This window comes from Metopolophium dirhodum, chromosome 5 (genome assembly GCF_019925205.1).
Source record: "Metopolophium dirhodum isolate CAU chromosome 5, ASM1992520v1, whole genome shotgun sequence".
Taxonomy (NCBI): Eukaryota; Metazoa; Arthropoda; class Insecta; order Hemiptera; family Aphididae; genus Metopolophium; species Metopolophium dirhodum.
The window spans coordinates 9,952,982-10,057,234 of record NC_083564.1 but is presented as its reverse complement, the minus strand read 5'-3'; the positions used below and the strand labels follow the sequence as shown (position 1 = coordinate 10,057,234).

At 30.4% G+C, this 104,253-nt stretch overlaps 6 protein-coding genes, 1 long non-coding RNA gene and 2 pseudogenes across 9 annotated transcripts in view; all 9 read left to right on the top strand.

Annotated features, from left to right (window-relative positions):
* The first annotated feature begins 7,555 nt into the window (after positions 1–7,555).
* Positions 7,556–14,474, top strand: LOC132945848 (uncharacterized). 2 transcript variants are annotated; one of them, XM_061015639.1, is made up of 5 exons: positions 7,557–7,728; positions 7,890–8,027; positions 9,074–9,173; positions 12,362–12,907; positions 13,211–14,474. In XM_061015639.1, exons 4-5 carry the CDS (start codon positions 12,426–12,428, stop codon positions 13,950–13,952), a joined length of 1,224 nt encoding a protein of 407 aa, XP_060871622.1. In that variant the 5' UTR covers positions 7,557–7,728; positions 7,890–8,027; positions 9,074–9,173; positions 12,362–12,425; the 3' UTR covers positions 13,953–14,474. The 2 variants fall into 2 exon arrangements, with proteins under 2 accessions (XP_060871623.1, XP_060871622.1); XM_061015640.1 differs by lacking the exon at positions 9,074–9,173 and having other exon boundaries at positions 7,556–7,728; positions 13,211–14,373.
* A 3,046-nt stretch (positions 14,475–17,520) lies between these two features.
* On the top strand, positions 17,521–20,247 carry LOC132945847 (uncharacterized). The gene is made up of 2 exons (XM_061015638.1): positions 17,521–18,271; positions 19,284–20,247. Exons 1-2 carry the CDS (start codon positions 17,790–17,792, stop codon positions 20,023–20,025), a joined length of 1,224 nt encoding a protein of 407 aa, XP_060871621.1. The 5' UTR covers positions 17,521–17,789; the 3' UTR covers positions 20,026–20,247.
* Positions 20,248–20,444: 197 nt separating this feature from the next.
* Positions 20,445–25,747, top strand: LOC132944811 (uncharacterized; annotated as a pseudogene).
* On the top strand, positions 25,549–32,729 carry LOC132945846 (uncharacterized). The gene is made up of 5 exons (XM_061015637.1): positions 25,549–25,684; positions 27,301–28,048; positions 28,642–28,713; positions 28,887–29,540; positions 31,346–32,729. Exons 4-5 carry the CDS (start codon positions 29,035–29,037, stop codon positions 32,160–32,162), a joined length of 1,323 nt encoding a protein of 440 aa, XP_060871620.1. The 5' UTR covers positions 25,549–25,684; positions 27,301–28,048; positions 28,642–28,713; positions 28,887–29,034; the 3' UTR covers positions 32,163–32,729.
* LOC132944808 (uncharacterized) lies at positions 27,175–28,391 on the top strand. The gene is made up of 4 exons (XM_061014319.1): positions 27,175–27,179; positions 27,301–27,462; positions 27,523–28,048; positions 28,359–28,391. The coding sequence occupies exons 1-4, from the start codon at positions 27,175–27,177 to the stop codon at positions 28,389–28,391; spliced, it is 726 nt and encodes a 241-aa protein (XP_060870302.1).
* A 1,459-nt stretch (positions 32,730–34,188) lies between the features above and the next one.
* LOC132945849 (uncharacterized) lies at positions 34,189–36,031 on the top strand. Its single transcript, XM_061015641.1, has one exon. The coding sequence runs from the start codon at positions 34,435–34,437 to the stop codon at positions 35,518–35,520; it is 1,086 nt and encodes a 361-aa protein (XP_060871624.1). The 5' UTR covers positions 34,189–34,434; the 3' UTR covers positions 35,521–36,031.
* A 3,304-nt stretch (positions 36,032–39,335) lies between these two features.
* Positions 39,336–51,995, top strand: LOC132944807 (uncharacterized; annotated as a pseudogene).
* A 7-nt stretch (positions 51,996–52,002) lies between these two features.
* LOC132944340 (uncharacterized) lies at positions 52,003–53,839 on the top strand. Its single transcript, XR_009664445.1, has 2 exons — positions 52,003–53,119; positions 53,177–53,839. It is a non-coding gene; the product is annotated as an uncharacterized LOC132944340 (long non-coding RNA).
* Positions 53,840–97,892: 44,053 nt separating this feature from the next.
* The window catches only part of LOC132944794 (short-chain dehydrogenase/reductase family 16C member 6-like), a 21,661-nt gene continuing 15,300 nt past the window's right edge, over positions 97,893–104,253 (top strand). The window contains exon 1 of one of the 2 annotated variants that reach the window (XM_061014301.1): positions 97,893–98,135. Coding sequence is in view for 1 of the 2 variants with exons in the window: in XM_061014300.1 (XP_060870283.1) it covers positions 101,011–101,115 (105 nt within the window). In the remaining variant the exon portion in view is untranslated. Of the gene's footprint in view, positions 98,136–100,719; positions 101,116–104,253 lie in introns of those variants that run through there. The other variant, XM_061014300.1, reaches the window with a different exon arrangement.

Below are 104,253 nucleotides of genomic sequence, written 5' to 3'. Positions count from 1 at the left end.
TCGCATACACATCATTATTGAAAATACATTATAAAAAATATATTAATTATAAACCTATAAAGTAATAAGTGATATTGTGATAAAAGTATTAAATAAACTTTGATTTTTAGAATTACTTTTTGATCTTGTAAAGTGAAACCATGTGGGTCGCGATAAATTTTCAGGGGAAATGATGAATTCTAAAATAATCGAGAACTACTAAAGTAGTGCATGCATTTTTATGCATTAAAAAGTATCACAATGTTCCATATAAGATGCAGTAAAAATTGTGAAATATGCAATAAATGTGCAAATAAGATAATTTAAAAAAAAATGGTAATCTATATAATATAAAAAATAACTTGTACTGATTATTGCCTAGCCGGAACCGCTGCAGTTATGGTATTTTCACTTTACGATCATAAATATGATTTTTATTTATAATATATTATTGGATATCTATAAATTAAATTATTTTTTAATTGAAACTAAAATATACTGTTTTATATAATATAATATGAATAGCTATAGGTGCATTAAAATAATAAAATATATATTTTTCTGAGTTGTTCTAAAATATAACAATGTGTAAACGTTTACAATTTTGAAAATTCCCTTTTTAAGACTTAGGTTGGATATAAATTATATAAATTATTAACTCAAGAATAAGTTAATTTTTCACCTGAATATTATTCAACAACTTATTCAATGTTAGGTTAATATTATTTATATGTTTCAAAAGTATTAGCAAGTACTAAGGTATGTTTAATAATATTCTGGAGAGCAGGTAAATTATTTGTGTTGTTGAACTGTTTATTAAAGAACAATGTTGCTGCAATAATGGTTGGAAAAAATTGAAACTTTTAATCGTGGTACTCGGAACACTGGGAAAGTGAGTGACCAATAAATATCTAATGTTTAATCAGAATAGCACAGCTGATAGTTGGACGCGGTAGCTTTTGTCGCAATACGATTGTATTTTTGGACAATATTTGTTCTTGATCTTGAATATTATAATATATTATATTGTCGGTAGAAATATTTACGCCGCGGTCTAACTAAATCCAGCGGGTCCGACGAAGTACAAAACAACTTGTATTTTTTCACTTTGGACAAATCGTAGGTAGTGCAGCGGTACAGAGCGATCATAATATAAATCACTGGACTCACCGTCATAGACGTAATCTGGGGTAAATTATTGGAAGGGCAATCCCTGCTAAGACTAAAAATCTATAAGGTAAAATGACGCTATTGCCTACTCAGTTCTCAGGGGGCAGTTGCCCCCCCTCCGTAGATTTCGCCTATGCACAACGTATTACGTAGTACTTCACGGCATTAGGATCTATATTCAATCCAGAATACAATATCTATAGGTGTAATGTTGGTATTTGATGTTAGTACTGCGTATGAATCTTTGAAGTTGTTTGCTGATACATGATGCGTAAGTTTAGTTTGTTCCTTGATATTTCGATGTATTAATTATAATTACAATCAAAGCAATGCGTATATGATTTCAATATATCATAACAGATTTGACAAAGCTATTTAATTCGTAGTAATAATACAACTCAATTATATATCCTACATAGTATGGGTACATACGATGACACTGTACAATTAATATACATAGGTACTACTTATTCTACTTTTTAACGCCAATTCTATTGTTCGTTTTTACGAAAATAGTATGTAGATATTACATTTGCCTTTACATTTGAATAATATAATATTTAACGTGTTAATGATTGTACCTAGGTATACCTATAATTATTATTTTTTTTTATAGCGTTGTATTTATCATATCATGTACAATTCTAAAATGAACCTATGTATATATTAATTATTATATTAATATGTAATTTTTGGTGCACAAATTAATATTATCAAACTATGTAAACGGTATCTTTAATAAATTATCTAATTATTTCAGTCGATTAACTGTTTACTTTAAAGGTATAGGTACTTTGTTGTTTTAATAGTTAATATAGGTTACTACACAATGCGTGAAGTAGGTGCATAAATAAAAATGTTTATCTACGTTTTATTGCACTAGGTAGCTAAAATATAGATATTACAATAAATTTAGGTTATCAAATTATATTTCAAATAGGTATACGCATAAAATATTTAAATTTAAAATGTAATAGTCTTTTCCCGTTTCATTATAATTGGCGCCGAGACTTCATTTGGATGAACATTTTGATAAAACCGATATCGTAATCGGTCAGTTTTGGGACTTTGCACCAGAAAATTATAATATCTAAAATTTAAAATATGAGGAAGGAACACGAATTTAAATATTATTAAAATCATTTTTAATAATGTAATATAATAATGTACAGTATATTTTATTATCCAAGTAATATGTCGACTATATTTTTATTATAAGTTTTACTATCAATGTTCGTGGATTTAAAATCGATAAAATCTAAAGTTTTGCGCCAATTTTAACAATATTGAACAGTTTAAGTCGCCGATAGTGAATACATTTTTTAACATTTTTTTGACAGATTTTGACTCTTTGACTTCATTCAATAATACATCATATTTCTCACTCGTTATGTATAAAGTATTTTTATCATTTTTCGATTTGACAATACTATTCAAAAGTTCGTAAAACCGTTCTTTATGTGACATATTGAATATAAAATATTTGCGACGATTGTAAAAAGAACACTGATCGTAGGTATCTTTATTATTTTCAATAGGCCTGGATATCATTATCAATATATTATACCATTATCATTTGTCTATTATAAAACCTGTTCCTTCTCGTAAACTTAGTTCTACGTACAACACAGTGTTACGTATATGAACAACTTTTATCACATCATTAAGATAGGTACATTTTGGCTAATTTATTGGCAGTATGAGTAGGTACACGTGTCAAGGTCTTCCGTTTTTATCTGTTATATTTAAGTCGAAATGAAAATCCCCAAAATCGATGGTTGTAAAATGAACGCAATAGTTTCAATTTTGTTATATAATAAATTATAGTAATAATAATAATTATAATAAACATTTTTTGTCATAATATATCATAATAACTTTAATTTAATTTAATATAATAAATTATATTGTAAATTATATATATATATAATAATTTCGGACTACATATATTAATCAACAACCAGCATAAAAAATATCACACAATTGGTAAACAATTTTGGACTTTTACTAACACTGATTGTTTATCCTAAGATTGACCAGATCTCGTTTGTTAAAGTCCAAACTACAAAAATCATTCGGGGTTTGACTAAACTATTTTGTGTATCCTAGGTTAGGTAGGTACTTTTACCGTAACATATATTATTATTTATAGTCTGCAAATGGCTGACAAACCTGTAAATTATAAAGTAAATAAAACTCACAAATATAATTGTTTAGAATATACTATTAATAAGTAATAACACAATAAAATGTATTAAAAATTAAAATACACATACGTAGGTATACATAATATGGTGTTACCACTGGGTACCTTCCCAGGTAATTCAGTTATTGTAATCCACGGTCAATTATTATATTTTATATCTATCACTTTTGAGCAAGTATTGTAAATTGTAAAATACTAAAATATAAATAATAACATTGTTATGATTATCGGAATAAACAAAAAAAAGTTTAATAAACTTTTGTGAAATTTTTGATTATACACGTATAGTGTCTTTTATAATCATGGACGAAAACTATTTAGAACTAACTTTTTTAAAGTAGTTTTTTTTACAAAAATATGTGTATTAATGTCTTGTATATTATATTCTCTGATTTAAGTGTAAAACAAAATATCGGGAATATGCGCACCCTGGCTGCGGTGAAAATAGTAACGGAAATTGCCATGTGTTTGTATGCGTTTTGAGTACTAAAATACGAGCCTCGACATTCAGACGTACCATGATTAACGAAAATCTTGTAAACCATTAAGAATCTCAAATCCAAAGGATATAACGGATAACAACAAAAATTAAATCAATACTGCCATGAAAACAGAAAAAAAATACCAATTATTTAATATCCGTCCATGTTTATGAAATGCCCTATATTATCCATATATTGATAAGTATTCAATAAAAATTAAATAAAAACATTATACAGTTGTGACAGTTTATTTGTATTACCGATACATTATAATTATTTAAGAGTTTGGGCTTACAGTTGTGTTTATTATTTTAATGCGTAATGAAGGCGAATGTGGTTTTAAATACATGGCGTTCAAAAAATGTTAAACGCTTTATTTACTGTTTGCATATTTTTATACCTACATACCTATATAAAGTTACACTGCTGCAAATTAGGTAAAATATTTAATCACTTCATTAATTCATTAATAATATCGTATTATTGTTTATCAGTCCTAATAAGTCTAATAACCGTTCCAAACTTTTTCAACACTGTATAATTTTGTTTTGTAAATAGTAAATACCAAATTATTGATTGAAGTATATTCTAATATGCGTAATATCTATTTTGGTTTTATGAAAACTCTGACGTTTTAGACACATTTAAAATCTTCTGAGAGTTTAATTGATTTTTTTCGTTGATCTAGAACGTTTACAGTTTCAGTTTTATATTTCACGTTACCGTCTACTTTATTTTTATCGATATTTATTAGTTTTTAATTATTACCAACCAATGGGTTTGAAGAAGTCACCATTTTACTGTCGTGTTTTATATTGAACGGGTATAAGTATTATTAGGTATAGTACATACATGTACCGGAATCCCTACTATATTTTATGGATTATTTGCTAAGTCAAAAATCGGGTACCAACGTATCTGATTGTATGAACACTTGACTTTCATACATCTAAAAACGGATATTATATAATATAAATATTTGAAGTTGAAAGTTAAGATGAAGGTTTAAAGTTTAGAATTGTATTTAAAAAATAGACGGATGTATTTTGGTATTTTGAATTTTGAACACCTCATCATACTTGGCTGACAGACCTGGCAGCCCAAAATTGAGTACTTATAATAGTTTTATTCGGATTTCAGTGTATTCAGTATTGTATAGTATTTTGTACTGTAATACAGGGTGATTTCTTCCCACAAAAAATACCACACTTCATTGGAAGTATCGATTTGTATGTGTGTGTTCACAGATTCCACGGTCATCCGTACAGTGCTAAGTACTAGGACATGTTGTAGTTCACGGAGACAGTGTTATGCTGATGTGCTAACGTAAAGCTGACGGTGAGGTGAGTCACCATCTGTCCTGTGCCACGATGACTTTAACCGAAACATTCGGCTATTCTGGTTCAACGACTGTGGCCGACCAGTGCCCAGTGGACGGCAGTACTGCAAAAGCATTTTAAGCGGCGTCGTCGATTCACAAAAAAAAAAAAGGTTAACCTAATCAAACCTATTTATTTCTATATTTTAATGTGGAATGTAGGATGCGTCGCTGACCATGGAGTTGGAGACTCGTTTGCGCACATATTAATATATATTTTAAATTTACAACAACTCGTTAGCGCACAACATTGAAAATAGTGAACAATGAAAACCAGCTGGTTGGTACAGTTTTGGGTGTAAAGGTTGTCTTAAGCTACCCGTACACGATCAATATTATTGATATCAATTAAACACCCGTCAATTGATAAAGGGCATAGTTGGTTCAGGCGTTTGATAAAAATAAAGTGTTACCAAAATAATACTAGAAAAATGATTCTGAAATTGGAAGATGGCTATTAAACACTATTTTGGTTTACCTTATTTAACTCTAATGAAGTTCCGGACGCATTTACTGAAATAATGACAATAGCTCCTTGAAATATAAGTATGGATTATCCAGACTATATATTAAAAAATCATATTGATTCTGATGCTGATTTTAGGCTAGAATTATGGGCTAGTGAACCATACAATATCCAAGAACAACGAACGGACCTGAAAACATTCACATGCACTTCAATAGTACATTTTATACCTCCCACCCTCACATTCACCGAACAAAATTTTACGAAAAAAATATGAAAATAATATATTCTGATTAAAAATCCAAAAAAACTGATCTTTTAAAATTGTTATGCAAACGCGTGCCACTAAATATTAAATATGTATTAACAAAATAAATAATTAAATGTTTTGATATGAAAATTATTGTAATTGTAATTAATTGTGCAATTTGTAAATTTTAATGACTTTTTTGTATAAATAATTTAAAGTACCTAATTGTAATTTGACGAAATTGTGAATAATGGATTTCTAAGGAAGGTGTTCTAAAATAAATAGTTCAAACAATATTTTTAAATCCGCTAGTTATATAACATATAAATTATAAGCAGGGCTTGATACCGATTTTGAATACCGGTTAAAACCATTCAAACCCGAAATCAATACCGAAACCGAAAACAAAATAAAAAAAACCAAAACCGATATTCATAACCAAAAACGAAATCAGAAAAAATAAATACCGATATCCGAAACCGAAATCAAAATCGGAAAAAATAATTACGGTTTCAAGCCCAGGTTATAAGTCATATAACATCAGAATATGATGAGACAGAAAGTCCTAAGCCTTATAAGGTGAAGGAAAATGTTGTTTGAGTATAATAATTTTCCAACATCAGTAATGACCAATTCGAAAATTTGGAGGTACGCAGATTATGTACATCTTATGCGTGGATAAATTTCTTTGAAAAAAGGTTTCTATTGTTCGTAAATTGTGCGCAAACGAGTTGTAGCGACTTCCCAGAGCCGGGCTGTAATCAGCTGGACGCTGAAATCCGTTAACACAGGTTCTACAATCTACCACACGTGTCGAACTTCCCGCAAGTAATATTGTACTAAAACTAACTGATGGATACGATGAGTCCTTGGATTCCGATGCCTTTCAAGTGTTGCGCTTGTTGCTCTCATAATAATATGGTAACGAGTAACGATTCGGCCGCCAAATGGTTCACTGACGTTGTCTAATACATTCTCCACGACGGGTTCACCAAAACGCCTATCACCACTACCATAAATAACGTCAGCACAACAATCGAGATGTGAATATTATGACATAATATTATAATTACTACCTATGATAATTATTGCGAATGACGAAAATCTTTTTGGTTTTATTTGAATACTATAAAAAACATTGTTGTTCACAAGCAACACTATGCATTGTAGGGTTGTTGAATTTTCTAGAATATTATTTAAACTATTGTATCTACATCTCATTAAAAATACGATACTGAATATCGTTTTTTTTATGGTTATAAATGATTTTGGATAGAGTCATCCTTATCATGAATGTTAAGACAACGTTATAAAGACTTCCGGTTTTCATTTCAGTACATGTTCTATATGCCTAAAATACTTGTAACTAAGCTACATACGCGATAATTGTCGCTGTTGTACAAATGCACAACAGTGGTACTAAATGTAAGTATTAAGTTGTACAATTTAAATATGAAATTATGGTTTCAAAAATTAACCTATAATCAAACATCAAGAAGATACCATTATCCGTGACCTCGTAGATTTAATTATAATATATATTATTATTTTTATTTTTCAAGGTGATCAAGATTTGACTACGAATAAACTTATTTATATAAATGGCAGAGAGTTGCAACTAATATTTAAACAGTAATATAATAATTGTAACCGCTCGAAACAAAGTATCTATATGGTGACGTCACTAAAGCCTATCATTACAAAAGTTTGACTTGCAGGTACCTAAACCCTAGTAGAAATTATGAAATATAATTTTTATCCACCAAAAATCAATTGAAATAAAATACTATAATACAGGTAATATTATTATGTACCTATATTAATATGTAGCGTTGTAAGGTATTTACGCATGCGTTTTTCAAATACGTTTTTCAATAAATAGTAAATTATTATACTATTTATCTGAAATATTTTAATATATTTTAAATAAGTAATATTTTATTGAATATTTTTTGCAGATAGTTTTCGTTCTACTTTCAATAGAAGTTTCAAATGCAGTTCGTGTTTGACTCCCTACCAAGCAAGACGTATATGTAGTCTTGTCGCAACCGCATTTTATCTTCCTACAGAATTGCACAACGTTCAACGCTAACCAGGTAATATGTTTTTAAATATTAATAATAACAATAAACTGCCACTTAAGTTAAAATTAAACGTGGAAAGTCAACGGTATGTATTCGTAATAAATAACACTCCGCCAAAAACATCGCGTTTAAATTCTAAAATTATTTAATATAATTTGTGTTAAGAGTACGCCATACCCGAATGTGTTGCCTCCGTCTTACAAACGCGTAACATACCAAATTTACGCTTCAGCAGTTCACGTTTTACACCGTTAGCTTAAAAATTCGAGTAAATTGATCTATTATGAAACTTGATGGTAAGAAAATTATCTGTGTTTTGATGGAAATGTTTTCACGATAATTCACTTTTTAAGTGAGTTATACGTGTATAATAAATGTACATAAAAATGCTCATAACTCACTTAAAAACTGAATTATTGTAAAAAAACTTCCATAAAATATAATGTTTTTACCATCAAGTTTCATGATAGATCGATTTACTGTAATTTTTAAGCTAATGGCGTAAAACGTGAACTGCTGAAGCATAAATTTGGTATGTTACGCGTTTGTAAGACGGAGACAACATATGCGGGTGTAACGTCCTCTTAATTTGTAACCACCAAAACAAATTTTTAACCTACCAACATCCTCTCAAAAACACCACTATTACAGAAGTTCGACTTGCAGGTAACTGAAATCTAGTGGAAGTTTAAGTTGTAATAGACTTGAATAACATTTTTTTAGGTACATAGTATTTATTATTGGCATTTTAAACTATATATTCGTGGACACAAAAAATGAGTCTTGTCACCGCACGGGTCCGTTGTTCTAACCTACCGATTTTAACATGTTCTGTTGCGCTTCTGTTCGGACTTCTGTTACTTGTCGTAAGTCCCTCAACAGAGTAAGCCACTATTCGCCTGGGGGCCTATTTTATTTCAAGTTGTAATGCGTAAATGTGTTATTTCATATTTAAAATCTAAATATAATGTTCATAATATGAATATAAGATAGGTTAAATATATTATTATTTTATAGATATAAACCAAGCTAATATTATTATTTATTATATTATCCAGCACCACAGACGTGGCACGAGCTAAGAAAAAAAAAATAATAACTGCACGACGGTGTGTATATCGAAGCAGGAGTTGCCTATTTAAACTGTGTAAAATACAGGTAAATTTGTTACGACATAACTAATTTTCTAATGCATCAATTAACTCCTAATAAATTCCAAAACATCAGAAATATTATGTAGAACGTGCTTTTGTAAAAATCATCAAAATCGTACGTTTAGAAATTAAGGTATAAATGAAAAAATGTGAACATTTTTATGGAATTTTATATTAAATTCAGAATCATGGTAGCCGTCGTCGTCGTAGTCGTCGTTGCATCAGCGTTGCCAATGTTACCAACAATATTACCGCTCTCATAGATTATTGTGTAAATACTCATTATTTAATAACGATAACAATGTGTGATATCACAACAAAAACCCTTCGTAAACTACCTACGTGTAAAAATAGCTAAGTAAAAAAAAATATAAGATCTTTAAGCACTATAAAGATGTGAAATCATGAATAAATGCTAAGTATATTGAATTTAAGTAAACTTATTTTGTTTTAATAATTTATTTACTTGGCGAGAAATTATTTAGAATAATATATAAATATTAATAATAATATTTTTAAAATAATAATAAGTTATAGCTTAATAATCCTTCGCCATTTAATTATTTTGTTCATCACAACAATATATCAGGAGCCTTGCATTAAATTTTCACGCTTTTTTACCCAACAAATAAAATTTTGTTGACATTTATAAAACAATTAAAAAAATTGAAAACTGACAATGTCCGTAAACAGCTTAAAAGAGTCAAATTATTTTCAAAATTTTATCGTGTATAGTAAATATTAATAAAACATTCAGTGAAATTTTCATGTATCTACAGTCATACGTTTTTTAATTACAACAAAATAAGAAAATCGTTGCATGAGAAATCGAGTGAATATCAAATGTACTAAAAATATGAATTTCAAATGCTCATAAAAATTAAATTTGACATTCTTGTAGACATTTATTTTTTGTTAAAGATAGACAAACTTATGGATAATCTTGTATTACATTTTAAAATCTTAGATTTAAAAAGAAAAATTTTTATGAATTCTCAACTAAAAATAATTTGCTAATTTTCGTGATTTTTCCGTATTTTGTCAAGATTTGAACTTTAAATGCTTGTAAATAAGAACTGTGACTAAGGATTTTTAATATTTTTCAAAAAACATTGTAACAATATAGTAGGCGCCTTGTATTAAATTGTCAAGCTTTTTTCCACAACAAATAAAGTTTTATTAACATTCATAGAAAAAAAAACTAATAAAATTGGAAACTGAAATGTTCTTAAACAGTTCAAAACAAATCAAAATATTTTTAAAATGTTATCGTGTATAGAAAATGCAAATATAAACAACCAGTGAAAATTGCATGTACGTTCATTTGTTTTAGAGTTACACCAAAAACCAAAATCAATTTTGTGGAAAACCGATTTTGCGTAAAAATTCCCTTAATTTTTATGTTGTTTTTCCCGGGGCTTTTAAAAACTATTGGGAATTTTAAAATTTAAATGCACCAACTAAATTCACTTTCCGACCGAACAAGATACTGTTAAATAAAATCGAAGCAGTTTTACTGCCCCAAACCGTGATGACAGACACCGAAAAAAAAAAATAAAAAACAAAAAAAAAAAAACACACATCATTGTAAAATCAATACATTCATCGCTCAATTTAATAGAAGGCTCCTAGGTGATCGTTTCAAAGGTAGATAAAAAATATTAAAAATCCTTAGTCACAGTTTTTATTTATAAGCATTTAAAGTTCAAATCTTGAAAAAATACGGGAAAATCATGGAAATTAGCAAATTATTTTGAATTGAGAATTCATATAAAATTTTGAAAATAATTAAACTTTTTGAGTTGTTTACGGACATTGTCAGTTTTCAATTTTTTTAATTGTTTTATAAATTTCAATAAAATGTTATTTGTTGGGTAAAAAAGCGTGAACATTTAATATAAGGCTCCTGATATATCGTTCTAATAGCAGTTGAAAAATATTAAAAATACATAGGCACAACTTTTTTTATAAGCATTTAAAGTTTAAATTTTGATCAAATTTATCAAATTTATAATTTAATAATTATTTTGTATGTTCAACTTTTATAACTAAGGATTGAAAATTGAAAACAAGGCTCCACGTAAATAGGTTATATATAAATTACTTTATTCACAATAATATCATCAAATATACTTGGTAATATCATAGGCTGACTGACCGTTTTCGTTTAGAATCGGTTTTCTTATAATATTATATCATTGAATTCAAATTTAACACCACCCATTACAGTGACCCACTTATAACATACTGTACAGCAGAACGACACCCACTTACCCGATTTATTAACAACGATTTATTTACATTCCTATGATACAATTTTTGTTTTCGGTAAATTAACTAGACAATTAATGTAAAGTTCTATAAAGGTTGTTTACATACCTAATAATATATAAACATAAAAATACATTGACATCATATTTTTTTATAATAGTGTAAGCTTAATTATTACAAACTTCATAAAATTAAAAAAAAAAATGTTTTATAAAACTCATAAAAACTAAAAAGTAAAACTATTAATAATAAAATAAATTACTTTATTTACTAGCACAAATGTGTAATAAAATATTCTTTAAAATCTAGGCTTTCCACTCAAAATTGTTTTTCGTAAACAATTAATTATCATTGAATTCATAATATTAACAAATAAACTACGTCAGCTGTGACCTACTCAATTTCGAGGTACACTGTAGTACTGTACCTACACCTACAGTACAACTAAGTAGCTTCCTATATCCCCATTTTTAAAATTCTTTTCCTAATAGATAACGAGGAAATAAATTTTCAATATTTTTAACATAGACGTTTTAATTAACAATAGTGGAAAAAAAAATTGATTCAAATTACTAAAAATTTCCTTGCCAGTTGTCACGGCACCACAAATTAAAAAATATAAAAATACGGGTTGGAAATATGTTTTTGGTGATAACAAATGTTTACAAATAATGTTACATGATTTAACATAACGTCATCGTAAATATATATATACCTATAGGAAAAGATGTGCCGAAGGAAAATTTCCTTCTAAAATAAATACATTTTAATTATAACACTCTGTAAATAATAAAATATAAAATTAATTTTATATCCAAAATTGTTTGTTGCCAAACAAAATATATTGCCGTGAATATACAAATTAGAAGAGAATAGCTTAAATAATAATATAATTTATTATACTTTACTATTACCTAAAAGGCCTTAATACTCAACAATAAATAAGAGAGTTGAACGTATTGTGATCAAATCAATCATTATAACAATGGAGTCTTTATTGCGAGAAGACCTGCCAGAAATTGTCAGCAATGGAGCGTTTGGAAAAAATCTTCAATATATGTCATTTGAATTGGACAAGGACACCGTCATACAGGATCAGTACATGTCAACAGTATTATTTGGTACAGTCACCACATCTGATGAATCACAACATCGTGTTGTAATAAAGTTAAAACTTCGAGATGAAAACAAGAGAATCATGTTCCAAATCGACTTTCAATTCCACAACGAAATTACTATGTATGAAAGAATTATACCATTCTTGTTTGAATGCCATCGATCTATGGAGGGTGTCGGGGACTGGCCAACATTGACTAAATTTTTTTACGGTCGTAATAAATGCGGTGAGTTTGTTGAAAAAGATTTAATAGTATTGGAGAATATCAATCCTCTGGGATTCCGATTGAGCGAAGAACGGCTGTTCCTTGACTATGATCACCTCTTAATTGCGTTACAAGCATTAGCCAAGTGAGTAACCATAATAATACTTTGGAATAAAAACAAATTTAATAGTGCGTAAAAATATTTAACTCTGAAATGTTAACTTTTTTCAAAATATGTGACAGTCTGTATAATGTTGAGTGCTCAAAATATAAAATAACTTACTGTTTATCCTTGGACGTAGATTAGGTAATGAAGTCTAATTGTAAAAAATCTTAATTAATTTAATTAAAAATGGAAGAATATAACTTTTAAATATATATGACAAAAAAGGATACGATTAAACTCCATGACATATATAATATAGGCAAATTTTTTATTTGTTTTCAGGTTCCATGGGTTGTCATACACAGCAAAATACAAAGACCCCGATCGATTTCAAGAAATCATTATGGATATCCGGGATACACAATTTGATGCAGATGGACAGTGGATATTTAAGAACAACGCATTAAGTAGATTCGGTAAGCGAGGAGTAGACCAACTGCTTGAACGTAGCGGTGACCTTTATCGGGAAAACGAGCACTTGCGTCGATTTAACGAAATCACTGGTGACGGAAACAACTCGCTGAAACGTGCGCTCATTCCCCGAGAACCATTTTCCGTCGTGTGCCACGGGGACTTTAACCGGAACAATATGGCGTTCCAGTATGACGAGGCAGGACATCCGGTTGATGTGTTGCTGTTTGATTTTGGAACGCCTCGTTACGGGTCTCCAGCGTTAGATCTGTCATTTTTTTTCTATATGAACACGAGGCAAAACTTGCGTGAAAGTCGGTGGGATGACTTACTGAACGCATATTGCTTGACTTTGGCGGAATCCGTACCGTCCGGCGTACGCGTTCCGAACAGGGCCGAACTGAACTCTGAAATGGCTACGTTTTCTTATTATGGCTTTGCACGCGCATCATTTTTCTTACCCCATCAGTTAGAATCAAATGACATTATTAATGTGGAAATGGAAGAAGAAGAAATGTTGGAGTTTTTTTTACGGCTGGGTGGCGACATTGGGTCGGATATAGTTGCTGACATGGTCCAACACATTGTCGACATGGAGTACACGAACCTGTAACGTAGTTATCGGTTTGTTTGATTGTTTGATACAGATTACCATACTTTATTATTGTACGCTACATTGCCGATTTGGTAGGTATTCATCTTTTATCTGTATTTGTTACGTCAATATTATTTTATTAAAATGTCGTATTTCATGTATTATGTATATAAGTAATAATATGTATGTAAATAATAAATAATAAATAATTCAACCATTGATTTTTGAACAAAAGGGATTAAAATAAATTTATATAATTAAATAATATGTATTGTTGTTTTCTATTTTTTTTACATATTTTAAAGAGCTTATACTGAGAACTCTGGGAACATGGGTTTTGATATTTTATAAAAAAAATACTTAGGACTATAGCTCTTCTTCTTTGTATGTAAACTATGACAGCATCTCACCAGAATCAAGTTGGTATGGCTTCTAGATCAAACATTTAATTAAATGTAGGTATTGTGAAAAAGTCGACAGTTTAAAAATAACTGCTATTAATTTGATGGCTTTCACTTATTCTATTAATTTATTGTATATTATATGCAATGGCCGGATGTGAAATATTTCAGTCGCGGGTTAGGACAGCCAGCTCATTTCGTTTGAACAGGACCGGCTGCACACCGAATTGGATCAGTTCGCGTCGTTCGTCCTGTTCATGCCGGTCACCGTCGACTCGTGTTGAAGTTCAAGCTCCCGACACTCGAGCTGAAAAAAAATTGTGACTATGGTATTTTAATATTTTTCAAATGTCATTGTAACACTATATTAAGAGCCTTGTACTAGTAACATTTAGTACAAGGCTCTTAATGTAGCTTTTTTACCCCAAAATAATATTTTATTGACATTTATAAAAATAAAACCAAAAAAATTGGAAACTGAAAATGTCTGTAAATAATACTAAACAAGTCAATATATTTTGAAAATTTGACTGTCTATAAAAAATGCTAATATAATGCTTTCAGTCAAAATGTCATGTATATATCTATGGTAATTTATTTTAAAGTTACACGAAAAACCAAAATCGATTTTGCGTAAAAATTCCTGTTTTTCCTTTATTTTTTTTTTGTTTTTACGGTGCTTTTGAAAACTACTGGAATTTTAAATTTTTACCTCCGAATGCACCGATTAGATTCACTTTCCCATCAAACAAGATACTGTTGAAGAAAATTTAACCATTTTTACTGCCCAAAATGGTGAAGACAGACACAAAAATTAAAAAACTAAAATACACACATCATTGCAAAATAAATACATTCATCGCTCCACTCAGAATCCAAAAATATATAAAACTATTTTCAGTTAGAAATTCATATAAGTTTTTCTTTTTATTCCTAACATTGGACATTTTAATAGAAGGTTCCCGACAAGTTTTTATACCTCTATCAAAAAGAAAATTTTTACTGGAATGTCACGCTATTTAAATCCAAGAGATATTTTCAATTGATATTATTTTTTTTTAATTATTAAATTTGATTATTTATACAAGTATACTAGGCTGACACATCGTCATCGAACAGAATCGTTTTACTTATACAAAGATTTTTCATTTAATTCAAATTTAACACATTCATCATAATGACATGCTCGACAGCTACTGTGCAGCATAGAGGTAGCCACTTGTCCACCTTTTTGTTAATAAGACTCTATAATAACACTGTATAAATATAATATTACTTATATTTAATTTGAGACTCTTGTAATATTATTGTTATTACCTATAGAAACCTATCATGACTCAATAATTGTACATTAAGTACCAATACATATTAGTTAGGCAGTATTTTATTTAAAATAACTGTATGTAAAATTGTAGAACCATAAAATAAACTTACATTATAAAAAAAATTATATACTATATATTAATTATTAAGTACTAAAAAAATATAGAAAATAAAAATAAAAAGAATAACCATTATTTGCTTTATACGGTATGACTTATCAAACAACTAAAACAATATTTTTAATAAATTATTCAAACGACTAACCATTAAAGGGACGTCGCACCGCATATTATTTATTCTCGGTCTTACATACGTACGACGTACCAAATTATCGTTCACCAGTTTCAATAGTGTATTGATATTAGAGTAGAATGATCTACTATCAAACTTTTAAATAAGAACTTTATCTGTGTTCTCTCGTTAGTTTTTTATGATATTTCAATTTTTAAGCGAGTTATGAGTAGTGGCCGGATTTATATGCAAATGCATATTATATTATTATTATTATTATTATTATTATCTTTATTGACGGAAAAAAAACTCCATTTACAGAATAATATATATATAAAAAAAAATTTGTTTTGTGTAGTGACATGAATACAATAAAATGTTGGTACAAATAGTATAAAGTTTACATTCAATTAATATAACAATTACATATTATGTGGTATATAATTTTACAGCTATAATAATTTTAACTAAAATTAATATTCATAGTGTTTCCTATAGTCATCAGTATTTAGATCATTCATATTAAAATAACACTAATTGTATTTTGCATATTTTGCATATTTCACCGTTTTTACCTATTAAATGCATTTTTAATGCATATTTGTAGTCTTATAGTCCATATTATTATTTATAGCAAATATATTTTTTTTCATCGTATTTTCACGTTCAGTGACATAATATCGATAATATTACGACCAGTCTTTATTGCCAAAATTCAGAAAATAAGATGACATACTCATATGCGATATATTTATTTATATAAAATATAAATAAATATAAATATATATAATTATTTTATTAATATAGTTATATTCGTTATTTCCAACAGGGCCAAGAGTGAGGAATCAGTGAAGTTCAAGGAGACAGTTGCTGATGTGAGAGTGACGCAATAAATCGCAGACGGCGATTGGATCTTCCATCCCAGCCACCATTTCATAAAATTAATTTTTTTTAAATATTTCATATTAATTCAAAATATAAATAAATAAATTTTGATTTAAAACTTTAGTAGAAAGTACAATAAACACCTTTAATTATTTAAGTGTTAATGAAAAAAATATTATAGAAATATTTCTTACATAGTACTTACCTACATTATACAAATTACATAATAAATATCTACCTTATATCTATATATAATATCTTCATTATATCATGTTCCGGAATTAAATATTGATAATCAGATTTCCGTCAGAGAACTCTAATCTGATATTTATCACGATTATAGTATACATTTTAATTTTTAGTTTTACTGCCATTTAATTATTGCAGATCATATTATTTTCAAGGTGTGGCTCTTACATGTAGATATATGCATAGTTATTTTCCAATGACTTATGGAATAATCATATTTTAATAAGTCGATTAAGTATTTAAGTCCCGTATAATCATAAATGTATATTGTAAACATTTACATTTAATTGATTTTTAAGTATTTTGTATAATACTATAAATATGTATGCCGAGTAGGTAAGTGTTATTTATATTGTTATTAATCCTATATTAGATAAATCATATGATTGATATGAACAGAGGGCAGGCATATTTTTATAGTGTTTCATGTTAATCCCTAATTGATATGAAATAGAAAACTCTGTGTCCTCACCCCGTATTATTCAAATCATTAGACGAACAAATAAAACATTAATTCAATGGTGATGAATATTGGTCAAACCGTTTAAAATAAAAACATTTTAGTCAAAAATAAAAAATAATAGTAAATTGACAACCAAATTTGTTTTGAGTTACGTCAATTGCCATGTATACCTATACAAATTAGAAGTGAAGTGCAAAGATAATAATATAGTTAATTATATTTTGTTATTAGCTAAAACGAATTAGTAGTCAACAAGAAATAAGAGAGTTAAGTACATATTGTGATCGAACAATCATTTTAGCAATGGATTCTTTATTGCGAGAAGAACTGCCAACAATTGTAAGCAATGGTGCGTTCGGAAAAAATCTCAAATATGTATCATTTGAATTGGACAAGGATCACGTCGGACAGGATCAGTACATGTCAACAGTATTATTTGGTACAGTCACCACATCTGATGAATCACAACATCATGTTGTGGTAAAGTTGAAACTTCGAGATGAAAAGATGAGAATTAAGTTTAAACTCGACTTTCAATTTCACAACGAAATTACTATGTATGAAAGAATTATACCATTCTTGTTTGAATGCCATCGATCTATGGAGGGTGTCGGGGACTGGCCAACATTGGCTAAATTTTTTTACGGTCGTAATAAATGCGGTGAGTTTTTTGAAAAAGATTTAATAGTATTGGAGAACGTTAATCCTTTGGGATACCGATTGAGCAAAGAACGCCCGTTCCTTGACTATGATCACCTTCTAATTGCGTTACGAGCATTAGCCAAGTGAGTAAATATAATGATACTTTGGAATAAAAACAAATTCAATGTTGTGTAAAAATATTGAAATCTGAAATGTTCACATTAAATCGAAATATGTGATTGTTTGTATATTTTTGGTTATGCTCAAATGTTCAGTATATAAAATAATTCTCTATTTAATATTGGATGTAGATTATAAATTGCATAGGTCTGACTATAAATAATCGTATTATTTTTTATATATTTTAAAATAATACTATTTAATGCCGTAAAATCTATATATATATAATGAATATAAAAGAATGTTTGTGTGTGTGTGTGTGTCTTTTATGCACTCCTAAAAAGCTTTACCGATTGCGATGAAATTTGGTACAGAGATAGAATTAGAACTCTGGAAAGAAGATAGGCTAATTAAAAAAGGGTAAATTCCAACCCGGGTAGGTGGTTAGACAGGGATTATGTGATTTACTATGAACATTTTTGTTTGTAAATAGTTGCTATTGGTTTTAATAATAATCATTATTATTAATGCAATAAACCTTTTGGTGCCTTGGTACTTCTATGTATTTTAGTATAAAATGTTTGTTAAAACACGGTTTCAGTGGACCAATTTTTCGTATTGTTTTTTCTTGTTTTTCCTTATTTTGTTTTTATTCTTTATCTGTACATACAAATGTGTGTTTTTTTTTATTCATCAGATTTTAGTAAGGTTACGTTAGGTTAGGATGTTGAATTAAGTAAAAACGATAAACTTAATATAGCTTTGATACATAGATTATAAACTACAAACACTATAAACCACACGGGGTCCGCGACCTACAACAGGTAGATTGCCAATCTGATAATACACTGCTGCGAATTCCACGAAAAACGTCGGTTGAGATGTCTATACATTAAAATCTAATATAATTTACACTTAACAAAACATTGCTTCCACAGCGTGTTACACCCAAAAAGATTTGAACAATCAGAAATTTTTTTCCTGGCGATGCCGGTCAATCTGTTACTATAATATAAATATTTTATTTTCTTTCAGGTTTCATGGGTTGTCATACACGGCAAAATACAAAGACCCCGATCGATTTCAAAAAATCACTATGGATATCCGGGATACACAATTTGATGTAGATGGAAAGTGGTTATTTAAGAACAACGCATTAAGTAGATTCGGTAAGCGAGGAGTCGACCAACTACTTGAACGTAGTGGTGACCTTTATCGGGACAATGAGCACTTGCGACGATTTAACGTGCTCATTGGTGATGGAAACAACTCGCTGAGACGAGCGATGATTCCTCGAGAACCATTTTCCGTCGTGTGCCACGGGGATTTCAACCGGAACAATGTGTTGTTCCGGTACGACGAGGCGGGACATCCGGTTGATGTGTTGCTGTTTGATTTTGGGATGCCTCGTTATGGTTCTCCGGCGTTAGATCTGTCTTTTTTCTTCTACATGAACACGAGGCAAAACTTGCGTGAAAGTCGGTGGGATGACTTACTGAACGCATATTGCTTGACTTTGGCGGAATCCGTACCGTCCGGCGTACGCGTTCCGAACAGGGCCGAACTGAACTCCGAAATGGCTACGTTTTCTTATTATGGCTTTGCAAACGCATCATTTTTCTTACCCCATCAGTTAGAATCAAATGCCATTATTAATGTGGAAATGGAAGAAGAAGAAATATTGGAGTTGTTTTTACGGCTGGGTGGTGACATTGGGTCGGATATAGTTGCTGACATTGTCCAACACATCGTCGACATGGAGTACACGTACCTGTGATATTGATATCGGTTCGATTATTGTTGGGTACTCACCATAGTATATAAATTATTGTATGCAGCTGTGCCCGATTAGGTGGTCATATAGTGTTTTTCTATATTATATTTTTCATTATAATGTACCAATGTTATCTTATTTACATTTTGAGTTAAATAAGTATTAAATAGATATTGAGTTTTTGATGAAAGGGATTAAAATAAATAAAATATGTATAACTGTTTATTTTTTTTTGTTAAGTATATTAAAGAGTATATTAAGCTTATACTGAGAATTCTGTACACATGTGTTTTTATATTTTCAAAAACAATATTTAGCACTATAGCTCTTTTTCATATTTAAACTATTAAAATGTTTAACCAGAATCAAATGGCAAAGGCTAGAAGGCTAAAACATTTTATAAAATCTAGTTATTGTGATAAAGTTGTCGATTTAAATATAACTGCTGTTTAATTTACGACTTATTATCAGCATCCATAATTTAAATGACCTATTAAAATTCTTTAATATAAAATTAACGGATGGATCAAATAAAATAGTATGATGTGTGCACAGTCGAATTTTAAAGTAACAATGTAAGTAGTTTCGATTCCATTAAAAAAACCAAACCTAATCAGATTTCTAAGCACAACGTTATCGGAGACTCAAAAGTTACCGGTAATGAAACTACAAACGCGTGCCTGTACTTGAATAGTGCTTGGACGATAACCTCGGATCGCTGTAACACTTTATAGGTCAATGTCTAAAAAATAATATCAGGTGTTTTAATTACACTCAAATTATATCAAATTATGGCTCGTAATCACTGTAATTCAACAGAAACAATTTAAGGCAACGAGGTCTGATTTCAATTCCCCAGTAGAAACCTCGACGATACGCACATCAGTACGCGGTCCCCTCAGTGCCACTCCGACAATTCGAACGCGTACACGGCGACGACGACGACAACGACTGATCGTGTAACTGCGGCTGAACGCGATGGCGGGGAAGGTGGACGAAACGATAGCGGATATGACCACGGCCGCAGCGTTCGGGCCGGACATCCAGCTCGTTTCGTTCGAACTGGAGCGGCTTCACACCGGACTGGACAGTTCGCGTCGTGCGTTCTGTACGGCACGGCCACCGTAGACGACCGCGACGGTCGACGCCACGATCATCGGCTCGTGTTCAAGTACAAGCACCCGACTCTCGAAAAGCGGGAATTTTACAACAACGACAGTCAGTTCCACAATGAGACACTGTTCTACGAACGTATCGCTCCGTTCCTGTTGGCCAGCCGCGGCGCGCAGCGGAACGGCAACGTGACCGCGACACCGACGCTCTGCCGTTACTTTTACGGGCGCAATGATTGCGACGAACAGGCGCACCGGGATGTGATCGTCTTGGAAAACGAATCCGTCCGTGGATATCGGACGGCGGTGACTAGCCACAGGTTGACTTTAGATTTTGACCATCTGACCGTTGCACTCCGGACACTGGCAAAGTGAGTTACCAAAATAATCATTGAACGTGTACCGTGTACTTGAATTGAACGCATTAGGTGTCGGTGGTATACGATTATTTTATTTACGGCTGACTTTTGTTTTAGATCTTGACCATATTATTATTTATTATTATACTGTCTGTACAAATGTGGTGGATCTGAATTCAACTATACACTAATTTAATATGATATCTCAAATCCTCTTATTTTATTTCGGTACTTGCGTGTTATACTATGAATCATTTTGTTTCTACGTGAATTCGTCCTGTTCGTTTGACCGAAACTTCGATATTTTGATTTATTAGTAATTACATACTGTGGGTCAGTGCTCGAATCGGGAAAAAATAAGTAAAGGAGCTTAATCCAACGATTTAAAAACTGCGTTTCAAGGGCGCATTTACTCAACACTGACTCGTGGGTGCCTTGCCCACCTACATGCTTCTGCCTTACGTACATTTTAAATACCACTTTTCAGCAACACATTTTGAATTCCAAATAGTTATGATATATTTTGATAGGAATATCTACATCTTACATTGTTACAGTAGAAAAAAATAATAATAATAATCTACCTGTTTATTCAATATACTAAATAGATACTTAACAAAATTAATAATTATTGTTTTTAATTCAAAAGAGATCACATATTTTGATATGTATAAAAAATTCAAAAATTCAAAAACACTGATAAATGATAACCATAACTGAAACTGATAACATTTCATTCGAACACAATTTAAGATAGAGCTAGCACACATCAGTATCTGAGCCTTAGATAATATACCTGTTTATGATCTATGATCTGTGAACTACTGACTATATAGGCAAAACACAGGGTTATATTATAATTAATTAATAAACTAATATCAAAAATAATTTTGATATGAAAAATAGTAAAATTTGTTATAAAATTTACATTAATTGAAATTCACATTTTAATAAAAATTATTTTGGAAATTAGTTTGTACCGTCCTCCCGTCTAAGTAAAATAAAATAGTAGGGGATACACAAAAAAAATAAAAATAGTAGGGGAGCTCCGTTCCCTCACACACCCACAATTCGAGCACATCTTATTATTTGTTTTCGGTACTTAATTACTGCGTATGAAACTATGAAATATTTTGTTTATACGTGAATTCGTCCTGTTCGTTCGACCGTATCTTCGATCTTTTGATTTATTAGTATTTAAAATCAGAGTAATGTTAAATGCGTAAGTAAAAATACCAATAGGTACACTGCGGCATAGTCCAATAAGTTTGATGATTTTTAATTTATAATAACGATATTATTATTATTATCAAAACCCATAAGACAATGATATACCACTATTTGAATCATATTAATAAAACTGAAAAAATGTATGATATTTTATACTGAAGAATTGTTTCATAATAATATTATACATTATACATGGTTACTCATTATATACTAATGATAGGGCCTAATCTATTGATGTAGTGATTAATATATGATAATATAATACAATGATGATTCAATGATTGTTACATGGCAATTATAGTTTTAATTAAAACATCACCAATTTATGAATAGATATTTTTATTTTTTATACACATTTATTCATTTTTAGTAATTATGAATTTTGTTAGTAAAACCTTATTTAAACATCCATCACAACTGTATAAGTATAGTAGTTTTATTTACTTTGAGACTCTTGAAAAAATATTATTGTTATTATTATTACATGACCTATAGAAACCTCTCATGATGATATGATTGTTTATTATAAATTATAATATACAACTCACCTATTAATTAGATTGTATTGTATTTATAATAATATTTTGAAATATATTAATATAAACTTTCATTATAAAATAATAAAAATATATTAATTGTAATATAATACTTACATAATATATGTTATAATGCCATTATACTTAATACTTTATATGGTATAACTAATCAAACTACAGCAATGACATTATTTGAAATCTTTTATTTAAGACGACTTCTAGGTAAATATTAACCCAACCTAAAAACGAAAGCTACTTAAATGAGTTAAATGTGTTAATATTTAAAATGTAGGTTTATCACATATTATATTTTATGATGTATTCGTATTATGACTTTTATGAGAATCAAATCAGTTCTTTGATAAAACGTCATTCATTTAACTACATGTACATTTTTGTTTTTTTAACAAATATGTGTTTTTAGGCTAAGATTCAACATTGTTTTTTTCTGACCGTTATAGTCGCTAGGACGTCGGTAATTAAACTATAACTACAATTACATCGATTAATCGATATTTGGCTAAATCCAGCAATCGTTATTCAAATATATCGATTATTTTCTTAACGATTCCGTATTTTTCATTTCATATGCAATTACAACTAAACATTAAAATAATATAAATAAATAGTATTAGCCAACAATGCACATGCCTCACTAGTATTTAGTTATCAGATTTTGCATAACAGTACAAACCCTATTTATTGACATATAAGATTGTTTTGTGTGCGATATTTAGGATATTTAAACAATGATCACCAAAAACATATTTACATAATTTTATGATTCACTATTTTCCAGTGGAGTGGAGAAAATATCAAATTTTTTTTGATTTTGAATATAACATATGCAATGCTATAAGCATTAATTATAAATAATAAAGACAGCTCACTGCAATATACAATACGCTGTGCAGAAATTATTTCCGGCAGAGAGTGGTAGGTCATTATTTTGTATAAAAATAAATATTATTTACAATTGTATATGTAAGCAATACATTTTATCATCTAAGTACCTACTCTTAGTAATATGATAACTGATAAGTATATTTTAACTATATAAGTGAAGCTATACAATTTTCATCGATTTACAAACAAATAAAATATGGTTTTAAATATTTTATCTACAGTATAATATTATGATATATTATATGTTCGTGTTATTGTTTTGACCCTAATCGCATTAAATGAGCTCATAAGTTCATAACACATAATATAGGCGGTACTTTAACAATTATATCAAACAAATTACCAATACAAAATAATATTGTGCCTAAATTATTGTAAAGTAAATTTAAAAAAAAAAAATTAAAATATTTAGTTTTCATATGTTCTGGAACACATCATGTAAATTCTATAACTCACGAACCTGGTAATATTTTGTATAGATTAATTATAAGTTAAATAAAAAATCAAAATTTAAATATCAAACTAAGTGAATACATGGAAAATGTACTCTTTAGTCGTATACGTATTCAACACAGCGGATATTATAGGTGTACCGTGTACAAATTAAAAGTTAAGCCCGAGGTTTCAAAATTGGAATTTTTATTTAAAAAATAGACTTAATTATTTTATAATAAATTACCTAATATATTGTTTAAGAATCTGCCGGACCAAAGTAACTTATAATAATTGTTATCAGGTTATAAAGTATTTTGTACCAGACTCCAATCTGATCCCTTATCTCAGAAAATACCATACTCGTCGACTAAACTGAAACGACCAATATTTTATGTGGCTGTTCACAGATTTCACGGGCTTTCCTACAGGGCAAAGCACGAGGACTCAGTGAAGTTCAAGGAGACAGTTGCTGATGTGAAAGAAACGCAGGCTAAAAGATGGCCTCGTTGCCGGTAGTGGCTGCGGTGAAGTCGATTGGATTAGCCGGTTCCAGACAGAACTGTTGACTGATGCTATGCAATCGTTGAGACGCATAGTCGTTCCCGTCGAACCAATGACTGTACTGTGACTGTCACGGTGACTTCAATCGGAACAATCTGCTGTTCCGGTACGACGACTGTGGTCGGCCGGTGGACGCTCTGGCGTACGACATGGCCACCATCCGGTACGGGTCGTCGGTCCTAGACCTGTCGTTCTTCCTGTACATGAACGCGGACCGCCAGACCCGGGACGATCACTGGGACGAGTTGCTGGACGCGTACTGCGCTACGCTGGCCGCGGACGCGGGCGACGTCCTGGTGCCGGGCCGCGATCAGCTGGACGCCGAAATACGCGCGAATACGGATTCTACGGTCTGGTTCACGTGTCGTACTTCGTAGGCGTTATGTTGGAGGAAACCGCTCAGGTGGATGTCGATGAGTTCTATGTTGCCGATAAATTCCAAATGTTGCGCTTGTATTGGTCTCGTTTGGCGGTGACCCGGCCACTGAATGTGTCGCTGACGCTGTACAACACTTTATCCGCTGTAAGTACGCCAAAGCATCCGCCACCAACACTGCAACCAATGCAGACGGCCGCGGCATACTGATAGAAATATGAATATAATGATGAATTATGATAACTATATTGCGAATGTCGAGACATTTTTTTGTTATTATATTATTTTTACCAAAGATTTCTCTAAAAAAATGCTCAAAATATTACACACATGACAGGTTGTTAAACAAAAATATATTCAATTATGTTTTTGATCTGGTTACAAACAAATTTCGAGATCGGAAAAACCCGTCGTCGTAATGAATGTTTAACGACTTTTGTATTAAGTTTGACGAACTAAATTTATATTTTACAATATTTCAGTATGGCATTGAAGATTAAAAATTAAATTATATAATCGAATATTAAGACGAAAACATTATCCGTGTTCCCTCGTTGGGTTTATTCGATGTTTAAATTTAAAAAACTAATTACAAGTAATTTTAAATTGTTTAATACTGACTGAGCAAATCAAATTTTCGTTCGAATATACCTCCCGACTTCCTTGACTATCACAATAAAATTATATTTTATAGTTTTTTTTTTCACTATTCATTGTAAATAAAAAAATAATTTTTTCGTAAAATTGGAATATAAATATGTGAGCCATACTTTTTTTTTGCACAAATCTAATGTGCAATATTGTACAGAGAAATTATAATTGAAATATATTTAAAAATTATGATATAATAAAACTAAGTACTAAATCTAAAAAAAAATTAATATAATATGTAATATTACCAGTTGACCCGTGTATTCACCCATTATAGTGACACTTTCATTGGAATTAAAATTTAAAAGTTCATATCAATGTATACGATTATATACAAAATTAATATCAAAGTATTCCATATTGTGACATCTTATTCATAAGCCATTTGCGTTAAAGGACTCTAATTAGTAGTTCTTCATGATAGAATATATTTTAATTTTAAGTTTTGAGCCACGTAATTACTGCAGATAACGTTTTTTTGAAGGTGTGGCTCCTACACCAAGAGATATGCTCGTATTCCAATGACTTATGGAATAATCATACTTTAATATATCAGTTAAATCCGGTATGATTATAAATGTATATTGTAAACAATGCAATTGGATAAAATTTTTTAATAGTACTATACGTATACACATTAAGTATGGTTCTCGTTAATTTATGACGCTTTAAGACATGCGTAAATTCATTATTATATAAATCATGATTGATATACATAGTGGGTAAGCCTATTTTTTATAGTGTTTCGTGTTCATGTTAATCCCTAACTGATATGAAACAAAAAACTCTGTATCCTCACCCCGTATTATTCGAATCATTAGAGTGAAGAAACATAATAATACTTTTAAATAAAAACAAATTCAATGTTCTGTAAAAATATTGAAGATATGAAATGTTCACTTTCTTCACAAATTATTTGACGGTTTGTACGTCTTTAATTACACTCAATATACAATATAACTTTTCGTTTATTTTATTTGACGTGAATGAGGTTTGACTATAATCAAACGTAGAAACTGAAGTCTGACACATTGTATTATTTTTTGATGTATTTAAAAATAATACGATTAATGCCGTGACAAATATAATATACATATTTGATTTTCTTTCAGGTGCCATGGGTTGTCTTACACGGACAAATACAAAGACCCCGATCGCTTTCAAGAAATCATCATGGATATCCGGGATACAAATTTTGATGTTGATGGACAGTGGTTATTTAAGAACTACGCGTTAAGTAGATTCGGTAAACGAGGAGTAGACCAACAACCAACGTAGCGGTGATACCTTTATCGGGATAACGAACACTTGCGACGAATTAACGAGCTCGACAGTGACGGAGACAACTCACTGAGACGTGCTCTCGTTCTCCGAGAACCATTTTCCGTCGTGTGTCACGGGGACTTCAACCGGAACAATGTGTTGTTCCGGTACGACGAGGCGCGACATCTGGTCGATGTGTTGCTGTTTGATTTCGGGACTACTCCTTATGGTTCGCCGACGTTAGACCTATCGTTTTTCTTCTACATGAACACGACGCAAGACTTGCGTGAAAGTCGGTGGGATGACTTACTGAACCCATATTGCTTGACTTTGGCGGAATCCGTACCGTCCGGCGTACGTGTTCCGAACAGTGCCGAACTGAACTCCGAAATGGCCATGTATACTTATTATGGCTTTGCACACGCATTATTTTACTTACATCATCAATTAGAAACGAATGCCATTGAGTTATCAAGTTCAAAGGAAATTAACGATGAAGATGTTTTGGAGTTATATTTAGAGGTGGGCGGTGACATTGGGTCGGATATACTGGCTGACATGGTCCAACACATCGTCGACATGGAGTACACGAACCAGGTTTGTTTGACACAGACTACTATACATTATTGTAATTGTATGCCACTTTGCCGATTTGGAGTTCATCTTTTATTTGTATTATAATATTATGTTTTTCGTTATAATGTACCAATATTGTTTTATTAAAATGTCGAGTTATATAGGCTATATAATACTATATATACATATAGGTAACGCTCTGTATAGGTATAAATTATGTACCTACCTATGAATGATGAGTAATTTAACTAATGAGTTTTTAACCAAAGGGATTAAAATAAATTAATATTAATAAAATATGTATTGCTGTTTCTTATTTTTTTTGTTTAAGTATTTTAAAGAGCTAATATTGAGAACTATATAACTATATGAATACATGGGTATTGACATTTTCGAAGACTATGTTTAGCGAAGTTGTCAATTTGAATATAACTGATATATTGTATCGCACATACATCCGTTTTTATGTATTGTAACAATTATGATTATTTGATGTACAAATTAATGGATGGATCAAATAAAAAATCTGTCGTGCACAGTCGTATTTTAGAGTAACAATGTAAGACGTTTCAGTTGATTAAAAAATCTAATGTTGTAATTTGAATTCTTCTTAGAAAAACTCACGTCGTTGGTCATTCCTGATCAGATTTCCAAAGGCAGTATTATCGGAGACGCAAAAGTTACCGGTAAGGAAACTACAAATGCGCGCGTGTACTTATATAATCGTATGATAACCTCGGTCACCGTAATACCTTAAGGGGCAATGTCTAAAATTATAAACTAATCGCAGGCACCAGTTACTCTAAAAATATATTAAACTATTGTGCGTAATCACTGTAATTCAACTGAAACTGTTTAGGGTGTCAAGGTCCGATTTAAATTCGCCAGTAATTACCTCGGCTGTGCACACTTCAGTGCACGGTCCCGCCAGTGCCACTCCGACAATTCGAACGCGTACACGGCGACGACGACGACAACGACTGATCGTGTAACTGCGGCTGAACGCGATGGCGGGGAAGGTGGACGAAACGATAGCGGATATGACCGCGGCCGCAGCGTTCGGGCCGGACATCCAGCTCGTTTCGTTCGAACTGGAGCGGCTTCACACCGGACTGGATCAGTTCGCGTCGTGCGTCCTGTACGGCACGGCCACCGTCGACGACCGCGACGGCCGACGCCACGATCATCGGCTCGTGTTCAAGTACAAGCACCCGACCCTCGAAAAGCGGGAATTTTACAACAACGACAGTCAGTTCCACAACGAGACACTGTTCTACGAACGTATCGCTCCGTTCCTGTTGGCCAGCCGCGGCGCGCAGCGGAACGGCAACGTGACCGCGACACCGACGCTCTGCCGTTACTTTTACGGGCGCAATGATTGCGACGAACAGGCGCACCGGGATGTGATCGTCTTGGAAAACGAATCCGTCCGTGGATATCGGACGGCGGTGACTAGCCACAGGTTGACTTTAGATTTTGACCATCTGACCGTTGCACTCCGGACACTGGCAAAGTGAGTTACCAAAATAATCATTGAACGTGTACCGTGTACTTGAATTGAACGCATTAGGTGTCGGTGGTATACGATTATTTTATTTATGGCTGACTTTTGTTGTAGATCTTGACCATATTATTATTTATTATTATACTGTCTGTACAAATGTGGTGGATCTGAATTCAACTATACACTAATTTAATATGATATCTCAAATCCTCTTATTTTATTTCGGTACTTAAGTACTGCGTGTTAAAATATGAATCATTTTGTTTCTACGTGAATTCGTCCTGTTTGTTCGACCGAAACTTTGATCTTTTGATTTATTAGTAATTAAAATCAGAGTAATGTTAAATGCGGAAGTTGAAATATCATTAGGTACTGCAGTGTAGTCTAATAAATTTGACAATTTTTTTAATTTAATATAATAACGATATTATTATTATTATCAAAACCCATAGCACTTATGAAACCACAATCGCGAGTTAGTATTTACTACCTTGGACGTTGGAATGGCAATCGGAGTGCTTGTGATTTTTATTTTCTATTTGTAAACACTGAATTGTATTTTATTTAGGCCCTATTTTCAATCGTCAGCTCAAGCTTACAACTGCAGATTTAGCTCGATATCATGTAGTTTTTTTTTTATTAAAATCAGATGACAGCACGATATACTGTAATACGAAAGTAGTAATCTATTTTCTAACTTTACCATTATTATTAATACTGCAAATTAAATTAATACTATTATTAATTGTATAACTTCTACTTGTAAAAATTTACATTTAATAATATATTTTTTTTTTTACCAATCAATAATCATAGACTTATAATTATACCTTGATATACTTTTTGACGATGACAATAGTTTACTTATACCATACAATGTATGATGTACGACAGATTTATAATTTATTTATAATCAATGATATGATATAAAAATCATCAAGTTTTTAATTTTAAAAATATACCAAATTTGTCAAATATTTTCATTAATTTTTCATATGATTTTATATGTGTATAATACATTTTATCGTCTAAGTATTCTAAGTATTATGACAAGTACCTTTTAACTACTTATATAAATGAATCTATATAATTTTCATTGATTTACAAACAAATCTGCTCCTTAAAATTAAAATATATTTAAACAATAATATACTGTTTCACGAAAATTCCAATAAATTGATGTATAGTAATATTATACTCTTAAATATTAATTCATATACAATATAATATTATGATATAGGCAATACGTTATATTTTCGTGTTAATTTTTTGACCGTAATCAAAGTAAATAGAGTTCATAAGTTCATAACATAATAAACATAATAGACTTTATCAATTAAACCAAACAAATTACCAATACAATATAATATTGTAACTAAATTATTGTTATACAACAATATTGAAAATATTTAGTTTTAATATCTGTATTCTGAAAGAGCATTTAAATTCTATAATTCATGTATCTTGTACTATTTTTACGGATTAATAATGTGTTAAATCAAGAAACAAATATCAAACTATGTAAATACACGTACAATTTATTCATTACGCCTTTAACAGCGGATGTTTTGGTATATAAATTTAAACTCGTAGCTAAGCTTAAGGCCAAGGTTCAGACTTGGACATTTTTAATTTAATGACAAACCTAATTATTTTATAATTGCCTAATAGGATCTGGCGGACCGAAGTTACTTATAATAATTGTTATCAGGTTATAAAGTATTTTGTACCAGATTCCAATCTGATCCCTTATCTCAGAAAATACCATACTCGACTACACTGAAACGACCAATATTTTATGTGGCTGTTCACAGATTTCACGGGCTTTCCTACAGAGCAAAGCACGAGGACTCGGTGAAGTTCAAGAAGACAGTTGCTGATGTGAAAGAAACGCAATGGTCCGAAGACGGTGAGTGGATTTTCCATCCAAGCGTACTCCAGGGATTGTTTTCGGTGGCCTTGGACAGGCTAAAACAACGTCATGTTGCGGCTGGTGGCTGTGGTGACAACGAAGTGGAGTGGATTTTCCGGTTCCAGACAGAACTGTTGACTGATGCTATGCAATCGTTGAGACGCATAGTCGTTCCCGTCGAACCAATGGCCGTACTGTGTCACGGTGACTTCAATCGGAACAATCTGCTGTTCCGGTACGACGACTGTGGTCGGCCGGTGGACGCTCTGGCGTACGACATGGCCACCATCAGGTACGGGTCGCCGGTCCTAGACCTGTCGTTTTTCCTGTACATGAACGCGGACCGCCAGACCCGGGACGATCACTGGGACGAGTTGCTGGACGCGTACTGCGCTACGCTGGCCGCGGACGCGGGCGACGTCCCGGTGCCGGGTCGCGAACAGCTGGACGCCGAAATACGCGAATACGGGTTCTACGGTCTGGTGCACGTGTCGTACTTCGCAGGTGTTATGTTGGAGGAAACCATTCAGGTGGATGTCGATGAGTTCTTGGATGCCGATGAATTCAAGATGTTGAGTTTGTTGCTCAGAAATGGTGGTGAACCGGCCACCGAATGGTTCGCCGACGCCATTCAACACTTTATCCGCTGCAAGTACGCCAGGGCACCCGCTCCCAGCACCGTGGCCAATAAAGATTGCATACCGGACGATATATTATAAATATTTTTACTTTTTTTATTTTGACTGTTGGTTTCTCGAGATAAATGCTCAGAACATTACATCCACAGGTTGTTAAACAAAAATGTATTTAATAATGTTTTACATCTAGTTACAAACGATTTCAGAACGACCCGTCGTCGTCATGAAAGTTTAAAGACTTCCGCTTTTCGTTTTGTGCGTGTTCACTTTTATGTGCCAAATACACTCAGTGTTTATAGTTAAGAGTAAGCTACTATCACGCAATCATTTTCTCCGTTTTCCACACACACATTATAGGTACTTTTATATTTCACAATATTCCAGTAAGACATTGGAACTTAAAAAATTTACAAATGTACCTTTATAATTTAATATTTATACGATAACATTATCCATGTTCGCTTTTCGGGTTTACTCGATGTTTAAATTTTAAAACTAATTCTAAGTAATTTTAATTTTTTAAATTAACTGGTTGTGTCAAATTTTCCATTGAATATACCTCCCGACTCTCTTGAATATCATAATTATATTTTATAGTTTTTTTTTTTTCATCATACATTGTAAATAAAAAAACATTTTGCCGTACAATTGAAATATAAATATGTGAGTAATACTTTTTTTTGCACAAGTCTAATGTGCACTATTGTACAGATACATTTTAATTAAAATATATTTAAAAATTATGATATTATAATAAAGCTATAAAAGTTAAAACTAGTACTGAATCTAATAAAAAAAAAAAATGAGAGAAACTCTGTAATGTAGAAGTGAAAGTATTACGAGACATTTTTGTGAAAAAATGGTAAGTGATAATAGCCAATAATTTTGCATAGGTACGCATTAGTGTAGGTAAGTAAGCTTATTTTATAAACACAAGTAATCATCAAGTAAACACTTATCATCATGGTCGATGATGTTACAAGAGAAAACACGGATTACACAATATTTCAAAGATCGTTCACATCTCATACATAGATAACCAAATTATGTTTGTCATATAAAATGCCTAGATATTACTCCTTAAGAACACCAAGCATCCGTCTGTGTAACATTTAGATTTTAAGAAAAATTATAAAGGCAATCTACTTTGGGCTGTCGGTCAGTGCCTAACCTATAGAAACATATTATAATAATCCACAAGAGTATCATAATAATATGGTAAACAATGACGTATTTAATAAAAAGAAAAATAATAATCCATTTTATATTAAATTATAATTTTTATTTTTATATAATATTATTAGGTATATTTAGTTAAATTTTAATGTTTACTTAAAATACTAAAATAATAATATACTGTTATTTTTTATAATAAAATAATAAAAAAAAAATAAAATCGTTTGTATGGTGAATTTAATGTAGATCAATAATTATAATTGCACTACAGATAATAGTGATTCTAGCCCTGATCATTAGAATTAATTCTAATAAAATACTCTGAAATATGTGTGTTAGATAAAATATTATTTACACGTAATTATTGTTTGGTTATATTATGTAATTATTAAGTTAGTAAACTAATTTTTAGACGTTATTTTTGTAAGATATTATTGTTTATTAAAAACGTCTTTGATTTATAATATTATTGTCCACCTTTAACAAAAAAATAAGGTTACCGGAAAGTTACATTAATTTTTTATGAGCGTTTGAATTTAACATTTTTACGATATTTGATATTTAGCTGTAACAATTGATAAATTCCCCCCATTAATCGATTTTTGATATTTTGATATAATTCAAAAATGTATAGCTGTGACACTTGCAATTTGCACCAAATTATCACTTTTTATAAATTTTTCTTTTCATAGCTAATATAGAAATGTTAATAGCGGATTTCCCACAAGTTTTTTTACATATAACAAAAAAAGTGTAACGCTATTTATAGTGGTGTGGTTTTAAGAAATTCAGTATTTTTAAAAAACCATTCATTTTTAATATTATTTAACTTCCTATATGCGCCTATATCCAATATTCCTATGTTTACCAATTTAGTACTTGAACAGTATAACATATGAATACGATTTTAATAAATAATAATATTATTGAATATAAATAAAAAGAACCTAGATACATTCTCGATTTAGAAAATCTATAAAAAATATGGTTGCCACGGGTGTACCTAAGTGTTTGAAACATAAATAATTTGTTTCTGTGCGTCACAGTATATTCAGTACCTAATCAGGTATAAGTACTATTATTTGTTACAACGAACTTTACGGATCATTTATAATACATTATAGAAGTCTAAACGTAGTTTTCGTTTAATATATTAACTTAACCGTATCAGATCACTATGTCAAATATTGAAGCACTGGAAACTTCGCCCAAATCCATGATCCAGTCCGTTACCGACAATTATTTCGATGTTTTCGACTTGCTCCAGCAAAATCGAGCGAAAACGTTGGAATCTCGAGATATTAAGAGTCCACAGGCGCACTGCAGGCGATATAAATCGACGCCTAATGTGGCTCTGCAGAAGAACTCCGCAGGTGCAGATGAACCCGTGACCGAGTGGCCGTTTACAACCGGAATTATGCGACGATATAAATCGATGCCTAATATGGCTCTGCAACGATCTGACTCCGCAGACGATGTACCCGATATCGAGTTACCTTCCATCACATCCATGGTGGAGTTGCAAGCTTCGACAGATTTATCGTCCACCGAGTTGTCAGTAACGGCACCTGCCACTGCAGAAGTTGACGAGATCGAGGCGCCGTCCAACATCTCGTCATCTTTGCCACATGTTCGGCCGATCGATGCCGACGTGCTACAGTCAAGTCTAATGTATAACACGGCAGCAGTGCAGTTTGATGGTGCCGAGCTTGAAAACTGTTCGACGAAACCATCGGTCCATCAGGCAAATGGTATCCAGGATATGGTGGTAACCCATGGTGGCTGCAGTGACGCAGTCACGAACCCGACGGTAACCGCGGTATTTCCCAGACACGATGCAATCGATATCGAGTTACCTTCCGTTGCACCCATGGTAGAGTTGCAAGTTTCGACAGATTTATCGTCCACCGAGTTGTCAGTAACGGCACCTGCCACTGGAGAAGTTGACGAGATCGAGGCGCCGTCCAACATCTCGTCATCTTTGCCACATGTTCGGCCGATCGAAGCCGACATGCTGCAGTCTAGTCCGGCGTACAACACGGCAGCGCTGCAGTTTGACGGTGACGAGTCTATAAATTGTTCGGCGAAACCATCGGTCCACCAGGCAAATGGTATCCGGGATATGGTGGTAACCCGCGGCGGCTGCAGTGATGGAGTCACGAACCCGACGGTAACCGCGGTAATTCCCAAACGCCGCTCTCTGTGGAGCCGGACGAAGAGATTCGTCCGGCGAATGCTTTGTTGCGGCGCTGTATGGGCATAGACTGCAATGTATGTGCGTGTTTGTGCCGAGTTTGCCCCGCATTTTTGTGTCCCCGGTTGAACTTGTTCGCCGGAAAATCAGTTAAAATCATTTTACTTCCGCCATTGTACGCGCGTTCATTCTGAGTTCGCTCCGACGTTTGAACGTTTCTCCAAGTCACACGCACTATACTGACTTTAGTTACCATTGAAATTGCACCGTTTGAGTCATAGATCTGCTGTGGAAATGGTCGGTAAATACTGCTGCCCTCCGCTCCTATGTTTAAGAAAATAAATAATTATACCGATCGAAAATAAATTATGGCTATTATACTGCCGTAAAATATGTAATGTAAAATGTATAATGTATAATGTATAATGTATAATATGTATAATATGTATAATGTATAATGTTTAATGTATAATGTATAATATGTATAATATGTATAATATGTATAATGTATAATGTATAATCGGATAACCTATATTATGTAAGTTTACACGACTAATAAACGTTTTTGTTTTAGTATTTATTTGATATTATTATTAATAAACGCGTCAACACGCTGGTGTAAACTTAACTAGTGGATGTGTTGTCTATGTATATTGTACAGGTATACTTTCGATTTTTCTTTACTAGTGTATAAATCTCACGAGGAACCTTGTATTAAATTCTCAAGCTTTTTGACCAGAAAAAAAACAATATAATAATATCAACAACCATAACAAGGTACGTCGGAGAAAACCAAAAACATTGCGATATCATGCAAAAAATAATATGTGTAATAAAGATCTCCGTGGATTTAGATTTCACCATTTGCTTAATATTGCTTTTATAATTTTCTATAGCTTGTTCTATTTTAGAATATGGTTTTGTCGATTCTAAATTAGAATCCTCGTCGATCTCATTCAGTGATGCTCAATCAGCTTATATTTTTATTAATAATAAATACATTCTATAATAATACTAGCTCTCCGAGCGTCGCTGGGGGAGACCCCCAAACCCCTCAAGTAGGCGAAGAGTTTTAACCGATGTCGGAAACTGCAGTGGTCTTTTGGTCTGGTCGTCGGTCTCGAGCCGGTAAGGAGGTCTGGTGATAAGGAACTTTACTGTGATAAGGTCAGGACCTCCGCGGTTCGACGTGGTAGCCAGGGTTATGCCGCCGGAAATTTGAAATTCCATAAAAAAATCATATAGCCACCGCGATTTTTTTGGTGTCTAGCAGGTCAGTCACCTTAGTTATCCGGGTAGGCAATCCGACTGCGTCGGATCGCGGACAGCGTTCATTACTGTCACCAAAAAAGCAAAAATAAGTAATAAATTACGTGAAAAAAATTTTTAAAAATTTAGGGCGTCCATGCAAATCATATAGTCAACGATTTTTTTGGGTGTCTAGCAGGTCAGTCACCTCAAATGACGTTCGCCGTAGTATATAACTACACACAACGCAAACGATATACTACATAAACCAAAAAAACATATTGTATATACGTACCTATGGTATACGAACTAATCAATACATACATATCAATATAATATTACAGTTGTCAGGTGAGTTAACTGGTTGAGGTAATCAAATAGCCACTTTCTTATTTTGGTAATTAATAATTTAATGTAGCATACAAATACTGCTACAGTTACTATATAATATATATTAATAAACAATAAATAAATAGATCCTCATTAAGTCATAATAAAGTATACATGTAGGTTAGTTATTAATTTGATTTTATGCTCATGATTAAACATACCTAGAGTATAGTCGACTCGACTCGAGCTAGGATATTATTACATATAATTAATATTTATACGTTTATTTATTATAATAATATATACATGTACTTACCTACAGACTGATACAGTGGCTAAAGCGTGTATATTTATGCCAAATCAAATATATAAATACCAAATATAAGGAAGCCACGGCGTGACCGAGTAGGCAAAAGGACAAAAGGCAGTCAAATATAATATAATGATAACGCAGTTTATTGAATCAAAAAAAATCAATAAAAGAATCGAACTTTTCGACGCATGTATTTATGCCTGTATATATAGTAATACCTACCTACGCGACGTAAAGTGGTAAGACTCGACTTTTTAAAAAAATTATCGATGAACACGCGCGACGGCGGCACTCGGTTTTCACGTTATCTCCGCCGAGGCGCGCGGCCTGTAAATTTAGCGGGGAACGCGAATAAGGACCGAGCGAGGACGCAGGAAGTCCTCAAAGGAGGTAAAGATTGATATCTTCATACATAAACTAAATTATTTATATTAATAGATTAATAAATAAACTAATCAATAAAATATATAAGTTTTTATATTTAAATATAAATACCTACAAAGTTCTTTGTAAATATACCTTTTTTTTTCTGATAATATTTTCTATACATCTTCAAATTTGTAATCTCTAAGTTCTTCGTAAATATACCTTTTTTTTCTGATACATAATATTACAAAGCATAGGCCTGGGAGACCGCCCATAGAATTTTTTCATTGGCCGTCAAAAATCGCCAAAGGAGCGCCACAAAAGAGATCCGTCTTCCCTCCATTCTCCTCTATAGAAGTACGAAAAATCGCCATAGGAGGCGCCCTCGGGTTTCTGTTTTATATAGATAGATTATAAAAGCATACTATAAAATCTGAATAATATGTTGGTATATAACATATTTTATTAGATAGGTAATACTTACTGAAAACTAATACAATATAAGCGCGATTTTTCAAAATAAACAAGGCTTATTAATACAAGGTATCTGATGTACATAAATATTAAATATCTATTTATTTATTTTATTTTATTTCATATACATATGAATACTGGGCCCCACTGAAAAGGCTCATGTTAATATTATATGAATATTACTTAAAAAGTAGGTGGTAAATATGTCATGGATTACTATTTAATATATTAGAAATGTATTAAATCTTAAATGCTCAAGGAGTAAAAGGAATTGCAAAAACGTATTTAAACGTTGTAGAGTAGTGATTTGATTATAATATATTTAGTTCAGTTTTGCGATAGTCGTTATCTGGTACACTCGCGATTTGTGTTAAACTACCTAACTTGATAAAATATAGTTTTGTAAATGACCCAACATCAACGAAGTTTAATCATTTCATAACAGTGCAATAATAAAATTAACAAATGTCCCACCCTGTGTCTCTAATCACTCAATACATTCGGATTACAATTGATGAAAACCGTTCAAGAAGAAACAATACTCTCTTATAGATGTCTCTACGGCAGATAACCCCTCCCACACCACCAATAAAAAACCCACTTGTGAAGTTGTAAAAAAATGTAGCAGTCACTACGATCGCTGGTTATACCTACTCCAAGACATTGTAAACCCAAAAAGTGTAGTAACCTAATAGATAGGTATATGACTTAACAAATAAAAACCAATAGTAAAAAAAAAGTTCTAATCCCAACTACCTAGGTATTTAAAATAGCTTGCCATCAATGGGTGGCTGCTACTTCCATCAAACGATTCATGTACCTCGAAATTGGTAATAATGGTTTCTATGTACACTTAAAAGTATTATCTTTTTTTAATTATACTCGAATGTAAAGTTTTTGAGCACATTACATCTCGATCATATGAAATTGTTTAATATATATCATAGGTACTCGTACTCCACCTCCACCAATAGTCATTACTGTATAAATACTAATTACATATTATGGATTGTGAAAATAATATACTTTAGTATACAATTCATGATGCAGTCATCTATATATTAATTAAATAGATATCTATTATAATCTAAATAACATTATCTTTATTATCCGAAACTAAAGACTCAGATAGTTGTTCATATTGCGAACAAATTAATAATTATAAAAAATGGAATCTTTATTACGAGAAGAACTGCCAGAAATTGTGAGCAATGGTGCATTCGGGAAAAATGTCAAATATATTTCATTTGAATTAAACAAGAATCAAGTTGGGCAGGATCAATACACGTAAGCCGTAGTCACAACTTCTAACGAATCACAATATCATATAGTGATCAAATTGAAACAACGAGACGAAAAGCTGAGAGTTAGGCTTAAAATCGACTTACAATTCCACAATGAAATTACTATGTACGAAATAATTATACTATTTTTATTTGAGTGTCACCAGTCATAACTCGATTCTTTTACGGTCGTAATAAATGCGGTTAGTTTGTTTAAAAATATTAATTAATGTTGGAGAGCGTTATACCTCTGGGATTCCGATTGAGCGAAGAACGTCTGTTCATCAACTATGATCAACTCTTAATTATTGCATTGTAAGCATTAGCCAAGTAAGTTAACATAATAATACTTTGTTATAAAAACAAATTCAATGGTATGTAAAAATATGAAGTCTTGAAGTGTTAACTTTATTCACAAATTATTTGACAATTTGTACGCATTTATTACACTCAATATACAATATAACTTTTCGTTTATTATTTGACGTGAATGAGGTTTGACTATAATCAAACGTAGGAACTTCAATAAATAAAGTAAGAATAACATTTTTAAGTACCTACCTAGCTCAATAAATAGTACAATAGTTCAATACCGTGGTAAATAAAATATAATTAGGTATTTGATTTACTTTCAGGTTTCATGGGTTGTCATATACAGCGAAACACAAAGACCCCGACCACTTACGAAAAATTGTCATGGAGATTCGTGAAACACAATTTGACGTGGACAGACAGTGTAAATTTAAGAACAACGCATTAAGTGGACTTGGTAAGCGAGGAGTTGACCAACTGCTTGAACGTAACGGTGACCTTTATCAGGATAGCGAGCATTTGTGACGATTTAACGATCTCATCGGTGACGGGGAAAACTCATTGGGACGTGCGCTCATCCCCCGAGAACCATTTTCCGTTGTGTGCCACGGAGACTTCAACCGGAACAATGTATTTTTCCGGTACAACAAAGCGGTACTTCCTGTCGACATATTGCTGTTCAATTTCGGGATGTCTCGTTACGGTTCGCCAGCGTTAGATCTTCGTTTTTCTTGTACATAAACACTACTCAAGATTTACGTGAAAGGCGATGGGATGACTTACTGAACGCGTACTGCTTGACCTTGGTGGAATTCGTACCGCCTGGTACCCGCATGCCAAACAGGACTGAACTGGTCTCTGAATTGTCCAAGTGTGCCTTATATGGATTCGCACACGCACCATTTTTCTTACCCTATCAACTAAGAGAAACTTATGTTGTTTATAATGAGGAAATGGACGAAGAAGAAACTTTGGGGTGGTTTTTACAGCTGGATGATGAAATTGGGTCGGACTTAGTGGCTGACATGGTTCAACACATCGTCAACATGAAATACACTAATGTGTAACGTGCAATTTAGTTTGTTCATTGTTGTTCGGTAATGATCACAATAACTTGATTTGTTTGTTGTCTTGATGTCCTTTAATGCCGTTTATAAGTATCTTCTATGAGTATTTACATTGTTTTTATTATTTAATGGTTGTAAGTATAAGTATAAAATATGAATAAATACATAACATACGACTTACGTTATTAATATAGTCCAAGCCAATGAAGTGAATGTGCAGAGACCTGAGACTACAGAGCTATAATTGTACTATTGTAATAAATCGCCGACGAGCATGGTATCTGTTATGCCTGGGTGTCGGTAGGAGTGTGTTGGATATCGTATGTGGGTTAGCGACGATGTGCATAATATATTCCTACAGTGTATTTATAATTTTGTATCTGTTTTACTAAGAAAAAGTTTCTGCGTACATTAATTGTTTACTGATTCATTTTGGGTAGTTACAATACCTTGCTATTTGTTCGGTTTGAAAAAATATCAACGATTGGTTGTGTTGAGAGTCAAAGGCATATTTAGTGATGGAATATTATCAACCCTTTCGAAAATTTGCAGCACACTTCTTCCCGTTTAATATCAATCAAGAATTTCCATCCCTTTTCTATATAAAACTAACATTTTCGAAATTTTTTTTTGCAAAAATTTAAGTTACCGGTGCCTCACATTTGTTAGCTTGTTGTTTAAATTTGCTCAAATATCCTTCGATCGCAAAACTCAAAAACATGTAAAATATAGGAAAGAGATGTTTTTATTGATATTTTTTTTTCTCGAAAGAATATCGTATTATATCGTATAAAATCTAGAGCCTGGATACATTTTAAACAATTTATTCATTTAATAACTAATAACAATCAAAAACCGTGTGTAATACACATTTTTATACATTATACACATAATTGAGAACCAGTATAGTACCTACTGTTATTAGATATTTTTATTTTAGCTGATTTGAATCCAAAAGAATGTGATTAAGAGCAATTTTTGTAAACACTTTTAATCGTACGATTTATACTATTATTTATGCTCGTTATTAATAGGATATTGCGTTATTCAGCGACAGTGGAACAGAACACGTACCTACTGACTTATTGTTTCAGCATTCCATCAACATGTGATATGCGAATGTTAAGCATAGTCAGATCAAAACGGTGATCAATACATAGTCACATTATAGTTAGATGTTCACTCTCACATGCCATTTTATTTTTTTTATATTCTTTAAATTACTTTTTTATTTAATTATTTATAAAATACATACTATCCATTGTTTGTGATATCTATTTAGTGTATAATAATATGTATAATGTATTATATGCAACGGATTTGTACAATACTGAACAAATATGAATATTAATTCAATTTTATAGAATACTATTGGTTAATCAAGTATTTTTTTTTAATTCTAATAATTTAATTTTTTTTTTTTTATTATTTTGTTGTTTTACTACAAATGTATCAAAACTAATTGAGTTATATCTTATCTTTAAGTGCTTGTTTTATTTACAATAAATATTCAATTATTAACTTTGATATAGAAAAAATAAAAATAAGTTGTAATCCATGGTTCTTAAAATAAAATATGAACTATTAATATTTTACATTATTTTCGTATAAATGATAATTACTTATATAATACAGATTAATTTTAGTTTTAAATAGTTAAATAGTAAATAATTTCAATGATTTTTGAAAATATAAACAGTAATTATTTATACTAATACTACCTATATATATATATTTCTTATGTTTATTATATTGATGATTAACTCTTAGATTATCATAACTTAATTTAATTCATAAATATACATAACAATTATTGAAATATTAAATAAAGTATGTATTATTAATCGCGGGCATTTTATACAAAGAAATAAAAACAAACTTTTGATAATGTTCCAGTCTGCATGAGAACAAGACTTAAACATAGAATCAAATTGCATAATTAACTTAAAAATACAGACAGGTAAAAAAAAGGTCTCAATTATAATTTGATAATTTACCACAATTGTTTGTATTGCTGGTTGACTTTCTGTCCCACGTCAGTTACCTTTTATGAGGTACCTGCATAGTGCATATGTTGACCATGGTAATTTTATTGACATAATAAATATTTTATTTGTGATAAGTGATAACTGATAAATTTATCAATTAAATTAATAATTAATTAATCTAATTTAATAATAATATAATATTCTTCATAAAAACTGTAAGACTCCTAAAATCCCATTGGTCTATGATGAAACGTGTTACAATAAAATACAAAACCTACTGTAATTTATTATTGTAGTGGTTATTACTTATTGAATTCATAGTAACTATACATTTTATACAATATAATTTGAAAATATGCGGATACTTACGTTATGTTTTATCACAAATTTAAAATATACAATTTGCATACACAAGTTATTTAAAACTTTGTTTTTTACAAAAAGAACCATGTTTTCTAGGTATTTAACATGTTTACGGTTTCATAATTTATCAAGAGTTTGAGACAATAGTATAAGGCCTTGAATATTGAATACAATATATCGATCATAGCATTCTTCTATTATCTGTTATTGTATTTTTTATGATGATAATATAAAATATAAATACATAATAATAAATTATTTTAAACTTAAATCATGTACTATTCTAAAATAGCTTTTATTCTTCTCAGTTTTAGCATAAAATGAAAGTGTTATCGAATTAATTTAATATTTTACCTAATACCTGTATCTACAAATAAAATAATAATATTGTGTAAAATATTGATATCATTAACAAAAAATAGATACATTATATTATCTAGTGGTAGGTATACTAATTTAACTTAGTTTTTCAGTACATAATTTTTTGTAATTACAACATGAAATATTAAAATGTGGATGTGTGGTTAAAAAATTCAAATTTTGAAATTGTATGACTCCGGATGTACAGTATTATAGTATGTATAATGCATTATAATTTATAAACTATTTTCACTTCATGTAAAAATACTTGGGTTTTACATTATTTTATATGTTATAATTGTTTATTTCATACAAAATACAAATGTTTTATTATGAAGCAAAAAGTTAGCTTTTTTAGTGATAAATATTATTAAAATATGTACATAAATCGATGACGTATAAAAAGTGATGACAAACTACTATTAGATTCATAATAATATATTATGTGTATATTATAAATTATTAGAATACCATCAATTATAAAATTAATAGCTTTGAGTCGATAATTGAACAAAATAATAATAATAATATTCTTATCGTGTTTTTAACAATTCACGTAGGTACTTGTCAATTGATAATATTTTCTAATTTTAAATCGTACGACTGCAAGTGGCAATAAAAAAAACAAACAGAAATGCTAGTTACATATTATATTTTATTCATGATTCGAACGAATCGACGAAAAAATCACATTTGACCCACTGTCTTATTACCGGTCACTATATTATGTGAGAGATGGTCTTAGAACTTAGCAGAGTGTCTGGAATATGTGGCACTTCTGACGGCACACATTTTTTGGAGTAGTTTTTTACGCACGTTTCGGCGCATATAATGATATGATCTACAACGGGTGCTAACCACGTGACACGGGTGCTCGAGCGATAGGTTTTGATTTCCAACAAAATAAAATGTACTCGTGAAGCGTTGGGTTACATATAATTATTATCACGACTAATTTCTGCAGAAATACATAATCGTGATTGTTGTACAATACGTCTGAGTCGTGATCGTAGCTTCAACCGTGCGTTTCTAGGTATTTAACATAATTAGAGACCGGAATTATGTATTATAAAAAGGTACTAAATATGATCAAAATGAAAAATATGGTTCTATACGCACGAAAAAAAATCAAAATATGTGGTAGTATGCATGCACAATTTGGAAAAAAATAATTTACATTAAAAGATTTCTATGATTATTTAAAATTAACTGTTGATCGAAATGATAATCCTCGTTTTTATTTTAAAAAGGACCAATGAAAGTTTAAAAAGTAATTTTTTTATCAATACTGTGTAAAATAATAATGTTTAGGTATGTTAATAATAATAATAATAATAATAATAATATTATACAAATGGTATGATTTAATGACAAAATATGCCTTAACCCCTCAATATGCAAAATAAAATCTCGTCTATGAAATTAACTCGATTGAAACGCTCACATTTTGAACCGTCGTGGTAAGTTGTGCATTCACTCAGCATGTGTATGAAAACGCATGTAATTACGATCTCTATAAAGTATAAACATATAATTATTGCGCAGTGTGTGCCTATAAGGAGCAGCAGAGAGTGGTGCAGTAAGTGACAAAATACGATCGGGTGGCGACGGCGGCATTGCAATCACGAGTGGTAAACATTTGACGCTATCTGCGTGCCGGGACGAATAAGTGGCTAGGAAATAATAATAAAAAAATACGATGATAAAACGAATACACATCGACACTCCGCTCGTTATCGCGGTCGTGTGGCACAGCTCGCGCAATCGACGGTCATCGCTCAACGACATCGGACGAACGCGTGGCACGTCATATTTTACTGCCACTGCAGGTCGAACTACACGATGAACACGAGCCGCGAATCGCTCAAGCTGTGGCTGTCGGACGTGCTGACGGCCGACGGGGCGTATGGCGCGACCGCCGACCGGCCGGCCGCGTTCGATCCGGACAGGGATCCTCGGCACGCGTCCCGGCCCAAGCAGACGCAGCGGCTGTCGTCGATCGTGGCGTCCGGGCGGCTGACCGTGCCGGCCGGCGGCGGGCCGCACGCCGCCACGGACACCCGGCTGACCGTCAAGCTCAAGCCGCCAGTTGAATTGCTGCGCACCGTGCTCAAGTCCGACCGGCAGTTTCACAACGAGATGCACGCGTACCAGAACGTGGTGCCGTTCCTGATCGAACACTTGCCGGACGGGGCCCGCGGGCCCGCGCTCCCCGTGTTCGTGTACGGCCGCAACGAGTGCGGCGCCCGGTGGTCGGAGGACGTCATCGTGCTGGAAGACCCGCGCGGCCACGGTTACGTGCCCGCTCGCACTCCGGAACACGTGGCCGGAGCCGGTAGCGCGCACATGGACTACAACCACCTGGCCGTGGCCATCGCCGCGCTCGGCCGGTTCCACGGCATGTCGTTCACCGCCAAGCAGAAGAACCCCGTGGCGTTCCGCAAACTGGTGGGCAACCTGCGCGAGATCCAGTGGGACGAGGACGGCTGGCTGGTCAAGGGCAACGGACTCAAGTCGATGAGCATGCGCGGCGCCCGGCCGCTGATGGACCAGGAAAAGTACCGGGACGGCAAGCTCAAGGGGTTCCTGACCATGATCCGGGAAGCGGACCGCAACCTCAAGCTGGCGATGACGCCCAAGGAACCATTCGCGGTCATATGCCACGGCGACTACTGCAAGCCCAACATACTGTTCGAGTACGACGACGCCGGACAGCCGCGGGGCGCCATGATCACCGAGTTCACAGCCGTCAGGTAACTACAATTGCGTGTGTACTCAACTGTTATTTTATATTAATAATATTATTATTGTCATCGAGCACACCTACGCTTGCACGTCCTAAGTCGACGTTTTTTTACTTTTTCGTGGCGTCTCGAGAGATAACCGCATTTTACACGACTCAATCAAACAGGTTTAAAGTATACCTACCTACTTACACCCATAGCTAAATATTTAGGTATGATCGCATTGAGACGCATTTTCGTTATGGGCTGCGCACGTACAATTATTGCATGTTTTAGCGTGGCAAGGAATCTTAGCTGGCAGTGATTTTTGGATTTATTTAGTCAAGAAATTAATAATTTGTATGGTTTTGTTAGCAAATAAACCGAAGTAATAATATTCACTGCCAGTGGCGGCCATGACATCTGTGTATCACAAAGTTGCGATCATACCTATATATTTAGCCATGCTTACAACAACCCGGCCACTGGTGTCCACCTATTATTATTAATATTATTATAGTGGGGTTCGGGACTGTTTGAGACTTTCGATCGGAATTAACGGATATCCTACGTGGCTACGTAAGCATCATCCATCACACAATCTGATTTTAAATATTTAAAATATTTATTATTATTTTAATATTTAGTGCGTTTTCTATAATGCAACTATTGCGTTTTATTTTATTTCATACAGTAAACATGAAATCATATATTATGTTATTATTATAATATTCTAATTTATAATTATTATTGTTGTGCGATAACGAGAATTAATCGTAGGTCGTTGTGAGACAAATTGTTTTCATCACGGTCAACGAAATATATTATTCACTTATTAATTATCTAAGAAATTGTGATTAAAATCCTCTAAAAATAAATTTGTATTTACAGTCGATACTCTCTAGAACGTACGCTGCGTGTAATATTATATAAAATATGTAGGTAGTTTTTATGTTTTGTACAGGACCGACTGATAACACGCGTTTCAAGTCATTCAACGTGTCACCACTTGATTATCCTTCCGCGTATACGACTGGCAGTATATAATCAATTTGGTTTAAATTTTTTTTAATAGTATTACCAAAACTTATTTATATGCTAATACAATATTATGCATACCGTGCGGTAGGTACCACAAAACACTGCAGCGGGGAGGAGTCGCGGTAGCAATAGAGAATTTTTCCAACGGATAAGCCTATAGAGATTTACATACAGGTATATCAAAAAGAAAAAAGATAAAAAAAAAAGAACGTTTTAAGCCGATGCAAATCGTATTTCATATAACTTAATCAACCAGGTTATTTTGTTTAGTCACACAATGGAACAACTAAAAAGCTTATTTAATTCAAATACAACAGAGGCCGATTTTTCTCTCTCTGAAATTAGACGGTTTTCTCTCTCTCTCTTTTTGTTTTTTTTAATTACATGTATTTAACAAAACATTGAAGTTAATGTTAAAACAATTATACGTACACACATCAATCATGTTTTATAAACGAATTATTCTATTAATTTACATAATATTAATACTGTATATACGCACGCAATAATAAAATAACCATCAACTAAATACAATACGATTCGGCATAGTAATATTTGAAATTACATTATAAACAATACAATTTAATTGTTACGATTAAATAATAAAATTGGCCTTTATAATATATTTAAATATTATTGATTATTGCAGCTGGTTATTAATAATACGTTTAATGAACTATGATGAGAAATTAATTTAATATAGTAAATATTATATTATTCTACATTTTACATGCATCGTGTATAATAGTTACTATTTAATTTTTGTGCAGCTATTCAAATTTAATTTGCATATTATATTACATTGATAATACTGTTGTGGTCATTAGAAACTTTTGTATTAACATTTTTAGGAATGCGTAACGTAATGGCAAAGTAAATTCAGATAGTTTTATCACAGCTATGTTATTTTTGAACTTGAATTATTAAGATAAATGTAATGTTGTGTAGACATAAGTCGACGTATAACAAATCGTTTAATTTAGCATCAACTCTGTACTGGTTTTATTAACCAAGATTAAAAAATACCTACAGACATTGTACGAAATATAGGTATTACCACATATTTTACGTTTATCGATGAAAACGCCATTATTTATCTAAAACGATTAATCATTAATAATATTGATTGTATAAATATTTTTTATTAACAAATAATGTTTACCCAAACAAATTCACAATAATAGGTATAATATAAGAACCAAAAAACACGCCCTTAAGAAATCTATACAGTCTAATAATTCCCATGATCGGTTCACCTTCACACGATCGATAAATTGAGTTTGCCTTTGTACAAAAAAAAAATGTACGCATAAACGTTCGCGACAGAACATTAATCAGCTCCGCCCTTGAATTTGTCCACCGTTCCCCGAATATTTTTGATAGACTATTATACCGTACCTATATTATACAAACATATGTTACGGATGTAACCCAAAACACCCACCCTCCGAATGTGAAGAAAAGATAAGGCGTCCTAGGCGTTAAATCGTGCACAACGTTTATTCAATAAATCAATTTTTACAGTGCGAATTGGCGCGGGACTGTGCCAGAAAAACATACAAGAACATAATAATAACAATAATAATATATCGTACAAAGATATTCACACCCCGGGTACAGTTTGGTTTTTTTTTTCTTTTACAATGTCATGAATTATAGTCTTTGTGCTCCGTGGAGGTTAGAAATATTATTATGATAATATCATTTTTTACTGATAAAAGAAACACGCTCCCTACGATCTCAGTATACACAGTGAAATTTCTTTAGATATCAAATATTGTGGATATTCGGATTTATTTAAATGTAAAAGATCACTACTAATATGTGTTTTTCAAGTTTAATTTTAGAAACAATACCTACTTACATTCATATAGTTTTAACTTTATGTACTTACAGAATTTAGTAGTAGTTTAATACATCAAATTACATTATGTTATGAATGCCATCGAGAGCGTATTATACATTTATATTATTTGTGTAAAATGTACATTTATTTATTGTGTGTATTCTATATTTTGAATAATAACAATAAACAAAATATTTCATAAATGTTTTCGAAGTCCTTCAGTTGATTGTAAAACTTTAAATACAATGACACAAATAAATAATAATACGTAGGTATGTATTATTTTTCTTTTTTGACATAAGTATTCATGCAAATTTAATTTGAGTTATGTACCTACATATACTATATTATTATCTATATGCTGTAGTTAAAATTAGTAATACTTATGTGTTTATTATTTAACTATCTATGTAATACCCTACAACATTACCATGCATATAATATGTCTTCAATATATATTATTATATATAGGTACCTATAATATTAGTTTCTGTAAATATTAATAATACAATACTAAGCATACAATATTTATTTTGTGTCGTTATAATAATTCATTGATTGAAAAAGTCAACTTAATTCATAATTTTTTTTTGCTATAATTCAGTTATAAGTACATTTACCATAGCTAGTACATTTAGAGCGTAAACTCAAACAATTAAGTACTACAATAATGACCATTATTATGACTTTTTTATTTGATGATGAAAATCATAAAAAGGGTTACTATATTGTTTTTTTATGTGCGTATTATGACAACCATCAATTTATGCTGATGTTTATGACGGTCGGATGGGCACATTAAAAATTACGATTTTGTGGGGAATTTTATAAACGCAAAAATCAAATTACTATTTTATTTGTTTCTAAATGACACATATTAGTATATACTTAACTATTAATATGATAATCATATAGGTACACTAAAATTAATCGAAATAAAATTGCAAAACAAAATATTATTTTTCTTTGTGAAAACGTTTAGGTATTAAAATATATGAATCAACTCTAAGAGTTTTAGTGAAGTACCTATATAGACAACCATTAGACTTTTCTCTCGGCTTAGGATTTTTAGCCGACCTTACCTACCATTAATTTGCTTTAATAGTATCCTAAAGAGATTGAGATGCTTGATTATATTTTATTCTATTAGAAACTTTATTTTTGTAGAACATTTTTTGACTCGATTCGTATACATTATATATGTCGTACCTTTTTGTGTGGCTTATATTATGAAGAGCACGCCTTCTCGAAAGAAGTCAGTAAGTCAGGGTGGCTGAGGAGCGGTAAAGAGGAATTAAAATCTTAAGTCCGGCGTTGATGACGCTACATGACTTACGGATAGAGCTAATGCGTTTTATAATGGAAAACCGTAATTTTTTCCTCTAAAACCAGGAAGCAAGGCTTAGTGGAATTATATAGAGGGGAAACAAAACAAAACCAAACCAAACATGAACTATATATCCTGACGTTTTCATAATAAGCTAGCGTACCGCCTTAACGGGGGTTATCGCTTCGCAGTGTAACACAACTCTAGTAAATATATTTATAATTATAGTTATTGTGATGGATATACTTCTATTTCGGTTTTTAAACAGGTACGGTTCACCAGGACTAGATTTGTCCTATTTCCTGTACAAGAACGCGGACAAAGACGTGCAGGACAACCGGTGGGAAGACCTGTTGGCCGTGTACTTGGAATCAGTGGCGGCCGTGCTGCCGGCAGACGTCAAGGCGCCCACCGCAGAGCAGCTGCACCACGAGCTCAGGTTCCACGCGCTATACGGTTACGCGCACCTGTTGTTCGCCGTGCCGAACATGATCAACGACAACCCCCGCGGGCTGTTGGACATCGACAACGACGACGACAAGACGACCGTCGAAGACCTGCTGGTCGCCCGGATCGACGCGGCCGACGAGAAGATCACCGAAATCCTTTCCGGCACCGTCCGGCACATCATCGACCACGGTTACGCGGAGCAATACGAGTTCCCGAGCAATAATTCCCGTCTGTAGGACCGAGCAAGTACCCAGCCGAGAGTGGAGTTTCGTCGCTTCGCTTACCGGCGTCTGTTTTGACGTTTTGTATATTATTATTATTATTATTATTATTATTATTAAGGCTATGGTATTGTAGCAAAGTGTAATTTTTTTTTAGCTAATCGAGACGTAGCTTTCTTAACGGAATGTTTGACGAGTAATATAACAATTCGGTTTTGAAACATTTATTTTGAAGATTTTTTTTCAAATTGTTTTCTTTTTTATTGCATTTCATGATGATTTTTTCATAAATTTCTGTCAATTAACTTGTATTACACACATTTTATGAATTATTATCTAATTTACACCATGTGCCGCACTTATATTAATTATATGAGGGCTGAAATATGTAGTAAATTTTTTTTAGCGTTTGAAAAACAAAGATTTCTTAACTGAAAGTTTGTAACAACAAATTTAAATTTAAATTTAAACTTTTTTTTTCTTTTTTTTTTGTTCTATTTTTCATATATAAAGCTTTTTCGTTATTTTTATTGTATTTTAATACTATACAGTTTTAAAGATTTTAATTGCATTCATTAAATATTTATAGTGCATTCACAGCCCTAATTATTATTGTTTTATCAATCCGATTCAATATTTTCCAAGTGCGAAATCGTTTTCTTTTGTTTTACGTAATATTTAATCCACGAAATACGTTCCACTTCTACCGCCATAATGTTATCACCTTCTCAGGCCATTCGATGTAAACTTACCGATGCGTTAATTATTCAGCTTTAGCCAGAGCTTTCACAAAATTATCGTCACGTCCCAGTCGGCCGGTAACCTATCTACGTGGCGACGTCGTTTCTTCTAGACCGTAAAAGTTCCAATCTATAAATTGTCCCTTGTCTCATTCCTTAGTTGGATATCATTATACTACGATTGTTTTTTTGTCCAATCGCGTACATACAATTCAATATCATTATATTATTTTAACGTAAGCCAGAGGTAGAAAAGAATAATAATAATAAAAAAAAAAACTTTCCCAATTCAATTAACCTGTGAATTATAATACAGCAATATTTGTATTGTTATTGTTTATTCGGTGTTGGGCGGGGGGGGGGGGGGATACAAACATAAAACAATTTTTTCTTCCCGAGCCCACGTCCTCCTGCACTATTGCATTATTATTACCGTTCGATATCGCGGAAAAACCGTGCCTGCCCTGTCCTGCCCGCCACCCGGCCGCCGTTCCCGAACGTCGTGGTCCCGGTATGCCATTTGCCCGAATGGATTTCCAGCCATATCCGATTTTAACTGCGCCCTGGCGGCCAATAAAATCTGAATTTAACCGTAGTCCACGCGCATAAAACATTTGTCGTTTGCCGCCGGCTAAACGCGCATTAACAACCCTTCACCTCCACCACCGGGGCTGTAAGTAAATCGCATATATACGGTGGTAGCCACCGCCACCCGACGCCGTCGTCGCCGATGCAACCACCGTCGTCCTTTTCCCGATCCACGTTCCGCCGCAGGTCCGTTCCTCTAATATTATTATGTACGCGTGTCCTTTTACCTCCGTGGCGCGACAGGACGGCGCAAGAGGACATGAGGTGTCGACCCGTTGGGTATATAAATACATAACCCGATATGGTTAACAGATGTCGATCCGGTATAAACCGCGTGCGTGTATAATATTATGTACGCCCGCGCGAGAGTGTGTGTGCTTTATCGATAACCCAACTGGAGACTAACGACATTATATTATTATTATTATTATTATTATTGTAATGTTATAACACGTTATACGTACGCACGTCGGGAAAGTGAAAATAAAATTTAAGCTGTAGTTTGTTTAAAAGTTTTTTTTCAGATGGAAAAAAAAATACGAGAGAAATGGCAAGTCGATTTTCATTCGCTAATTGCCCCATAACTCAAAACGACAGTATTTTTTCCGATACGCATTTCGTAGGACTGGTAATTTTTCAGACAAAATCAGACCGGTATTATTATAAAATTATTTTCTTATTTCAGAAAGTCACTCCTAATGTAATTAGTTTTTTGACGTTCGTCGATTTTCAAGAAACATATTTCCTTTGTTAACATTTTTTTTTTCTGCACCGATATCGAACTATATGCCTAGTGTGCATTAAACATTGCAAAAATCGTATTACTTATTAGAAAATTAATTTAATATGACAAAATATATCATTTATACTGAATTTGTGTTCTTCAATAATGTGGACACCAAGTCAAAATGATAATTAAAATGAAGAAAGGAAGACAAAAACGTAATATACCAAATACCAATGAACCTATATGAAATAATTGGACGCAACTGTCAGCCAGAAAACGTCACGTCATTCCTCAGGACCATGGAGAAATATTGTTACCCAAAACAAAAAAATATAATGTATTAATGTATACAACTATAATAATACCATCTTCCAAAGCTATAGCCTATAATAATGATCAATAAAAAAAAAAAAATTATTATTATGCAAACATTATAATATTAGGTATTAAAAATATCGACATTTCATTTTTTCTAGTACTTTATTATTATTTTAAATGATTACATAATTTGTAATGTCCTTTTTTAAAAATAAATTGTTGTAAACTTTAATTTAAAAATTCGTTGTAGTTTGTATTGAACTTGAAAAGAGAATATAATTCGATTATTTATTGAAGCATTTATTAACTGAACCTTTTTTATCCTTAAAATGTCATATTAATTAATATAAGGGCAAAATAAAATAAAAATGACACCGACGTGACAAGCAGTTGAATATCATCTAAACTGTTTTTCTTTATTCGTTATAAGATTTTTAGATGCAAATGTAAATTTAGTTATTTAAATCAGCATATGTCAAATAATTAAAATTGTAAGTCAATAATCAATATAACTATATTACATAGATAGGTATATAATAAAATAAAATATAATTAATAATATCGATCTAACTTTTAATTAAATTATAAATTAATTCATACAAATTAGTAGTAATTATTAAGAAACATTTTTAACATACACTATAAAGTATATACTACATTATTACACTTGTCCTTTCAAAATATTATAAACTTTAAAAATAAACTATATAGTTACAAACATTATAAAAACATAATATAGGAATATATTTCTTTAAAAAAAAAATAATATTATATCGATGCTCTAAAAACTTGGCGACATTTTTTATTCCTTGTATGCATTATAAATATGTAATTTGTAGTAAATATTGATTTCCGTGGTTTTATCTAAATGTCAATTTTCGGCTTTAATTTGTCCATTACTTTATTTTTTTACACAAATAATAACCTGTTAGAAAAGTGCATTGGATTTTAGATGGTTTTTGAGGGGTTCGACTGGAATAATTTAAGTGCAAACTGGGAGTACAACAGCTGGGGACATCCACAGAAATACGTATAATGTGGTTTTTGCGGTGTAGTGTTATCGTAATTGAAAAATAAACGAACACTACGACATACCGCCTTGTGTTGATTTCAATTTAAATTGAACTTTATTCAAAAAATCTATTAATTTTCGATTTGTAAAATTAACATAATAATATAAATACTTTGACAAAATGTATGGTGGTACCTTTTATACATACTTATAATTATAATTTGATTAAAAGAAAATATATTTACGTATACAATTTAAAAACATGATGTATAGAATTAATAAGCCAATGAATAATTAAATTATTGTTTATTATTATTCCAAATAGAATATCAAACAATAATAATTATATTTAAATATTATTTATAAGTTAAAAAAATAAAAATAAATTTATGTTTATATTGTGAAGGTACGTATATAATATTATTATATTTTTCGAAGGTGATTTAATTGTATATAAAAATATTGATTGAGATTTGAAATAACTGTACGTAAATAACAAAATTGAATTTGTACAAAAAAAATTATTTTTGTAAACTGAAATAATATTAACCCATAAATAAAAATATTTTGTGTTATTTAAATATTGATTATTCGTATATAATTATGCACTGAAACCATAGGCATAACTAGATCTTACATTTTGGGAGTGCTAAAATTATACGAAATTTACGATACAAATTTCCTTGTTCTTACATTCACAATATTTTTATAATAATCAAATACTTAAATAAAAGATTATAAGCAACTCTCTATATTAAAGCAATTCTCCTGTCTTCAGTTGCAAAATATGTATTAATAATACATTCAATTTTTAATTGATTAACAACCTTTTTAAGTATTTAACAGGGGTAAGTTTAAACATCGTTTTTCCAAATTTGAATTCGTCGCATTTTGAAAATGTATACACTTGCTTAATAAGTACAGAATTAAGTTATTTGGAGATGCTAATAAAATATTAATTGAGGGTACTAATCCCCTCCTAACCCTCATCTATAGTTGCATCTATGACTGAAATATGCATACTAGTAAAAAGTGTAAACTAACTAGGTAAATGGAAATAAAAGTTAATTCCATAATACGATTACAAAGAATTTTAAAATTTGAAAGACACTAAATAATTATGTACTAAATTATGGTAGATGATTTATTAAAACTATAAAATATATAGGCAATACTTAGGTTTCACATTCAGTTGGCTTATTTGTTTCAATTTTTGTTTTGTAGATGTAGAAGCCGTTGCAATTATTCATATTGCACTAATCATATTGAAACTCGTTCACAAAAACATTTTAAATTTTGTTAATTATATTAGTGAGTTTTATTACGATTTCTATAACAGTCAGTTTAACAGTAATACATTTAGTATTCTTAAATCAATCAAAACTTTGGTTTTGAGAATTTTTATTTGCTCAAACAAGTTAAAATGAGTTGGAAGCAACATGATGTTAAAATTATACTATAGTGTTATTATTTATTTGTGACCAAGACGTATAACGTGTAATATGTACATTGTACATACATTATTGATATATCAGTGGTATTTTTTGTAACTTAATATAGTATATTATATTATTATAGTAACGTTTTCCAGACGATTACATCGATGGCTATAATCGCATCTCAATAACATAGCAATATTCGAACCTTTATGTTTTTAAACAAAGAACCGAAAATAAAACAAATTAAGCACATTATGTAATTCGCTTAAGGGGTTGCTCTTTCTCACTCTTAAACCACCCCCGATTATCCGTATTTACTAGCGGACGTATTTAAATGGCCCCGCATGACCTATTCGGTGAATTAACCGCTTTTACAAACAGTGAGAGACGTCGACGAGAGGGGACAGTGAGTTTGTCGGGCCCGCGGGCATCGTAATTTTGTGGCACGCGAGCAAACAGTATACCCGGAAACAAAAGCAAAAAACTTCCGAAAAAAAAATAATAATAATAATAAATGTACAAAACGAAAAGTCTAAAGATAAAAGGGGGCTTATATTGAAGGAAATTAAAGACGTCTACAGGCATTGAGTTTTTTCGACGTATTTTTATATTGAAAAAAACCCTTTCCCCGCTCAATGCACGTGTTCAAAGAGATAGCGTCCCCACCGCCGGAACAATAATTCACTGGAGGATCCATAAAGATTAAAAATCATCCCGTTCGTTCCTATTTTAATTGCTGCTGAAGGTTTGCCTTGGAATAAAATTGTTATCTCTACCACGCCACCCGCCTCATATATTATACACCATTTTCTCTTTTGGTCAATAAACGTCGTTCACGTCGCCGCCCCAATGTTAATATGTTTCGTAGGAATCATGTTTCATTGGCTATTGGAATGGTAGGGAGACTGGGAGGTGAAAAACAAAATTATCCGATTTAATTATATTGATACTTAGGCTTTATTTAATTAATACAATTCAAATAATTTGATTTAATTACTCGACATCGTAAAAAAACAATCAGTTAATTACATAAAAACCATCAGTGGTACAATAAAAGTCCATTTTTAGAACCATAGTAAATACAAAATTAAATGAATTATTAAAAATTAAAATAATTAAAACGTATATAATTAAACGCTTCTATAATAATTATTAGGTAGTATATTCGTTTTTACTACCTGTTACTTAAGTTGCATTCATAATTTCAGGACCAACATATTTTTATTGAATTCTAAAACAATGTTTAATTGTGAACAAAGAAATAACTGTATTTTCGATAGAAACTTTATTGAAAAATCAAATATATATAAATGAAAAATTATTAATATACATCAATTATCTACATGGTAGACATTGAGTACTTAACAATAATTTTAAATATTGTATTTTACATTTTCTAAAATTATCCATAACATTTTAATGGAAAAATTAGTAATAAGTTTTTATTTTGTGAATTATAAAAATAAAAATTCATCAGCTATAAATATTTAAGCTAAAATAAACTAAAAATACAACATTTAATGCAATAACGAAAAAATGTTTTCATGCTACCATTTGATAGTATTATTATTATTATTATTCCAAAAGTAGTCTTGCTATATATTATTATATAAACATATAACTATATATAAGGGGTAAAAAAAATGGTCCACAGCTTATTATTTGTCCAATTTACTTTGTGAAAATATCTAAGCCGAAATGATCCCACTGTGCCGCAAACCCTTCGGTACAGTAAATAAAAGTACATGGTTCTTGATATAATATTCATGTTAAGTCATCATATCAGATTACTATTTTAAACATTTATATTTTAAGCAACGCAATGATAATAATATGGAGTTTTTTTTTTGATGTTACGAATAATATGAGAAATAGTTACACAATTTATATCAGCCATAAGGAATAAATGGTATTTTTAAAACACGTGTTAAAAAAACTATATTTATTTTCGTTTTTTTTTATACCAAAGGTTTAATAAAAAAATTTAAAAGTTTCAATAATTTGTGTTAAGTTTTTGATTATTATAAATGATTATGATCGTTTCAAGTAATTTCACAAACATATTGTTCGAAAACAAATTGAAGTTTGTTCACTTTTTGATGTGCGTAAACATCTATACTTCCCTCCACCTCTCGTACAATTATTTATGGCTGTAGTGATTACGTGTAAACGAACGAAATCGCGTTTCGGTAACGGAAAATAGTTTCGTAAAATAATAATTACCATGACAACCAAACAATAAATAAATAATACATAGGAACTTATGAGAATGGTAAAAAATAAAAATATTATATTGTTTATACAAAATTTGTTTGTGTGATGATAGCATAAAAAAATTTACCCCGATTACTTGCTTGCACACGACTATTTTTTTTGTAATTTATATCATCGAATAATTGAAGCGTATTAATATGATTTAATAATGAAATGCACTCTATCATATTTCATTCTAGATTTGCTTGACATAACTGTTTTTTTCTCCAAACGATCACTGCAGATTTACATGTTGTGGGCACATCGCACACATTGATCGCTGTTATTGTCGGTAGTCTCGCGGTACAAATGATCCGTTGTTATTATTATGTATATTATTTTGAAATTCATAATACAGTTAAATTAGTAACTGCATGATATTTAAATAATTGGAATCATAACAGTATATTATAGTTTTTTCGGCATACCACGAAATATGTGTTAATTTCGATACATTCGCACTGAAAATACTTCACCAATTATACATAGGTATACCTACTCATTTCGAGTAGTTAATGGAGCAGCAACTTGTTGGAAAACTTTGTTAATATTACGGCAAAATAAAAGACAGAAAGAAACCGAAAAGTTTTCGGTGTAGCGAGAGAAAACACATTACTGATGACTAAAATAATATGTTCGCTGCAAACGTCAAGAGCTTTTACTTAGGAGTTTAGGACAAAACCAATCTTAAAACTTTTATATTTTATTTTTCTTCTCACACGCGTTATCATTGTATGCGATATATTACATCACGGGTAACAATGTGTCACTTTGAAATGGTTGCAATAAAACTCGCGATCATTATTGTGTTTAATAATGTCTGTGCGCATAGTTATGTGCAATGTGTTTTAGACATAAGCTGTACGCTAGGAGAGTCAAGAGACATCCATTTCAATTAAATTGCGTTCTGAAGAAGAAAACAAATAGTGTTATAAAATATTTATCTTTATACTTAAAATGTATTAATCTGTTGGATGCAAATATCATATCAAAATTCGATGGACTTGAAAATGTCTTACTCGACGCACCTATTATTATTTTGATTGTCATGAAAATAAACACCATTTAAAACACGAATGTAAATAAATTGCCTATTTACAACGCCCAAAATTGTATAATATTATTATTCCTCTAAGATTATATAAAAAATCGTTATACTTAGGTAGGTATATACTTTACTGTCTATTGATATGATTTTTGTTTCGAGTTTGCGACCTTAAAGTTTTTATAGAAACACAATCATTGTTTATTCGTAATTTAATATACACTGCAAGGTGTATCGAGAAGATAATAATATGACAATTTTACGTTTAAATTACATTTGTCGTGATAAACTCTGCGTACGGTTTACGTACAAACCATAAATATTTTAAAACATCAAACACGCAGTAATTTATGAACTGACTCTATTATAGTTTTCGAATATATTAATTATAATAATAATTATACTTCCCTATCTGCCACCGAGGTAGGCAAAATAAGGTCCTGTATCTTGTTCGTGTTTTTTTTTTTTTTTGTTTTTTCCCTCTCATCATACATTCCATTTTGGATTCCGTCCGAAATTAATTAAATACGTTCCGGTCGATATTTAAAGCACGTGTTTGAAATATTTGACGATTATATTTTCCAATGAATTCCATAGCTTTACCGTGCGCGTGCAGAATTTTCCAATTCAAATATACCAATAAACCACCGCAGGGTGTTCTTCCACCCGTCGTTGAAAATGTTCGTCATTTTTGCAACAGTATTCGGAAATGCATTCAAATTGTTTTATGCCGTCGTTCGATGAATATTCAAACACTATTACGTAATAATTTAAAATTCTCGTGGTCAAAGTTGATGCATTTCAATAGCCGAATACACCCAAATAGATCCACCGCATTTTGGTGGCCCGTAATTTATACGTCTTGTCAGAAATAAACTTTTTAAATTGTACGACGTTCCAACAACATTGTTGTTAACTTTTAGCAGCCCTGTTACCACGTAATCGAATTTGTTTCCCCGACTAGAATCCATTACCACGAAGTGAGTGAGACTAAGAGAGTATAAAGGGGAAAAAGTTGAAACAATAAAAACATCTGGTCGGCTTCTGCGGTTCAGCGGTAATTAGATATTCAGGAAAAGAGACGTCGCGTAGCTTACAAAATTTGTCGTTGGGTTTTCGTACTTAACTTTTCGGGTAGAATTACGCAGTGGACAAAAGCGTGGCAAAAGATACGAACGGACGAGGGGAGGAGATCATATAATTGCGGTTCATAGCAAGGACGCGGTATGGAGTTGTGCGGTTAAAAAGAAAACATTAGCAGTTGCTAAGATTCTGGTTAAGAAACTACACCAATAAAATATTTTGTTTCGTTTTGTTATTATTGTTCATAAGTTCAGTCTGCAACGTAAAGGTATGTATTTATTAAAACAAAATCAAGAAAAGACGTTGATTTACGAATGATCATTATTTGTTTGGGTGGGAGGAAAGCGTTGTGGTTGGGTGACTGATTGTGAAAAAAATTGTTTAAAAGAAATACTTGGCCAGATTTAAAAGACGTGTAGGATTACGAGAGAAAAATTACAACAAAAAGTTGAAATGCTGTAAAGGGTCGGCGGTACGTTAAAAAGAGTAAGAAAAAAGTAATAACGAAAAAGTTACGGACAAAGCGCAGTTGTTACGTGACAAATGGTCCTTAGGTACAAGTTTTGGGGGAGGGAAAAAAGTCAACACTTCAGTAAAAAGCCGATCGCTCTTTGGATTTTGAGAGCCATTTCGTTTGGGTTGACTAATTTTGTACTTACATTTAATATTGTCTATATTATAAAATACACGTCCTCCTACACGACGTATCGAAATACATAATACATTTAGATAGATATATGTTTATCCTGTTAACTGCGTTTCGGTTAACCAACAATTTCTTACACATTGTTATGGGCAATGGAAGCAAATCTAATCTTCCTGTTATTAACGCTCTATTTTATAAGATTCCATTATGATGTCTAGTGAAAGTTTATGAATTCAACTCGTGTTATGGCGTAAGAGTAGCCATTAAAAGTTTGAAATCTCAGGGTGGACCATTAATATTACGAAAAAGCCATCATGAGAATAGGTTGGATATTCGATAACAGAACGTTAGACTTCCTACATCATTATATATTGTGTGAAAGTGTTCGTAATAGTAGACCGATACTAAGCTGTTTTTTGTACTTATAATATATATTATATTAGTGATAAAATATACAATGACGACGGCTTAACATTGTACAAAAATACATATCTTCATAATGTGCACAATGATTGCTCGATAATCGAAAATAATTTATAACAAAAGTCGTTACGTCTATTCATCTCTTTCGTAGGTACACTATAGTTCTTTGTCATTAAAACTTTTTTTTACACGTACAAATAATAATATGATATTTAAACGTTAAAATTATAAAACTTTTCAAGTTTATACAATTTATTTTAATCTTATGGAATTTTCGTATCCATTTATCATAAAACAAAGAAAACTGGACTACCTACTATTTGTATAAAATATTAGTGTGGTTGGTTTTGTAATTAAGAACTAACTTTACAAAAATATATCCAATTACAATAAACCAACGTAAAATACTAACAAGTTAGGTATGTTATACTTGTTATATCAATAATTTGATCTGTTCTAATAATTTTGTAAAATATTATATGAATGGCAACTGTAAAAAATGTATCGTAAAAGAAACCGCATTAGTTAATAACTGTATGACTATTGTTATGATGTTACACTATTAAAGTTGAAATGTTGCAGAGAATTAATGTAAAATATTTTTCAAATAAATAAATAGAACATGCATATTATATACTTGTGTAAAAAATAATGTCATATAATATAATTAGTTTATACATTTTTACGTAAAATATTATTTTATTTAATAATAATTATACACATGCTAACTAATATAATACCACAACATATTATTTTTATTGCATTTAAACCTCAAACATTCTTTGAATACAAATTGGTAGTTATGTATGGGGCCATTTAAATGGTCTCTTTTAAGTCAGAGTAATCTCTTTGGGCCTTCAAATAAATAGTACTGGATTATTCCATATGTCACACTGAGTGATTTGTAGAGGTTTGAGTTTAAAACTTGAAGTTTGATAAAACTAACCTAACAAATTACACTCGAAATAAATTAATAAAAAATATTACATATATTTTGCAAACTGAAAATACATTTAAAAAAAAAATAACTAAAGTGAATAGGTAACCAATTGATTACACCTGTGGTTAATGGTTTAGTGTTCAAGAAATTAAAATTAAATAAACAATAACTATTTTAGAAATAACTAATTTAGATCATATAGTATACTAAATCGTATTTTCTGAGCATTTATTTAGTACCTATAGTTACCTAGTTTGAATCAAAACAATATTGATGTACCTATGTGTACCTATGTAATATGTGCAAAAATTATTTATATTTTAAAAATATAATTTGTTGAGTGAGAAAAAGATTTTATTTATTACAATATCTCTAACTCTAACAATATAATTAATGTTTTTCTTATTTCGCTATTACAGAACGTAGACTCTATTGTTGTTTTCAATCATATAATCACTGTCAACCAAATATATGTAAAGCATATTATGTTTGATGCCAATCCATTTGTTTAATGCGAATTCTAATCAGTCTAATAGTTATTACCTTGTTCGTCAATAATGTGGGTATAATAATCAATTCACAGGATTATAATCTAATTATGTATATTGGAAACGTTATTGCGAGTAACATTGTATTGTGTGACGAACCCTTATATAGTTATATCATATTTAATCGGTGTAGATCATATTATTTTGATCATACATTTCACTGTTGTAGTTCAATGGAGCGTTGTTATCGCGATAAAACAAAACTGAAAAATATTAACATTGCGAGTAGAATCGATCCTGGAGAGAGGAGCACTACACACAATGTGCAAAGACTATTCGAGGAACTTGGATATCGCGTTTCCCTACACCAAACACGTGACATGCCATTACATTTGACAAGTATAGGTACATTAATAACTATGCTTTCAGAAAAATCATTTCCGGCGTGCCGGTCAACGATATTATTATGACCGGTTAGGTTATGTGTTGCTTTTTTTACGGTGACTGTAGTTAAATGTGCCGTTTTGAAAATCGTGAAAAGCCATTCGACCGATTTCGTACCGTCACGCGTGTGTCGTGTACGAATTACACCTATAGGTATTATACCGTATACCGTATATATGCGCATAAACCGAAACCAATCGCCGCGGCAGATATTTTCCAAAACGAAAAGCCGACATGTCGAAGCCTCGCGTTCATTGCGAATGGGCATCAGGTGTTCCCGTGCGTGGGATTTAGGTAGGTATAAGGTATAGAGAAACCGTTTTGGCCTACATACGGTAAACGCTTAATATCGGCCGGTGGACGGCGAAGAGGGGGGGAAAAATAAACAACCTGAGCCGAAATCGAATTTCACGTAAACGATCGTGCGCGCTGCAGCAGGTATAAAGGCTCTCACCCGTCGACGACTAATAATAAAAACGAGAAAATGGCAGGAAAATGAGACGTCGAAAACTCCACACGGTCACACACACACACACACACACACAGGAGAGATACGATAAAAAGTTTTATTCACGTCGATTATCCACGAAAAATAAGTAAAACCGTAGTTGGTACTCGAAACACTTAAAAGCGCTCATGAGTGGGTGTATATATATTACTATACATATATAGGTACAACAGACTGTTTATCATACGCGGGCTAAAACGATTGTAACGGCGTAAAGTAAATCTTTCGTTAACGACATCACATTTTCATTCTTATAGTCTCGCATTTTTCCTGCATAAACTTCAGCCTTTCGCCGATTTGCGCAACGTTTTCGTTATTTTATTTTTATTTTTTCTTTCTCTCTCGTTCTCTCTACGCCTCCCCGCCAATCGCTCTCTCTCTATATATAGAGGCAAATCTGCGGCCATTTCCGGAGCTTTAAATTTTGTTATACGAAAAATTCGTCGCAGATGTTCGCCCGGCGTAAGTGCGTATAAAAGTTTTTTTTCCATTTTTCCCATTTCGCGCCTTGTTTCAATAAACTAATACCATTTGTTTTACATTATCGGCGATTCGGTCGCGTTTATTTTCATCGAAATATTCTACGGGACGGCCGAAGTTTTACAATCGGAAGCAATTCATAACGATGGAAAAAAATATCATGATCAATAATTCAAAGTTTACAATAACTTTTGTAGATTTGCAGTTATTGCAGATTTTTTTTTTTATGCCAACTGCTTGTTTAAAGTGGGCTATTATACTTCCCTATTATATTATGTTACGGCATAAAAATAATATGCCATATAAATATCATATAGGCACCTTATATATATGGAACTTAGTCCATGATGGTCTGAACATGTGGATACTTTACGAAATATTAGGTATTTCGATAACTTACCGGTTTTAAGATCACATTATGTAATGCATAATAATATTTTAATATACCATATGTGTTATTTAATGTATTATAGGTACTAAAGTATATTGTAAAGTTTTTTGTTTTCCAAGTCACAAGTATGGTATTATTTATTTATTGAATACACGTAGGTATAAACATTAATATATGATATTTTTATAAAAATATGATAAATGTATGGAGAAATTTCAAAAAAAAAAAAAATGTTTTGGATTTGAATTTTATAACATGAAAAATTAATGACCCAAATGATTCGAAATATGCATACAAGTAAATAACAAAATAATTTATCGCCTGATCGCATGATTAGGTGTCACAAGCAATACTATCCAGTAAATAAATCCACGTTTGAAACATTGGGTGACTGTGTTATGGGTAACTCCGTCGGTGGAGTGAATTCCAACTCGTATACACCTAAAGGTATATGATATAACAATATGTACTGCGTATAGTATACTATGGTATTATAATACGCGTGTTACGAGAAAAACGAGATTTTTCACCGACAACAGAAACAACCACGTCGAACTATATATATGCATACGTATATTATACATATATGTATAATATAATAATACAGTACACTATCCATTATATTATATCGCAGTGTATATAGATATGTAAATTGGCAACACGCGCGAATCAAAAAAAAAAAAAAGTAAAAAGGGGCTTGCAGTGGCGGCGGCGGCTCACCCTCTGCAATTTCTTTTCTAGCGTCGTCGTTCAAATGAACGGTTTCATTTTATTTTTTCAAAATGTCACCTCGGGGCGGGTGCGTTCAATTTCTCACCTAATCGAATCGGTTTTTTAATACACACACACACACACACACACACACACACACACGAACGATCGCATATAGGACTAGTGAGAGTGTGTCACCGGATTGATTTATGCATACGCACTGGGTAACGGGAAAATAATATATCGTTTGCGAGCAGCCCGCCGCCGCCGCCGCCGCCGTAGGGCCACACGTCTACGCGCGGTATCGTGTGTTCGTATATTGTACAGGGATTGACAATTATTAGATTTCGTCCAGATGTCGAGGCTTCACGGATGACGTCACGGTGCGACGCGCGCAACACTGTACACATTATGCTCCTCCGGCAACCCTTTCCAATTAAAATCTCGGTGATTGGTTTTATTATTCGGTTTTGACTTTGTGTGCATAGAAAGACGCGGACGAGTCGGGCCCGGGTCGCAGGGTGCTACGAACAGAACTTTTTTTTTCGTTTACGATTTTTTTTTTGTCTCTCTCTCTCTCTCTCCATGTGCAGCACTATCATATTATTATACGCGAGCCTATATATTATATATACATATAAAACACCCGCACTAGCCTAAATTAAATCACTCCGTCCCTAAAATATATTATAATACGGCCAGCGCGACACATGTGACCCGAACCGTAATTACCAATCCCGTCTTCGGCTGTATAGTGGTTTAAAAACCCATCGAACCTTTTCCGATCGTCTTCTGTTCACATATTATAATATCCCTGCACGCATAGGCGGCATGGACGACCAGCGAGCGGTAAATAAGTAGATACCTATAGTTGCCTCATATTTTTTATACTCTAAACCAGTAGTTCTCAACCTTTTTTGATTCATGTCACCTTTAGCCACTAGAATCAAACATCGCGTCACCCTAACTGTGTAATGTAAAAAAAAAAAAAACCTAACATCAAAATAATAAACAATCTTAGCTGTATATATTAAAATTATTCTTTTATTAAAAAAAAAAATACAGTACAGAAAAAAATTAAAGTTAAAAAAAATTGTATTATTATTATTATAATTTTACAATTATCGAAAAATTTATTTTTTAAATTTTTTCTTTTCTTGTTAAAATTCTGCGTCACCCCTAAGCTAGGTCCACGTCACCCTAAGGTGACATGTCACCCCGGTTGAGAACTACTGCTCTAAACTGAGAGCTTATTGGGCAAAAATGCAAATATTCGTTGAAAATATTATTATGTTATAATAGTATATGTAAACACATTATGGTACTAATTTGTTTATGGTCCTCAAAAATATTTTGTTCAATGGAAGTTGTATAATAATTGTAGTAAGACATTGTGTATTACTATTTTAGTGGTATCAATCAGTTTTTTTTTTCATTGTTCGGAACAATTGCTCTACTTCTAAAGCAGGTTCGAAAATCTTGGCAAGCCGTAGGTTGGAGACTCTTGTTCTATAGAGTATCAAAGAACTTCGTTAATTGCTAAAAAAAAAAATCATAATATATGTTTATTCATTACAATATTATTGACTATTGTACAATTTACTTTTCGAATAAATTAAGATAATTTATGTTATGACGCACCTCAACAGGGTGCAATTTTTAAAAGATATAGAATTATGTATAGAGTAAAAAAAACTCTTCTTTAATATGTACAACGTGCTAGAATTCAAATATTAAAAAATAAAATATTATATAATTTACTACATTTATCACGTAATTTAAACAAAACTATAAGCCCACCAAAATGATCAGATGTTTCTTAGCAAAGCAAACATGATATTAATTATTGATTGGTCGTTATAAACTAATATAAGCCCAGCGATATGTATTTTAGCATCATAATGTAATATGTCTAATAGTTAAAACTTAAATATTGTAAAATCTGCAATAATAATAACAAAATACAATCGATTTTTAACGTCGATAATCGATATACAATATACAAAAAACTGAAAATAGATAATTCTGTAAATTAAAAATGTATTATTAAATAAAAACTTTGATGTCACTATAAACAAACAAAAAAAAAAAACTATAAAAAGTAAATAGAAAAACACCAAAATGAGAGATTTTAAAATTAAAAATTGATTATAAATGACTCCAATGATTAAATAAATAAAATAATAATTGATAATGCTGAAAAGTAAATGAAAAAAATCAAGATTTCACAGAATATGCTCAAAACACCCTTAAAAAAATATATTATATAAATATGATAATCATAAAATAAAACAAATTCAAGAATCTATTTCAATTTGCATTTTCGTGTGGTAAAACAAAATGTATTTAACTAATATTGTCATAGTTTTCAGTATTAAGAACTATTTTTAGAACCGTTACCTATTGACGTGGTTTCATAAAATATTTAATAAATTCTGTTAACCTACCCTGAAACTTCTGAACAAATCGAAAAATTATATCTGCCCGGAACCATAACATAGTTAATTTTTTTTATCTATGAAAGTGCGAATGATGCATGGAATATTTGGACTAGGTACCTAGAAAAATGTTTGTTTACAATATATACCAAATAGAATAAAATAACGTTCCAAAGACTAAAAATAATACCTATTACGTCGTCGAATTATCAACGTTATTATGTTCAGGGTCTACAATGCTTATTTAAGTTATTCATTGATATTTTTTTTTATAAATGCAATTAAAAGACCATGTCCGTTTTTAATTTTAAAGTTGCTTATAATATTTAAAATAAGTCCAGAAATAAAATTAAAAATTATAGCCAATGATAAATCCAAATAATTTATTTATTCATTCGTATCGCAACTGTCGAATAACCACATGTGATAACAAGATCACAAATTGAGGTAAACATTAATAATAGTATAACGGTAATACTTCGTTATGGTTGTACAGATAATATAACGTGTTGTTATAGTCGTGCTGCATTGAAAAATTAATTAAACGTGTTTTAATGAACCATATTTCTCGACCGTCCATAATAACAATGTATAAAAGCATATTATTATGCCCTCTATTGTTTTTTTACTAATGTATTTTTTGTAAAGTAACTATAAAAAAAATGTTTTTTAAGTAATTGTATGAAGACGCGTAGGTGTATAATACAAAAAATATTATTATAAAAACATTTTTTACTTATAATATGATACATAATACTAGGTATATTGTTAATAATTGTGTAGGTATTCGTATATTTATTTATCATTTGCTGTAAATGCATAGTTTTGATATTGTTGTATGTCATATAAAAATGCTAAGACAAATATTAAAGAAAACTAATTTTGTAGTGAATTATTAAATATAACAAAGATAACATTTGAATAAATTGCAGTTAACAGTTCAAAAATCTGTTTATACATAATTTAATTTATTTTTTGTGTGTGCTGTTCCTGTTTGTTTATACTCATCCCGTTTGTTTTACATTAAAAAACACGTGGATTATGCGTAGCATAATTTTATATTATACTGCATCACTCATGAAGTCACCATAATCGATTTTTAACTTCATTGTAACCAAAAGTTTCTTGAAGTATTTGACATTACTATGCTGAACTTTGATGTAATACTAAGAAAAACAACGAGTAAATATATAAATTGTATTTTTTGTTAAACAACGGATAGTTAATATAATAATATATTATGATTTCGATAGTTATTTTATAAATGTAAATATAAGCTTAATAATATTAGAACAAAAATATATTCTATTTCATGTAGATATAGGTTTTACTATCATCATTTATTAATGTCATAAACCATATTAGTTCCGGAAAAAACCCTTTTCCGTTTTAATACAATACTGTCCGGAAAACTAGTAGAGAAGTTTTTGTGCATCTTATCGCTCTCGCCGAACACTATCTGGAAGTAAGTTGTTGTGACGTTTAAGCCGCAATGCAAACTGATCGTACATAAGTTATGATACAGCCGTGCAGTTTCATTCTCGCGGTCGATCCGGTTAGTGGTTACTCTAAAATTGCCACTGTCTTTACCGGAGAAATCAAATTGTCGACGGGTGACGTGACAACGACTATAGAGAGGAAATAATATTATAATATCCATGCGACGGCCAGACGACGAATGTAAAATAATTCAAATTAAATATTCAGATTGTATGCATGTTATAATAATTATTATTATTTTAAAGATCGTAAGATATTATATTACGATGAATAGTGAATACGCATAAACTGAATAATATATTAATACATTCATCAAGACGAATTAATAACAGAAGTAGAGTGAGGTCTTGTCTACGAAAGATGTTGAAAATGTAAAAACGGGGCTTGCCTGTATAAATGCATCATCGTTATTTTTATAATGTTAACATAAAATAATAATTTTTTTAATAATTTTTTCTCTGTTTAAAAATAACAAGACGTATACCTCTATAGGTATACTAGGTACACGATTTAATAAATTTAAAAATAGTTTTATTAAAATTTATATTTATTTAATACTTGCGGTTACTTTATTTGCATTATAAATATAATTTATCTCTAAAAAATTATATAAATCACTAATATTTTTTTTCATATGTTTAAATATAATAATTTTGTTGTTAGTTACCATACAAATGCTATTAAATTATGGTATTATATACTAATTGCTTTTTACTGTGGTATATGCTTCATGCATTATCGACCTTAGTAACAAAACATATTATTTTATTATAGTTAATAATAAATACATAATAATATTAATTATTGTTATCATAAAAATCCTAATAAACATAAATTCATAATATAATATACACATGGATTTTAAAAGAAATTAGATACATACAATAAAACCTATAATTTATGTATGTAATAGTTAATGTTTCATTAATTTTACTAATTTATAATAAGTTAATCAAACTATTTTTCTTTAATACTGTTTGTAATTATATTCATCGGTAATGTAATGATTGTTTTTATTTTGAAATACAAAATACATTTGGTAATATATTATGTATTATCAAAAAATGTTGTAATTTGTTATGGTATTTTATTTTTACGGAGTACAAAAAACCCCACAAGTATATTAAATAAAAAAATACTTTACATTTTAATTTATGTGTTTTTTTTTTTAATAACTAAAAATCCGTGGAAAAATACCGATCATATTGTAATATTGAAAAGGCATGTAGTGACCGTTCATCCGTATTAAACGTTTTTTTTCGTAGGGAAGGTACTGAACTAAAATAAAAAAAATAAAGTGGATACATAAACAAATAAATTACACGAATGAATACTGTACTTATATACAGTATACAATGCATATTTCAAATATATTAGGTTTGCGGTTAAAATTATGTTGCAACAAGTAAGTTAATACTGTAAGTATATTATTATGAAAGTAGAAACACGGTCGTATGAACATTTAACAAGCCTTTGGAAACATTCTCGTTGTACGGTGGGTAAGTTTATTTTTATTGGCACTTCAATAAATTAGGAAATATACAACATCAAACTGATGCGCTGAACTATTCCACAATATCATATTAAAATAAATAGTTGTTTGAAATTCATGTTAGTTATACCATGGTTTGTTAACGAACAAATTATGGATACTACGATAGTATAATACAATATTGTTGTATTGCACTTTGGTACAAATGCATTTTAATAGTATTTTTATTTCAGGTCGTTATAATAAATTAATAAACATATAATAATATATATGTAAATAAATAAATAAATAAATATTGAATGTTTATAGTTAAATAAAAGTATACCATGTGTTTTATTTATATTGAACACAGTAAGTACTAATTGTACATTAGTACGACATTTGAATTGAATTAAATAAGACTAAAATATGTGTAATAATAAAAATAAAATGTGAATTTATAATCTACGATGTTATATTCACCATAAAGTTAAAAAAAAAATACAATAGGTAATTCTCAATTTATTCTGTAGATTGATATTTTAATTATATTTATTTTTATGAATTACTAATGTGCCAATATCAGGTCATGTCTTTCATTTCTTAAGATATCTTATTTAATCTTAAGTACTAAAACATTATTATCAGACAATTAAAAAAAAAAAATGATAAATTATGGTCATCCATACGTAACCTAAGTTGTAATATCAGTCTTTAAACATTGTTGGTAAATACTATTTAAGCATTGTATGGTAAGTTTTGATGGGATATTCTTAATTTATTATCCGTCAAAAATAAAATTATTAATGTAGACTTTTTTTAATGTAAGTGCACTCAAGGGCGTCCACAGGGGGGGGGCAAGTAGGGGCAGTTACCCCTCCCTTGTGTTTTTCTGGGTTGATTATCATATATGATTATTGATGGTTTTAATGTTCTAAAAAAACTAAAAAAATGCCCTAACAATTCTAAATAGTGCACTAAATTATTTTTATTTTTAATATTAAAGATATAAATTCTAATATACATTTTAAACTTTTAAATGATTGTAGAAAAGTTTTACAGACAGAACTTATCATCTAGACTACTTATTTAATCTGAAAATTAACTATTTTTTTTTCTGTACCTATAGGTTTAGACTTAAGATCATATATTTATTATAAAAATCATATAAAAACATGTGCAAATTTAAAAATAAAATATAAAATTTAAATTTAGAAAAAACTTCAGAGTGCTCTAAAAATCTTTAAACGCCGAAAATGACCTTAAATTTAAAATCATCGAAAAATTCAATAGGTATGTTATAAAACAAGTATCGCGTAGATTTGTAAAACAATGTAAAGTGCATTATAATCCCAATCTCAATCATTACCGTTGTAATATAAAATATCGCAAAATAAATTTTTTTTTAAATTAAAAATAAAAACTTTTTTTTTCTGTAAAAAAAATTAAATGTTCATAGATGGCATAACCTACAATAGCTACAACTTTTTAAGTTTGTGGTATCAATGACTGAATAAGCTAGAACTATTTAATTTCTAAATTACCTAAAATTATAAAACCAACGGTAACATTTTATCTATTAAAAAATAATGTATTTGATAGCTTAAAATTACATAACAATTATTAATTAAGACTAATGCTGTAAGATTAAGTTTTAACTAACTATATGTACGTATAATTCATAAATATGTTTACATTCCTTGTCTATATGAAAGAAAATATGACACAAAAATACTTTATAACTAATAGGATAGTGAGACAAAAAATTTAAAAAGGAAAATATTTTGCCCTCCCCTTGACAAATTCCTGCGGACGCCCTTGAGTGCACCTACGTATTCCATGCATGTTTATATTCCTATTATATTATTTTTCTTATTATATTAATTTAATAATCGTAGTTTATCTTAAATATTAATGCTGCATGGAAAAATATGTGATTAAGTTTCGATCTGTATTGTACCTACCTATATTAGGTATCCGTTTTGTTAATTTGATTAACTATTTGTTAATTTAAAAAAAAAAAAGAAATAAAATATAGCTGCTACACACAACAATTACAAACTTTCGAATATAGATAATTTGCTGATTTACCGTCGTTGTAGAATTATTCTTGATTATCAGTGGTTGTCTAGATAAATTTAGACCACTCACGCAGTTTCCAATCAGAAGTTACTGGTAGATAACCGAAAAAGTATTTACCCAATAATATTGTATTTTCCTACCAATGGAAAAACTAAAGTTTAAAATAGTATTCAAAGAAGACCATATTTAGAAAATGTAATTTTACTCATGAGAAATTGTTACTGTAACGATGTAATTTCAAAATTACATCGTTAAATTTATGTCAAATATTTGTTCAGAATTATGATTATCATGACTGTTTTCCATTATTCAACCATCTCCAACAAAGTTATGCAATATAATTTATTTATGTTCTGTAAAGGCACCTATTAAACTCTGCAGGTTTTAAAACAAAGTGTTTATGTTAATTTGTTTTTATTAACCTAACCAAGTCTAAAAATATAAATATACCTAATATTTTAATTTTATATTTAATTGTATTAGTACACTGTAGCTGATTGGTTATACCCACTTACTTTTATCATCTAAAAAAAATTAATGGACAGTTATGAACAAATATTTTTTCAACAGAATTAAATATTAACTAATAATACGCTAATAATGTTATTGTTTAATAGTGCATTATAGTTATTAATATATGTATAATCAAAGAGTATTATAATATTATTATATAATATCAAGTACCAAAGCTTTCTCTGGGGATTATAGAGATTTATCATATAGATGTATTGTATATTTTCATTTTAGTTTCACATGGTTATTCAATGGGAATTTGGAAATAGAGTATAATGAAATGACACAGATAATGTGACCAAGTATTTTAATATAGGACATTATTATCAGTTGAAATGCAAACTGTACCGTACACAATAATTATTATTTGATTCTGTTAAAGGCCTGATAACCAGCTGTATTCGAGTTTGTTTGTCTCGATCCATTGAACCATGGATACAATTACAAAATAATAGATATCAAATGCATATTATTATTATAATTCCAATTCCTACCAGCTTGGTGTAAAAACATAATATAATAATATGTAAATAATAATTCAATACATCAAATAAAGATATTCAACAATTTCGAAACAACATTATTCTTTTTTATATGACAAAATTATTTATTAAAAATAAAATAAAAATCTTTAGGAGCTTACAATATTAAGCTTAATATTATGATTTTTATCATGGAGCCGTTTTAAATTTTAGGATTTTCTTCACTTGATAGAAAGTGGATATTATTATAAAAATATTTTGGTTTGTCAGCGACTCACAAACTTTTAATATTTTTTATTATTTACACGAACAATAACTGTTTTAATTAAATATTATAATAATAATTAGGACTTATGATAATGCAGTATTTTCTATAATCAGATAATTTATCGGAAACATGGTTGTATGTAGGCTTAACATTTAGATTAAAACTTTTAAATTAATGGCTTACAAACTATTCCGATCGTATTTTAAACTATTAAAATTTTGTTCTAAAATATTTAAAGCTTATAAACAAATAACGTTTTTAAGTTTACTTTGTTTACACGTCAAAAATCAAAACAAAAATAATCTAGACCCTGGCTTAAGCCTATAGCAATATATATTTATGAAATTCAACTAAGTACAAACACTGTTTGTGGACACATTATTATAGTATAAAAATGTAATAGCGGTATTAGTTTGAGGACACAATATATTATAAAACATTAAAAATTATATTCTATTTTAATTTCAGTCAGAAAATAAATGACCTTTACCTTACTAAATAACCTTAAATTACCTATTACTTATAATGTCTACATAATATTTTATTATTCGTTGCATATCAAAGGGGATTCATTTTTGTAATTAACATAACAGAATTTTAATATTTATATCGGTGTAGTTTTTATTTATTAATAATAACTAATAAACAGCATTTGTTTACTCAATGAAATTCCAATTTATTCATCCTTTATTTTTTTTTTTTTTTTTTTTTTTTTTTTTTTTTTTTTTATTGGGTAACCCGCGGCAACATAGGCCATTGGGTGTGGGGAGGGCACTGTAGGTTTTATATTGGGTAGGTTTGGTAGGTTTTATATTGGGTAGGTTGGTACACGTGTGTGTTGTGTTTGGCAGAATTTCTAATGGGGCACCCGTAGGTTTCTGCCGAGCCCCGGGGTGGGGGGATGGCGGCACTTGTTCTCCGGACACCGTGACTTGCACGGAGAAAAATGCCGCCCAGTGGTCGAGGATCGAACTCGGACCGGCTGTGCCGAATCCGTCGCGTTAGACCACTCGGCCACCTCGTCCCCCCTCATCCTTTATTATTTTGCGGCTATTGGAGTACTAAAATAATATTGCGACGATTGAATTTGAATACAAACTAAACGCTCGTGAATGATATACAATATACCTATGTATAAATATTACAATGTACACAATAAATACACATACCTAGTATTTACGTTTTTCTTTTTACAAAAACACTTTGATTAATTTAATTAACATAAAACAAAATTTAAATGAATATTTACAAATGTGTATTATCTGTTTTATTTTTTATTTTACCTGACAATTATTTAAACGGGTAAAATAATCGTTATTGTAATTTTTAAAAACTAATTTAACATTTTGTTGATTTTGGTACTATTTATTTTGTTTTGTGATTCAAATCGATACTTTGAATTTTTGGTTAATTTCTTCGAAGTTGGATTACATATTTTTATGAATATAATATAAATACAAATGGAAAATTAACATTAATACATGATTTATTGATACCAGATATACCATACATTCCGTACAATCCTGAACAAATTCCAGAACTCATTTTTAATTTGAACTTTGAAAATTTCGTAGGCTTACCTTTTTACTTTTGAGATTTGTGTATTGACTATCGAGTAGGTATTTATAATAAATACAATATATCAAGATAGTTTTATAAAATAAAATTACTATCTTATTTATTAACAGTAAATAAATATATTAGGTACTAATAGTTGCAGGTTGTTCACCGATAATCAAATCGCACGGACGAGGAGGTTAAGAACATTATAATATTGTGACAAGAACTAATTGTAATCAATATAGTATGTGTTTTATGGGACAGTTTTCATAGCGTAGGTAGGTACTCAATTTTAATTTTAATACATATCTATCTGAAGTCCAGACTTCGGCGTACATGTACCATACTTATTACCCATCGATACACTAATATATATATAATATTCTCGTTATGTGAAATCAACCGGACATAAAAAACGATTGTGTTTTATCATGGTGTTCGCATCAAGTCGTACATTTTAAGTAGGTAGATAATAATAATATGACACTATTGTTATTGTGAAGCTCGCGTCTCATGCTAAGTGTTCCATTGATTGGCTGTCTGGCTATAGGCTTGTCGTAACTGTATATTGGTCACCGCGGTAATGACCAGCTAAAACTTACAAGAACTACGATGGCGTGATCATAGCTATATAATAGTCGCAAGCGGCGAACTGACATATAAACACAATATAATATTATAGTCTCAAAACATTTCGTTTATATTTTCATTACCACGTTCGCTTATAACTTTTTGGGATTATTTCATACGCTCAGTAGCTTTTGCGTAACTTAATAGTTACTATTAACTACATAATACATAATATTACTTTTGTGTGTTATTATTATAATTTATAGACATAGTATTTAACATAATAATATTCCTATACATTGTAATTTATATTAACAATGATTTGATATTAATTTTTCTAAATATTTACTGAAATTGAAAACAATATTAGGTATGTTTATTATATTATCAACAATATAATAATATATTTTTGCGGACAAACATAATAATATATGAATTCACTTATTTTATTTCTTGTAATATCAGTTATAATTTAAAATGTAAAAACCATTAAATTAAAACACGATAATCTATGAATTTTATCTGAAATATTATTGCTGGGACCATCCAAAACTAGACTTAATTAATATGCCACTAAATTAAGACTAATATTAAATTTGATTATGAATTTTAATCATTAAACTTTACCTACTTATTTTACTTAAAATAAAAATATTTCCAATTGAAATTCAATGTTATCAACGGTTTTAATATCTAATGATTTCAATTATATATTTAATATATCGCACTTATCACGAACAATTTTATTTTATAGTCATTAAAATTTAAATTATGATCGAATTATTATTATTTATTATACATACAAATATTATATTATTATAAACAAATATTGATTTATATTTACTTTAATAAAATCTGATACTTTCCAATTCTTAAAATCATTAACCACAATATATTTTAATTACGATTTATAAAAATTTAAAAACGTTTTACAGTAAAAGATAATTAGTACCATTCAAAACATTAAAATATCGTTTCGAATCCAATATTATTCAACACAGCTTTTAAATTAAAGCTATTATAATAATTATTATTGTTCAGAGTTATTTTTGCACCAATGTGAAACATTATTCCAATATCCAAACACGGTATTTTTTTTCGTTTTTTCTTCATGTATACTGTATAGTATAATATACTATAGATTTGACAAAAAGTGTTCTCATATATTTTCATTGTATAAATCATGTGGTGGTTAAAGCCAAAATAAATTCGTTGAAATATTGACAACAATGTCAAAAAGGGTCTTACTGTAATATTTTTCACACAATATAATATAATATAATACATATTTTCATTTTTTATCATAATATATATATTTATTTTTATAAAGGTTTCGATAAACGGTGAATCATATTTGCGTTATACATAGACAACCTATACATAATATTATTTGGCATTAAGAACGTGTTTGAGATGTCTTATTGCTCAAACCCTGATCGGTTTTAGAATTTAACTTCGTCTAAAAATGAAAAAGGTACAAATATGTATATAAGGTAAAAAAACAATGAGTCAATTTATTCATGACCATTTTTTTCAGAGTTGGACGAGTCGTGTGAAAACAATCACAAGGTATGTATCACTAAAAAATCCTGATCCGATAATTGTAACCGCCTTTGACACCCTTTACCAAAAAGCGAGTTTAGGGTACACAATTGAACAAATAGAGGTGAATGTTCATGACATGAAGTTTCATAAATTATGACCAAACAATAATTTATCATTTTCATTTTACAATTAGATTATTTTGACTAGAAACTCTGTGACAATATAATGGGTCAAACGATAGTTGAAGGGAAAAAGGAGGGAAATAAGTTTGTCCTCACTCCGAATAAAACGAGAACTCATTATCCTATAAAAAAAGTTTTTTTGCATTTATAAAATAAAAATACATTCATCGCTTTGCTCAGAATCTCAGAATCTAATACTAATAGTTTCTGTAAAACTCAAATTAGAAAATTAAACTTTTAGATATATTTTAATATTACACAGTATTAGAAAAAAAGTTAATATTAATCATTATTATAATATATATTTATGGTATTCAAATGATGTTTATGCTTAGTAGAAAAATTATAGAATTTATTTAATTTATTTTTATAAACATTTTTACAAATTAACTTGAAATAAGAATATTAAACATTTTGTAAGACCATATTATTAAAATATAAAAAAAATATGCTCAGAAAAAAATTATAATTTATAATACTGCAACATTATATCAACATTAAAAAATATAATTTAAACGTGATAATTATGACGGAGCAGAGTTTTATTTGTATATATTAATTTGTAATAATCATGAATAAGCAAATAAACAGTGTCATGTTTGAAAATAAACAAATATTGCATATAGAAAACAAATCAAATGCATTTGGGCAGGTAATTTCAAAAAATATATTTAATGAAGACTGATGCGCAAATTGAACTTGATATTTCAGGAATATCATTCCATGCAGCATATATGCGGAAGAAACCTCTTGAAAGTTTTTATTATTATTTTTTTTTTTTTTACAAATTTGGCACAAGACCGGGTCCATGCGACATCCGTTAGGGCTCTTGAAAAAATAACCCGCATTAGCCTTAACCCCACTTAAACATTCCGGTGGGTAAAACGCATATATAGACGGGCTGAAGATATATGTGATACATCGAGGAGGTTAATAATACTTTAAGAATAAATACAATGCAGACGAGAATCGTGGGTTTGGACGTATGGAACGCGCGATGTACGAACAATTCATTTTAGTCGAGTACAAAAATCGGCTTTTTCAAACCTATCGGGTGGAGAGGTTGGGGAGGGGATGGGGTCGTGTTGGGGGGTATCGAAGACGAACGGAAGACGACACATCGCAGGTTAGCTGCTGATCCCGTTCACTGCTGCAGATGAGTTGGCTTGGCGTTTGATAGAAATAAAAATAAAATCCATCGTCTCCGGACTCTCGTCCCTCGCGCGTGCCACGTTCCACCCCCCGGCGCGGGGGTTAGGGTTCATTAGTGCCGCCGCCTCCACCGAAAATACCTGTACGCAGACGACGCGAAAAGGGATTTTCAATCTATATTGATTGCGCGGCTCGACACACCCACACATAAATCGCCCGAAGCTCTGATTGCGATCGGTATATGGTGGAATCGGTGGACGCGCAACGAAGTTTGCGTTTCACTCCGGGAATACTCAAGTCGGGCTACGGGTACGGCGAGGCGTTACAACCGATAGGGTGTGTGGGTGCTATATACCTATGCGTGTTCCGGGCCAAATGACTGACCGCCGCCGGGCCTGATGTGTAACCCGTAAGACGGAGAGGGATATTGTCGTGGCGTGGTGTCGCCGGACAAGGACAGCGTGTGCGCGCCCTGAAAGTAAAACGACCGTAGTAAACGATATACGGGCCGGCGATCGTTTTTCTCCTTTTTTTTTTTTTTAACTTCAAACGACATTTTATATTTTTTTTATCTCGCGCGAGGGACAATAATAGTGCCGTCCGTCCGCGCGTCCGCGGCATCGGTGTAATTTATGGTTGAAAATTATTTAAAAATAAGATTTATATTATGTGTCGCGTTTTAACAAGCTACAAGACGACACGTGCAACGTTTATGAATAGGATATTATACCGACGCGTGATTACGTATTATATTATACTCAACGAAACGTTAAGAGTCAAAGACGATTATTTTAAATACCCGCGGTAATATTCGTCGTTGTATACAATCAAATTCTCACATCGCCAAAAATATAAATACACTAATTAAAACGTTTTATAATGTTATACGAAAAACTTATCGTTTTATCCACTTCAAATTCTCCTCTACAGATTTATATGATTTAATTGGCCGTTAGATATCCATCTAATTGGTACACAAAGTTCAAGTATGCATTATTTTTTTGGTCTGGTACACGCCACGATTCCTCCTCTTTAAAATTCTATTTTCGTTTACTATTTTTCCATTTATCCACGGTAAACTCTGCGTAGGTTCCTCTTATAAGCTCCTAGACTCTAAAGTACAATACATGGCCAGCCATTAGCTAACAGTTAAAAATGCACGTTATATCGTAATAATTATATAATAATAAATTTTCTACTTAAATAAATATATTATAAAAATCATTTTTACTTCCATTCGATTTCCACGACGAGTAATGTATTGTATTGACGTTAGGTACCTAGCAGTAATTTATGCAATTACATACAAATAATGAATATAATAATACCTATATACCTTTGTAGATATCGACTATTCGTCTGTGATGACTTTCAGTTCCAAACTGAATAATTCCAGTCTGCGCCAATTATTATTGTTATTATTATTACTATTATTGTTAGGTTGACGATTTTGTTTTATATTTTTGTCTGTTGATTGCCTATACTACAAAGAGTTAAAAAGATTTTTCTTTTGTTAATCGTAAACGCTCATAAAGCTACAATTGTCATGACGCACATAGACATAATATGTTTCCCCTTAAGTGATTATGTATTTGACGTAAACATGTCATTTTAGGGTATTATCGTCCATCGAGAATCATTACACTGTTCCCACGTGACTCGTTTATATTATAATTATACAGAATTAAACTACCGCAATTCACAAGACATATTATAAATGCACTTGGCAGAAGTCAAGATTCTCGTAAATACGGCGTTTTTTAATATATTTTTAACGTAGTTTTCGGAATCTCCGGTTGCGGGTTGATACATGTCATGTCATACAGCGGATGTAGATCCAAAAAAAACGGACTACGGCGTGATATTGAAAAAAAAGTATCTTTTTAATTTAAAAATCACAGTCGTGTACTTAAGTGTTGAGATTTCCGTCCCGGCAAGAACATTGCGTTACACTGTCGTTGCACCGTATTTGACACTGGCGCAGATAATATTCTTCAAGATTTCGTATTAAAATTGATGCGTTAGTAGGTACATCTAAAGAATATAATTTTTGAAAATTATAGTTAAATATATTATAATAGGTGTCGGGTTTTGACGAGGTTTGGTGAATAAAAAATTACTATAGTTATTATACGTAATGTTTTAATTTTTTTTTTTATTTGAATGAGTTTGTGATTTGAAGTATTGTAAATTATAAATGTCTATTATAATATAATAGTTACTAATATTTTCAAAAATGTCTAAGTAGTGGACCACTTTGCCAGCACATTAAATGTCTATAAATAATAACAATACCTCGTAAACTCTATAGTTTATATATGTATATTTCAAATATGACTATTAAGTATATAATTACAAGGAAATAATAATATTATGTGAGATCGTGGCTTGTATTATATTTCATAAGGCAAGCCTGAGGGAAAACCAACCAAACCGTAAAGGCCCAACAATAATATTTTACATTATAATATTGTCATTGGTGAAAATAATTCATAACGCGCGGTCAACAATCTTGACTTGATCATAATATTATTATTATAACCATTTGCATTGACGACGGTGCCGAATCACTGCCATTGCCGAATAAACGGGGTATATACGGTGTGGGAGTCGTACTACAATCACAACGATATCATTTAAATGACAGATGGATAAGGATCATACTCCTCGTGAGAGCATTATAACACGTCGCGCTTTGTCCTTGTCCCCCGGGACATATTTTCATGGCAACATTTCACCGTATTAAGGGAATACACGGGGCCAGGTTACAAACCTAGCGGATTTGATCATGTTAAGCAACCATCATGGTACAGCAGTGTACGTCATGTATATATGGTGTGTGTTGAATATACAATGCGACCCGAAGTCGTTAAACGCCGATATAATTTGATTAGTTTGATTGTTATCATTCAGACCTTATCCCGTTGATAATACAATCTCCGCGTGGTGCAGTAAACAAAATAATAATGTGCACAATTATTAAATTTACCACTGTATTTCGCGAAGACTCCGGGAAAATATTCGTCAACGCGAAACGTGCGTAATATTTGTTTAAAAAAGATAAAAAAAAACAAAAAATATGGGGGGAATCGAAAATGTTAAATACTAATACTAAAAGAGAACATTGTTTTAATTTAATTTTAACAAATTCCCTCTGGTGCAAGTTTTTTATGGTCGGTGTAATAATATTTCAACCCCCGAGTAAACAAAAAAAAACAAAAAAACAAAAAAAAAAAAGCGCAGCAGTAAGTAACACTTGTTAAAAATCGTGTATTTTAAAATTGATAACCTCCATAAACAACAAAACACACTTTGTGGATGGGAGGTGGTCTCGTCGTATTCGTCGTCGTCGTCCGCCGTCATAAATTCGTGTCGGCCACCGCCGGGCGCGCGGTAACACGTGTCGTGTAAAACGGAACAAAATGGTTTAACGTCGTTCTCGGCGCGTAATCGAGTCGCGGATTATAATTTAATAACGGTATAAATATCATTACAGACAGTTCCGTCGTCGGCGAATACGAAATTCGCAGTTTCGCAAAAAAAAAAAAAAAACTGCTGTACTTACTTACGTATATATTCTATTATTATGGATACTGTGTACATATACAGTTGTATTATAATATCATATAATTATATACGTTTCGTTTGTTCCGTCGCGGACGGTACGTGCCGATGGGTGGTGGGTGGTTGGGTAGAGGGAAGGTGTGGAAGGGCTGATGGTTTAATCAGTCGACCGAAATAATATCGTCGCGAGTCGCGGTTCGCACGACGGCGGTTACACGGAGTTGAAAATTTTTTTTTTCTATTTGCGCTTGTCTCCCGCGTTCATATATGCGCGCGCGTACGCATAAATTGTCCTCTACCCCCGTCCCGTCCCGCTGAAGTCGAGTAAGCAATTTCGCGTCTCGTCGCTGCAGCTAGACTGGCGCAGAAAAGTAAGACGAGAAACGTAGCGAGGCTGCAGTGAGGAAATAATAATAGTAAAGAAAAAGAGAGAAAAAAAAAAACGTTCTTCGGTGAGGGCACCGGTGCAGTCGCTCGTATACGCATACATATAATATATATATTATGGGAAATCGGCGGTCCGGATAAAAACGTGGGGTTCCGGGGGGGGGGGGGGGGGGGGGGGGGTGTAATGGGGGGAGTAGTAGTAGGGATCTGTGCGTGAGCTTCGGGCCGTGTCCGCCGCCGCATCGTTTTAAAATTCCGCGGCCGTGCCGCCGCTGATCCGTCTAACACGCAATTGTTGTATCGGGACGTGACGACCGGCGGACGATCGGGCGGCGGATCTACCCCCCCCCCCCCCCCCCCCCCCCCGACGCAACCCCTTTCCGACCCGGGCCGACGGCAGACGTTTTCGGCGATTTATATATTATACGGAGCGCGCCAGCCAGCGCGCGGTCGGCGAAAAAAAAAAGGGTGGACATACACACAACTGCCACATATCATTATTATTATTATTATTATTATATATAATATTATATTATAACGGTCGACCATGCTGAGGGGTGAAAAAAAACCTCGTTTGTTATTTTTATTCTCCTGCAGCACACTACCTATATGCACACCACACGCCACGCGCATACACGGCGGTATTCGTTGGCTGCAATATATACGATGTATTTATTTTTTTATACTTTATATGCCTCCTTATATTATTATTATTATTATTATTGTATGCGTTACATATTTTTTTTCGGAAATGCATTCAACGAGCGGGCTCCCCCCCCCCCCTCACACCGTCAAACGGCCCCGGCGTGCGTGTGCGCAATAAAAAAGGACCGCTTCGACAAATTCGAGGGTAGGTACCTGCGAAAATGAAAAAAAAAAACGCCAAACTCCGGTTTTTGCACGTGCGAATCGTCGCGATGCCCGACTCGTATAATATATACAAGCAATAATAATAGTAATAATAATATGTACTATATGTTATTATATTATGTGTATATGGTTCCGTGCGTGTGTATCGACTTGAACGCTCTTTTAAATAGTATTTCCGAACCGGATACCGTGACGATGACTTTGAGCAAAAGCGGTATAATATTGTACAGGTACCTAGGTATATATATACACACACACACACACACACAAAGAGATTCCAAAGGATTGTTTATGACTGCGCCATTGATTAAAAACGTTTTTGTTTTCGTGTTTATTTCGAAACGCTCTTGTTCGGTTTTTTTTTTTTTTTGTTCGACTTAACTCTTTAGACTTTTTTTTCGTTTTGAAGTGGGCTACAACAAAGGATCTAATAAAATATATATTCCTCGTTATGATAATCAAAGGAATACGTGAAATAATTTGACTTGTAATCTCATTTGATTAATTCTTGCATGCACGTAGTAAAGACAACCTTTTTGATATCGACCCTTTAATTTATTCTGGTAGATTATAAACGATACATGAAAACAAATGTCGAGAATTCAGAGAAAACTCATTATAAGAAACTTTTTTATGGGTACCCAATACACATTGTGTAGTATATCAAGTCGCGAATGCTTTTACCGATTTAATATATATATATATTAAAAATTTAATTTACATGAATACTATTTTATGGGCTTTATACTAGTTCGTGTTTTACAGAACATTATATAAATTGCATTAACATTTTAATATAATGTTATCCCAAGACTGTTTATAAACTAAAAAAACTTCCACAAACTTTTTTTAAAACATAAAACCACGAAGAAGGTAGCTATAGCTATTATTAATTTATCATTGAAGTTTTTAAATAAACCCGAGTCATTAGTTTGAATATATCATTTCGTACAGAAGAATGATTTGTTCACATAAGGTTTCAAATGTTTTCATATTTTATTCTTACATGAGATTTTCTGCTCACAATTTTTGTAAGTTATATAATAGCAGACATCATAATATTATTATGTAGTTTATACATATCGATGTATAAGTTTTTATTGAACTGATAGTTTTATTTTTTCGTGATACTTATTTCCTATAGTGACGTAGATTAAGAGGACGCCGAACCCGCATGTGTTGTCTCTGTCTTACAAACGAACAACATAGCAAATTTTACGTTCACGATAATACATGTTACTCTGTAATTTCTAAAATTAGAATTAAATGACCGATTATAACATTTAAAGGTAAGATTATTATATAGGACATCACAAAGGCTTTTTATTTTTATTTTATTTTAAAGCGAGTTATAACTTTTTTAAAACTGTAGATAAGGCTAATAATAAGAATACTCATAATACGCTGTAAAATTAAAATGTAATAAAAAGCATGTGAGAAGCCTGAGATAATAATCTTACCTTTACATTTTATAAGATGTCATTTCATTCTAGTTTTATAAATTATTAATTGCAATGTATTATTGTGAATGTAAGATTTGCCACAACACAATATTCTCTTAATAATGTAGTTATTGTTTCTATTTACTTTTTTCGACGTAAGTATACAATACAAAAGGAAAAAAAGGAAAACAATCGACTGGCCGGCCAAGCTCCAATCTAACTTATATAAGAACAATTTAGTGGAAGAACACTCGCAGTCTATTTACTCAAAATTTGAAGTCTGCCAATGTTCGGGAAACAGAGAAAAAACTTATCCGATTCAAGCCATTGTTTTTGAGGGTTTCCCAACGAACGTACTAAATTTCAAACTTTTCATGAAGCGTATTCCGCAAATGCCAAATAACTAACGCACGGACGAACATAACTGCGGCCTCCTCATTTTGCAACATCGTAAAATGAGTTTAATATAAAATATTCACGTTCTTTGGGGTCTGTATACTGCCTCGTGTGCGGATTATGAAAACGTAAATACAACATTGCTAACTTAGAAATGAAAAAAAAAATTATTCGGCTATCATATTTTGTTTTTAAAAAACATTACAATCTAAAAACTATAACCGAAATACATATTTATATTCTTCTCATTAAAATATATTATTTTTTTTTTTAAAAACCCAGAAATATTGAATTCCATAAACATTCATGGTAAACGGCTAACTCATATCTAATATATTTAACATTCTGTAGCTGTATAAGAGTAAGTTAAATATTTAATTATTTTTGTTTTTTCTATATTATAATTATAACATATTTTCTGTATTATAGTCATATACGCACTGCAAATATTACAAACCAAGTTGTTTAAGATTTATTTCAATCAGTGGCCTATAATCACACTGGAAAGAATAAGACATTATTTACGTTGAAATAAATTATTATAATTATTAAAAGCAGAAGAGATACAACTTTAGGCTTTTACATTATATAATACATTTTACGAACCACAAAATTATATTAATAATTAGTGAACTCGCAAGGGGGGTCCCGATGACCACATGTGAACTATTTATTCCAGTTGTTGTTCAAGTGGGTCTCGGTAATTAAAATGCCCACAATTCAGGTATAAAGCATATTAAAATATAAACATAAAATTAACTGTAAAGTATATTATGTACGATATCGTTGTTTCGGCCGTTTTTTCGACTAATATGAAATCGATATTATGCGTGGGTTTTATTTTATATAAAAACTAAATGGTGTTCGACATTACCTATAAATTATAATAATATATTGAACACGTATGTAATAATGACAATCCCGGCACTGCTGTTTTAGGCATTACGCTAAGTAAGCCTAACGAGAATATTATAATCAAAAGGTCATTACTGAAACGAACATGGTGAACATTTATGGTGACCAAAAGTTTGAAAGTGAACTTGAATTTTTTGTGATTTCACAGTTTGATTTTTGTTAGGTAGGTAGTTATAAATCATCTGAACTCAGTAGGAACGATCAGTGATTTATAGGTATTTTCACCAGTAAATAACTTGATTTGAAATTCCTACAAAAATACAAAATATGTAAAGCCACAGTCATAACCGTACAACAGTGGGTACATTATTATATTTTCTATTATTTATTAGTTTTGTAAATGTTCCATACCTAACGTTTTTAAGCTTTCTAACTTTTATTAATGCGATTTTTACTATAGGCATATAATCTAATGTAATCAATCATTATAAATGTTTAACTTTCGTAGAACAAATTTGCCATTTTCCTACTACTAACATCTGTCATTAGGAAACTACTGAGTAAGTGATGTTTTCAAAGTAGCAACTATATAATATATTTCATCGTTTGCATGACGTACTATATAGACTGACAGTAATCAATTATAAGATCGCCCGACGAGTGTTTCTTATTATCAAAATGTATTAAATTCGTTTCTATTATTAATAATAATTGTATGTTATATATTCACCGATTTTATCCATTTATAAATTTATATTTTAACGTAATAATATATAATATTAAAATAAACATTTTTATAAAAAAATATTTCAACAACATTAAATAATTATTGTGTTACGACTAACAACTACTTGGAAGGGGGTTCTAATAATATGTCATAAGTAATTTGACTGGTTTAGTTGTATGCAAGGAAGTTACTCTTTTCCCTCGCTACACCTATAGTCTGACTAGCAATTTATGTACAATTTAATTCGCTTGTAAACTCTTGCAGTTACACGCGATCCCATTTCAGATAACCTGGCCCCGTGCTTAGACATTTTGAGGGCCGTGCAAATATAATTAATTTACAACCTACTGGTTTATCTTAGCCGTGGGGTTACGTTCAACGAGAAATGCATACCATAACTTTTGAGCTTAAATTAAATTCATAAATTTTGCGCGACTAACGTAAAACGTTAGTGTGTGTAAGTTATCGATTATACATTGAATAATACTCAGTTGCTTAGATAATATTATATTAATTCTTTTAAGAACTGGTAAGCAACACAGTAATAATGCATCGTAAATACCGATTTATTGAACATTTGAATTAATAAACACATATTATTAATATATCTTCTTCTATATAATATTTAGTATCTGGTATTTAGTTTATTCTCTTTGATCAAATTCATTTTTTTACTTGACTAAAAACTGGTCAAACTAAGTGGCATTATAATTAGTTTTTTTTATATGATGATAATGATAATAATAATAATAATTTATTGTAAAGAGAAAAATGTACAGTAAATAATAACGTCCTTTAGGGCAAAGAGTACGGATATGTAGAGTAAATACAGATAAAGTAAGACATTTAGATAATAATTTCAATTAAATACATATTAAATTGAAATACATTCGAATATAAGTGTTAAACATATAATACAATCGGTAAAAGATTATAAGTGATTACTTAGAGAATTTTTTAACTTGCTTGGTGGATCAAAAAAAAAGTCAAAGTTTTTAATGGATTTACCATTTAATAAAATTCTATTCATGGGGCATAATGACTATAGATTTGTTTTTGGGTTGTACATAAAAGGTGTTTGTAGAGTGGAGAGTGTGGAGTGGTACATTTAGTGGAATTTTTTCTAAGAGCTCATCGGGCCAATCAATTAGGTTATTTAACAATTTTTAAAGGAAATAAATATCGTTATTAAACCACCTATCCACGAGGGATTGAAGATTAAGTTCTTTATCTAATTCAATTGAAGTAAGTAAAAGTATTTAATTTATAATATTTATCTTGTAGTAATTTAATTTCAGTTGTTGTTATCAGTTATCACGTTCTTCAATAAAATTGAATTATACGTCTACCAATCACTTGTTCACCTATAATTTATAAATCACTTGATAATGAAATAAATAATTCTTGACTAATAATCTGAAATCATCTCAGTCAAATCTTACGTTTCTAGTTTGTTATTATAATATTATAATGGATTAAACTGCATTTATCAATAAGTGTCTACTTCATAATAATTTTTTTTTTTTCATATTGGCGATACGCAAAAACTACGGATTACAGTAAGTTGCAGTGCATACAATTGTAAGGTTCATATTTTTTTATCAAGAAAAAATCACATCTATATAATATTACTATAGGTATATATGATAATATTATATTGTATATTAATATAACGTACATATAAATATTACATAAATTGGTTCTTAAACTACAATCGACATAATCATACATTTTATTCATAATTAACTGGTTCAATCATGCATTAAAAATGCATTATTTAATTATATAAAAAATATAATATAATATGGTCCAAAGTCTAAACGTATGTATATAATGTATATAACAGTTATAAATAGTAATATGTTACAACGTAACAAATTAATAACAATAAAATTAACTATTTTTAATCTTTTAAAATTGAAAAAAAAAATTATAATTTTCTAATTTTTATTTTATTTGTTTAGCTTTTTAGTACACAAAATGATGTAAACGACAATATTAAAACTTATAAATGTAGACAAACAAAATTGTTGTTTTTTTTGTTCTTAAAAACTTCTATATTAAACTATTTTATTAAAATAAACAGTATGGACTTTTATTAATAACTGATTGCTTTGTAGATTTAAAGTTGACAATATTATGTTATATACCTACGCGATTTCAGGTACCCAGCTGCATCAGAAGAAGTAACCATCGAAAAAGTAACTTATTTCATTACTTTATTTAGTAAATCTTGTATAATTGATTGTAAAACCTTTTCATTCTACACAATATGCTCATAGTATAGCATAACCAATGATTTAAAAAATGTATTACTTCAAAAAACTGGTATTATATTGAAAATATTGAACAGTCTAACAAACAAAATATCAATTTATAAAAGTTATTAAAAAAATTGCATAAATATTATAATTATATAAAATTACGCTGAAATGCACATAATTTAGGTACCTACTTAATTATATGGCCTAGAAATTAAATTAAAAAAATCTTAATAATCTAAATAATTTGATTAAATTTAATATTTCCTGTAGTATTTTATTTTAAATATATTATACCCAACGGTCAATACATTATCTTTATATTATTTTTTCACTTTTCAGGTATATACAATGTTTTATATTTGGTTTCCAATATAATGAGAGAAGTACCTATTTATATACCGTATACGGAATAATTAGGTATTAAAAAAAATGTCGGTATAAAAGTGGAAACAATAACACTTATTATTATCTTGTTAAACAATTAAACATTAAAATAAAATAAAATTACATTGTCTCTTGCACATAATAATCTAATTAATAAAGTTGACCCCAAGCTGTCTCGTCTCGAACATTTAGAAACGATTTGAAAAGACGTCAAAAGATAAGTGTATTACACTTACGCCGACGACCTGATCGTCGAAGAAGTCTTATAGACGATGCCGGCGATGGCGGTGGCGGGGGTTTGCATGTTTAAACAACGGAAACCCCTTTGAGTAATAAAAATCATTCGCCTCATTTACCAAGTTTTGATAGGCGATTAAAACGCACAAAGGCATTTGAAAATCAAACGCAAATCAACGACGAATAATACCAGCACGCATAATGAACCCTTTAGAGTATGCGTATAATAATAATAATAAAATCTGTACAATATCAAAAGGGCCTTTAAATTAAAATATCTCTCAAGCAGTCTTCACTATTTTTCTTGTGAAAAAAAAATGATATCCACTCACACACACACGCGCGCGCGCACACACACCTACGTATATTCCTACGTTATTTGTTTAAAGCACAAAAGAGGTAATTATTGCTACGAAATTAATCCTCTTCCGTCGCCTTCAATACCAACGGGTATTGAGGGGGTGATACTCGCGATCCGACCAATTGTTTTGCCATTTTGCTCTCTGCCACCCACACCACCCACAACCCCATGCCGACGCTTGCCCCCCCCCCCCCTTGCACGGTTTTCACCGTTGAGTACACTTCCCCTATATACCATCGTTGCCGAGCATTCCGATATGAAATTAAGCCATATTAATAATAACCAGCTGGCGCAGTGGCTTTTGGGCGGCCTTTGTCTTATTTACCGACGTCTGTCGGTCGGATTTAATGTCATTACGATGATACGGCTAACAATGCCGACGACGAGGCGAGCGGTGGCTGGAAAACGACGTCGGAGGGGAACACAATGTTGCCAGGGCAACTCCTAAGCCATCCTCGCCGTCCTCGGTTATTCATATACACACATACGTAATATTGCACACTCACACACACACACACACACAAACACACACACACACACACACACACACATATATATATATATATATAATAAGTATAAACGAATAATATGTTCTATCCGTGTTCGTGTGTATACTATATATATACGTCCATATAGGTAGGTAGGTACGTACTCAGAGATCGGAATTAACTGCAGTTTCGTCGTAATTCTAAATATTATTATTATTATTATTATTATTATTATTACTTTAAATTCGTTAAAATCAAGAGAGCTGACAAAAAAACCGTACTAGTGCACTACGACGTGTATATAATATTATAATATGTGCAACAACAGAATAAAGTATATGACTCCGTCACTGATGACGACGACGGCGACAATGAAGATTACAGGGATTTCGCTTTAATGGGAACGCAAACAATGCGTTATTTTCTGTAGTTTACCATAGCCAAATTTGATATAATATTATCTAACTCTTTATAAACTAAGTATTTGTGAATAACTAATCCCTAAATAGATATGTTTTATTTTTTGATTCAATGTGTATTGTTTTGCATAAAATACTACGGACAAATAATATATGAATATGAATTGTAGGTACAACATTTTCTCAGGTTGTATATAAAGTACAAATAAACACAATTTAAATATTGATTTAAAATGTTGTTATGCATAAAACATTGAAAATCAGTATACATATTTTATGGTACCTATTCAAAACAATTGAATGTTTTGTTCTAGTTTATAATTATAATCTGTCTTATAATGTATTTAGGAATTAAATAAAATGTTTGGTTTTTGGAAAATGTATGTACATAATAATATGATCTACCTGTATAAATACGCTATTTTCGAAATAACTCATTTGTTAATTGCATTGCCCTTGTGCTGTAACGAGAAACCTTAAAGTAATCATACACCACACGCACATTACTATGGGTACATGATGAAACTAAATATTATATTAACTAAAATAGAATTGTGTAAATCAAACTTTTGGAAAAGGACCGCGTTTAATACTCCATTTAATACTTGAATGGTTAAAATAGTTCAAAGTACTTTATTTTATGAAATTTAAGCTTTAATTAAATTGTAAAGCTCACACGATGTTTCAAGAATATTATTATTAAATATACTGTACAAAAAATGTAATGAGTACCTATAGTAATGGTAGTCATGTCATATTGTCAAAAACTATACGAAAATAATGCCATATTGTATACACGAGTTCATATTTCGAAAATTAATATAATTTTTCGTGAAAACGTATTGAGAATATTTGAGATATTATTTAAGTAGGGTATTTTTATAAATGTATGATATTTGTTTTCATACATTTTGAACGACCTTAACAGTATTTGAAATATATGTATCTGAAAAAAATCGGCGTAAACCTGTTAGGTTATGTACCCATTTCGTTTACAAAATCCCATGCAATACGATCACTTATTAAGTACATAGTTTAAAATTATATTTATTTATTTTGGGGACAGTGAAAGTCAACAAATAAAAGTCACAACTGCAGTATTGTTGCAGACCAAGTATTGCATCGTAACTATCACTCTGCAAAAGAAATCGAAGTATCTACCAACAAAGTTGTTTGTTCACTGTATTTATTTGTACCATTAGCTTACTGTAACTAACATAATATAACCTTTAAACTTTACATAATATTATATGTTACGAATATAATTTAATCATAATTTAGATAAGTGTTTATAAATACATTTATAATATTATATGTTAGTTTTAAATTCCTTTAACCCAGTTAAAGTTAAAAAAGAAGTATCATTCAAATAGTATCTATTTACCTATAATAATATAGGTAATAGAGCCAAATATAAATATATTTTTATAATAAAAAAACAACTTTAATTTAACTTATAATACACTAATAAATTATCATCATTTTCTTGATTTCATTATATTTAAAGTATTTCATATGTATATTATACGACTACAAATCAAATAAATGTATGCCTAAATTTCATACATAGTACAATTAAATATAAATAAATAAATAAAAGTGTACAAACCAATTAATTAACGTCAAAATGTTCAGTAAAATTAATAAAAACCAATAATTAATTTTTTCATAACTATACCGACAAATTAATAAGTCATTAATAAGTCAATTTTAATATCGTAGCTACAAATACGTTTGAAACGTTACGAAGATCTAACATATTATAATAAAATAATTGTTGTTGTATTCAAATATTCAATAGTATTGTTTTTTTTTTTTTTATTATTATTAATGACTATTCAAGATGGTGTTATTTTGGGAACTTAATTTTAGAAAAACGTCGGTGGTTAAAACTTTTATCTAATTAAATTGATACAATTATTATTTTAGACGTATTATGTATTCCCTGGTGTGCGTATCTCAATATTATTTTGTTTAATCAAAGTTACGAGATTATCGACTGTTAGAGCAATACTTCAATAAGTACACCAATACAGTTGTAATCAAAAGTTAATACTGTCGGTGCTGGCTATAATGTAGGTAAAATAACTGATATACTGTTACTTAAGCATATATTATATTATATAAGATTTGATATGTTAATTGTATATATTTAGTATTTTAAGAGAGATTGACATGATTTTAATCCGAGCAATGTGTGTAGGAAAACAATATCTCATTTTTGGAGGGAAGCTACCTGACATTTTCTTCTATAAATTGAATGAATTTAAACAACTATATTATAACGAAACCTGCGATAGCCGATAAATAGGTACGTTAAGTTATTGTTACGCATATGTTTAAGACAATATATCGATAAAACGTTTGCTAATAACACAAATATAATATTATATATATCTTATTTTCCTCATCGAGTCGTTAATGATTTATAGCCTTATAGGTATTTAAATTTACCTTCTCTAACCTTTCTCTATTAGGTTTTAAAAATTAAATAAGTCAATAGTTTATTGATAATCAGTTGAAAAATTAATATTGTGGTTGTTGCTTTTTAAATTGTAAGAGATAATAATTAATAATCGAAGATTAATTCTTTCATTGCTTATCATTAGTACTAATAACTATAGTATTATTTTATAATAGGCAAAAAATTTTGTCCGTATTTTGGACATTTACCGATTGGTTTCGGTAAAACCTAGGATACACAAAATAGTTTAGTCAAACCCCTAATGATTTTTGTAGTTTGGACTTTTACAAACGAGATTTGGAAAATCTTAGAATAAACAATCAGTGTTAGTAAAAGTCCGAAACTGCTTACCAATTGTTTGATATTTTTTATGCTGAATGTTAATTAATATATTATAGAAAGTCTTCCGTTATTATCTATTACATTTAAGTCGAAATGAAAATTCCTAAATCGTTGTAAAATGAACGCAATAGTTTAAATTTTGTTATATGATAAATTATAATAATAATAAAACATTTGTTGACATAATATATAATAATAACATTAATTTAATTTATTATAATAAATTATAATATAATAATTTCGGACTACATAATATACATTAATTAACATTCAGCATAAAACATATAACACTTTTACCGTAACATATACATAATATTATGTACCTGCTATTACCACACATTGAAAAAAGTTGTTACATAACAGTATGTTTTAAATATTATGCTAATATAGGTGTTCACATTTTCAACAGTAATAGTATTATGTTGAACAATACAATTTAAGAAATTTGTACACTATAGTTATATTTCATCAAATATACATGATAACGAATAATAGGAATCAGGATTCCTCATACAGAGTATCGCACAAATTAGAAATATAAAAATATGTATTTTATCAATTTATCACATTTTGGATAATATTTCTGTATTAAAATATCTAATATGGCTGAAAACTATTCCAATTATTTTGTCATTGGTTAAATATTCATAATATTCACTAAGGAGTTAAGTTTCAAGTCCTTACGATATTTTTTGATTTACAACATAATACCTAAATTCCTTTAAGTAAAAATCGTTATTTTTCATAGAATATCCAATTTTGTCAACATAAGTGCTACAAATTTCTATAAAAAAAAAATATTGTGTCCATATTATGTATTTACGATATATTTTAGATTCTGAGCGGAGGGATAATTTTTGATTTTACAATTAATTTTTAAGTCTGTCAAGCACCGTGAAAAACAAAAGAAAAATTAAGGAAAAACGGGAATTTTTACGCAAAATCTGTTTTCAAGAAAATCGATTTTGGTTTTTAGTGCGAGTCTAAAACGAATGACCGTGAAAGATAAGTAACTAAAATAGGTACGTGAAATTTTGAATGAATGTTTATATTAGCATTTTCTATACACCATAACATTTTCCAAATATTATGAGCTGTTTACGGACATTGTCAGTTTTTTTTAGTTTTATTTGTCTATGAATATCAATAAAATTGTATTTATTGGGTAAAAAGAATGAAAATGTAATGCGAGGCTCCTGATGTAATGTTACAATAGCAGTTGAAAAATATTAAAAACACATAGGCACAATTTCTTTTATGAGCATTTAAAGTTCGAATTTTGACAACATTTATCACATTTAAAATTTAATAATTATTTTGTAGTTAAAAATTTATAAAATGTTTAACTTTTAAAGCTAAGGATTGAAAATTTAAAACAAGGTTCCACGTAAATAGGTAATTTATAAATTACTTTATTCACCTTAATATCATTAAATATAATTAGTAATATCTTAGGCTGACTGACCGTTTTCGCTCATAATCGTTTTTCTTATACAATGATACTATATCATTGAATTCAAATTTAACACCATCCATTACAGTAACCCACTTGTAATCTACTGTACAGCAGAGTGACATCCACTTACCAACTTTTTATTATTAAAAGTAAATCTGCGACAGCAACGGTCATTGGAGATAACAGAAATAAAAGTACAGTGATAGCTTGAAATTAAATTAATATTGCATAATTATATACATCTGAAATATTTTATATTATATGGTCAATGTTGGATATTTTGCATGTATTTGAAAATTTGTAGCAGTATTATAGATGGTTTGATATTGTATCGTTGGTACTGTAAAGAATCTCAAGAATTTTAAAAATATTTAAGTCTTGGCTATTAAAATTAAAACCTGAAAGAATTTCTAGCCACAAAATAATTTGCAAATATTCATGCTCAGAAAATATTTGTGAGTATGTGACTATATCATTTTGAAAATTTATTCGATTTATTCGAAATTTATTAAACTTTTATTCGTCATATCAATAACTTACAAGAAACCTTGCATAAATGTCCGGGTATTTTTTACTTAAACAAATGTTTCACTAACATACATTAATTGCAATATCTTAAAAATCGACAGTTTCAAATGTCAAAAAATATTTTTTTTGAATCACAACAAAATCGATCATAATCGATTTTTGTAAGAAAAATCAGTATTGCGTAAATATTCCGGTTTTTCAGTACTTACCTGACTTTGTTTGTACTTTTCCCCAAAGATTGTGTAAAGTACTTTGATTTTTTTCACTTTACTCAGAATTTAAAATACACGGTTGCTCTGCGCAGTATCTTAAATCTTAAATCGGGTAGTATAAAATATTTTCAAGTTTCAATCCAATCGATGGGTATTAGTTAAAGTGATGAATAAATAACGACATTTATTAAAGATGATAACTACTCAAACGAAATTATGTGATGTGTTGTGGTGTCAATAATAATACGATAGATGATTGTACGGTAGACACTATAATATTATTATGATCATTAATTATGATTTATAAATATTATATAAAATAGGCAATAGTGCATAGTGCGGGCTGCAGTGGATGCGGTGGACCATCCGATAAGTGCTAATCACAATCGGAATTAATATACTCATCCAAGAGAAATAATACAACACGCTGTATAAGAAATATTATAACGAGTGCAGTATTGTAACAAGTAGTACAAAATACCGGTAAATTCAATCTCCTCCGCCCGCGTAATAGTGTGTACGCATTTCAAGATTATGTAAGGGAATAATACATTATATGTATATGAATATAAAGTGAATAACTATATTGTAGGACAACCTGTGAATAGTAAATTTGAAATATAATATACACTGGATCAGTATGAAATCGTACTTATTTCATTCACACGTTGTAAGCATACACTAAAGTATACACAAATACACAACAAAATTGAAATAATAATATTAAATAAATATGTCCAAATGATCAACAGTATAATTTTTTTTTCACCGCCTATTGATACCGTGTCAATCATTTTATTTCTGTGACTTGAACGGTGACTGTACATAGATATTGAGTTTAAAGTATCTATGTCCAAACGTTAATTCCATCCCCATGCGGATCAACGTTTGTACCTATGTTGTTTTTTATTTCAAAATGCACAATTATTGCATTATGATTAATTAAAGTTTTTATATTTGTTTATGTTAATTATTTATAATCTAATATTGCAAATATCTTTATTGATTTCATACATACCACATTAATATAATTAAGGTACGTATGATAATATAAGTTATAATGATATGTTATTAGAAGGCAATGTAGATAAAATGTTCCTGGTAATTGATTGGTCTCATATATAATATTATTTATAACATCAAATAATTAACCTCATGATATATATTATATAATAATACCTAAGTACCGAGTAAGTGGTGCCTATCCCCCTACTCAAATGTTTATGGCTATTAATATTCTTAAATCCTTAACATTTTATAACAAACTTAATGGGTACACATTTTTAGCTTTTTAAATAAATAATTGTATGTTGAGAAGTAGGTAGGTATGTGAAAATACTAAATAACGATTAATTAATTTTGACTGTGGACATTTCAGATATATTTATAACTTTGAGATAACACTGATTTATGATAAAATATGATAATCGTGTTCTCGAATAAGTTGAATTGTATAATACAAAATTAATACCGAGTTAGTCTTCAGACATAACGTTACAAACGATAATTATTTCATAGAAAAAAAATTTTAAGTGATTTTTCTGAGTGCTTAAAAGAAGGTTAAAACAGTCAATTATGTAAGTACAATCAATATTATTATCTATTTAGTTGTATATATTGGGGTTTTTTTTTTGTTTTATTAACCACAATACAAAGTAGAATAGTTGTTGACTATTATACATAGTAGAATAGTTGTTGATTTTTAATTTATATTGAATACGGATTCTACACAAGTAGTACTCTGGAAACTGAATAGGTACTTATAGATTTGAACCTAATTGCATAAATAATTTAGTTAAATTTTTTATTAATATTTTAAAAATATGTACGTACGTTTATAAAATTTTATAAATTAAAAAATTATAATAATAAGTTAGGTTTATGATGTATAGTGTTTAATAATTTATTATTTAATAGTATTATATTGTGTCAACAAAAGTATTTATTTTTTTTTTATTAAATAAATTTAAGCTTCGATAGCCATTAGTGTTACACATTATATTATAGTAAAGCATTTCTCATAAGCTTGATTCCTTGGAGAATACCAATTTATACAGTTCAATCAAGATTCAAGGAGAATCTTTAAAATAGTTCACTTCTCAGAAAATATATGGTATACGGATTTAATAAACTCTTATAAAGCTCAAGTCAGTACAAGTTCTAATAAAATTCTTGTAAATTTTTTTCTTACTATACACTATAAATTATTTACGAATAAATATGACTAATACAAAAAAAAAACTTAACTCATTTTTTGTTTATAAATATTGGAGAAGTTAATAGAATTTGTAATGCTTTATTTTAATTAAAACAAATTAATTTTTAATACAATATTGTATACATATTAAATTATTATTATTAACTTTACTAAAACAAACATTTCCCTTATATTTGTAAAATTTCTATATTTAAAAAAAATTGAATACTTCACTTTACACACAAACACACACACACTCATGAATCATTATTATTATATCTCCATTATAAATTGAAATACATTGAAATTCAGTAGGTTACAAGTGGGTCACTGTAATGAATGGTGTTAAATTTGAATTCAATGATATAATATCGTTGTACAAGAAAAACGATTCTGAGCGAAGACGGTCAGTCCAGCCTGTGATATTACTAGGTATATTTGATGATATTATTGTGAATAAAGTAATTTATACATAACCTATTTACGTGGAACCTAAATTTTCAATCCTTAGCTATAAAAGTTTAAAATTTTATAAATTTTTAACTATAAAATAATTATTAAATGTTGTCAAAATTAAAACTTAAAATGCTCATAAAACATTTTTCAGTTTTTTAATATTTTTAAACTGCTTTTGTAACAATATATCAAAAGCCATGTACTCAATTTTATTGATAATTATAGAAAAAAAAACTAAAAAATTGAAATTTGAAATTGTCCGTTAACAGTTCCAAACGAGTCAAAATATTTTCAACATTTTATGGTGTATAAGAAATGCTTATATAAACAGCTAGTTAAAATTGCATGTATCTACGGTAATTTGGTTTAGAGTTACACCAAAAACCAAAATTTTTCTTAATTTTTTTTTTATTTTACTTGGCGATTTTGATCTCCCCAATGCACCAACTAGATTAACTTTCCTAGCAAACAAGATATGAATTTAAAAATCGAAGCATTATTTTGACTTCTTATCGTGTACACAGACACAAAAATATATTTAAAAACACACATTGTAAAATCAATACATTCATCGCTCCGCTCAGAATCTAAAATCATATTTGAAGACGATTTATTACCACACACTTTTTTAAAAGAAAACAATTAAATTTTGAATGCTCCTATTTGGATATCCACTATCCAGTGTATACTCGTTCGACAGTCAATTTTTTCCTTAATCATTAATTAAATCTACGATTCGTCTTTTTGACTTAAATTGTTGCAAACAACGTGCTTTAGACTTTAATTCCCTATAATAAAAATAAATATATAATTTTTATTTATTTTTTTTTTTTTTTAATTGAAGTATTCTACAATCTATACATGATCTTAGTATAATAAATAGGTTGATGAGTGACGAGTAAGAATGATAAGTAGTAATATTAGGGAAGATACCCAGTGGTAACACCCTAAAAAATATATAAGTTAGTATCGAATAGTGTTATTTATTAATAATCAGGTGATATCGGTGATTATATAAGACTACATATTATAGGTAATATGCGTACAATAAAATAGTTCATATTAAATGTAACTATATCCACTCAAATTAAATTCTTCATTATAGAATAATTTACATTGCAGAGACCAAATACAGATTATCGATAATCTAATATCAAAATAAATAACCTATGGTGAATTCACTACATTTATAAATGTATAGGTTGAACATAATCATCATTAAATTATAAAACAAATGTTTAGAATTTATGATAATATTGATAAAAATAAATAAATACTCATACCTATGTACTATAGTTACCTATGTAAATATTATAATAAAGCTCGGAAAAAAACAAGCTCGTTAGTGTAACAAATTGTCTGTTATCTCATCACAAATACAATTCCATAAAAAAGACAACAATAATAGAATCATTATAAGTTATCTATTGGAGAAAACATTTACATCCGACATATGTACAGTGGTGGTGAACGTCTATCATAGATACATGTCTGCTAGTACATTGTGTACGCGTCAGAGTGATGAACTATAGTGAATAAAATGTGAATAATCTGCGAATTAACTGTGAATAAACCCCAGTGATGTTCATCGCGTCGTTAAAGATCAGTGTTCTTTCGAGTTGATTTAATATTATATAATAATATCGTCTAACCAACGCGTTAATCGATAATCGGGAAAACAATGAGAGACCGCCGAGTATGATATCGTTTCGGTCACACGCGCACTAGTTTGAGCCGGTTTTGTATGGTTTTGATGATTTTAAAACATTTTTGTCGGTTGTTGAATTCGTTTTGTTCCAATGGCGAAGGGTTCGTCTTCTGGCAGTGCCCAAAGCCCTAAGAGGAAAAACAGCAAATCTAGTAGAGCCAACAGAAACCAACCAACCTTAAATGGATCAGATACAGTATGTATTTACGAACCGTGTCATTAAATAAATGTCAAATTGAATAAACTACGATAAACTTCCTTAAACAACAGTCATTATTATTAAAAGAGTCAGTATGACGTCGTATTAATACCGAAGATAATTAGGAAAAGCCAAACAAATAATATAAATAATACGTTCAATATTATTATACTTTAATGTCGTGAAACAGAATAATATTTAAATTTAGCTATACATTAATATTATTCGGTATTATAAATTATCTACTAAACAATTGTAAATAATTAATATAACGGAAAATCCAGCTATAGAAATTAATTAAATAATTAAATATTATCTTATATTTTTCAAATTAATTAGTGTTATTTCAGCATATTATTTAACTTTTGGTGCCTACTTATAAAATACAAAACAATTTAATTTAGTTGTTCCTCAATTTTAAAATAATAATATGCCTTTATTATTAATTGATTACAGGTAGGTAATTATTGATTACATAAACGAGTAAAATAAATAATATATATTTTTTTTTTGGTTCATACATTTTTATTCAATCTGTTACAGAAAAGAGAACAATAAGAACAATTTATGGTAAATATAGGTTGAAATAAAAATAAAAAAAAATAAAAAGGCAGATAAATAATATAATGTACTATATTAATTTAATAAAATAATTGCTAAACATCACATTTTAAATCAAGCCTGATCATTATAAATACCTATATATTCTTTTACAAACTATGTTACATATTTTACAAAACGAGGTCGTATTGTTATGTTCTATAGAAATTACTTATTAGTATTATAAACTAATTACATTATTAATATCAATATGATGAAAAGTAATAAGTGATGAGTACTAATGATAAACAAATACAAGTATTCGTTTTGATTTATAGTTCATTTTCATAATATATGGAATGTTGTTAAGTTTATAGAAATTATAATGGAGATTCAATGTTTTGCGTAGCGAGTAGACTATGTGAATATTATTTCAATTATATCATAACATCATGTTATAAGCATAATATTAGGAATTTAAATTTGCTATTGTATTTTGTCATGGTAACTAATACATAATTATAACAAATATTTAACTACATTTCTAAAATGCAATTGTTTACCTATGATATATTATTTTTTTTACATTCACAACAACATTTAACAACTACAGTTATTTCAAATCATTAAAAATAACATTATAATTAAACGAGAAATAAGTCATTTATAAACGTCACTTATAAAGTTTAGGGGGTAGGGGGGAAATGTTTAAAAAAAATTATTATTCGAATAATGGTCAAAAAAATTTAATATTTAAGATCATAATTTGTTAGATAGATATCTAATTTCATAGTCCCCAATATGTGTTCTTACACTCATCTATATTCGTTAAAGATATGTTTAATTGTCAGAGTGATGCCGCCAGTATGACATTCAGGAGGGTCACATTTTGTCATTAGAAAACCATAAGTCAATCTGGTATGATCCATTCTAGTCAGATTTTTATTTTTAATTGAGATGTCAGTACTTATGTTTATTTTCCAAATTGTTATTGATTATTTAATTAAGTTTAATTTAGTCGATTGGTTGTTTCAAATTTTTGATCAAGTATTAAGAACTATGGATTTTGTTTAATTCGTTTTCTTACGTCAGCGTAAGTACTTTGTCTATTGTTTGATTATGCTCTATGTGCATTTTTAGCCTGGATAAAGTAATTTTATATCTTAATGAATTTTTTTTTCGACTTCTTTAATATTGCCAATAATATGACTATTGCTTAGGTCGTAAATAATATTATGGTTTATTAGTTTTTGGGAGTTTAAACGATGTAGGTACATTATATATTATGTTATGTTGTTTATTACTAAAGATATTTTCATTCCTTCTTTACTTTTAGAGTAGTTAGGTAATAGCTAATCCTTAATTTGTCAAAAAAAAAAACCAACGCCGATAGTACACAGTACTACAAACATACCAATAATCTTAGATTAATTAAACATAAATTCAATTATGAACCAAATATATTAAATTACTGACGATGTTTTAAATCTTGGCTGTAAAGTCGACATTGAATAAATTTGAATAATCTTCTATAATAAATAATTAGCGTCTCACGTTCGCGGAAATTTCAGTGCATTTAAAGATTATAAGAAATTCCATAATGGTTAACGTTTTACTAAAATATCAAAAATATCAAATTAAACGTGATTTATATTATTTAACTATAATATTGTGATCTGGAAATGTTCTATTCAGACTGATAAATGTACAAACATTTTTTTTTTTTGTTATTAAAGTATTTTTATTCAATCTGTTTCAATACATGAACAATAAGAACAATTGATGAAAATAAATAAAATAAAATAAAATAAAAATAAATGACAGATTATCCCGTATGTAGAGGCCTCCCAGCGGAGATACTACGACATGAGTAAAATGTACAAACATAAAATTAATTTTAAAACCGATGAAATATATTAAACGTTTAATGGCTCGTTTAATTGCACGTGCAATAGTAATACATATTATTATATAATATCTGACGGTAAAAAATGAACATATTTTAACTATAAGCCAACCTAACAATTTTTCTGAGCAGAATTTGTGTTTTGTCTTTTTAAATTGAAACCATTGCACATGTCTGGTGATGTTTTATTGACGTTTTTTTCCACTTAAGAATTGCAGTATAATAGTATAACTTGCAGTATACTTGCGCACTCACTTAGAAATTGGGCATTGTTCCCATACAGCTCTCGTAGGAGGGTGCCAGAACAAAAAAACAAAACAAAAATAAAAACAAAAAAAAAAACGCCAGACTAGCGAGATAATAATAATAAAAAAGAGGTACTTGCTAATGTCACAGAAATGTCCGGTCGCCAGCTGTACGGTCGAAGAAAACTTGAGTAAACATTTAACACAGTGTATAAAAAACTGTTTGGAACGGAAAGAACCTATATATTCATTTGACATATGCCACCGTATACTCGTTATTATTTTTCGAACACTATATAAACTCAAATTAGGCACTTTTCGAGTGTTTATCGCGTTTCAATATAATATTGTGTTATATCTGATCGTTACCCTGTCTGCGTGGGTTTGTGAACCGGAAAGGGTGGAGTGAGTGTTATTGTTCCGTATTTTAATGTTTGCAATGTT

Coding starts and splice junctions, on each gene's coding strand:
- LOC132945848 (XM_061015639.1), top strand. CDS start 12,426: ATGGAGTCTTTATTGCGAGAAGACCTGCCAGAAATTGTCAGCAATGGA. Junction 12,908..13,210: donor GCGTTACAAGCATTAGCCAA/GTGAGTAACCAT, acceptor ATTTGTTTTCAG/GTTCCATGGGTTGTCATACA.
- LOC132945847 (XM_061015638.1), top strand. CDS start 17,790: ATGGATTCTTTATTGCGAGAAGAACTGCCAACAATTGTAAGCAATGGT. Junction 18,272..19,283: donor GCGTTACGAGCATTAGCCAA/GTGAGTAAATAT, acceptor ATTTTCTTTCAG/GTTTCATGGGTTGTCATACA.
- LOC132944808 (XM_061014319.1), top strand. Junction 27,463..27,522: donor GGAGTAGACCAACAACCAAC/GTAGCGGTGATA, acceptor CGAGCTCGACAG/TGACGGAGACAACTCACTGA. Junction 28,049..28,358: donor ACATGGAGTACACGAACCAG/GTTTGTTTGACA, acceptor TTTTTGTTTAAG/TATTTTAAAGAGCTAATATT.
- LOC132945846 (XM_061015637.1), top strand. CDS start 29,035: ATGGCGGGGAAGGTGGACGAAACGATAGCGGATATGACCGCGGCCGCA. Junction 29,541..31,345: donor GCACTCCGGACACTGGCAAA/GTGAGTTACCAA, acceptor GGCTGTTCACAG/ATTTCACGGGCTTTCCTACA.
- LOC132945849 (XM_061015641.1), top strand. CDS start 34,435: ATGTCAAATATTGAAGCACTGGAAACTTCGCCCAAATCCATGATCCAG.